At 36.9% G+C, this 126,326-nt stretch overlaps 4 protein-coding genes across 4 annotated transcripts; 3 read left to right on the forward strand and 1 right to left on the reverse strand.

Annotated features, from left to right (window-relative positions):
* Positions 1 to 27,983: 27,983 nt before the first annotated feature.
* On the forward strand, positions 27,984 to 72,719 carry LOC131624732 (uncharacterized; the record flags this gene model as incomplete). Its single annotated transcript, XM_058895652.1, has 4 exons — positions 27,984 to 28,766; positions 28,884 to 30,771; positions 70,363 to 70,400; positions 72,258 to 72,719. Coding segments are annotated over 4 exons (3,171 nt in total), but the record flags the coding sequence as incomplete, so codon positions are not given.
* Positions 72,720 to 74,593: 1,874 nt separating this feature from the next.
* On the forward strand, positions 74,594 to 75,241 carry LOC131624733 (uncharacterized mitochondrial protein AtMg00810-like). The gene has a single exon (XM_058895653.1). The coding sequence runs from the start codon at positions 74,594 to 74,596 to the stop codon at positions 75,239 to 75,241; it is 648 nt and encodes a 215-aa protein (XP_058751636.1).
* A 10,487-nt stretch (positions 75,242 to 85,728) lies between these two features.
* LOC131624734 (uncharacterized) lies at positions 85,729 to 94,844 on the reverse strand. Its single transcript, XM_058895654.1, has 5 exons — positions 94,480 to 94,844; positions 87,886 to 88,022; positions 87,720 to 87,783; positions 86,293 to 86,721; positions 85,729 to 85,738 (listed from the first exon to the last, which is right to left on the reverse strand). The coding sequence occupies exons 1-5, from the start codon at positions 94,842 to 94,844 to the stop codon at positions 85,729 to 85,731; spliced, it is 1,005 nt and encodes a 334-aa protein (XP_058751637.1).
* A 5,307-nt stretch (positions 94,845 to 100,151) lies between these two features.
* On the forward strand, positions 100,152 to 101,943 carry LOC131624743 (membrane metalloprotease ARASP, chloroplastic-like). Its single transcript, XM_058895661.1, has one exon. The coding sequence runs from the start codon at positions 100,306 to 100,308 to the stop codon at positions 101,650 to 101,652; it is 1,347 nt and encodes a 448-aa protein (XP_058751644.1). The 5' UTR covers positions 100,152 to 100,305; the 3' UTR covers positions 101,653 to 101,943.
* Positions 101,944 to 126,326: the final 24,383 nt, after the last annotated feature.

Genomic DNA, 126,326 nt, shown 5'->3' on the forward strand with positions numbered 1-126,326 from the left:
TCCTAACTTTATTCTATACATCTCTCTTTTCAAACCCTACCATACACTTTCTTTCAAATCCTACTACCACTCAAATTTTCCTTTTTTGTACGGTATCACTTCATTCCCCAACGTCTCTATCCTTCTTTTCACTCTATAAATACCCCTCATTTTTTCCATAAATTCTCACATCAAATTTCACTCATTTCTCAAATTTCTATCTCATAATTATTTTCTCTTCTTCCCCGGCAAAAATGGCAAAGTGGATGGATACGTTTTTTCTTATGGTCATCACTGTTTTGGTGGTGATCATGTCCTTTTTCTGTCTGCATAGTCCTGAAAAATGCGGACCTGGGTTGCTTACACTCCCGTTCATCTATATGTTGTTATTTATAGCATGGGTTTTTAATCGTCATTTTTAAAGTTTGTTGTATCTTTCGCTTTCAAATAATGTACCGTTTATTTTATTTGTCGTACTGTTCATTATATTATGTAATATTTGTACTGTCAGTATTAAATGTCGTACTATCTGTCGTACTGTCGTTTAATTATCAAGATAATATTATGTGTGTTTTCTGCTAGTTAAATATTTATTTTTCTGTGCATTAAATATTTTTCAAGGTTATTATCGGTAATTTCGTTCGCGTACAGTATATTTATTATGTTTGTGTTTTTCTAACAACTCATGTAAATAAATTTTCACCATTAACACAACAAAAAACAAAAAGAAAAAATTAACTTTAACTGTTGAATTTTCACTTTAACTGTTACGTTAATGCCCGGACAGCCAGTTGACAGTCAAACCCGCTGACAGCACGATTCTCCGTGTTTTGTATCACCATTCAAATCAATATTTTGCATTTCAAAATTCCAAGATTTTTGTTCTAGAAGTCTTCTGATAATCACATGATAAGCAGAGACTCAACACTGCACAAAAATCAGGTACGCTTAACTGTCTCCTACACAAACAGTCCCTAACTAGGGTTTTTGTTTTTTTCAGGAGAACAAGTTTTTTGAGACCTCAAATGGATTTCATGGACCTCCATATGTCTCAAAGTACCACCAGACAAATTTTCAAACTTCAATTCGCTCAGACGTACAGTCAGCAGCTCAAACAGTCAACAGACGACCAGTTTGACCCAAAAGTCAACAGACAGTCAAAAATGAAATTTTTTGTCAAAATCCATATTTTGTCAAAAGATTCATCATTTGATCAATGGTTGATTATAATTCATCAAGAAAAGATCAGAAATCAACAAAACCCTATGTTTCAAAATTAGGGTTTTCTCCTAAAAAGTCAACTGAACTTTGACCGGCCATAACTCTCTCCTCGTTCATTCAAAAAATTCCAACCAAAGCTTGTTTTGAAGGGAATTCAATTATCTTTCAAATGAAATTGATCCCATGGTCATTGGATTCACCATTTGAAAAATATGAGCCAGGACATTACAGGTCATTTTCAAAGTCAACAAAAAATGGTTTTTTGTCAAAGGCCATAACATCAAGATAACTTCTCCAAATGCAAAAAAGTTTCCAAAGTAGCTTGTAGAGGACATCTTGAGGTTTCTAAAAAGTACAAGAACTCCTTCATATGATCAAAATTGAGGGAGATATGCCTTGTTGAAGTTGGCTATTTTTTGGGAAAATGCATGAAACCAACATTGATCAAAAATGTTTTTTTTCAAAAGAGGCCAAGTATTCATGATCCAAACATGTTTCTAATGATACTAAAGGGCTCCCACGACCAACTTGAGGCCCATGGCATTTTTATTTCTTTTTTAATTTAATTTTATTCCATTTAAAGTTAAATTAAAATAGAAATGGTGCAAGATAATGATTCAAGGCTTTTGTCCTTAGCATGAGCCATCAAAGTTGATCCAAACTCTGCAGCATAGAAGTACATGGCAGGCCTAGAGCAAGAGGGATGAAGAAAATCAAGCCATGGCCAAAGAATTCAAACTTTTTAATATTAAAAAAACCAAAAGTTCAAAAGCAATCAAAGCTTCTTAGCTTAAGTTTGCAGCACTCTATTGCTTATATATTACTTAGTACACTTCAGTAGGAAGACACACACAAAAGATCCATCAAAGAATAGCCAAGAAATTCTCAAATGTTCAAAAAAAATATCAAACTACTTGTAATTTTCGTTTTCATATTTCCAGCCACTATCAATACAAAATAATCATTCTATCACTCTTGTATAACATCATAGGTGAGGATTGAACCATAGCATGTGATTGAAACAACCTCAAACATGTGCACGATCATCTTCATGTTCATAACTATATAGCTTTCGTTTTCTTATGCACACTTAATTATAATGCAAACTAACCCTTTGAATGGACTCATAGCATGATATAGAATAGATCTGGGTGGTTACATGCAAGCCCTAACGTGGTTTTGAAGCTCCACCATTTTTGAGCTTCAAACATGTGAAGCTTTCGTTTTCCTAGATGGAGGAAGTTTCAGTCGAAACTAACACCACCAATGAACTCCCAGCATGCCATTTAGTGGATCTGGGTTGTTCTTGTGGATTTATTCTCACGTTTTTGCAGGTTCTAAGAAGCATGGAAAAAGAAGGGAAAATCCGCAGGTAATTTGGCTGCTAAATCCGCAGCTAAATCCATAGGTAAAAGGTTAAACAAGATGAATAGTGGATTTGAAATTTTGACCTCCACGCGTGCGTTCCTCATTGGCCAGTCAACCAGTCAGCGCTCCCTCTCCTTTTTTATTCGTCCACGCATGCAGAGTGGGACCCAACTGACTTATTAAAAGTCTTTGTGATCCCACGTGATCAGTCAATGCATGCATACCATGTGACCTCCAATCAAAACCATCAGATCTCCTAGTAATCTGATCTAACGCACCAAAACACGCAACCACACCATGCTCCCTCAGAATAGCACCACACCAGATTATATTTATTTATATTTTCTATTTTATTTGATTTTCTTTGTAAAATTAATTTAAAATAGTTTTAAAAATCAAAAAATTATATAAAAAATATTTTTAGGTTGATAAAATAATATATTATTTTTTGACACAAAAATATTTTATTTTTCTTAATAATTGAAATATTTTGTTTAATTAATTAGATAATATTGTTATATTCATCTTCTAATTATTTCTAACCCATCAAAAAATCAGAAAAAAATATTTTCATTTATTTAAATTAGGTTTATATATTATAAACTAATTTTGTACATATTTAGAATATTTTTCTTTTTAAGTTTAAATTATTTGTATAATTATTTGCATAATTATTGATTAATTAACTTAATAATTTCCAAAACAATTTCAAAAATCCCAAAAAAATTAATTTCATTTTAAAATTAATTGACACACAATTTGGACATATTTTAGACTTAATTTTTTAGGTTTAAATTTTATTTCTAATTCTTAGCTTTTTAATTAAATTAATTATGCATTAAGTTTAATTAAAATCAACCATCTAGAAATCCAAAAAATACACTTCCTTTTATCTTATTGCAATTTAAATTCATAGATAAGTGTATAGGTTGTCAAATTCATGTAAATAGCGTAGTTTACATTTCTCGCACAATCGATGTAATAGCGTAGATTTATTTTCCGCATTTTACATTCCCGCACTTTAAATTCTGTACATATAAAACTGCGTGTATGTCAAAGATAATAACTGAAGCGCTAGATCACTAATTTCAAAGACAAAAATACCTGAAAATAAAATACAATCACACTTGCACCTCTTAGGGTAATCCCTCTGTTACTCTTTTCAAAATCAATTCTACTGTTTCAAATACAATTCAAATAATTTCTTTCTGTATCCAGTCAAAGAAAATTTTCTAAAAGAAAATAGGAAAGGACCTTATGAACTTAGGGTAGATCTCCTAATTGCTTGCTCAAATCAAAACAACAAACGTTTCACATATCACTGTTTTTCTAAACAAAACTTTCAAAAAGATAACACTTTGTATATATCCAAACAAGGATCATTACGAAGTTAAAAAATCTTTTTTTCAAAATATCTTTCGAAAGATAGAACTCTTTGTATACATCCGCACAAGGATCATTACAAAGTTAATTTACAAAGGTATTTAAAACCACATACAAGCATTTCAAAGCAAGACAAATGATTCAAACAAGTGAGCTAAGCAATTAAGAGCCCATGGATAACCATGGATACAAAGGGGTGCTAATACCTTCCCTTTGTATAACCTACCCCCGAACCCAAAATCTCTTAAAGGTCTTTTTCTGTTTCTTTTATAAACCTTTCCTTAATTGGATAAAATAAAAGTCGGTGGCGACTCTCTGATTTTCAAAACTCAAAAAAATAAATAAGAGTCAGTTCGTATCCCACGAAAAAAACCGAGGATAACAGAACTGGCGAATCTGCTGGGGATATTCAAAAACAAAATGTTTTTTAAAGGGGTTACCTTAGAGTTTAGATCACTTCGATGTTTTCAATTGCTTGTCTTGTTTGCTTTATTTTTCAAAGGTTTGTTTGGGTATTTACTTGTGTGAAAGATTCTAACCCGAATCTCGAGATACCTTAAGTATGTGACAATAGACCAAGGAAACTGTAGGGCATGTACCGATACAGTTGATCTGGTAGTCACCGTTAGTGCGACACTTTGGTCTATACTGATATCCCTTGAAAACGATCAAGGAGTATGTTAGGCTTCTGAAATGTCATTAAACACTAATTTGTCTTAGAACCTTTAGTTGAACTTGACTTGTGGCCTATTAAATGACTAGCTTTGAAATTGATCGAAGTTAGTTATCCTCGAGGAATGTTTTGATCGGCCGTCCGAGTGCCGTATTGAGATGTTGTCTTCAAGGATTATAGAACCCGAATACTATTTTAAGACAGGTTTAAACCAACTCAACTTCAGTGGGGAGGGTATCACCTATGAACCTCATACAAGCCTTTAAACCTAAGGCTATTGTTTGATTTGTTTGTGTTTTCCACATGTTTGACATCATGACATCATAAGCATCATTAACATATCATTTTCTCACTAATCATTTCAAGGATCGAAGAGTTTACCTTTGTTCTGTTATTGCAGGTAATGGCTCCCGCTACCAGAGATTATATCCGGATCAACATCTCAACAGTACCATTTGAACTTAAGGACTTAATATCAGAATTTCCCAGAAATGCTCAATTCACCGAAAAGCACGGTCACCTACTCCATTTGGTTACTTCAAAATTTGAAGAAGACATGATACGAGTCCTGTTCCAATTCTTTGATCCCGAACATCATTGTTTTACATTTCCTGATTACCAGCTAGTACCCACCTTGGAAGAATTCTCTGAACTAATTGGGTTACCTGTTCGAGATCAATTACCTTTCACTGGTTTAGAAAAGATTCCAAAGCCTGAAATCATTGTTGCTGCCTTACATTTACGAAAGTCAGAAATCGAGTCCAATTGGGAAACAAAGAATGGAGTCAAGGGTTTGCTTTCTAAGTTCTTAATGGGAAAGGCTCGATCACTATTAAAAGACAGAAGTTACCAAGCTTTTGAAGAACTACATTAGCTCTGACTTCTCCATTGCACCGAGGAGGTATGTAGGCCCGAAGCTTAACGCTTTGCCGAGCTTATTTTAAAAATAAAACAAACTCTTTTTTTAGCACACACGACACAGATTTTCAAAAAGGTTTCTGTGGAGTACCACAGATATGAGGGGTGCTTTAAACCTTCCCCTCATATAATCAACACCCGTACCTGAGATCTCTTTCTTGTTCTAAAAACAAAACTTTGGGTTTTACGTTCTTTTCCCTTTTCCTTTGAAAAAAATAAAGCGCGGTGGCGATTTCAAACGGAATATTGATTCGAGTCAATCCCATGGCTTCGATATCAGATTTTCCCCGCTACAGAAAAATGGCGACTTCACTGGGGACCCAGTTTTAAGTGTGTTAAGCCTATTTTTGTTTATCTGTGTGTTTTTATCTGTATATATTGTTGTGTGCTTTGTTTGTTTATTTTCTTTTTTTTTCTTTTTGGTGCTCGATGGTTCCTCAGTGATGAGATAAAGTTCTAACCCGAACTTTGGTGAGTAACTTGAGATAGGAGGTGGTAAGACCAATAGTCGCATGTCAGGAGCAATCCTTACCATGAGCGTCATATGGTGGAACCTCAATCAGTGGAGGCCTCATGGAAGGTAGTAGAGGTTGTTACGAACCATCGTGATAACGCTATTACTTTCAATAGTGAGTGTCCGTAGAAGCTGAATGGCCTAGAACCTTTTTAACCAATCTAAGCCTTTTTAGGATGTAGTGCAGAAACAAGATCAAGTACCAATTTGAGCTTGTTGTCATGCGATACTACGCTCAGACGAGGTCTTTTTAGGCATATTATTGGCGCCCATGAGCAATTGTGCGTGCCGGTAATATCCGATAGAAGATTGAAAACTCTGGGAACCTTTGTAGAACCCGATCGGCAGGTACAAAATTCCCTAGAACACACCTTGTGGGATGGGTAGACCCATGGCTCCATGCTCGTGACGTCGAACCTAAGAACCTGGACTGTGTGATTTTGTGTGATTTGATGTGATCTTGTGTGCTCTTGATTGTGGTTGATGCATAAACCATGCATTCATGCATTCATAAAAATGACATTCACAAATGGTTTTTAAGGAACTTAGAGACATTTTTTGTAAACATCACAGGTACCATGGATCAAAAGAGAAGCATCAAGAAGTACACTTTCCGGAATTCAAGTGCAAAGGAATTGAAAGAGCTAGCAACTTTGGTTCCTAATCTTGACAACTTCAAAAACCGTTATGGGAAATTGATCTCTATCTTGAAGACCAAAGTGGAAAAAGGGATTCTTGAGACTCTTGTGCAGTTTTATGACCCGATGTATCATTGTTTTACCTTTCCCGATTATCAGCTTATGCCCACTTTGGAGGAGTATTCTTATTGGATTGGTTTGCCAGTTACGAATGATATACCGTTTAGTGGTCTGGAGAAAGAGCCTCAGGTTGATGAGATAGCAGAGCTTCTTCATTTGAAAATATCAGATGTGAAAGCAAACATGGCTAAAAAAGGAGGAATTTGGGGGTTGACTTCCAAGTTCTTGATTGGAAAGGCTTCTATGTTGGCTAGTAAAGGAAGTATGATTGCTTTTGAGACATTTCTGGCCTTGCTCATCTATGGTTTGATACTCTTTCCCAACATTGACAACTTTGTTGATGTTAATGCTATTCGGATTTTCATGATTGGGAATCTTGTGCCTACTTTGCTTGGGGATACTTATCATTCCATTCACCATAGGAATGATAAGAAAGGTGGACTTATCAACTGTTGCACTCCGTTGCTCTATAAGTGGTTTATTTCGCACCTACCTCAAGCTAAGAGTTTCTTGAACAATCCTGATGGTCTCTCATGGTCTCAGAAGATTATGCCTCTTACTAATGGGAATATCCATTGGTACAATCCTGCTTATGACATTGGTGAGATTATTGATAGTTGTGGAGAATTCCCTAATGTACCTCTTCTTGGTATACAAGGTGGAATTACCTACAACCCCATTCTTGCAAGGCGTCAATTTTGCTACCCCATGAAGGAGAGACCCGCTAATATTCTTGTGTCAGGAATCTTTTATCTCAATCAAGATGGAAATTCGGATATGAGAAATCGGTTTGTGCGTGCTTGGCACCATGTTGATAGGAAGAGACATTTGGGAATGAAACAATGTGTTGCTCTCAAAGACTACACTGATTGGGTTCAAGCTAGAGCTCATACTTTTCAGATGCCTTATTTACTCGAGGAGCCTTCTCTACTCGTTACTCCACCATTGTCTTTCACTACTCCTGTTGAAAGTAGTGAAGAACATCTAGAGCTCGTGGCTAAGTTGAGAGCGGAAAGAGATGCTTTGGAGTTTGAGAACAAAGAATTGAAGATACACTTGAAAGAAAAGGATGAAATGCTTGATATCCAAGATGGTTGGTTGTTGGAAAAGGATGATCAGATTCGTCATCAAGAAGAGTTACTTCAACAACATGGTGAAAAGCGAAAGAGACAAAAAGAAGATTCAGTGGCATGGAAAGAGGTTGCTGATAAGCTGATAGTCGAGAATGCTCGATTGAAGGCCTTTTATGAAGATGAATTGGAGAAGCTCCGTAGGAAGCTGCAGAGAGGAGATGGATCTTCGTCAGAAGTGTTCCCTTCTAGTTTTTAGCTTTTCCTTTGTTTTGTAATTTTGGATCTTTGAATCCTTTTGTATGCTTTTCCATTACTAATGAAAGAATATTGTTATGTTTTATGATGTTTTTTGCTAATGTTTACAATTAATGTCTTAAAAGTTCCTTGAAAACCAAAAATAAAAATCATTTGCATTGCATTTCATGCATCATTCTGCATTTTGGTCTTGCTTCCGAGAGTATTCCCGAGGTCTTATTCAGTGTTCTTCATACAGAATCAAGCTGTCTCACCGGTATAACACTCGAGCTAACTGCAAGAAGAAGATGGAAGGTCTTGAACAAGAGAATCGTGAGCTACGTGAAGAGGTTGTTACTTTGAGATCTGGTGTGGATCGTCTCACTGCTCTGGTTGAGACATTGATGGCTGCTCAGAATCAGAATCAGGTTCCTCCTCCTAATGCCCAAGCTCAGGGTCAGACCACTGTGATTTCTGAAATTGCTGCTACAACAATTCCTGCTGTTCCTGCTGGTGCTACTCAGCAACGTATGCCTAATGGATATCCCTGGGGCATGCCTGAAGGTTATTTGTCTGTTCCTGAGATGACTCGTCTGTTGACTCCTGTTATGGTCAACACATCTCCTATTGTTCATACTGGTCCTTTTGTCCCAGAGCCCATTTATGATGCTGCTCCAAGTGAAATTCATGACAGAATGGATGGTTTCCAAGATCAGTTTGAAGAATTGCAGAAAGAGATGAAAGCCTTGCGTGGGAAAGAACTGTTTGGAAAGAATGTGCATGATCTTTGCCTTGTTCCCAATGTGAAAGTACCTGCTAAGTTCAAACTGCCTGAATTTGAGAAGTATAAGGGAAATTCCTGTCCTCAGGCACACCTGGTGATGTATGTGAGAAAGATGTCTACTCACACTGATGATCAACGTCTGTTGATTCACTATTTCCAAGATAGTTTGACTGGAGCTGCTTCTAAGTGGTATATGTGCCTTGATAGCACCCATATTCGCACTTTCAATGACTTAGCTGAGGCGTTCGTGAAACAATACAAGTATAATGTGGACATGGCTCCTGATAGGGATCAATTGCGAGCTATGATGCAGAAAGAGAAAGAATCCTTCAAAGAGTATGCTCAGAGATGGCGTGAGGTTGCCGCTCAAGTGATTCCTCCGATAGAAGAAAAAGAGATGACTAAGATTTTTCTGAAGACTCTTGGTCCGTTTTACTATGAAAAGATGATTGCAAGTGCTCCTGTAGACTTCACCGAAATGGTGGGTATGGGTGTCAGATTGGAAGAAGCTGTGCGAGAAGGTCGTTTGGTTCGAAATGACAATTCATCTGGTGGTGCGAAGAAGTATGGTTCTTCACTCCAGAAGAAGAAAGAATCAGATGCTAATGCTGTTTCTCATGGGGGGAATAGTCGATTCAGAAATCAATCTCAACAAGTGGCGTCAGTAACTCCTGTTGTAAATTCAGTGCCTGTAGCTCCTGTTAATCAACAACCAGCAAGGCGAAATCTGTATCCTCGGGTTAATATTGATCCTATCCCTATGACGTACACTGAATTGTATCTTGCTCTAATTCATAAGAAGTTGGTTCAACCAAGGTCACCACCTCCTGTGCCAGAGAAACTCCCTTGGTGGTATAAGGCTGATGCCACTTGTGCTTATCATCAGAATGCTTCTGGGCATGATTTGGAAAACTGTTAGGCCCTGAAGAATGAAGTCCAGAGATTGGTTCATTCTGGTATGCTTTCTTTCCGTGATATTGGTCCAAATGTGCAGAACAACCCACTGCCGACTCATGAAGCGTCTGCTGTGAATATGGTTGAACATAATTTGAGACACTGTCGTGTGCATAATATTTGTGCTCTCCGTGGATCTTTGAAGGAGATACATGAGAGGTTTGTTAGAAAGGGAGTGATAGAGTTCAGTCATGATGGTTGTCCTTTGTGTGGTGAAGATCCTATGGGATGTGCTTCCCTCCAAGATGATGTTCAAACACTGATAGGTTTGGAGTTATTGGATGACGAGATAGATAACACTTATGTAGATCACAAGTTGCATTTGAAGCAGTTTAATGGGGTTGTGAGTAATATCACTGCATGTAACAATTTGAGCTTCAGTGATGAAGATTTGCCTGAGGAAGGAAGAAATCATAATTTGGCTTTGCACATCTCTGTCAGTTGCAAAGAGGATTCAATGTCCAATGTGTTGATCGATATTGGATCATCTCTGAATGTCATGCCAAAATCCACTCTTGCTAAGCTGTCTTATGGTGGCACACCAATGAGATTTAGCAATGTGATCGTCAAGGCTTTTGATGGATCGAAGAAATCAGTGGTCGGAGAGGTTGATTTGCCTATTGGTATTGGACCATTTGTCTTCAAGATTACTTTTAAAGTGATGGACATTTTCCCTGCATACAGTTGCTTATTGGGACACCCATGGATCCATGAGGCTGGGGCAGTTACGTCAACTCTTCACCAAAAGTTGAAATTTGTGAAAGATGGAAAGATGGTTGTTGTGAATGGAGAACAAGCTTTGCTGATTAGTCATCTCTCTTCGTTCCGTACCATAGAAGCTGATGAGGTAGTCATTGGAACTGCATTCCAAGCCCTGTCTGTTAATGATGAAATCAAAAAGGATGAAGCTTCCATTGCCCCCTTCAAAGACGCTCAGCTGGTGGTTCAGAATGGACATTCAGGAGTCTGGGGACAAATGGTGAGTCTACAAGAGAACAAGAATAGAGCTGGTCTGGGATTTTCTGCCTCAGACAAGTCTGTGATGAAGTCTGAATCTGCTTTTCGTCCCTATCAAGAAATGTTTCATAGTGCTGGGTTTCTACATCCGACTCTTCCAGAAGTGAACGCTATTGTTGAAGGTGAATCAGAACCAGAAGTGCCAAACTTTGTGACCAATGGAAAGATGATTAAGAACTGGATCACCATTGACATTCCTGAGTGTACTCATGTCTCAAAGTAATTTGCTTTTATGTTTTTCAAAATCCTTTCATTCTGCCTGTAGCGGTAAAAATGTGACTCGACGCGTTTCGCGCGCTCGAAGTACAACAGAGTCGCCACCGAATTTTATTTATTCCAAGAAGGAAAGGGAAAATCTCGATAAAACCCACGAATAAAAAGAAATGGATAAGATGGTCATCGCAACCAAATTAGGGTTCGGGAGTCGGTTAAGCAAGGGGAAGGTGTTAGCACCCCTCACCTCCATCGTACTCGATGAGACCCATTTAGTTATTCTTGTGATTTATTGTTAGCTTATATCTATTTGCGTTATTTATTAGGTTGGAAAGAAGAAAGGAACAAAAATTTTTTTTTTATTATTATGCTCGCCAAGACATTTGTATCTTGTGCCTACGTATTCCCTAGTGCGATGGGAAAGTCAGAGCAATCGTAGTTCGAGCTAAAACTACGAATTTGTTGGTTGATTTTAGCGAGAGGTACTCGATCGCATTCAAACAATACTATGCGCACATGGATAAGAGATTATTTGCATCACTACAAGAATGGATGACTAAATCAAGAGTGAGACAAGATTTTGGCCATCATCGCATTCGAGTGGAAAACATTCGATCTTCACATGTGGAAGTATAATTGCATTTGAAATTGACTAAGTGTCTCGTTTTTGAAAAAGAGTTTGAAATGAAAAGTCAAAATGACAAAAGGTTGTGAATGAATTTGTTTGTTTGTTAAGAAAAGTTAAACATTTAAACAAAGGCTTAACGGCCATCGCCTAAATGCTTGAAAGAGAAAATTGCACAAGTACGTACAACCCCCTCGTAGGTGATGAAAATGATTCGCGCTAGGGCGAGAGAAAGATATGATTTAGTGGATTGAAATTGTTTTATAAAAGGCGAGATGAATTGAGTTTGAAAGATCTTTAATTGGAATTCAAACGTTCAAACAAAAGCTTAACGGCCATCGCCTAAACGCTTATAAGAGAATTTAGCTAAATCAAGTTTTATGAAGTCTTTAATGGAGTCTACGCGCTTAAACAATGGCTTAACGGCCATCACCTAATTGCTTAAAGAACAACTTGTACAAGTACGTACAAACCCTTCTTCATTATCCAATATAAACTAAAATGATTTGATTAAAAGAAAGTGTTTTGTAAAAAAAGGTGAATTAAATCGAGTTTTATGGAGCCTTTAATGGAATCCAAGTATTCGAATAAAAGCTTAACGGCCATCACCCAAATACTTTTAGGACAACTCGTACAAGTACGTACGAACCCTCCTTGATTCATCCACTAAGACTCAAAATTCGAATCGATTAGGAAAAAAAACTATTTTTGTACCATTTTGAAATATTCTTGATAAATCCTAAACATAAAATTAAAGAAAGTATTTTTGTCTTTTAATAAATCTAGTCATTAAAAATAAATAAGTAAAATTTTGTTGTGATTTTATGTAAATAGAAAATTAACTTTTTACTAAAAAAAACTAACATGTTAAAAATAAAGAAAAAAGAAAATTTAATTGGGCCAGGGGTGTAGTAAATCTGCATATGGGTGTAAGGCCCAAGGTTGTATAGACAGAGCTGAATTAAAAAAAAACAAAAAAACATGTGTTTGGGCCATGGGGGGTGCACAGCATGAAGAGGTATAATTCACAAAATATAAAAAAGGGATGTTGGGCCGGACCGGGTCAAAGGGATCCGGACCCAATCAAAACACACGCTCACCCTAAATACCACAAAGGGATCCACCTCTCATCTGGTCCCTCTTCTCTCTCAATTCACGACTTCATCACTCCAAAACAGAAAAAAATTCTCAGCCTCTCTCGCTCTTCCATGGCCGAAATCGGCTCTCTCAATCTCAGCCTCTCGCACACAACAACAACGAAATAGCATAGCAGTAACAATCAAAGCAATAAAACCCTTATCCCAAATGAAACCCTAAACCCCCAAACTTTACCATCATTTGCGATTTACATGATTTACATGGAGAAAATTAAATGAAGAAATTGAACAACAACATAAGCAGAAACAAAACAAAAAAACAGGTATGCCTTCGATTCCGTGTCTACTCTTCGTGAATCTTCTCCTTCTTTGTTTCTGGATTTTCTGTGCGCGAGTTGCGTCTTGCTTCGCTGTTGTTATGGTTTGTTACTGATGGTTCTGTGTGCTTCTATGTGAGCGAATGTTGGTTGCGGAATTGGGAGCGAGTTCGGTTGTTTTTGTGGATTTTTTTTGGAAAGGATGAGGATTGTTGTTGGGTTATAGGTTGCGAGGGTGAATAGATTTCTGGGTAGAGTGTGTGACGTTATTTGATGATGGGATGAGGTTGAGATGTTTGAATATGGTGAGATGAGGTTGATGTGTGGTTTGTATGAGTGAAGCTGTTTGAAGGTTTGTGAGGTTGAGTTTCGGTAGGTTTGGTTGTTATATGAGTAAGCTCTTAAGAGTGTTTGAAGGTGTGTTGAGGCTTTGTTGTGAATTTCGTGGCCGTCCCCTGGTGAATGAAAGATGAGAGGTTTAAATAGGGAGGTGATTAGGGTTTGGATGACAATTTGAGATGTAAATTGGGGGGAAATTGGGAGAGGATTTGAACATATTGGTGATACTGATTTTGTTGCTTTTTTGTATGCAGGTTTGCTATGGCCATTTTGGTGAATTGCTTGGACAGTTTTGGCATAGCAGAGCAGAATTTTGGACTGATATGTGCAGGGTTGATGGAGCATAGCATAGGCGTGGGAGGAGCATAGCAGAGGCGTGGGATGTTGGTGCAAGCAGAGATAGCAGATTTTTGTTGTCTTCTTTGTACCTTTTTTGTTTGACTTAGTGTAATGGTAAAAATAAATAAAATGGGCTTTACAAAAGAAAACAAGTTTGGGCCCTAAGCAAGAATAGACAATAGACCCAATACATCAAAACTTTCTTATTATTTTTTGTATTAAACATTTTTTAGAAAAGTTAATAAAAATGGGAGAATAAATCTAAATTAAGAAATACAATAACACCAATTAGACTAACGATTAAAACACATATTTTTACTTTTATATTTTTTCAAATGTAAAGACATAAATCTAAATGAAATTAATGAATTTTTTTTATTTTTGAAGTAGAAATTAAAAGGATGAATAAAACCGGGAAATATGCAACAAATGCGACAATTTGAATGCAAACGAAATACGAACGCAACATGATCATATGAATGAAATATGTAGGTCAAAAATTGGGGTGCGACAGATGCCCCTATTTAAGTTTCTTCTATCGAAGATGTGAAGAGACTTAAATACAAAGTACACAATTTTTGTCCTTCATATGCAAATGAAATGCAATGCATGGGCCTTTTTGTTATTTTGAATGCAATATGATATGAGACATATGTTGAACTCTGTGGGGAACTAGTGCCATATGAGACAAACTGTTGATGGAGAAACATGGAAACGAGAGATAAAACTCTTGGTAAAAAGATAGTAGGAACGTCTAAGAGTAGCTTTAGACGGCGGAAATCATCAGAGACATTCAAGAGTAGCTTTGAGTGAATCTGAAATAAGAACTTCGGATAGGAAAGTCTAAGAGTGGCTTTAGACGACACCAAACATCAAAGACATTTAAGAGTGGCTTTGAACGAATTTGAAAATAGTTCCAAACTCTGAGGAAACATCGGAGACATCCAATAGTAGCTTCAGATGGAAGGAAACCAACAAGACTCAACAGTGGCTTTGAATGCAAGAGGAGACCTACAAACTCGGAGATATGGCAGAGACGTCCAAGAGTAGCTTTGAACGAATGGAATCCAAACTCTGAAAAACATTGGGGAAAATCCAACAGTAGCTTTGGATAATACGGAAACCAGAGAGATTCAACAGTGGCTTTGAATGCAAAAAGGAAACCTGAACCAGAAAATATATTAGAGTCATCCTGAGGAGCAATAGATGAAATGGATACCAATTTTGGAAAATACGAGCGAACATCCAATAGTAGCATTGGATGGGAAAACAAACTCAAAAGCATCCAAGAGTGGCTTTGGATGAGAAAAGGATGGTATTCCGGCTCAAAGATATAAAGATCATTCAACAGTAGCTTTGAATAACACTTTACTAGGGATTGTGATATCCAACAGTAGCTTTGGATAGAAGGTAAGAAACAACATGTCCAACAGTAGCTTTAGACAGAGGGAAACCAATATAAATCCAAGAGTAGCTTTGGATGAAGAGAAACAATGAGACATCCAATAGTAGCATTGGATGAAGAGAGACAGTTACAAATCCAAGAGTAGCTTTGGATGAAGAAACAAACATCGTTTTGGTAGATGCCAAGTAAGTGGGCCTTTGATCTCAAGGTAAGATGTTAACAACAGCGAGACTTTGAAAGAATGAAAATGAGCATATTTTTTTCTATGCATGCTAATGAATTTTTCCATGCATGATATGTGAATGATTGATGTAATGCAATTGGTTATGACAACTGAGGTAGATTCTTTTGTGAGGGAAGATTGTAACTCTGATTCCTCAACACAAGAACATTGCTAACTCTCATTTTGTCACACTGATGATCCCTTTGAGAAGGACTGATAAAATGCTTGGGGATCACTGAAAAGAAAAATGCCCCTGAGTGGCTAATTGTTATCTGATCGTTGCTCCAGTTCTTGAAATAAATGTCGGGAACACATGCCCCAGTATAAGTCTTGAATAACAGGATCTTAAAGTGGCGTGCCCCTGATAGGATCACTGATCGAGTTTCTCAACTGTTAGAACTTCCTTGAAGGATGAGTACTTACTTGCAAATAAAATGTTCATTCAAGAATAGTAATTTTAATGCGATGTTCAAAGCATATTTTGAAATCAAAGTCATTTATTGGAATGATATTATTGATGTATAGCAAATGAATCAAAAGTCCAAACATAGTTGTCTAGACATTCAAAGTGATGGATAAAGCAAAAGGTACGGTAAAACAAACAATTTGCAAAAAAATTTAGGAGTCAGGTTAACGCAACCTTGTTGTAGTATGCTTTCAAAATAAACGTTGCTTCAATTAGGTCTTTTGAAGGTTGTAACGTGGCTTGGTTCATAGTTTTAGAAACAAAGGATATAGGCTCAAAGTTTATTTGTACCCACCCCATTCTTCGTGATGAACTTCAGTCCTACGCTCAGTTAAATCAGACTATGCATTCAGGCTCCAAGAGGCTTTGGAATTGCACCTATGATAATGATGATGGTTTAAAGACCAAGGGAATCTTTGAGATGGCAGTCACCTCTTCCTTTTAATAGTCACAACGTTTTATTGTTGTTCAAGGAAATTATAGACTTCTCCTTTTTTGATATCCCTAACTTTTGCCTGAACTGTCTTTATTTGAAATTACAGTCAGCGGGATGCCCCAATCTTGCCTAAGTCTCCTTCATAGGTTTTGACTTAGCGGGATCCTTTTTTTTTTGAAATATTTTTTGCGTTGGAAAGATAATGACTGCCTTGAGAATGATTAATGATAACCATCTTGGTCACTTTTGATTGAAACCCTTATTGAAAGGTGTACTTAATGATTTTCTTGAAATTGAATGCACAACCAAATTAACTGAGAACTACCCTGCCCCAGGTTAAAATTGCGGATTTTTTCATACAGAAAGAAACACCAACTTCTAGGCTCAAAGGGGTTGACGAGGGATTAACTTCCTTATTTCTCCAGTGTTTGGGGATTGAAACAATGCCTGTACATCATCAGCAAAGTTTTATTTGAAAGCATACAATCCAACAATTTAGGTATTTTGTTTTCATCATCCTCCCTCCAATCTTTGCATAAAACACAGGTTTGATAAAGAAAAATGAACAAGAAATATATTTTTGTTTTTTTTTTTTAAAGATAAAGCGTAAAGATAAACACAAGGAGCGTAAATGGATTGACTCAAATCAAAATACATTCGAGAAAAAACAAAGTACAAATGCAGTACACAAATCAAAATAAGGAAATTGCAAACAGAAAGAAAGAAGGCCTAGTGACTAATCAGTGACGAGGAGGAGCTATCCTGTCTTGAAACACTTGGTTTTAGGAAAAACTTGGCTTTCTTTGTCCTCAGCCACTCTTGTCATGCTCGGGCAAATGGTTCTTGACAACATTGGGATTGATATCCTTGAAATATAGCATATTTGCCCTCATCAATTCTTGCACTCTAGCCTTCAACGCGAAACAACTTTCCAAATTATGGCCAGCGTTTGTTTCGTTCTCCTTCTTCTTGATGAAGTTTCCATAAGACTTCCTTGCCCCATTAGAAGATTCAGCAGCATTGGCAATTTTGCCATTCTTGATTCCTTCCTCTAGCCTTTGACCAATAGTCACCAAGTCAGTAAAGTTTGAGGACATACTTCCAATCATCTTCTCCCAATAGAAGGGTGAGAGAGTATCCATGAACATTCCAGTTAATTCCTTTTCAGCCAAAGGAGGTTCCACTTGAGAAGCTAGCTCTCTCCAACGTTTTATGAAGTCTTTAATGGAGTCTACGCGCTTAAACAATGGCTTAACGGCCATCGCCTAATTGCTTAAAGAACAACTTGTACAAGTACGTACAAACCCTTCTTCATTATCCAATATAAACTAAAATGATTTGATTAAAAGAAAGTGTTTTGTAAAAAAAGGTGAATTAAATCGAGTTTTATGGAGCCTTTAATGGAATCCAAGTATTCGAATAAAAGCTTAACGGCCATCACCCAAATACTTTTAGGACAACTCGTACAAGTACGTACGAACCCTCCTTGATTCATCCACTAAGACTCAAAATTCGAATCGATTAGGAAAAAAAACTATTTTTGTACCATTTTGAAATATTCTTGATAAATCCTAAACATAAAATTAAAGAAAGTATTTTCGTCTTTTAATAAATCTAGTCATTAAAAATAAATAAGTAAAATTTTTTTGTGATTTTATGTAAATAGAAAATTAACTTTTTACTAAAAAAAAACTAACATGTTAAAAATAAAGAAAAAAGAAAATTTAATTGGGCCAGGGGTGTAGTAAATCTGCATATGGGTGTAAGGCCCAAGGTTGTATAGACAGAGCTGAATTAAAAAAAAAACAAAAAAACATGTGTTTGGGCCATGGGGGGTGCACAGCATGAAGAGGTATAATTCACAAAATATAAAAAAGGGATGTTGGGCCGGACCGGGTCAAAGGGATCCGGACCCAATCAAAACACACGCTCACCCTAAATACCACAAAGGGATCCACCTCTCATCTGGTCCCTCTTCTCTCTCAATTCACGACTTCATCACTCCAAAACAGAAAAAAAATTCTCGGCCTCTCTCGCTCTTCCATGGCCGAAATCGGCTCTCTCAATCTCAGCCTCTCGCACACAACAACAACGAAATAGCATAGCAGTAACAATCAAAGCAATAAAACCCTTATCCCAAATGAAACCCTAAACCCCCAAACTTTACCATCATTTGCGATTTACATGATTTACATGGAGAAAATTAAATGAAGAAATTGAGCAACAACATAAGCAGAAACAAAACAAAAAAACAGGTATGCCTTCGATTCCGTGTCTACTCTTCGTGAATCTTCTCCTTCTTTGTTTCTGGATTTTCTGTGCGCGAGTTGCGTCTTGCTTCGCTGTTGTTATGGTTTGTTACTGATGGTTCTGTGTGCTTCTATGTGAGCGAATGTTGGTTGCGGAATTGGGAGCGAGTTCGGTTGTTTTTGTGGATTTTTTTTGGAAAGGATGAGGATTGTTGTTGGGTTATAGGTTGCGAGGGTGAATAGATTTCTGGGTAGAGTGTGTGACGTTATTTGATGATGGGATGAGGTTGAGATGTTTGAATATGGTGAGATGAGGTTGATGTGTGGTTTGTATGAGTGAAGCTGTTTGAAGGTTTGTGAGGTTGAGTTTCGGTAGGTTTGGTTGTTATATGAGTAAGCTCTTAAGAGTGTTTGAAGGTGTGTTGAGGCTTTGTTGTGAATTTCGTGGCCGTCCCCTGGTGAATGAAAGATGAGAGGTTTAAATAGGGAGGTGATTAGGGTTTGGATGACAATTTGAGATGTAAATTGGGGGGAAATTGGGAGAGGATTTGAACATATTGGTGATACTGATTTTGTTGCTTTTTTGTATGCAGGTTTGCTATGGCCATTTTGGTGAATTGCTTGGACAGTTTTGGCATAGCAGAGCAGAATTTTGGACTGATATGTGCAGGGTTGATGGAGCATAGCATAGGCGTGGGAGGAGCATAGCAGAGGCGTGGGATGTTGGTGCAAGCAGAGATAGCAGATTTTTGTTGTCTTCTTTGTACCTTTTTTGTTTGACTTAGTGTAATGGTAAAAATAAATAAAATGGGCTTTACAAAATAAAACAAGTTTGGGCCCTAAGCAAGAATAGACAATAGACCCAATACATCAAAACTTTCTTATTATTTTTTGTATTAAACATTTTTTAGAAAAGTTAATAAAAATGGGAGAATAAATCTAAATTAAGAAATACAATAACACCAATTAGACTAACAATTAAAACACATATTTTTACTTTTATATTTTTTCAAATGTAAAGACATAAATCTAAATTAAATTAATGAATTTTTTTTATTTTTGAAGTAGAAATTAAAAGGATGAATAAAACCGGGAAATATGCAACAAATGCGACAATTTGAATGCAAACGAAATACGAACGCAACATGATCATATGAATGAAATTTGTAGGTCAAAAAGTGGGGTGCGACACTGCCCAAGATGAAAGTGAAGTTGTTGGGCCATTTTCTGTTTGTTTTAAACATTAAAATCATCAATAAAAGTCATTTTGTTTCTGCATATACATGCTTTTTATCTTTTTGCTTTTTTCTGGAAAGTGGTAACACAAAAAAACCTTAAAAAATGTTTTCATTTTTTTCCATAATCTGCACGATTACATGTTTGCATATATCTTTCCTTTTCCTGAAATAATAATCATTTGTGCAGATTAATCAATAAAATCGTTGAAAGTAATGACCCTGCGCCCTCTCCTAACTTCGAGTGTCCTGTGTATGAGGCGGAAGAAGAGAGTGATGAATGTATTCCTGATGAGATTTCCCGACTGCTTGAGCACGAGGAAGACACCATTCAGCCATATAAAGAGCCATTAGAAGTCATCAACTTGAGTTCTGAAGAAGATAAAAAAGAAGTCAAGATTGGGGCACTGCTTGGTCAAGATGTTAAGAAGAGGATGGTAGAGCTTCTTAAAGAGTATGTTGACATTTTTGCGTGGTCCTACCAAGATATGCCTGGGTTGGACACAGATATTGTGGAGCACCGTTTGCCGTTGAAACCAGAATGTCCTCCTGTCAAGCAAAAGTTAAGAAGGAGTCATCCTGATATGGCAGAAAAGATTAAGAATGAGGTCTTGAAGCAGATTGACGCAGGTTTCCTTGTCACTTCTGTATATCCTCAATGGATTGCCAATATTGTGCCTAATCCGAAGAAAGACGGAGAAGTTCGCATGTGTGTGGATTATAGAGATTTGAACAAAGCCAGTCCGAAAGATGATTTTCCTCTACCTCACATTGATATGTTGGTAGATAGCACGGCAAAGTTTGAGGTTTTCTCCTTCATGGATGGTTTTTCAGGATACAATCAGATTAAGATGGCACCTGAAGACATGGAAAAGACAACCTTTATTACGCCATGGGGGACATTCTGTTACAAAGTGATTCCTTTTGGGTTGAGGAATGCTGGCGCGACATATCAAAGGGCCATGACCACTCTTTTCCATGATATGATGCACAAAGAAATTGAGGTTTATGTGGATGATATGATTGCCAAGTCCCAGTCAGAGGAAGGGCACATGGAGGATCTTTTAAAGTTGTTTCAGCGTTTGAGAAAGTATCGTCTCCGCTTAAATCCATACAAATGCACTTTTGGTGTCCGTTCCGGAAAATTATTGGGTTTCGTTGTCAGTCAGAGAGGAATTGAAGTGGATCTTGATAAAGTTAAAGCAATTCAGGAAATGCCCAGCACCTAAGACCGAGAAACAAGTGAAAGGTTTCCTCGGACGTTTGAATTATATCTCCAGGTTCATTTCCAATATGACTGCTACCTGTGAGCCAATCTTCAAGTTGTTAAAGAAAAATCAGGGATGTGTGTGGAATGAAGATTGTCAGAAAGCTTTTGACAACATCAAAGAATATCTGCTTGAACCTCCCATTTTGCTCCCTCCGGCTGAGGGAAGGCCTTTGATTATGTACCTCACAGTACTTGAAAATTCAATGGGATGTGTGTTGGGTCAGCATGACGAATCTGGTCGAAAAGAGTATGCAATATACTACCTTAGCAAAAAGTTTACCGAGTGCGAAACAAGATACTCGCTGCTTGAGAAAACTTGCTGTGCTTTGGTGTGGGCTGCTCTCTGTCATACCCCAATTTTTGACCCTAAGATCCTATATCATTCATATCCCAATCACTAATCAAGAGCTTCACTTGGAAGTTTGTTTATGGTGTTGTACTCACCTCATCAATGAGAGGGACCATCAAGCACCAATGATTGTTTACCTTGTATGCATATTATACTAACCCAAATACCAAAAATATTGCTTTGCTTCTTTGTAGGCTTTTGTTTTGTAGGTACCAAGCCAAGACATGCAATGAGCAAGGCATTTTTCACATTTTTGACTGATGAAATCGATTTCCCTACTGGGTAAATCGATTTCCCTGCAGCAATCTTCAACAAAATCACATTCTGGACAGCATGAAATCGATTTCCCTCCTGGGTAAATCGATTTCCCTAGTGTATTTTGCGCCAATTTCTCTTCTGGAACAGAGTGAAATCGATTTCCCTCCTGGGTAAATCGATTTCCTTCAGGCAAAATTCAAAAAAAATAGAGAGGGAAGCTTGATTTGATTTTGGCACCTATTTTCTTTAACCATCTTTGTCATTTCACCAATTTTCCACCTCATCAAAATTAACCCCTTCATTAAACCCACTTAAACCTCATTTTACCTTTTCTTATCATTTAAACACCACTTTAATCATCAATTAAACACAAGCTAATTACCAAATGCCAAAAGACCAAATTGCCACTACTCTTGCTCCAATTCTATAAATAGAGGCCTTGCCTCTCTCATTTCTCAAGCTTTGAGAGCCAAAAAACCTCTTGCAATTTCTCTCCTCATTCCTACCAAATTCACCAAAGCTCTTCATTCTTTCATAAAGTTTGTGAGTTACATCTTGAACCTCACAAACTTTGAGCTAAACCACCATCCATTTCACTCTTTTTTCTTCAATTGTTGAGAGATCAAGATTTGTGTTGGTGATTCTTGAAGTAGATCCAAGTTTGTGCAAGATTTGGTAAATTTTCTTCATCCTTTTTGTGTATCATGATGTAGATCCTTTGTGGTTTGTGTTCAATGCATCTTTGATGCTATATTGGTGCTATTTGTTGTTGATTTGATGGAAAATTCGTGCTCCAATTGATGTGTGATCATAAGGTGTTTGTATGTTTGTTCAAGTCAAGTTTTATGCCTCTAAATGCTGTTTTTGCTGGATTTTGCACTGAGGAAATCGATTTCCTTAAGGCTGAAATCGATTTCCTGCTGAACGGAACTTGTTTTTTTTGAAAACTGCACTATGGAAGTCGATTTCCCCCTGCATGAAATCGATTTCCTGCTGGCAGAATGTGGTTTTTTGCCTTTTTTATGCTTGTTTTGGTTTCCTACTTCCTCCACTTCATTAATATCATTGGATCTAGGATGTTGATAGGTTTGAAATGACCTAATCCATAATATTAGATGAATGATATTAATGATAGTGTGAGTTGATTATCTTTTGTGTTTTCATTCTTATTTTCATCTTATCTTTCTTTTGATCGATGAAAGTCTTAACATCTTGAGAATTCTATGGATTCTTGATGAAGACTAGATCAATTTGTGTTCATTGTTATCTCTTCATCTTATCTTTCTTTTGATCGATGAAAGTCTTAATATCTTGAGAATTCTATGGATTCTTGATGAAGACTAGATCAATTTGTTTTCATTCTTGTGATTATCTTTTGTGAATTTTATTCTTATTCCTCCATTTCATTAATATCATTGGATCTAGGATGTTGATAGGTTTGAAAGAACCAAATCCATAATATTAGATGAATGATATTAATGATAGTGTGAGTTGATTATCTTTATGCATTTTATCTTCTCCTTCTTTTTTTTTCTTTTGATCGATGAAAGTCTTAATACTTTGAGAATTCTTATGGATTCTTAGTAAAGACTAGATCGTTACCTATTTTCTTTTCGTGCGGTATTGCTTTCGGAAGGCGATCTACATATCGTTCTTCTCGCATGCATTAGCACATAAAGTTTTGACCGGCCTCGTTGTAGGGTGATTTCTACATAAATCACTTGGCGATCTGCTTAACATAGCGCAATATTTCGTGTCCCGAATAAAAAAGATCAAATATGGAAGAGAATTGTATGCGGTTGATTTAAGACTTGTGGAGGTTTTTATCGTGTAGTCGCTATGATTTTATCAAGCTTCTGATAAGCCCCATTGACTTTAAATCCGAGTACATCATTCACTCACCATAGATCTTCATACTAACTTTGATAACATACTTGACAAGTTTCAAGATGGTTATCTTTAACATTTAACAACTAACTTTAATTTCCGCACCTTTACTATACCGCTCTTTATATTACCGCTCTTTATATTTCTCGCTTTATCGCTTTATTTTATCATTTCATCATATTTACTTTCCGCCATTTTCCCTTTGTCCACTTGGACATATGTTTATGCTTCCGTCATTTTTCTTTTGTCCACTTGGACCATACTCTATTTTTCTTGCTAAAACACTAATAAATAACCAAAAATCTAAAAAATACATAAGGCTCTCTTTGGACTATCGGTTACTATCCCTAGCATTCTGGAGATTCAGACTTATGGACCTAGTACCTCTGGACCTATTCTATTATTATCCTGTGATTGTTCTGTCTGTCTGGCATTGTTCTGTTGTATGTTTATGTGTGCAGGTATTTCCTTGAAAGTCCTTGATGGTTAATTCCAAGGCATTGAAATAAGGATTTTACCCGAAAACAGCCGTTACTCTGCCCGATTTTCGTCAGAACCTTAATGTGTTTAATGCAAAGTGGTGCTAAGACAATAAGTTCATGTGGATCCCCAAGTGTTAATGTGTTGGTACTGATAAATCCAAAGGATGGGAAAACTACCTTGGCTCTTAATGTCAAGTGTTGGCTTCTTACTTGGTTAGGCCGTTTCTTTCCTTAGCTTTTATTTTACGCAATAGGATAGCCTCTTCATCTCCTTCCCATTCTTAAATTTTCAAAATCTTCTCCCTTTTTCAAAAAATATTCTTATGTTTGCAAGTCTTTTCAAAACCTTTTCTTTAAAAATATCTTTCGCCCTTAGTGGCTTTTCTTCAAAAGTTTAGACACCGTTAATTGTCGAAACGAGTGGTTATACCCCACGATTTTGAAATTGATTGATAATAACGAGATCTTTTCCGCGTGAGAGAGCTAGTGGCATACTCGTTGATTTTATCCGAGTTGGAGCCCTTCTTTCATTTGCGATGCAAAGAACTTGTTTGTTCTCATGCTCAAGATCAATGGCTGAGTATTTCTCTCTAACGACACCAAAGTGTTTATTCGTTTTAAAAACGTTTTTCCCAAAAGCGGAACTACATTAGCTCTGACTTCTCCATTGCACCGAGGAGGTATGTAGGCCCAAAGCTTAACGCTTTGCCGAGCTTATTTTGAAAATAAAACAAACCGTTTTTTAGCACACACACAACACAGATTTTCAAAAAGGTTCCCGTGGAGTACCACGGATATGAGGGGTGCTTTAAACCTTCCCCTCATATAATCAACACCCGTACCTGAGATCTCTTTCTTGTTTTAAAAAAACAAAACTTTGGGTTTTTCGTTCTTTTCCCTTTTCCTTTGAAAAAATAAAGCGCGGTGGCGATTTCAAAACGGAATATTGATTCGAGTCAATCCCATGGCTTCGATATCAGATTTTCCCCGCTACAGAAAAATGGCGACTTCACTGGGGATCCAGTTTTAAGTGTGTTAAGCCTATTTTTGTTTATCTGTGTGTTTTTATCTGTATATATTGTTGTGTGCTTTGTTTGTTTATTTTCTTTTTTTTTTCTTTTTGGTGCTCGATGGTTCCTCTGTGATGAGATAAAGTTCTAACCCGAACTTTGGTGAGTAACTTGAGATAGGAGGTGGTAAGACCAATAGTCGCATGTCAGGAGCAATCCTTACCATGAGCGTCATATGGTGGAACCCCAATCAGTGGAGGCCTCATGGAAGGTAGTAGAGGTTGTTACGAACCATCGTGATAACGCTATTACTTTCAATAGTGAGTGTCCGTAGAAGCTGAATGACCTAGAACCCTTTTAACCAATCTAAGCCTTTTTAGGATGTAGTGCAGAAACAAGATCAAGTACCAATTTGAGCTTGTTGTCATGCGATACTACGCTCAGACGAGGTCTTTTTAGGCATATTATTGGCGCCCATGAGCAATTGTGCGTGCCGGTAATATCCGATAGAAGATTGAAAACTCTGGGAACCTTTGTAGAACCCGATTGGCAGGTACAAAATTCCCTAGATCACTCCTTGTGGGATGGGTAGACCCATGGCTCCATGCTCGTGACGTCGAACCTTTGAACCTGGACTGTTTGATATTTGTGTGATTTGATGTGATCTTGTGTGCTCTTGATTGTGATTGATGCATAAACCATGCATTCATGCATTCATAAAAATGACATTCACAAATGGTTTTCAAGGAACTTAGAGACATTTTTTGTAAACATAACAGGTACCATGGATCAAAAGAGAAGCATCAAGAAGTACACTTTCAGAAATTCAAGTGCAAAGGAATTGAAAGAGCTAGCAACTTTGGTTCCTAATCTTGACAACTTCAAAAGCCGTTATGGGAAATTGATCTCTATCTTGAAGACTAAAGTGGAAAAGGGGATTCTTGAGACTCTTGTGCAGTTTTATGACCCGGTTTATCATTGTTTCACCTTTCCTGATTATCAGCTTATGCCTACTTTGGAGGAGTATTCTTATTGGATTGGTTTGCCCGTTACGGATGACATACCGTTTAGTGGTTTGGAGAAAGAGCCTCAGGTTGATGAGATAGCAGAACTCCTTCATTTAAAAATATCAGATGTAAAAGCAAACATGACCAAAAAAGGAGGAATTTGGGGGTTGACTTCTAAGTTCTTGATTGGAAAGGCTTCTATGTTGGCTAGTAAAGGAAGTATGATTGCTTTTGAGACATTTTTGGCCTTGCTCATCTATGGTTTGATACTCTTTCCCAACATTGACCACTTTGTCGATGTTAATGCTATTCGGATTTTCATGATTGGGAATCCTGTGCCTACTTTGCTTGGGGATACTTATCATTCCATTCACCATAGGAATGATAAGAAAGGTGGACTTATCAATTGTTGCACTCCTTTGCTCTATAAGTGGTTTATTTCGCACTTACCTCAAGCTAAGAGTTTCCTGAACAATCCTGATGGTCTCTCATGGTCTCAGAAAATCATGCCTCTTACTAATGGGAATATCCATTGGTACAATCCTGCTTATGACATTGGTGAGATTATTGATAGTTGTGGAGAATTCCCTAATGTACCTCTTCTTGGTATACAAGGAGGGATTACCTACAACCCCATTCTTGCAAGGCGTCAATTTTGCTACCCCATGAAGGAGCGACCCGCTAGTATCCTTGTGTCAGGAATCTTCTATCTTAATCAAGATGGAAATTTGGATATGAGAAATCGGTTTGTGCGTGCTTGGCACCATGTTGATAGGAAGAGACATTTGGGAACAAAACAATGTGTTGCTCTCAAAGACTATACTGATTGGGTTCGAGCTAGAGCTCATACTTTTCAGATGCCTTATTTACTCGAGGAGCCTTCTCTACTCGTTACTCCGCCATTGTCTTCCACTACTCCTGTTGAAAGTAGTGAAGAACATCTAGAGCTCGTGGCTAAGTTGAGAGCGGAAAGAGATGCTTTGGAGTTTGAGAACAAAGAGTTGAAGATACACTTGAAAGAAAAAGATGAAATGCTTGATATCCAAGATGGTTGGTTGATGGAAAAGGAAGATCAGATTCGTCATCAAGAAGAGTTGCTTCAACAACATGGTGAAAAGCGAAAGAGACCACAAGAAGATTCAGTCGCATGGAAAGAAGTTGCTGATAAGCTGATGGTCGAGAATGCTCATTTGAAGGCCTTTTATGAAGATGAATTGGAGAAGCTCCGTAGGAAGCTGCAGAGAGGAGTTGGATCTTCATCAGAAGTGTTCCCTTCTAGTTTTTAGCTTTTTCCTTTGTTTTGTAATTTTGGATCTTTGAATCCTTTTGTATGATTTTCCATGATTAATGAAAGAATATTGTTATGTTTTATGATGTTTTTTGCTAATGTTTACAATTAATGTCTTAAAAGTTCCTAGAAAACCAAAAATAAAAATCATTTGCATTGCATTTCATGCATCATTCTGCATTTTGGTCTTGCTTCCGAGAGTATTCCCGAGGTCTTATTCAGTGTTCTTCATACAGAATCAAGCTGTCTCACCGGTATAATACTCGAGCTAACTGCAAGAAGAAGATGGAAGGTCTTGAACAAGAGAATCGTGAGCTACGTGAAGAGGTTGTTACTTTGAGATCTGGTGTGGATCGTCTCACTGCTCTGGTTGAGACATTGATGGCTGCTCAGAATCAGAATCAGAATCAAGTTCCTCCCCCCAATGCCCAAGCTCAGGGTCAGACCACTGTGATTTCTGAAATTGCTGCTACAACCATTCCTGCTATTCCTGTTGGTGCTACTCAGCAACGTATGCCTAATGGATACCCCTGGGGCATGCCTGAAGGTTATTTGTCTGTTCCTGAGATGACTCGCCCGTTGACTCCTGTTATGGTCAACACCTCTCCTATTGTTCATACTGGTCCTTTTGTCCCAGAGCCCATTTATGATGCTGCTCCAAGTGAAATTCATGACAGAATGGATGGTTTCCAAGATCAGTTTGAAGAACTGCAGAAAGAGATGAAAGCTCTCCGTGGGAAAGAACTGTTTGGAAAGAATGTGCATGATCTTTGCCTTGTTCCCAATGTGAAAGTACCTGCTAAGTTCAAGCTGCCTGAATTTGAGAAGTACAAAGGAAATTCCTGTCCTCAGGCACACCTGGTGATGTATATAAGGAAGATGTCCACTCACACTGATGATCAACGTCTGTTGATTCACTATTTCCAAGACAGTCTGACTGGAGCTGCTTCTAAGTGGTATATGGGCCTTGATAGCACCCATATCCGCACTTTCAATGACTTAGCTGAAGCGTTTGTGAAGCAATACAAGTATAATGTGGACATGGCTCCTGATAGGGATCAATTGCGAGCTATGATGCAGAAAGAGAAGGAATCCTTCAAGGAATATGCTCAGAGATGGCGTGAGGTTGCCGCCCAAGTGATTCCTCCTATGGAAGAAAAAGAGATGACTAAGATTTTTCTGAAGACTCTTGGTCCGTTTTATTATGAGAAGATGATTGCTAGTGCTCCTGTAGACTTCACCGAAATGGTGGGTATGGGTGTCAGATTAGAAGAAGCTGTGCGAGAAGGTCGTTTGGTTCGAAATGACAATTCATCTGGTGGTGCGAAGAAGTACGGTTCTTCATTCCAGAAGAAGAAAGAGTCAGATACCAATGCTGTTTCTCATGGGAGGAATAGTCGAGTCAGGAATCAATCTCAACAAGTGGCGTCAGTAACTCCTGTTGTGAATTCAGTGCCTGTAGCTCCTGTTAATCAACAACCAGCAAGGCGGAATCCGTATCCTCGAGTTAATGTTGATCCTATCCCTATGACGTACACTGAACTGTATCCTGCTCTAATTCATAAGAAGCTGGTTCAACCAAGGTCACCACCTCCTGTTCCAGAGAAACTCCCTTGGTGGTACAAGGCTGATGCCACTTGTGCTTTTCATCAGAATGCTCCTGGGCATGATTTGGAAAATTGTTGGCCCCTGAAGAATGAAGTTCAGAGATTGGTCCGTTCTGGAATGCTCTCTTTCCGTGATATTGGCCCAAATGTGAAGAACAATCCGTTGCCAGATCATGAAGCGTCTGCTGTGAATATGGTGTATGGATGCCCTGGGAAGTATAAGATTTATCGTGTAGAACACATCAGAGGATCATTGGTAGAGATGCATGCCACTCTGTGTGAATACAGTCATTATGAACATAATCATGCTGCTTGTAGGATTTGTTCAGTCAATCCTCGAGGGTGTTACATTGTAAGAAGAGACTTGCAAGAGATGATAGATCAAAGGCTCATTGAGATTCTGAGGGATAGAGATGAAGATGATGTCAATGTGATTGAACCATGCTTTGAAATCCCGGAATGTGTAGAGATTGGTTATTATGGCAAAGCTGCTGTGGAACCTCTTGTGATATGTTTGCCTGGATCTGTACCTTATAGTTCTGATAAAGCTGTACCTTACAGATACAATGCCACCATGTTGGAAGCTGGAAAAGAAGTTGAGATTAAGCCTCTGTCTTCTGTTGAGAATATAGCAGATGTCAGTAGAGTGACTAGAAGTGGACGAGTTTTTACTCAGCCCCAAACAGTTGTGGATGTCCAGAGGAATCCTACTCAAGTGCCTGTGAACAATAATGATGTGACAAAAGTGAATGCTGGGTCATCTTCAGAAAAGGAGATGGATGAGATTTTAAAGCTTATCAAGATGAGTGATTATAAGATCGTGGATCAGCTGCATCGCACTCCGTACAAGATTTCTATAATGGAGCTGCTGGCGAATTCTCCTGCTCATAGGGATTCTCTGATGAAAATACTTGATCAAGCCTTTGTGGATCATGATGTGACGCTGGATCAGTTTAATGGGGTTGTGAGTAATATCACTGCATGTAATAATTTGAGCTTCAGTGATGAAGATTTGCCTGAGGAAGGAAGAAATCATAATTTGGCTTTGCATATCTCTGTCAGTTGCAAAGAGGACTCAATGTCTAATGTGTTGATTGATACTGGATCATCTCTGAATGTCATGCCAAAATCCACTCTTGCTAAGCTGTCTTATGGTGGCACACCAATGAGATTTAGCAATGTGATTGTCAAGGCTTTTGATGGATCGAAGAAATCAGTGGTTGGAGAGGTGGATTTGCCTATTGGTATTGGACCATTTGTCTTCAAGATTACTTTTCAAGTGATGGATATTTTCCCTGCATACAGTTGCTTATTAGGACGCCCGTGGATCCATGAGGCTGGAGCAGTTACTTCAACTCTTCACCAAAAGTTGAAATTTGTGAAAGATGGAAAGATGGTCGTTGTGAATGGAGAACAAGCTTTGCTGATTAGTCATCTCTCTTCATTCCGTACCATAGAAGCTGATGAAGTGGTCATTGGAACTGCATTCCAAGCCCTGTCTGTTAATGATGAAATCAAAAAAGATGAAGCTTCCATTGCCTCCTTCAAAGATGCTCAACTGGTGGTTCAGAATGGACATTCAGGAGTCTGGGGACAAGTGGTGAGTCTTCAAGAGAACAGGAATAGAGCTGGTCTGGGATTTTCTGCCTCAGACAAGTCTGTGATGAAGTCTGAATCTGCTTTTCGTCCTTATCAAGAGATGTTTCATAGTGCTGGGTTTCTACATCCGACTCTTCCAGAGGTGAACGCTATTGTTGAAGATGAACCAGAGCCAGAAGTGCCAAGCTTTGTGACCCATGGAAAGATGATTAAGAACTGGATCACCATTGACATTCCTGAGTGTACTCATGTCTCAAAGTAATTTGCTTTTATGTTTTTCAAAATCCTTTCATTCTGCCCAAGATGAAAGTGAAGTTGTTGGGGCTGTTTTCTGTTTGTTTTAAACATTAAAATCATCAATAAAAGTCATTTTGTTTCTGCATATAAATGCTTTTTATCTTTTTGCTTTTTTCTGGAAAGTGGTAACACAAAAAACCTTAAAAAATGTTTTCATTTTCCATAATCTGCACGATTACATGTTTGCATATATCTTTCCTTTTCCTGAAATAATAATCATTTGTGCAGATTAATCAATAAAACCGTTGAAAGTAATGACCCTGCGCCCTCTCCTAACTTCGAGTGTCCTGTGTATGAGGCGGAAGAAGAGAGTGATGAATGTATTCCTGATGAGATTTCCCGACTGCTTGAGCACGAGGAAGACACTATTCAGCCATATAAAGAGCCATTGGAAGTCATCAACTTGGGTTCTGAAAAGGATAAAAAGGAAGTCAAGATTGGGGCACTGCTTGGTCAAGATGTTAAGAAGAGGATGGTAGAGCTTCTTAAAGAGTATGTTGACATTTTTGCGTGGTCCTACCAAGATATGCCTGGGTTGGACACCGATATTGTGGAGCATCGTTTGCCGTTGAAACCAGAATGTCCTCCTGTCAAGCAAAAGTTAAGAAGGAGTCATCCTGATATGGCAGAAAAGATTAAAAAAGAGGTCTTGAAACAGATAGATGCAGGTTTCCTTGTCACTTCTGTATATCCTCAATGGATTGCCAATATTGTGCCTGTTCCGAAGAAAGACGGAAAAGTTCGCATGTGTGTGGATTACAGAGATTTGAACAAAGCCAGTCCGAAAGATGATTTTCCTCTACCTCACATTGATATGTTGGTAGATAGCACTGCAAAGTTTGAAGTTTTCTCCTTTATGGATGGTTTTTCAGGATACAATCAGATTAAGATGGCACCTGAAGACATGGAAAAGACAACTTTTATCACACCATGGGGGACATTCTGTTACAAAGTGATGCCTTTTGGGTTGAAGAATGCTGGTGCGACATATCAGAGAGCCATGACTACTCTTTTCCATGATATGATGCACAAAGAAATTGAGGTTTATGTGGATGACATGATTGCCAAGTCCCAATCAGAAGAGGGGCACATGGAAGATCTGTTAAAGTTGTTTCAGCGTTTGAGAAAGTATCGTCTCCGCTTAAACCCAAACAAATGCACTTTTGGTGTCCGTTCTGGAAAGTTATTGGGTTTTGTTGTCAGTCAGAGAGGAATTGAAGTAGATCCTGATAAAGTCAAAGCAATTCAGGAAATGCCAGCACCAAAGACTGAAAAACAAGTGAGAGGTTTCCTCGGACGTCTGAATTATATCTCCAGGTTCATTTCCAATATGACTGCTACCTGTGAGCCAATCTTCAAGCTGTTAAAGAAAAATCAGGGATGTGTGTGGAATGAAGAATGTCAGAAAGCTTTTGACAACATCAAAGAATATCTGCTTGAACCTCCCATTTTGCTCCCTCCAGTTGAGGGAAGACCTCTGATTATGTACCTCACAGTGCTTGAAAACTCAATGGGATGTGTGTTGGGTCAGCATGACGAGTCTGGTCGAAAAGAGTATGCAATATACTACCTTAGCAAAAAGTTTACCGAGTGCGAAACAAGATACTCGCTGCTTGAGAAAACTTGCTGTGCTTTGGTGTGGGCTGCTCGCCGACTGAGACAGTATATGTTGAACCACACCACCTTATTGATCTCCAAAATGGATCCAATTAAGTATGTATTTGAGAAACCTGCATTAACTGGAAGGATTGCTCGCTGGCAAATGTTGTTATCAGAATATGATATTGAATATCGAGCTCAGAAAGCTGTGAAAGGAAGTGTGTTGGCAGAGTACCTCGCTCACCAACCAATTGATGATCATCAGTCTATCAGAATAGACTTCCCAGATGAAGATATAATGTATTTGAGATCTCAAGATTGGGATGAACCGTTGCCAGAAGAAGGGCCTAATCCTGAATCCAAATGGGGTTTAATTTTTGATGGAGCTTCTAATATTCATGGCCATGGAATTGGCGCCATTATCATCACTCCACATGGATCACATGTTCCTTTCACTGCAAGGATATGTTTTGACTGTACAAATAATATTGCTGAGTATGAAGCTTGCATCATGGGACTTGAAGAGGCCATTAATTTGAGAATTAAGATTCTTGATGTTTATGGAGACTCTGCGCTTGTGATTAATCAGATTAAAGGAGAATGGGAAACTCGTCATCCTGGTTTAATTCCTTACAAAGATTACGCCAGAAGGTTATTGACATTCTTCAACAAAGTTGAATTCCACCACATCCCTCGAGATGAGAATCAGATGGCTGATGCATTAGCCACATTGTCTTCCATGTACAAAGTGAATTTCCATAATGAGGAACCTCAAATTACAATCAGGCGTCTTGACAGACCTGCTCATGTATTTGCAGTTGAGGAAGCAACAGATGAAAAGCCTTGGTATTTCGATATTAAGCACTTCCTCCAGACTCAAGAGTACCCACTTGGGGCATCAAATAAAGATAAGAAAACTTTGAGGAGATTGGCTGGCAGTTTCTTCATCAATGCTGATGTTTTGTACAAAAGGAATTATGACATGGTTTTGCTCAGATGCGTGGATAGACACGAAGCAGACATGTTGATGCATGAAATTCATGAAGGTTCTTTTGGTACCCATGCCAATGGACATTCGATGGCTAAAAAGATGCTTAGAGCAGGTTACTATTGGTTGACAATGGAATCTGATTGCTACAAGTTTGTAAAGAAGTGTCACAAATGTCAAGTGTATGCTGACAAGATTCATGTGCCTCCGACACTTCTCAATGTTATTTCCTCTCCATGGCCTTTCTCTATGTGGGGTATTGATATGATTGGCATGATTGAACCCAAGGCTTCGAATGGACATCGATTCATCCTGGTAGCAATCGATTACTTCACCAAGTGGGTAGAAGCTGCTTCATATGCTAATGTAACAAAGCAAGTTGTGGTCAGATTTATCAAGAACAACATCATTTGTAGATATGGTGTACCGAGCAAGATCATCACTGACAATGGCTCGAATCTGAACAATAGCATGATGAGAGAATTGTGTGAAAACTTCAAGATTGAACATCACAACTCTTCGCCTTATAGGCCAAAGATGAATGGAGCTGTTGAAGCAGCAAATAAGAACATTAAGAAGATTGTGCAAAAGATGGTTGTTACGTACAAGGACTGGCATGAGATGCTCCCATTTGCTTTGCATGGGTACCGTACATCTGTTCGTACTTCAACAGGGGCAACTCCCTTTTCTTTGGTTTATGGCATGGAAGCAGTGCTCCCTATTGAGGTTGAGATTCCATCATTGAGAATTTTAATGGAAACCAAGTTATCTGAGGCTGAATGGTGTCAGAGCAGGTTTGATCAATTGAATTTGATAGAAGAAAAGAGAATGACGGCTTTATGCCATGGTCAGTTATATCAGAAAAGAATGAAGAAAGTATTTGATAAGAAGGTTCGACCTCGTGTATTCAGAGAAGGCGACCTCGTGCTCAAAAGGATCTTGTCTTTCACCTCCGATTCAAGGGGCAAGTGGACTCCTAATTTTGAAGGACCATATGTTGTTAAGAAAGCCTTCTCTGGCGGTGCATTAATTCTTGCAACTATGGATGGAGAAGAGTTCCCACGTCCCGTGAATGCTGATGTAGTCAAGAAATACTTCGCCTAAATAATAAAAGAACAGCTCGCTAAGTTGAAAACCCGAGAGGGCGGCTTAGGCAAAAAAGAGCGTCTCGGTGGATTGAAAACCCGAAAGGGCGATCCAGGCAAAAATTAGAGACATAAACAGAATAAAATACCCGGTGGACCGAAAACCCGAAAGGGCGGTCCAGGCAAAAGTTAGGGATTCATGGCAAGTAACTACATCAGACAAGACTTGATCATCAGCAGTCATCTGTTTATCATGAAGAAGTTCGACACTTTTCAACGGAAGCCTTTGCTCAGGAATTCCCAGTTGAGAGAGAGGATGGGGTCATTACATTTCAATGTACCTTTTCCACAAAATTACCACTTTCCAAACTTTGTAATAATCCATGGGGTCTTGCCTTTTGCAGGCTACCATTCCATTAAAAAAGTTTGAGCCTTTATCTTTTATTGGCAATCTTATTTCTTTCATATCTCTCAAAATGTCATTTATTGTTGATAGTAATTTTTGAAACAAAGAGATAATTGATTTCAACAAAATCCTTTTGAAAATTATAAAAGAATTTTTACTTTGATTCATGAGTGCATTACAAGGAATGGATATGTTGATGTATTCATATGCAGAAGAATGTATTACACTCAATATACCTTTGGCCTGGTTCGAGTTTGGTTTAGAACTCAACTACGGTGTTCTCTCAGCTTCAATGTTCCCTAGTGTTGGGCAGCATATATTTTTGAAGCCATCAAAAGATTGATAGCAGTTTCTGCTTTGGTGTTCAGCTTGGGACATGCTTGATTATGTCATCTTCGTACACCATCTCTTTCTACCTCCAGTGGGACGTTGGTAGTTCACCTTCAGTGGAACGTTGGTGTATTTTGTTATCTTCATCGTCAGTGGTACGTCGATGTATTTCTCTTCAAAACCTTCAGTGGAACGTGGGTATGTGTTATCGTTAGTGGTACGGCGATACATCTCTTTCTACCTCCAGTGGGACGTTGGTAGTTCACCTTCAGTGGAACGTTGGTGTATTTTGTTATCTTCATCGTCAGTGGTACGTCGATGTATTTCTCTTCAAAACCTTCAGTGGAACGTGGGTATGTGTTATCGTTAGTGGTACGGCGATACATCTCTTTCTACCTCCAGTGGGACGTTGGTAGTTCACCTTCAGTGGAACGTTGGTGTATTTTGTTATCTTCATCGTCAGTGGTACGTCGATGTATTTCTCTTCAATACCTTCAGTGGAACGTGGGTATGTGTTATCGTTAGTGGTACGGCGATACATCTCTTTCTACCTCCAGTGGGACGTTGGTAGTTCACCTTCAGTGGAACGTTGGTGTATTTTGTTATCTTCATCGTCAGTGGTACGTCGATGTATTTAGTTCACCTTCAGTGGAACGTTGGTGTATTTTGTTATCTTCATCGTCAGTGGTACGTCGATGAGTATCTCTCTTCATATCATCAGTGGTACGGTGGTATATATCTCTTCATATCATCAGTGGTACGGTGGTATATTTCTCCTTCATATCATCAGTGGTACGGTGGTATATATCTCTTCATATCATCAGTGGTACGGTGGTATATATCTCTTCATATCATCAGTGGTACGGTGGTACATCTCTCTTCATATCATCAGTGGTACGGTGGTATATATCTCTTCATATCATCAGTGGTACGGTGGTATATCTCTTCTTCATGTCATCAGTGGTACGGTGGTATATTTCTTCTTCATGCCTTCAGTGGAACATTGGTATGTGTTATCATCAGTGGTACGGCGGAACATCTCTTCAATCATCAGTGGTACGATGGTGTGATTTCTGTTAACGGAAGATTGGCGTTCTGATTTAGGATGCATACTTCCTCATCCCCAGTGAAAGAGGATGATCCCCTTTTCTCATCCCCAGTGAAAGAGGATACTATAATCTCTCTGACGCGAAGTGTTTTTCCAGAGAAGTTTCTTTTCCCACCAAAGTTCTGTCTCTCCAACAAAGTCTTGCCTTCCCCAGTGGAGTCTCTACTTGCAAGACATTTGTTTCCCCAGCGGAGTTATAGCAAGACATTTGTTTTCCCCAGTGGATCACCTGTTACTCCCCAGTATTGTCATGCTTTATTATCATCGCATGCATTCATTAACATTGCATTGCATCTTAGGATCAAAAATTGTGTCTTATATATTTAAGTCTCTTCGATTTTTGTCAAAGCGAAGATTTCCAATCATCGTATTTCCAGATCGAAGAAACTTAAATAGGGGCATCTGTCATACCCCAATTTTTGACCCTAAGATCCTATATCATTCATATCCCAATCACTAATCAAGAGCTTCACTTGGAAGTTTGTTTATGGTGTTGTACTCACCTCATCAATGAGAGGGACCATCAAGCACCAATGATTGTTTACCTTGTATGCATATTATACTAACCCAAATACCAAAAATATTGCTTTGCTTCTTTGTAGGCTTTTGTTTTGTAGGTACCAAGCCAAGACATGCAATGAGCAAGGCATTTTTCACATTTTTGACTGATGAAATCGATTTCCCTACTGGGTAAATCGATTTCCCTGCAGCAATCTTCAACAAAATCACATTCTGGACAGCATGAAATCGATTTCCCTCCTGGGTAAATCGATTTCCCTAGTGTATTTTGCGCCAATTTCTCTTCTGGAACAGAGTGAAATCGATTTCCCTCCTGGGTAAATCGATTTCCTTCAGGCAAAATTCAAAAAAAATAGAGAGGGAAGCTTGATTTGATTTTGGCACCTATTTTCTTTAACCATCTTTGTCATTTCACCAATTTTCCACCTCATCAAAATTAACCCCTTCATTAAACCCACTTAAACCTCATTTTACCTTTTCTTATCATTTAAACACCACTTTAATCATCAATTAAACATAAGCTAATTACCAAATGCCAAAAGACCAAATTGCCACTACTCTTGCTCCAATTCTATAAATAGAGGCCTTGCCTCTCTCATTTCTCAAGCTTTGAGAGCCAAAAAACCTCTTCCAATTTCTCTCCTCATTCCTACCAAATTCACCAAAGCTCTTCATTCTTTCATAAAGTTTGTGAGTTACATCTTGAACCTCACAAACTTTGAGCTAAACCACCATCCATTTCACTCTTTTTTCTTCAATTGTTGAGAGATCAAGATTTGTGTTGGTGATTCTTGAAGTAGATCCAAGTTTGTGCAAGATTTGGTAAATTTTCTTCATCCTTTTTGTGTATCATGATGTAGATCCTTTGTGGTTTGTGTTCAATGCATCTTTGATGCTATATTGGTGCTATTTGTTGTTGATTTGATGGAAAATTCGTGCTCCAATTGATGTGTGATCATAAGGTGTTTGTATGTTTGTTCAAGTCAAGTTTTATGCCTCTAAATGCTGTTTTTGCTGGATTTTGCACTGAGGAAATCGATTTCCTTAAGGCTGAAATCGATTTCCTGCTGAACGTAACTTGTTTTTTTTGAAAACTGCACTATGGAAGTCGATTTCCCCCTGCATGAAATCGATTTCCTGCTGGCAGAATGTGGTTTTTTGCCTTTTTTATGCTTGTTTTGGTTTCCTACTTCCTCCACTTCATTAATATCATTGGATCTAGGATGTTGATAGGTTTGAAATGACCTAATCCATAATATTAGATGAATGATATTAATGATAGTGTGAGTTGATTATCTTTTGTGTTTTCATTCTTATTTTCATCTTATCTTTCTTTTGATCGATGAAAGTCTTAACATCTTGAGAATTCTATGGATTCTTGATGAAGACTAGATCAATTTGTGTTCATTGTTATCTCTTCATCTTATCTTTCTTTTGATCGATGAAAGTCTTAATATCTTGAGAATTCTATGGATTCTTGATGAAGACTAGATCAATTTGTTTTCATTCTTGTGATTATCTTTTGTGAATTTTATTCTTATTCCTCCATTTCATTAATATCATTGGATCTAGGATGTTGATAGGTTTGAAAGAACCAAATCCATAATATTAGATGAATGATATTAATGATAGTGTGAGTTGATTATCTTTATGCATTTTATCTTCTCCTTCATTTTTTTTCTATTGATCGATGAAAGTCTTAATACTTTGAGAATTCTTATGGATTCTTAGTAAAGACTAGATCGTTACCTATTTTCTTTTCGTGCGGTATTGCTTTCGGAAGGCGATCTACATATCGTTCTTCTCGCATGCATTAGCACATAAAGTTTTGACCGGCCTCGTTGTAGGGTGATTTCTACATAAATCACTTGGCGATCTGCTTAACATAGCGCAATATTTCGTGTCCCGAATAAAAAAGATCAAATATGGAAGAGAATTGTATGCGGTTGATTTAAGACTTGTGGAGGTTTTTATCGTGTAGTCGCTATGATTTTATCAAGCTTCTGATAAGCCCCATTGACTTTAAATCCGAGTACATCATTCACTCACCATAGATCTTCATACTAACTTTGATAACATACTTGACAAGTTTCAAGATGGTTATCTTTAACATTTAACAACTAACTTTAATTTCCGCACCTTTACTATACCGCTCTTTATATTACCGCTCTTTATATTTCTCGCTTTATCGCTTTATTTTATCATTTCATCATATTTACTTTCCGCCATTTTCCCTTTGTCCACTTGGACATATGTTTATGCTTCCGTCATTTTTCTTTTGTCCACTTGGACCATACTCTATTTTTCTTGCTAAAACACTAATAAATAACCAAAAATCTAAAAAATACATAAGGCTCTCTTTGGACTATCGGTTACTATCCCTAGCATTCTGGAGATTCGGACTTATGGACCTAGTACCTCTGGACCTATTCTATTATTATCCTGTGATTGTTCTGTCTGTCTGGCATTGTTCTGTTGTATGTTTATGTGTGCAGGTATTTCCTTGAAAGTCCTTGATGGTTAATTCCAAGGCATTGAAATAAGGATTTTACCCGAAAATAGCCGTTACTCTGCCCGATTTTCGTCAGAACCTTAATGTGTTTAATGCAAAGTGGTGCTAAGACAATAAGTTCATGTGGATCCCCAAGTGTTAATGTGTTGGTACTGATAAATCCAAAGGATGGGAAAACTACCTTGGCTCTTAATGTCAAGTGTTGGCTTCTTACTTGGTTAGGCCGTTTCTTTCCTTAGCTTTTATTTTACGCAATAGGATAGCCTCTTCATCTCCTTCCCATTCTTAAATTTTCAAAATCTTCTCCCTTTTTCAAAAAATATTCTTATGTTTGCAATCTTTTCAAAACCTTTTCTTTAAAAATATCTTTCGCCCTTAGTGGCTTTTCTTCAAAAGTTTAGACACCGTTAATTGTCGAAACGAGTGGTTATACCCCACGATTTTGAAATTGATTGATAATAACGAGATCTTTTCCGCGTGAGAGAGCTAGTGGCATACTCGTTGATTTTATCCGAGTTGGAGCCCTTCTTTCATTTGCGATGCAAAGAACTTGTTTGTTCTCATGCTCAAGATCAATGGCTGAGTATTTCTCTCTAACGACACCAAAGTGTTTATTCGTTTTAAAAACGTTTTTCCCAAAAGCGGAACTACATTAGCTCTGACTTCTCCATTGCACCGAGGAGGTATGTAGGCCCAAAGCTTAACGCTTTGCCGAGCTTATTTTGAAAATAAAACAAACCGTTTTTTAGCACACACACAACACAGATTTTCAAAAAGGTTCCCGTGGAGTACCACGGATATGAGGGGTGCTTTAAACCTTCCCCTCATATAATCAACACCCGTACCTGAGATCTCTTTCTTGTTTTAAAGAAAACAAAACTTTGGGTTTTTCGTTCTTTTCCCTTTTCCTTTGAAAAAATAAAGCGCGGTGGCGATTTCAAAACGGAATATTGATTCGAGTCAATCCCATGGCTTCGATATCAGATTTTCCCCGCTACACTCGCCGACTGAGATAGTATATGTTGAACCACACCACCCTATTGATTTCCAAAATGGATCCAATTAAGTATGTATTTGAGAAACCTGCATTAACTGGAAGGATTGCACGCTGGCAAATGTTGTTATCAGAATATGATATTGAATATCGAGCTCTGAAAGCTGTGAAAGGAAGTGTGTTGGCAGAGTATCTCGCTCACCAACCAATTGACGATCATCAATCTATCAGAATGGACTTCCCAGATGAAGATATAATGTATTTGAGATCTCAAGATTGGGATGAACCATTGCCAGAAGAAGGGCCAGATCCTGAATCCAAGTGGGGTTTAATTTTTGATGGAGCTTCTAATATTCATGGCCATGGAATTGGCGCCATTATCATCACTCCGCATGGATCACATGTACCTTTCACTGCAAGGATATGTTTTGACTGCACAAACAATATTGCTGAGTATGAAGCTTGCATCATGGGACTTGAAGAGGCCATTAATCTGAGAATTAAGATTCTTGATGTTTATGGAGATTCTGCGCTTGTGATTAATCAGATTAAAGGAGAATGGGAAACTCGTCATCCTGGTTTAATTCCTTATAAAGATTACGCCAGAAGGCTGTTGACGTTCTTCAACAAAGTTGAATTCCACCACATCCCTCGAGACGAGAATCAGATGGCTGATGCTTTAGCCACATTGTCTTCCATGTACAAAGTGAATTTCCATAATGAGGAACCTCAGATAACAATCAGGCGTCTTGATAGACCTGCTCACATATTTGCAGTTGAGGAAGCAACAGATGAAAAGCCTTGGTATTTCGATATTAAGCACTTCCTTCAGACCCAAGAGTACCCACTTGGGGCATCAAATAAAGATAAGAAAACTTTGAGGAGATTGGCTGGCAGTTTCTTCATCAATGCTGATGTTTTGTATAAAAGGAATTATGACATGGTTTTGCTCAGATGCGTGGATAGACACGAAGCAGACATGTTGATGCATGAAATCCATGAAGGTTCTTTTGGTACCCATTCCAATGGACATTCGATGGCTAAAAAGATGCTTAGAGCAGGTTACTATTGGCTGACAATGGAATCTGATTGCTACAAATTTGTAAAGAAGTGTCACAAGTGTCAGGTGTATGCTGACAAGATTCATGTGCCTCCGACACTTCTCAATGTTATTTCTTCCTCATGGCCTTTCTCTATGTGGGGTATTGATATGATTGGCATGATTGAACCCAAGGCTTCGAACAGACATCGATTCATCCTGGTAGCAATCGATTACTTTACCAAGTGGGTAGAAGCTGTTTCATATGCTAATGTGACAAAGCAAGTTGTGGTTAGATTTATCAAGAACAACATCATTTGCAGATATGGTGTACCGAGCAAGATCATCACTGATAATGGCTCGAACCTGAATAACAGCATGATGAGAGAACTGTGTGAAAGCTTCAAGATTGAACATCACAACTCTTCGCCTTATAGGCCAAAGATGAATGGAGCTGTTGAAGCAGCAAATAAGAATATTAAGAAGATTGTGCAAAAGATGGTTGTTACATACAAGGACTAGCATGAGATGCTCCCATTTGCTTTGCATGGGTACCGTACATCTGTTCGTACTTCAACAGGGGCAACTCCCTTTTCTTTGGTTTACGGTATGGAAGCAGTACTCCCTATTGAGGTTGAGATTCCATCATTGAGAGTTTTAATGGAAACCAAGTTATCTGAGGCTGAGTGGTGTCAAAGCAGGTTTGATCAATTGAATTTGATAGAAGAAAAGAGGATGACGGCTTTATGCCATGGTCAGTTGTACCAGAAAAGAATGAAGAAAGCGTTCGATAAGAAGGTTCGACCTCGTGTATTCAGAGAAGGCGACCTCGTGCTCAAAAGAATCTTGTCTTTTACCTCCGATTCAAGGGGCAAATGGACTCCTAATTTTGAATGACCATACGTTGTTAAGAAAGCCTTCTGTGGCGGTGCATTAATTCTTACAACTATGGATGGAGAGGAGCTCCCCCGTCCCGTGAATGCTGATGTAGTCAAGAAATACTTTGCCTAAAAATAATAAAAGAACAGCTCGCTAAGTTGAAAACCCGAAAGGGCGGCTTAGGCAAAAAAGAGCGTCTCGGTGGATTGAAAACCCGAAAGGGCGGTCCAGGCAAAAATTAGAGACATAAACAGAATAAAATACCCGGTGGACTGAAAACCCGAAAGGGCGGTCCAGGCAAAAGTTAGGGATTCATGGCAAGTAACTACATCAGACAAGACTTGATCATCAGCAGCCATCTGTTTATCATGAAGAAGTTCAACACATTTCAACGGAAGCCTTTGCTCAGGAATTCCAAGTTGAGAGAGAGGATGGGGTCATTACATTTCAATGTACCTTTTCCACAAAATTACCACTTTCCAAATTTTGTAATAATCCATGGGGTCTTGCCTTTTGCAGGCTACCATTCTATTAAAAAAAAGTTTGAGCCTTTACCCTTTATTGGCAATCTCATTTCTTCCATATCTCTCAAAATGTCATTTATTGTTGATAGTAATTTTTGAAACAAAAAGAAAACTGATTTCAACAAAATCCTTTTGAAAATTATCAAAGAAGTTTTACTTTGATTCATGAGTGCATTACAAGGAATGGATATGTTGATGTATTCATAATGCAAAAGAAGAAGAATGTGTTCCACTCAATGCACCTTTGGCCTGGTTCAAATATGGTGTAGAACTCAACTACTGTGTTCTCTTAGCTCTGATATTCCCTAATGTTGGGCAGCATTTATTCTAAAGCCATCAAAAGATTGTTATAGTAGTTTTTTCTCTGATGTTCAGCTTGAGACATGCTTGATTATGTTATCTTTCGAACTCCGTCGCTTGAGTTAATTCTTGTGCTAAGTTTTGGCAGCATATGCATCATTAACATACATCAAAAACAGTCATACATTTCACACTTGCTATCATGAAGTTTACTGTCAAACAGATTGCTCTTTCATTTAGAGTGTCTTAAGCAGAAAAAAAACTCACTTTCCTTGAAAATCCCCACTGAATTTGTTTCTAGGTGGATAATATGTTTCAGTTTTTTTGTTCAGATGACTACGAACAGAAGACCAGTGAGTTTCTCCCTCACATGATGATGAATATTGAGACTAGGCATTTATGTATGCATCCTCAAATCATTGAAAAAGTATTATTGATTGCTCTTCACCATCATTGGTACAAAGGGGCAGCTCTTCATGCCTTCAGTGGAACGTTGGTATGTCTTATCGTCAGTAGTACGGCGGTACATCTCTTTCATCGTCAGTGGTACGTCGATGATTTTTCCCTTTAATATCATCAGTGGTACGGTGGTATATCTCTTTCATGCCTTCAGTGGAACGTTGGTATGTGCTATCGTCAGTGGTACGGTGGTACATCTCCTTTTATATCATCAGTGGTACGGTGGTATACCTCTTCATGCCTTCAGTGGAACGTTGGTATGTGTTATCGTCAGTGGTACGGCGGTACATCTCTTTCATCGTCAGTGGTACGTCAATGAATTATCCCTTTTATATCATCAGTGGTACGGTGATATACCTCTTCATGCCTTCAGTGGAACGTTGGTATGTGTTATCGTCAGTGGTACGGCGGTACATCTCTTTCATCGTCAGTGGTACGGCGGTACATCTCCTTTTATATAATCAGTGGTACGGTGGTATACCTCTTCATGCCTTCAGTAGAACGTTGGTATGTGTTATCGTCAATGGTACGGCGGTACATCTCTTTCATCGTCAGTGGTACGTCGATGATTTATCCCTTTTATATCATCAGTGGTACGGTGGTATATCTCTTTCATGCCTTCAGTAGAACATTGGTATGTGTTATCGTCAGTGGTACGGCGGTACATCTCTTTCATCGTCAGTGGTACATCGATGAATTATCTCTTTCCATATCATCAGTGGTACGATGGTGTGATTTCTGATAACGGAAGATTGGCATTCTTATTCAGGATGCATACTTTCTCATCCCCAATGAAAGAGGATGTTCCCCTTTTCTCATCCCCAGTGAAAGAGGATTCTATAACCTCTCTGACGCGAAGTGTTTTCCCCAGAGAAATTTCTTTCCCTACCAAAGTTTCATCTCTCAAACAAAGTCTTGCCTTCCCCAGCGGAGATTTGCCAGCAAGACATTTATTTTCCCCAGTGGAGTACCTTTTACTCCCCAGTGTTGTCATGCTTTATTATCATCATATGCATTCATTAAACATTGCATTGCATCTTAGGATCAAAAATTGTGTTTTATATATTTAAGTCTCTTCGATTTTGTCAAAACGAAGATTTCCAATCATCGTATCTCCAAATCGAAGAAACTTAAATAGGGGCATCTGTCATACCCCAATTTTTGACCCTAAGATCCTATATCATTCATATCCCAATAACTAATCAAGAGCTTCACTTGGAAGTTTTGTTTATGGTGTTGCACTCACCTCATCAATAAGAGGGACCATCAAGCACCAATGATTGTTTATCTTGTACGCATATTATACTAACCCAAATACCAAAAACATTGCTTTGTTTCTTTGTAGGCTTTTGTTTTGTAGGTACCAAGCCAAGACATGCAATAAACAAGGCATTTTTCAAATTTTTGACTGATGAAATCGATTTCCCTACTGGGTAAATCGATTTCCCTGCAGCAATTTTCAACAAAATCACATTCTGGACAGCATGAAATCGATTTCCCTCCTGGGTAAATCGATTTCCCTAGTGTATTTTGGGCCAAATTCTCTTCTGGAACAGAGTGAAATCGATTTCACTCCTGGGGAAATCGATTTCCTTAAGGCGAAATTCAAAAAAAATAGAGAGGGAAGCTTGATTTGATTTTGACACCTATTTTCTTTGACCATTTTTGTCATTTTACCAATTTTCCACCTCATCAAAATAATTCTCTTCATTAAACCCACTTAAACCCCATTTTACCACTTTTTACCATTTAATTGCCACTTTAATCACCAATTAAACACAAGCTAATTACCAAATGCAAAAAGACCAAACTACCACTACTCTTTCTCTCATCCTATAAATAGAGCCCACTACTCTCTCATTTCTCAAGCTTGGAGAGCCAAAAAATTGCTTGCAAATTCATTTCTCACCCTTTCCAAAACCCTCACCCAAAGTTCATTTTCATAAGATTAGTGAGATTCACATTCTATCTTGCTAATTTTGAACTAAGCCTCCTACATTTCACTGTTTTCTTTGTTTGATCATCTCCAAATTTGAAGGACCTACACACCTTGTGCTTGCTCTTGAAGCTACTCCAAAATCTTTGTTCAAGAAGTGGTAATTTGCTAGATCCATGATGTAGATCTTTATTGCTTGTGTTCAATGCATCTTTGATGCTATATTGATGATATTTGCTGGTTTTGTGATGGAAATTTCGTGCTCAAGTTGATGTATGATCATAAGGTGTTTGTATATTTGTTCAAATCAAGTTTCATGCCTTTAAATGTTGTTTTTGCTGAAATTTACACTGAGGAAATCGATTTCCTTAAGGCTGAAATCGATTTCCTGCTGAACGTAACTTGTTTTTTTGAAAACTACACTATGGAAATCGATTTCCCCCTGCATGAAATCGATTTCCAGTAGGCAGAATGTGGTTTTTTGCCTTTTTTGTGCTTGTTTTGGCTTCCTTCTTCCTACACTTCATTAATATCATTGGATCTAGGGTGTTGATAGGTTAGAAATGACCTAATCCACCAAAATGGATGAATGATATTAATGATAGTGTGAGTTGATTATCTTTTGTGTTTTCATTCTTATTTTCATCTTATTTTTCTTTTGATCGATGAAAGTCTTAACATCTTGAGGATTCTATGGATTCTTGATGAAGACTAGATCAATTTGTTTTCATTCTTATCTTTTCATCTTATTTCCTTTTGATCGATGAAAGTCTTAATATCTTGAGAATTCTATGGATTCTTGATAAAGACTAGATCAATTTGTTTTCATTCTTATCTTTTTTCATCTTATTTTCTCTTGATCGATGAAAGTCTTAATATCTTGAGAATTCTATGGATTCTTGATAAAGGCTAGATCATTTCTTCTTCTCCTTCTTATTCCTTTTGATTGATGATCTTGATACATGGAGAGTTCTCCTACATTTGTCCCGACTCGATAAAAGATCAAATATGGAAGAGAATTGTATGCGGTTGATTTATGACTTATGGAAATTTATCGTGTAGTCGCTATGATATTATCAAGCTTCTGATAAGTTTCCATTGACCTTAAATCCGAGTACATCATTCACTCACCATCGATCTTCATTACTAACTTTGATAACATACTTGACAAGTTTCAAGATGGTTATCTTTAACATCTAACAACTAACTTTAATTTCCGCCATTTATTTTACCGCTCTTTATATTTCTCGCTTTATCGCTTTATTTTATCATTTCATCATATTTACATTCCGCCATTTTTTCTTTGTCCATTTGGACGTTTATAATTCCGCTATTTTCTCTTTGTCCACTTGGACATATGTTTATGCTTCCGCTATTCTCCTTTTGTCCACTTGGACCATACTTTACTTTTATGCTAAAACACTAATAAACAACCAAAATCTAAAAAATACATAAGGCTCTCTTTGGACTATTGGTTACTATCCCTAGCATTTTGGAGATTCGGACTTATGGACCTAGTGCCTCTGGACTCTTATTCTGTTATTACTCTGCTGTTATTCTGTCTGTCTGGCATTGGATTGTTGTCTATTTGTATGTGCAGGTATTTCCTTGAAAGCCCTTGATGGTTAATTCCAAGGCATTGAGATAAGGATTTTACCCGAAAACAGCCGTTACTCTGCCCGATTTTCGTCAGAATCTTAATGTGCTTAATGAAAAGTGGTGCTAAGATAATAAGTTCATCTGGATCCCCCCAAGTGTTAATGTGTTGGTATTGATAATTCCAAAGGATGGGAAATCTACCTTGACTCATAATGTCAAGTGTTGGCTTCTTATTTCGGTTAGACCGTTCTTTTCCTTAGCTTTTATTTTACGCAATAGGATAGCCTCTTCATCTCCTCCCACTTCTTAAATTTTCAAAATCTTCTCCCTTTTTCAGAAACCTTCTTATGTTTGCAAACCTTTTCAAAACTTTTCCTTAAAAAATATCTTTTGCCCTTAGTGGCTTTTCTTCAAAAGTTTAGACACCGTTAATTGTCGAAACGAGTGGTTATACCCCACGATTTTGAAATTGATTGATATAATGAGATCTTTTCCGCGTGAGAGAGCTAGTGGCATACTCGTCGATTTTATCCGAGTTGGAGCCCTTATTTCATTTGCGATGCAAAGAACTCGTTTGTTCTCATGCTCAAGATCAATGGCTGAGTATTTCTCTCCGACGACGATAAAGTGTTTATTCGTTTTTAAAATGTTTTCCCAAAAAAGCGGAACTACATTAGCTCTGACTTCTCCATTGCACCGAGGAGGTATGTAGGCCCGAAGCTTAACGCTTTGCCGAGCTTATTTTAAAAATAAAACAAACTCTTTTTTTAGCACACACGACACAGATTTTCAAAAAGGTTCCTGTGGAGTACCACAGATATGAGGGGTGCTTTAAACCTTCCCCTCATATAATCAACACCCGTACCTGAGATCTCTTTCTTGTTTTAAAAACAAAACTTTGGGTTTTACGTTCTTTTCCCTTTTCCTTTGAAAAAAATAAAGCGCGGTGGCGATTTCAAACGGAATATTGATTCGAGTCAATCCCATGGCTTCGATATCAGATTTTCCCCGCTACACATACTGTCAAGGCTATGAAAGGAAAGTGTTGGAGCTCACCAGACTGAAGGATAGAAAAACACTTAGAAAGGGGGGGTTTGAATAAGTGTAGCTTTAAAAACTTGACAGATAAAAATAAATTGCACAGTTATTTTTATCCTGGTTCGTTGTTAACTAAACTACTCCAGTCCACCCCCGCAGAGATGATTTACCTCAACTGAGGATTTAATCCACTAATCGCACGGATTACAATGGTTTTCCACTTAGTCAGCAACTAAGTCTTCCAGAGTCTTCTGATCACACACTGATCACTCCAGGAACAACTGCTTAGATACCCTCTAAGACTTTTCTAGAGTCTACTGATCAACACGATCACTCTAGTTACAATCTGCTTAGTTCACTCCTAAGACTTCCTAGAGTATTCTGATCAACACGATCACTCTAGTTACTTACAACTTAATGTAATTCTAAGAGTATTACAAATGCTTCTTAAAAGCGATAATCACAACTGTGATATTTCTCTTAATCGTTTAAGCTTAATCTCACTAATATATTACAACAGCAATGTAGTGAGCTTTGATGAAGATGAAGATTCTGAGTTTAGAATTGAACAGCGTTTCAGCAAGTTAATTTGAATTATATTGTTCAGGATCGTTAACCTTGCTTCTCATCAGAACTTCATATTTATAGGCGTTGGAGAAGATGACCGTTGAGTGCATTTAATGCTTTGCGTGTTCCGTACAGCATCGCATTTAATGTTATACGCTTTTGTCAACTACCTCGAGCCTTGTTCACGCTGTGTCTACTGACGTAGCCTTTAATAGCTTTTAACGTTCCTTTTGTCAGTCAGCGTAGCTTGCCACTTGTACTTCCTTCTGATCTGATGTTTGTGAATACAACGTTTGAATATCATCAGAGTCAAACAGCTTGGTGCATAGCATCTTCTGATCTTCTGACCTTGAAGTGCTTCTGAGCGTGATACCATCTTCTGAACTTCAGTGCTTCTGATCTCATGTTCTTCTGATGCTTCCATAGACCCATGTTCTGATTCTGCTTCGACCATCTTCTGATGTCTTGCCAGACCATGTTCTGATGTTGCATGCTGAACCCTTGAGACAAAGCTTCTGAGCGCTGAATTATGCGTACTCTTTATATATTTCCTGAAAGGGAAATTGCATTGGATTAGAGTACCATATTATCTTAAGCAAAATTCATATTATTGTTATCATCAAAACTAAGATAATTGATCAGAACAAATCTTGTTCTAACAATCTCCCCCTTTTTGATGATGACAAAAACATATATAAATGATATGAATTTGCGATCAGAAAGAATAGACGGCAAAAGACAAATTACACAGCTATAGCATAAGCATATGAATATGTCTCCCCCTGAGATTAACAATCTCCCCCTGAGATAAATAATCTCCCCCTGAAATAAATACTCGAAGAACTTTAATAAAAGACTTCCCTGATTATTTAGGTAGAGACGATCATATAAGCTTCTTGTCTTCAGAGAATTCATAGCTTCTGACTTCTGCTTCCATAGGACAGCTTCAGAACTAGAATTTCCTTAGATCCTTAGAACACTCACAGCTTCTGATTCCTGCTTCCATCTAGGACAGCTTCAGAACTTGAATTTCTTTGATCTTCTGAACATTCACAGCTTCTGATTTCTGCTTCCATTCAGGACAGCTTCAGAACTTGAATTTCTTTGATCTTCTGAACATTCACAGCTTCTGATTTCTGCTTCCATTCAGGACAGCTTCAGAACTTGAGTTTTCTGGATCTTTAGAACATTCGCAGCTTCTGATTTCTGCTTCCCTCGGATAGCTTCAGAGCTTTGAATTTCTACCAACATCACTTCATGCTAGATTTGTATCAGAACATTGTTGAATGTACCAGAGCATCATCTGAGCATCTCTACATCCTGAAATGTTACAGAACAAACACTAAACGACAAAAGTCAGCATGAACGAGTTAGAACATAAAATGTATGTTAGAACACATTATATGTATCAGAGCCATAACATTATATGTATCAGAGCAAATAATGTATCAGAGCAAATAGAATTTTGTCAAATCAAGTAGACAAATATAGATCAAATTCTATTATCAGTGCTTCTGATTCATTCTTCTTTCTTGCTTCTGATTTCTGAAGCTTGACAGCACTCGGCTTGCTTCAGTTTCCATGGTTTTGCTTCTTGTGTTTGCTTTTTGCTTTGAAGATTCTCTTCACTTCTTTATACCTGCAAAACACTTAAACCATGTAGAACTTGCAGTTCTTGTTAGTGAATGTGTGGGAGCTTTACCCAGCAACTGATAGATTAATCAAATCATTTATCATTTATCTTCTCCCCCTTTTTGTCATAACATCAAAAAGAATATTTCAAAAGATTTAGATGCATAAAACGACAAATAAAATGAAACACACGGAGAAAGAAGTTGATTTCATTGAAGTTTCAAACAGCAGGTTCAGAAGTACATGAAGATAGGAAAGATCAGATGCACAAAGACAGATGCAACGAGAAGAAAGAAACAACACAGACTCAATCTAAGATGGCCCTAGTCTTGACAAGATCTTGGTCAGCATCTGTTGAACCATATTGTTGTGTCCTTCTTGCCTCACCATGAAAGCACTATACTGATCATTGAAACGAATGATGAATAGCATTTAATGTTACGTGACGTGAGGAGAGATAATAAAGACAAATGAGGTGACTAGCACAGTTACCTATGGTCGGTGTCCCTTCAACTGCACGCACGTTTATCCACGAATAGTAACGACAGGTTTACCATCCCGAGATAAAACGTAACAGCTGTTTTGCTTTAAAAGAGGTTCTGAATCAACTTAGACAATGAAACGTTAGTAATAACCAAATCATAATTTCTAAACGATTTCAATCAGAACTTCTGATATAAAAAATAATCCATTTTCATTTCAGAAGATACTCATACATGAGAACTTCTCATCTTCTCATTCTGGGCATAAATCCATACTGATGTTCTTCAGAATGAACTTAAACCTATCTTCAGCCAGGGGTTTTGTAAAGATATCAGCCCATTGATGGTCTGTATCAACAAAGTTTAAAGATATAACACCCTTCTGAACATAGTCCCTTATGAAATGATGTTTAATCTCAATATGTTTAGCTTTTGAATGAAGAATAGGATTCTTAGATAAACATATAGCAGAAGTATTATCACAGAATATAGGAATGTTACTCTCAAATATCTGATAATCTTCTAACTGACTCTTCATCCAGAGCATCTGTGTACTACAACCAGCAGCAGCGACATATTCTGCTTCTGTTGTTGATAGAGCAATAGTTGCTTGCTTCTTGCTATACCAAGAGATCAAATGACTTCCAAGAAACTGGCAACTTCCTGAAGTACTTTTTCTTTCAATTCTGTCTCCAGCATAATCAGCATCGCAGAATCCTACTAAGTTGTATTCTTTAGATTTTCTGTAAACTAAGCCAACATTAGTAGTACCTTTCAGATACCTTAGAATTCTCTTAACAGCAGTTAAATGAGATTCTCTAGGATCTGATTGGAATCTAGCACACAAACAAACACTGAACAGAATGTCAGGTCTAGAAGCAGTCAGATATAGAAGAGATCCAATCATACCTCTGTATAACTTCTAATCTACCTTCTTACTTACCTCATCCTTACCTAGGATGCATGTTGGATGCATAGGAGTTTTGGCTTCTTTGCAGTCTAGAAGATTAAACTTCTTCAGAAGTTCCTTCACATACTTGGTTTGATGAACATACGTTCCTTCTGATGTTTGATTTATTTGTATTCCAAGGAAATACTTGAGTTCTCCCATCATGCTCATTTCAAACTCAGCCTGCATAGACTTAGCAAACTCCTTTCCAAGTGTAGCATTAGATGTTCCAAAAATAATATCATCTACATATATTTGACAAATTAAAATATCCCTTTTAAAGGTTTTACAAAAGAGAGTAGTGTCCACTTTTCCTCTAGTGAAACCATTATCCAGAAGGAAAGAACTTAAGCGTTCATACCAAGCTCTGGGAGCCTGTTTCAATCCATACAATGATTTAAGTTTAAAAACATGATTAGGAGACATAGAGTCTTCAAAACCAGGAGGTTGATGGACATAAACTTCTTCATCTATATAACCATTTAAGAAGGCACTCTTGACATCCATCTGATAAAGAGTGATGTTATGTTGAGTGGCAAATGAAATTAATAGACGAATAGATTCTAACCTGGCCACTGGTGCAAAGGTTTCTGTATAATCAATCCCTTCTTGCTGACTATAACCCTGAGCCACCAGTCTGGCTTTGTTCCTTACCACTTCACCTTTCTCACTGAGCTTGTTTCTGAAGACCCATTTTGTACCAATTATATTGAATCCATCTGGTCTAGGAACAAGATCCCAAACATCATTCCTTGTAAACTGATTCAGTTCTTCTTGCATAGCAATTATCCAGTCTGGATCTTCTAGAGCATGATCAACAGAAGTTGGCTCGATCAAAGATACAAGACCTAATTGACAGTCTGCATTGTTCTTAAGGAATGCTCTTGTTCTGATTGGATCATCCTTCTTTCCAAGAATGACATCTTCTGAATGACCAGAGATGAGTCTGGATGATCTTCTGACAGATGGTTCTTCAGAAATGCTTAGATCCTCCAGAGAAGCTGATACTTGATCTTCAGATTCTTTGCTTCTGAGAAGCTCTGCTTCTGATGCGTTGCTTCTTGGCTCAACAACTTCTGATATATCAATATCACAATCTGCAAAATTATCAAACTGCTTTGGTTTTTCAGAACCAAGCTTATCATCAAACCTGATATTGATTGATTCTTCTACAATCAATGTTTCAGTATTGTATACTCTGTAGCCTTTTGAGCGTTCAGAATATCCAAGAAGGAAACATTTTTGTGCTTTGGAATCAAACTTACCAAGATGATCTTTAGTGTTCAGAATAAAGCATACACATCCAAAAGGATGGAAATATGAAATGTTGGGCTTTCTATTCTTCCACAATTCATAGGGAGTCTTATTTAGAATAGGTCTGATAGAGATTCTATTCTGAATATAGCATGCAGTGTTTATTGCTTCTGCCCAGAAATGCTTAGCCATATTGGTTTCATTGATCATGGTTCTGGCCATTTCTTGCAGAGTCCTATTCTTTCGTTCTACAACCCCATTTTGCTGTGGAGTTCTAGGACAAGAGAAATCATGGGCAATACCATTTTCTTTGAAGAACTCTTCAAAGGATCTGTTCTCAAATTCACCACCATGATCACTTCTGACCTTTATGATTTTACACTCTTTTTCAGACTGAATCTGAATGCAGAAATCAAAGAACACTGAATGAGTCTCATCCTTGTGTTTCAAGAATTTTACCCATGTCCAGCGGCTATAATCATCTACGATGACTAATCCATATTTCTTCCCTCTGACAGATGCTGTTTTGACTGGGCCAAACAGATCAATGTGCAAGAGTTCTAATGGCCTTGAGGTAGAAACAACATTCTTGGACTTGAATGCAGGTTTGGAGAACTTGCCCTTCTGACATGCTTCACAAAGAGCGTCTGATTTGAATTTCAGATTAGGGAGTCCTCTGACCAGATTCAGTTTGTTAATCTGAGAAATCTTTCTCAAACTAGCATGACCTAATCTTCTGTGCCAGACCCACTGCTCTTCAGAAACAGACATAAGACAAGTCACCTTCTGACTCATAAGATCTTGCAGATCTGTCTTATAAATGTTGTTCTTCCTCTTGCCTGTAAATAGGATTGAGCCATCCTTCTGATTTACAGCCTTGCAAGACTCTTGATTAAAGATTATATCATAACCATTGTCACTTAATTGACTGATAGATAAGAGGTTATGTGTTAATCCTTCTACAAGAAGTACATTAGAAATGGAAGGAGAGTTACCAGACTTTATAGTTCCAGAGCCAATTATCTTGCCCTTCTGATCTCCTCCAAACTTGACTTCTCCTCCAGACTTAAGCACCAGGTCTTGGAACATAGACCTTCTTCCTGTCATGTGTCGCGAGCATCCAGAGTCCAGGTACCATGACATGTTGTGCTTTGTCCTTTTTGCAGTCAAGGATATCTGCAATAGGAATAATCTTATCCTTAGGTACCCACATTTTCTTGGGTCCTTTCTTGTTAGATTTTCTCAAGTTCTGATTGAACTTGGGTTTAACATTGTAAGCAATAGGAGGAACAGCATGATAATTTTTAATGTGAGTTTCATGATATTTCCTAGGTTGTGTCACATGCTTTTTGGTGTGTGTTATGTGAAAACTTTGAGCATGTGAAGTGTGCCTATATCATGGGAGTGGCCATACTTGAACTGATCATGCAATGGCTTGTATGTGATTTTCATTTCATCAACAGGTTCAAGTTTGTATGGGGTTTCACCCTCAAAACCAATGCCTACTCTTTTGTTTCCAGACACAGCATATATCATAGAAGCTAGCTGACTTCTGCCAATACTTCTAGATAAGAACTTCCTGAAACTTAAATCATATTCTTTCAGAATATGGTTTAGACTGGGAGTGGATTTTTCTGAATCAGAAGGAGATCCAACATTATTGGATGATTTTAAAAGTTTTTCTTTTAATTCAGAATTCTCCAACTCAAGCTTCTTTGTTTCAAATTCAAATTGCTTTTTCAGCTTTTTGTATTTGAGACTAATCTGATACTTGAGTTCCAGTAGTTCAGTTAGACCGGAAACTAACTCATCTCTAGTAAGTTCAGAAAATACCTCTTCAGAATCTGATTCTGATGTAGATTCTGATCCGTCATCTTCTGTCGCCATCAGCGCACAGTTAGCCTGCTCATCTTCTGAGTCATCTTCTGACTCATCCCAGGTTGCCATAAGACCTTTCTTCTTATGAAACTTTTTCTTGGGACTTTCCTTCTGAAGATTTGGACATTCATTCTTGTAGTGTCCAGGCTCATTGCATTCATAGCACATGACCTTCTTCTTGTCAAATCTTCTGTCATCAGAAGATTCTCCACGTTCAAATTTCTTTGAACTTCTGAAGCCTCTGAACTTCCTCTGCTTGGTCTTCCAGAGTTGATTTAGCCTTCTGGAGATCAGGGACAGTTCATCTTCTTCTTCAGATTCTGATTCTTCAGGATCTTCTTCTCTGGCCTGAAAAGCGTTAGTGCATTTCTTGATATTTGATTTTAATGCAATAGACTTACCTTTCTTTTGAGGCTCATTTGCGTCCAGCTCTATTTCATGACTCCTCAAGGCACTGATGAGCTCTTCCAGAGAAACTTCATTCAGATTCTTTGCAATCTTGAATGCAGTCACCATAGGACCCCATCTTCTGGGTAAGCTTCTGATGATCTTCTTTACGTGATCAGCCTTGGTGTATCCCTTGTCAAGAACTCTCAATCCAGCAGTAAGAGTTTGAAATCTTGAAAACATCTTTTCAATGTCTTCATCATCCTCCATCTTGAAGGCTTCATACTTCTGGATTAAAGCTAGAGCTTTAGTCTCCTTGACTTGAGCATTTCCTTCATGAGTCATTTTCAAGGACTCATATATGTCATAGGCCGTTTCCCTGTTAGATATCTTCTCATACTCAGCATGAGAGATAGCATTCAGCAAAACAGTTCTGCATTTATGATGATTCCTGAAAAGCTTTTTCTGATCATCATCCATTTCTTGCCTTGTCAGCTTTACGCCTCTGGCCTTTACAGGATGTTTGTAACCATCCATCAGAAGATCCCATAGATCACCATCTAGACCCAGAAAGTAACTTTCCAGTTTATCTTTCCAGTATTCAAAGTTTTCACCATCAAATACCGGCGGTCTAGTATAACCATTGTTACCGTTGTATTGCTCAGCAGAGCCAGATGTAGATGCAGGTGTAGGTGTAGACTTTTCACTTTCATCAACCATCTTTTACTGAAGCGTTTTTCTCTTCCTGAATCTTTTCTAAACACGGTTAAGTGCTTGCACCTTAGAACCGGCGCTCTGATGCCAATTGAAGGATAGAAAAACACTTAGAAAGGGGGGGTTTGAATAAGTGTAGCTTTAAAAACTTGACAGATAAAAATAAATTGCACAGTTATTTTTATCCTGGTTCGTTGTTAACTAAACTACTCCAGTCCACCCCCGCAGAGATGATTTACCTCAACTGAGGATTTAATCCACTAATCGCACGGATTACAATGGTTTTCCACTTAGTCAGCAACTAAGTCTTCCAGAGTCTTCTGATCACACACTGATCACTCCAGGAACAACTGCTTAGATACCCTCTAAGACTTTTCTAGAGTCTACTGATCAACACGATCACTCTAGTTACAATCTGCTTAGTTCACTCCTAAGACTTCCTAGAGTATTCTGATCAACACGATCACTCTAGTTACTTACAACTTAATGTAATTCTAAGAGTATTACAAATGCTTCTTAAAAGCGATAATCACAACTGTGATATTTCTCTTAATCGTTTAAGCTTAATCTCACTAATATATTACAACAGCAATGTAGTGAGCTTTGATGAAGATGAAGATTCTGAGTTTAGAATTGAACAGCGTTTCAGCAAGTTAATTTGAATTATATTGTTCAGGATCGTTAACCTTGCTTCTCATCAGAACTTCATATTTATAGGCGTTGGAGAAGATGACCGTTGAGTGCATTTAATGCTTTGCGTGTTCCGTACAGCATCGCATTTAATGTTATACGCTTTTGTCAACTACCTCGAGCCTTGTTCACGCTGTGTCTACTGACGTAGCCTTTAATAGCTTTTAACGTTCCTTTTGTCAGTCAGCGTAGCTTGCCACTTGTACTTCCTTCTGATCTGATGTTTGTGAATACAACGTTTGAATATCATCAGAGTCAAACAGCTTGGTGCATAGCATCTTCTGATCTTCTGACCTTGAAGTGCTTCTGAGCGTGATACCATCTTCTGAACTTCAGTGCTTCTGATCTCATGTTCTTCTGATGCTTCCATAGACCCATGTTCTGATTCTGCTTCGACCATCTTCTGATGTCTTGCCAGACCATGTTCTGATGTTGCATGCTGAACCCTTGAGACAAAGCTTCTGAGCGCTGAATTATGCGTACTCTTTATATATTTCCTGAAAGGGAAATTGCATTGGATTAGAGTACCATATTATCTTAAGCAAAATTCATATTATTGTTATCATCAAAACTAAGATAATTGATCAGAACAAATCTTGTTCTAACACAGACAACTCCATGAAGAACAGCAGATCAATACGTTCTTGGGTGCAAAGAGAAAGCGTCCATGGGAGGCTTGAGGAATCCTTTATTTTCTTTATTTTCTGATTTATCTTGTAAGCCCGAAAGAGGCAAAGAAAAGAAAAAAAAAGACAAAAGAAAAAAAAATATAATGTTTGACTAATAAATGTTTGTTTCTCTTTTGTTTAAACAAATTTAAATTCTAAGATCCTTGAAAACATTGCATATACATTTCATTCATAAACATTGCATATACATTTCATTCATAAACATTGCATAACAGGTTCACATAACAGGTTTCTCATCTCCTCGCTGTTTATTTCAGTTAGAAGGGATGGATTCCGAAACAAGCATCAAGAATCTCGAAGCACAGAACGCCCAAGTTCAGATAGCAATTCTGGAGCTAGCAAAGGGGCAACAAGAACTGAAAGCCTTGATGACCAAGAAGAAAAAGAAGCCCAAGGGATCTGTAGGTTTAAGCCACCTCGTGAGGAAAGTCAGAGTCCTAGCCTGGATGCCCAGAAAAGCGCCAATCCCTGAAGTAATCGGTGAAGGTGATCAAGAAGACAACCACAGCAACCAGGGTTCTGGAGCTAGCAAAGGGGCAACAAGAACTGAAAGCCTTGATGACCAAGAAGAAAAAGAAGCCCAAGGGATCTGTAGGTTTAAGCCACCTCGTGAGGAAAGTCAGGGTCCTAGCCAGGATGCCCAGAAAAGCGCCAATCCCTGAAGTAATCGGTGAAGGTGATCAAGAAGACAACCACACCAACCAGGGTTCTGCCAAACTCTCTCTCTCCTGATGAAGAAGATTATCACTCCGAAGACGAACAAGGTGATAGCAAATACCATCAGTTGGAAGAACGCATGAAGCTATGGAGATACAAAAAAAAACCTGGTTTAGACTTCAACGATCTGGGACTTGTCTCAGATATTGTTATCCCTCCAAAGTTCAAAGTTCCTATCTTTGCAAAGTATGATGGAGTCTCTTGCCCAAAGCTGCATCTAAGGTCCTATGTAAGGAAGATACTACCTCATACGGCAGATAACAAATTGTGGATTCATTTCTTCCAAGAAAGTCTGTCGGGTACACAACTCGAGTGGTACTACCAACTGGAAAGTGCAAAAGTTCAAACCTGGGAAGATCTGGTTGCTGCTTTCTACAAACAGTATCAATACAACGCTGACCTTGCACCAACCCGTACTCAACTATGGGGCATGACTATGGCACCAAAAGAAAGTTTCAAAGAGTATGCACAAAAGTGGAGAGATCTAGCTGGAATGGTTCAACCACCCTTATCTGATCGCGAGTTGGTCGACATGTTCATGGGCACTTTAACTGGCCCTTTCTACAGTCATTTGCTGGGAAGCTCGTCGTCAGGTTTCACTGACCTGATATTAACTGGAGAGCGTGTTGAAAGCGGCATTCAAAGTGGAAAAATTCAAGTAGGCTTCTCCTCTGGTACTACAAAAAGGCCCATCAGTGGGAGCAATGAAGTCAATACAATGCATAGTCAGAAAGGTCGCAAAAGTGAGCATCACCAATCTGTAGGGGCTGTTCTGATCTCTGCATCTGCACCTCAAAAAGATCAACCGCCGAAGTATACGCGTCGACCAGATGCACCAAGAAGAAACTTCACCAGAATCAATATGCCAATCTCTCAAGCATTGCAACACTTGTTAAAAGCAAATATGATTACATTGAAAGACCCTCCAAAGAATATCAACACTTCCTCTCCTTGTTATCGCCCCGACGCAACATGTGCATACCATTCTAACTGTCCAGGACATGACGCAGATCACTGTTGGGCCCTGAAAAATAAAATCCAAGACATGATAGATGCTAGGGAAATTGAATTCGATCCTCCAGAGACTCCAAATGTCATCACTGCGCCCATGCCAAAACATGACAAGACCGTTAATGCTATCATAGACACTGTTTATATCTATGATGTGAGAGAATTGTCAACTCCGCTCCTTGAAGTCAAAAGAAAGCTAATACGAGCTGGTTTATTCCCAGGTTGTGACCCTGATTGTTTTTATTGTGCACACCTACCCAATGGTTGTGAGAATCTGAAAATAGGAATTCAAAAGTGGATGAATCGTCGTATCATTATGTTTGAGAAGCTCCCTTCTATAGACAATCTGTGCGAAGTTTTTTCAAATGGGATGAGGATAGAGGACGTCTCAGTGGTTTCTAACATACCATTGAAAATCCCTACCAAAACTCCTTTCAAAATTTCTGCTGCACCCAGAGTAGCATCGGTAATCATCACCAGTCCGGCTCCATTTCCATACTCCTCAGACAAAGCTGTCCCGTGGAGTTATGACACTAATGTTTATATCCATGGAGTTAAACAAGACACCTTGACTGAAAAGGCCGTGAATTTTACAAATCCAGCTGTTGATAATATTGTGGGAACTAGTAAGATTACGAGAAGTGGAAGGATCTTTTCACCAGAAATTTCTCCAAATATTGCTACTAATCCAGTCCAGGTCCCAGTTCCCAATCAAGATATCAACGCTCGAGGCAAAGAGCCGCTAGTTGAACCAGTTCAAGTACCTGTGGAAGTCACTGTTGAAGATCCGTCGAGGCAAGAAATGGAGGAAATATTGAAAATCATCTGCAAAAGTGATTACAATATTGCCGAACAACTGGGGCACACTGCTTCAAAGATTTCAATGTTGTCTCATGCCAAGGCCCTGACGAAGTTCCTGAAAGCTGCACATGTACCACAGGAGATTTCAGTCGACCAATTTGAAAATTGTGTTGCCAATCTAACAGTGAATAACGGTCTCGGTTTCTCTGATGCTGATTTAACCCCTGCTGGGAAAAATCACAATAAAGCCCTGCACATCTCTATTGAATGTAACGGCACCACTTTGTCTCATGTGCTGGTAGACAATGGTTCCTCGTTAAATGTGTTACCAAAAGTAGTACTGGAAAAACTTGACTTCGAAGGAGTTGTGTTACAACCAAGCGATGTTGTGGTAAGAGCCTTCGACGGGTCAACAAGAACAGTATACGGAGAAGTTAAGCTCCCAATCAGAGTAGGCTCTCAGATCTTTGATTCTACCTTTTATGTGATGGAAATTCATCCAGCATACTCCTGTTTACTAGGACGCCCTTGGATACATGGGGCAAGCGCTGTAACTTCTACCCTGCATCAGAAGTTGAAATATCCAGTAAAAGGCAAGGTCGTCACAGTTTATGGCGAAGAAGAATATGTGGTTAGCCACCTGAGTAACTCCAAGTATGTTGAGGTGGATGGTGAATTCATCGAAACTCCCTGTCAATCTTCTGAGGTGGTACCTCCAGCTATCTCTGCTGCCAAACATATTTCTGCTACTCCTGGTACAAAAATAATTCCGACAATGGCTTCTCTCAAAGATGCTAAAGCTGTGATCGAAGAGGGTGGTTGCACAGTATGGGGACAGCTCCTCGATGTACCTTACAAGTTCGATAAGCTAGGTCTGGGCTATGCTAATGGAACTCAGAAGAACGATCAAAGTCCTTGTTCTAGAGGATTAATGTCACATTTCATCAGCCAAGGAGTAAATGCTATTGAAGATGAAGTTCCACCTGTTTCCAAGGAAGTTTGGGATACTTTGGGAGAACCAAGCGGCAGGTATGATTTTCTAGTGAAGTACACTGCTCCTCAGAGTTCTTTTATTGCCATTAAAGACATCGTCCCAACTGGATGGGATGATCAGTTCGAAGATTGCAAAAGTTTTACAAGTTCCATTACTGAGCAATACCAAAGTCCACCTAGTCCAAAAGAAGTCTGGGATACACTGGGAGAACCAAGTGGTAAGTATGACTTTATGGTGAAGTATTCCGCTCCCTTGAGTTCGCAGATCGCTATTGAAGACATCACCCCAACTGGATGGGACAACCATTTCGAAGATAATATGACGCTCACAAGCCCTGTCACTCCTGAAGAATTCTGGGAAACACCAAATGACGAGAATGATTTTCTGGCGGAGTACACTGCTCCCCAGAATGCACAAGTCTCTATCAAAGACATCATCCCAACTAGATGGGACGATCTTATCGGGTATCTCTCTCAGCCAACAGAGGTATCTCAGCCTGGGCTCTCGTATCCAGCAGAGTATCTTGCTCATCCTGAAGGATCAACAGCTCATTTCACCACCAAAGAAGTCAATGTTGTGGAAGACGAAGAAGACAACTGCAACTGGAGCAGCTGGATATTCCCTACTCACAACAATGGATTGAACAACTGGGAAGCCGAAGATGTTATCTCCTTTGATCAGGAGTAAATGCAATTTCCTGTTTTCGTTGTTTATATGTTCAAAGATAAAAATGGTTCCTGTACTATCGAACCATGAACTTAAAAGCCAGGTGCCTTGCCCGAAGTACACTGGTCCTTTTTATAAGGGTTTGTCATACCATGATCATATGTTCATTCAATAAAATCATGGGACGTTTGCATATTCAAATTTTGCGATCCTTTTTATTTTTTTTCTTTACTTTATTCATTTAGCTATGTGTTCTTACACACACCCACATAATAAATGCAGATTCACAGTCACTCTGGATCCTGTTGATAACGATTCTGCTATTGCCAATCATGACTTTGAAAATCCGATCTACCAAACTGAGGACGAAAGTGAGGAAGATTGTGAAGTACCTAGGGAACTTGCAAGGCTATTAGAACAAGAAGAAAAGACTATACAGCCGCATGAAGAGCCAATTGAAGTTATCAACCTGGGCAGTAACAAAGAGAAGAAAGAAGTCAAGATAGGGGCTGATTTAGAAAACAGTATCAAGCAAAGACTGATTCAAATGTTACAAGACTACATTGAGATATTCGCTTGGTCCTATGAAGATATGCCTGGTCTCGATACCGATATTGTGGTTCATCGCCTGCCGATCAAAGAAGGAAGCACTCCAGTTAAGCAGAAATTACGGAGAAGTAGGCCCGACATGTCCAAAAAGATCAAAGACGAGGTTGAAAAGCAATTCAACGCTGGTTTTCTAAAAGTTGTGAGTTATCCTCCATGGATAGCTAACATCGTGCCTGTGCCTAAAAAAGACGGGAAAGTCAGAATGTGTGTAGACTACCGAGATCTGAATCGGGCAAGCCCGAAAGATGATTTCCCTTTACCTCAAATCGATGTACTGGTTGACAATACTGCACAATGCAAGGTATTTTCCTTTATGGATGGATTCTCAGTTTACAATCAAATCAAGATGGCGCCCGAAGACATGGAAAAAACAACCTTTACAAGACCCTGGGGAACCTTTTGTTACAAAGTGATGCCCTTTGGTTTAAAGAATGCAGGAGCAACATATCAGCGTGCAATGGTAGCTCTGTTCCATGATATGATTCATCAGGAAATAGAGGTTTATGTGGATGATATGATTGCAAAGTCCAACACCGAAGAAGAACATCTGGGTCATCTGCACAAGCTGTTTGACAGACTCAAGAAGTACAGGTTGCGACTGAATCCGAACAAGTGTACCTTTGGAGTAAGATCCGGTAAACTCTAAGGTTTCATCGTCACCAGCAAGGGTATTGAAATTGATCCTGCCAAGGTCAAAGCCATTCAAGAAATACCCATACCCCGTACCGAGAAACAAGTCAGAGGATTCTTGGGACGTCTGAACTACATCGCCAGATTTATTGCCCATATGACTACTACTTGTGTACCAATCTTCAAATTGTTGAAGAAAGATCAAGTGGAAAGATGGACCGACAAATGCCAATTAGCCTTTGATAAGATCAAAGAATATCTTCAAAAACCACCAATCTTGTTACCTCCAGTAGAAGGAAGACCTTTGATAATGTACCTAACAGTGTTAGAAGATTCAATGGGGTGTGTATTGGGGCAACATGACGAGTCTGGCCGGAAGGAGCATGCAATCTACTATCTTAGTAAAAAGTTTACCGATTGTGAAAACTTGTTGTGCCTTAGCATGGGCGGCTCGCCGACTAAGACAGTATATGCTAAACCATACCACTTTCCTGATCTCCAAAATGGATCCTATCAAATATGTGTTCGAAAAACCTGCTCTCTCCGGAAGAATAGCAAGATGGCAAATGATTTTAACAGAGTATGACATCCAGTACACTTCACAAAAAGCAATCAAAGGAAGTGTGGTGGCTGATCATCTGGCTCATCAAGCAGTGGATGATTATCAAGCATTGAACTTTGACTTCCCAGATGAAGACATTATGCTAGTTACTGACTACGAACAACCCGGACCGGAGGAAGGACCCGAGCCAGGATCCCGATGGACTATGGGTTTTGATGGAGCCTCTAATGCGCTTGGCAATGGCATCAGAGCTGTGATCATTTCTCCTACAGGAGGACATACACCATTCATTGCCAGATTATGTTTCAATTGCACTAACAATATAGCCGAGTATGAAGCATGTATTCTGGGTCTCAAAGCTGCTATCGATCTGAGAATCAAGTTCCTGGAAGTCTACGGAGACTCGGCCCTTGTAATTTATCAAGTCAAAGAGTAATGGGACACGAAGCACCCAAATCTAATTCCATACAAAGAATATGTGCTGAGTTTGATTCCTTACTTTGAAGAAATCACTTTTGAACATATCCCGCAGGAAGAAAATCAACTAGCTGATGCCCTAGCTACCATGTCATCTATGTTCAAAGTCAGGTGGGACAATGAGGCGCCAATGATCACCATTTACAGACAAAATGAACCAGCCTATTGCAATGAGATTGATACCGAAGGAGTGGAAGAAAAACCATGGTTCCATGAAGTAAAAAGATATCTCGAAGCCAAAGAATACCCTGAAGGGGCATCCATTAACGATAGAAAGTTTCTAAGAAGATTTGCTGCCAAATTCTTTCTAAGTAATGGAATCCTGTACAAACGCAACCATGATTCGACTTTGCTTCGTTGTGTGAACAAGAAGGAAGCAGAACAGATTATGGAAGACATACACAATGGTGCCTTTGGTACTCATTCAAGTGGACATACAATGGCTAAAAGGATACTAAGAGCAGGTTACTACTGGTCTACCATGGAGACAGACTGCCATCATCACTCCAGAACTTGTCACAAATACCAGATATATGCCGACAAGGTACATGTACCTCCAGTCCCATTAAACGTTCTGACGGCTCCTTGGCCTTTTGCAATGTGGGGAATCAATATGATTGGAGAAATCAAGCCTACTGCCTCCAACGGACATCGTTTTATCCTGGTCGCTATTGATTACTTCACCAAATGGGTAGAGGCAGCCTCGTTTGCTTCAGTCACCAAGAATGTTGTGGCCCGGTTTATCAAGCATAATCTCATTTGTCGGTATGGCATCCCTGAAAGGATCATCACAGACAATGGCACAAATTTAAACAATGGGATGATTACTGAACTCTGCACGCAGTTCCAGATCAAACATCATAATTCCTCCCCATATCGACCAAAGATGAATGGCGTCGTAGAGGCTGCCAACAAGAACATCAAAAAGATCATACAGAAGATGACAGTAACCTACAAAGACTGGCATGAGATGTTACCTTTTGCTCTTCATGGTTATCGCACATCAGCGCGTACTTCAACAAGGGCAACTCCATTCTCCTTAGTCTATGGTATGGAGGCAGTTCTTCCAATTGAAATTCAGATTCCTTCCCTAAGGATTATGAAAGAATCTGATCTAGATGAAGACGATTGGATTTAGACTCGGTTGGACCAGATAAACTTGATTGATGAGAAGAGGCTCGCAGCTATTTGTCATGGTCAGTTGTACCAGAAACGTATGATCAAAGCCTTCAACAAGAAAGTCAAAAGTCAGGCATATCAAACCGGTGATTTGGTTGTCAAACGTATCATCTTACCACAGGGCGACCCCAGGGGCAAGTGGACTCCCACTTATGAGGGACCATTTGTAATCAAGAAAGTATTCTCCGGCGGAGCCATGTTGCTTACCACTATGGACGGTGAGGATTTCCCACACCCTGTAAATACGGACATAGTCAAAAAGTACTTCGCTTAAAGAAAAAGCTCGCTAAGTTGAAAACCTGAAAGGGCGACTTAGGCAAAAATGAGCGTCTCGGTGGATTGAAAACCTGAAAGGGCGATCCAGGCAGAAATTAGAGACTAAAAAAATAATAATAATTATCCCGGTAGGCTGAAAACCTGAAAAGGCAGCCTAGGCAAAAGTTAGGGAATAAAGCGTACGACTATATCCCGTTTAGCTACCTACTCACCTTCAAGATTCAACACATCAAAGGCACCAATCAGTCCAATCATTTTCTTCCAACAAGTGAGGGATGAGATACTCGAAGACAGATTGGCAATAGCAGAGTTGAAACTTGACTGGATTGTTTTCACATAGCTATTTCCCTTTATAAATACTTTTCAAAGATTTATGACAATTTCCTACCACTAGGATTTTCGTCTCCTTGTACTAATCCGCCTATTATGGCTCCCTTTCAAAATCAATACAGTTCATGCTCAAAATCAATGTTTTCACTTTTTCTGTTTTGAACGCGTAAACGTCCCAATGATAATTTTGAATGAGCATATGCATTTGAATATGATTGATGTTTATAAGAAAAACAGGAATAGCATTCAGGTAATGTCCCAATCATCTGGACATCATCCCGAAACCAGCATCAGAAGAAAAGTTCCCCAACAGAGATACGTTTCTCAGCAGAATCACTAATGAGATTTTTCTCTCCAACAAAGTGATTCGAGAAACCTTATTCCCCAGCAGGGCTGTTCAAGATCACTATCCCCAGAAGGCATGATCCTCCACACCAAGGCTTGATCAAATAGTGCATCGGAGGATTACACGTCTTTTTCATTCCCATTCAAGGTGCATCAAAAACAGAACTTTCAAATTACCTTTCATCCTCGAGCGGTAGTCAAATATCCCTCAACAGAACACCCTGGTCTGTAAGGAAGTTCCCCAGCTGAGTGTACTCGAACAAGATAGCAAAGATCATCAACAATCACAATGCCTTCGTTTCCAAAATAGCAAGCAGGGATTTATTTTCCCAACCAGAAGATTGATACGCTCTAAACTGCATAAGTCATGTCCATATATCATACATCATACGCATATTCATGCATAGCATATAATGTTTCATGACAAACGCATACATAACATGCACGGTTCTCATTTAGTTTGATAATCTCAACATATACATGCATCATGACATGGCATGTCGCTAACTTGATTTTTCAGGTGGACGAATATCCTCAGCAAAGTTGTTCTCAATCACATGCAATATTCTCCTGGATTCTATTCAGACGAACATTCTTCTCAGATATAATCAAACCAAAGATTCATTCTGAAGAAATCTCTTTCCAAAACTACCTATAAACTCAAAACAAGCAAAGCAGATACGGTCTAATAGTGACTCATTCTAACGCTTCCAGACTATACTACAGTCGAATAAACAACTTCAAATCTTTCACATCTAAGTCGATACCTTGGACGGTTCCTAAATGATCTACCTTCAGATCTAAGTCGATACCTTGGACGGTTCCTTAATGATCAACCTTCAAATATCTAAAGCAGATACCTCAGACGGTTCCACAACGATCAACCTTCAAAGATCTAAAGCATATACCTCAGACGGTTCACAACGATCAACCTTCAAAGATCTAAAGCAGATACCTCAGACGGTTCCACAATGATCAACATTCAAAATCTAAAGCGGAAAAACTTTGGACAGTTCCGTAACGATCAGCCTACAAGATTTAAAGCGGTAACCTCGGACGGTTCCGTAACGGTCACCGCAGAGGTTTTCAAATCCTTCATCAAGATATAATCAATGGATTCATTCTGATGAACAAACCATTAACACATTCGCCAGATGGCATCTGAAAGCCCATCTCAGGTAATGTTTTGATCTGCCAACAACATTTATCAGACAGCATTCAAAGCAATTTCCAACATCACTTCCGGTGGAGGTAAGTGCAAATTTTCAGGGCATCTAAATATTCAATCATCTTCTACCTTCAGATTCCAATCGGTCTCTTCAGGTTTAAGAAGATTGAATAGGGGCAACTGTTATACCCCAAAATTTGCCCGCATCTTTTTCAAAAAGAAGGCAACAGACTTCTATCTAAAAATTGGGAGTTTCATATAAATCTTGGATTTTATTTCATAAATATCCTGATTTTATGAATACTCGGTTTTTAGAATATTTCTTATACGGTATTTTGGTTCGCTATTGAATTTATTCTTACACAAACGCCAAGTACTGTTTATCACTTCACACACGCTGTTTATTTGAGATTTATTTGCAGATAAATAGTACTGACGTAATTGGTACAGAATTAAATTTTTGCAGGCGCAGAGTTCGGGGATTCAGACTGTACTGGTAACAATTAAATTATTATTAGTTTTTGTTTCCCACTAATCTTTGTACTATATTATTATTTTCAAAATCTCTTCCTTTATTTTCAAATCTCTTCCTTTCTTTTCAAATCTCTTTCTTTCAAATCAAATCCTAACTTTATTCTATACATCTCTCTTTTCAAACCCTACCATACACTTTCTTTCAAATCCTACTACCACTCAAATTTTCCTTTTTTGTACGGTATCACTTCATTCCCCAACGTCTCTATCCTTCTTTTCACTCTATAAATACCCCTCATTTTTTCCATAAATTCTCACATCAAATTTCACTCATTTCTCAAATTTCTATCTCATAATTATTTTCTCTTCTTCCCCGGCAAAAATGGCAAAGTGGATGGATACGTTTTTTCTTATGGTCATCACTGTTTTGGTGGTGATCATGTCCTTTTTCTGTCTGCATAGTCCTGAAAAATGCGGACCTGGGTTGCTTACACTCCCGTTCATCTATATGTTGTTATTTATAGCATGGGTTTTTAATCGTCATTTTTAAAGTTTGTCGTATCTTTCGCTTTTAAATAATGTACCGTTTATTTTATTTGTCGTACTGTTTATTATATTATGTAATATTTGTACTGTCAGTATTAAATGTCATACTATCTGTCATACTGTCGTTTAATTATCAAGATAATATTATGTGTGTTTTCTGCTAGTTAAATATTTATTTTTCTGTGCATTAAATATTTTTCAAGGTTATTATCGGTAATTTCGTTCGCGTACAGTATATTTTATTTATTTATTATGTTTGTGTTTTTCTAACAACTCATGTAAATAAATTTTCACCATTAACACAACAAAAAACAAAAACAAAAAATTAACTTTAACTGTTGAATTTTCACTTTAACTCTTACGTTAATGCCCGGACAGCCAGTTGACAGTCAAACCCGCTGACAACACGATTCTCCGTGTTTTGTATCACCATTCAAATCAATCTTTTGCATTTCAAAATTCCAAGATTTTTGTTCTAGAAGTCTTCTGATAATCACATGATCAGCAGAGACTCAACACTGCACAAAAATCAGGTACGCTTAATTGTCTCCTACACAAACAGTCCCTAACTAGGGTTTTTGTTTTTTTTCAGGAGAACAAGTTTTTTGAGACCTCAAATGGATTTCATGGACCTCCATATGTCTCAAAGTACAACCAGACAAATTTTCAAACTTCAATTCGCTCAGACGCACAGTCAGCAGCTCAAATAGTCAACAGACGACCAGTTTGACCGAAAAGTCAACAGACAGTCAAAAATGAAATTTTTTGTCAACATCCATATTTTGTCAAAAGATTCATCATTTGATCAATGGTTGATCATAATTCATCAAGAAAAGATCAGAAATCAACAAAAACCTAAGTTTCAAAATTAGGGTTTTCTCCTAAAAAGTCAACTGAACTTTGACCGGCCATAACTCTCTCCTCGTTCATTCAAAAAATTCCAACCAAAGCTTGTTTTGAAGGGAATTCAATTATATTTCAAATGAAATTGATCCCATGGTCATTGGATTCACCATTTGAAAAATATGAGCCAGGACATTACAGGTCATTTTCAAAGTCAACAAAAAGTGGTTTTTTGTCAAAGGCCATAACATCAAGATAACTTCTCCAAATGCAAAAAAGTTTCCAAAGTAGCTTGTAGAGGACATCTTGAGGTTTCTAAAAAGTACAAGAACTCCTTCATATGATCAAAATTGAGGGAGATATGCCTTGTTGAAGTTGGCTATTTTTTGGGAAAATGCATGAAACCAACATTGATCAAAAATGTTTTTTTTCAAAAGAGGCCAAGTATTCATGATCCAAACATGTTTCTAATGATACTAAAGGGCTCCCACGACCAACTTGAGGCCCATGGCATTTTTATTTCTTTTTTAATTTAATTTCATTCCATTTAAAGTTAAATTAAAAGAGAAATGGTGCAAGATAATGATTCAAGGCTTTTGTCCTTAGCATGAGCCATCAAAGTTGATCCAAACTCTGCAGCATAGAAGTACATGGCAGGCCTAGAGCAAGAGGGATGAAGAAAATCAAGCCATGGCAAAAGAATTCAAACTTTTTAATATTAAAAAAACCAAAAGTTCAAAAGCAATCAAAGCTTCTTAGCTTAAGTTTGCAGCACTCTATTGCTTATATATTACTTACTACACTTCAGTAGGAAGACACACACAAAATATCCATCAAAGAATAGCCAAGAAATTCTCAAATGTTCAAAAAAATATCAAACTACTTGTACTTTTCGTTTTCATATTTCCAGCCACTATCAATACAAAATAATCATTATATCACTCTTGTATAACATCATAGGTGAGGATTGAACCATAGCATGTGATTGAAACAACCTCAAACATGTGCACGATCATCTTCATGTTCATAATTATGTAGCTTTCATTTTCTTATGCACACTTAATTATAATGCAAACTAACCCTTTGAGTGGACTCATAGCATGATATAGAATAGATTTGGGTGGTTACATGCAAGCCCTAACGTGGTTTTGAAGCTCCACCATTTTTGAGCTTCAAACATGTGAAGCTTTCGTTTTCCTAGATGGAGGAAGTTTCAGTCGAAACTAACACCACCAATGAACTCCCAGCATGCCATTTAGTGGATCTGGGTTGTTCTTGTGGATTTATTCTCACGTTTTTGCAGGTTCCAAGAAGCATGGAAAAAGAAGGGAAAATCCGCAGGTAATTTGGCTGCTAAATCCGCAGCTAAATCCATAGGTAAAAGGTTAAAGAAGATGAATAGTGGATTTGAAATTTTGACCTCCACGCGTGCGTTCCTCATTGGCCAGTCAACCAGTCAGCGCTCCCTCTCCTTTTTTATTCGTCCACGCATGCAGAGTGGGACCCAACTGACTTATTAAAAGTCTTTGTGATCCCACGTGATCAGTCAATGCATGCATACCATGTGACCTCCAATCAAAACCATCAGATCTCCTAGTAATCTGATCTAACGCACCAAAACACGCAACCACACCATGCTCCCTCAGAATAGCACCACACCAGATTATATTTATTTATATTTTCTATTTTATTTGATTTTCTTTGTAAAATTAATTTAAAATAGTTTTAAAAATCAAAAAATTATATAAAAAATATTTTTAGGTTGATAAAATAATATATTATTTTTTGACACAAAAATATTTTATTTTTCTTAATAATTGAAATATTTTGTTTAATTAATTAGATAATATTGTTATATTCATCTTCTAATTATTTCTAACCCATCAAAAAATCAGAAAAAAATATTTTCATTTATTTAAATTAGGTTTATATATTATAAACTAATTTTGTACATATTTAGAATATTTTTCTTTTTAAGTTTAAATTATTTGTATAATTATTTGCATAATTATTGATTAATTAACTTAATAATTTCCAAAACAATTTCAAAAATCCCAAAAAAATTAATTTCATTTTAAAATTAATTGACACACAATTTGGACATATTTTAGACTTAATTTTTTAGGTTTAAATTTTATTTCTAATTCTTAGCTTTTTAATTAAATTAATTATGCATTAAGTTTAATTAAAATCAACCATCCAGAAATCCAAAAAATACACTTCCTTTTATCTTATTGCAATTTAAATTCATAGATAAGTGTATAGGTTGTCAAATTCATGTAAATAGCGTAGTTTACATTTCTCGCACAATCGATGTAATAGCGTAGATTTATTTTCCGCATTTTACATTCCCGCACTTTAAATTCTGTACATATAAAACTGCGTGTATGTCAAAGATAATAACTGAAGCGCTAGATCACTAATTTCAAAGACAAAAATACCTGAAAATAAAACACAATCACACTTGCACCTCTTAGGGTAATCCCTCTGTTACTCTTTTCAAAATCAATTCTACTGTTTCAAATACAATTCAAATAATTTCTTTCTGTATCCAGTCAAAGAAAATTTTCTAAAAGAAAATAGGAAAGGACCTTATGAACTTAGGGTAGATCTCCTAATTGCTTGCTCAAATCAAAACAACAAACGTTTCACATATGACTGTTTTTCAAAACAAAACTTTCAAAAAGATAACACTTTGTATATATCCAAACAAGGATCATTACGAAGTTAAAAAATCTTTTTTTCAAAATATCTTTCGAAAGATAGAACACTTTGTATACATCCGCACAAGGATCATTACAAAGTTAATTTACAAAGGTATTTAAAACCACATACAAGCATTTCAAAGCAAGACAAATGATTCAAACAAGTGAGCTAAGCAATTAAGAGCCCATGGATAACCATGGATACAAAGGGGTGCTAATACCTTCCCTTTGTATAACCTACCCCCGAACCCAAAATCTCTTAAAGGTCTTTTTCTGTTTCTTTTATAAACCTTTCCTTAATTGGATAAAATAAAAGTCGGTGGCGACTCTCTGATTTTCAAAACTCAAAAAAATAAAGAAGAGTCAGTTCGTATCCCACGAAAAAAACCGAGGACGACACACACTCAACTTCAAACTAGATCAGATGTCAAGATCAATCAGAATGATGAACAATGGGCCTGACTCCCTGGAAAAGATTATTGAACTTGGACAGGAAATAGGGAATATGTCTGGATTAGGATTTATGAAAAAACCTGAACCCAATCTGGGGTGGAAAAGGTCAGAACCTGAAGCTCACCATGTCAATCAGACGTCAGCATCGATGTCACGACATCATGAAATGAGAAACTGGAACCAAACAAAGAAGAAATTTCAGAAATGGAGATGCCACTACTGTGGAAGGTTTGGCCACCTAAAACCGTTCTGCTACAAACTGTTTGGTCACCCCTATCAAATAGCTCAGGACAATCTCGAGCAGCATAACCCTATCAAGAAACAACAATTGGTTGCCAAAGGTTCTGCATTGATTGCTCACACCTCCTTGAGGGTGTCAACCAAAGGAGACTGGTATTTTGATAGTGGATGTTCAAAACACATGACAGGAATGAAGAACTTGTTAGAAGAGATCAAGCCGCATTCCACTAGCTATGTGACCTTTGGTGATGGAGCCAGGTGAGAGATCAAAGGGGTAGGAAAGCTAGAACATTCAGGAGCCCCTCAACTAGACAGTGTTCTGCTGGTCAAAGGACTAGCTGCAAACTTGATCAGCATCAGTCAACTGTGTGATCAAGGACTAAGAGTCAGATTTACCAAAGAGGAATGTGTGGTCACTAATGAAGAATATGTAGAGGTCATGAAGGGAGTGAGATCCAAAGACAACTGTTACTTGCGGGAACCCAAAATAGTAAGTCATTCATCTATATGTTCCATGGAAAAATAAGAAAAAGAGGTGAGACCGTGGCATCAAAAATTGGGTCATCTACATCTAAGAGGAATGAAAAAAATCATAAACAAGGAAGCTGTGAGAGGAATTCCAAAACTACAGATTGATGAAGGCAAAGCGTGCGGAGAATATCAAGCAAACCAGACTCCTCATCCAAAGATTAGTCAACTCACTACTTCCAAAACCTTGGAACTGTTGGATATGGATCTAATGGGACCAATGCAATTGGAAAGTCTTGGAGGGAAAAGGTATGCATATATAGTGGTTAATGATTACTCCAAATACACATGGATAAGCTTCATTAGAGAAAAATCAGATGTGTTTGAGGTGTTTAAGGAGCTATGCACCAGACTACAAAGAGAAAAGGAGAGCACTGTCATCAGAATCAGGAGTGATCATGGAAAGGAATTTGAGAATGCCAAAGTTGCTAAATTCTACTCAACTGAAGGGATCAGTCATGAATTTTCTTCTCCTATTACGCCTCAACAAAATGGAGTAGTAGAAAGGAAAAATAGGACTATACAAGAATCAGCCAGAGCGATGATTCATGCAAAGAAGCTACCTATGTACTTTTGGGCTGAGGCTATGAACACAGCCTGATATGTCCATAACAGAGTAACATTGAGAAACGGAACCTCCTCTACTCTCTATGAACTCTGGAGAGGTAAGAAACCAACTGTCAAGTACTTTCATGTGTTTGGTACCAAGTGCTATATCTTGACAGATCGTAACCAAAGAAGAAAAATGGACTCCAAAAGTGATGAAGGTATATTCTTGGGATACTCCACAAATAGCAGAGCCTATAGAGTATTCAACACCAGAACACAAGTGTTGATGGAATCCATCAATGTGATTGTTGATGATCAACATGGAGAATTCAATGTCACAGAGAATGTCGAAACATTCCTTGAAATTCAGGCTGAACAGACAGACCAACCTGAAGTGAGTAATGAAACCCCTTCAAAACCAGAACCTGAAGCAATCAGCAAAGATCCATCTATCAGAATTCAAAAAGATCACCCCAAGGAACTTATTATAGGAGATCTCAACAGTGGAATAATGTCCAGATCAAGAGGAACTATAGCCAACTCCTGCTTTGTGTCCAAAATTGAACCAAAAAATGTGAAGGAAGCCTTGACAGATGAATTTTGGATCAATGCCATGCAAGATGAACTTGCACAGTTCAAAAGAAATGAAGCATGGGAACTGGTACCTAGACCAGAAGGAACGAATATCATTGGTACCAAGTGGATATACAAGAACAAGTCTGATGAACAAAGGGTCATAAACAGAAACAAAGCCAGTCACAAGGTTAACTCAAGTAGAGGGAGTAGACTTTGATGAGACTTTTGTACCTGTAGCAAGACTTGAGTCAATCAGACTACTATTAGGAGTAGCCTGCATCTTGAAGTTCAAGCTATATTAGATGGATGTAAAAAGTGCCTTTCTAAATGGATATTTGAATGAAGAAGTGTATGTGGAACAACCTAAAGGCTTTGCTTATCCAAATCTGCTTGATCATGTCTACAAACTAAAAAAAGCTCTCTATGATTTGAAACAAGCTCCCAGAGCTTGGTATGAAAGGTTAACTGAATTTCTGACCTCTAATGGATAAGAAAGGAGGAATAGACAAAACCCTCTTTGTAAAGAATGCAGATGGAAGAATCATGATTGCACAGATATATGTAAATGACATAGTGTTTGGGGGAATGTCTGATGCAATGGTAAAATACTTTGTCAGTCAAATGCAGAATGAGTTTGAAATGAGTATGGTTGGAGAATTGACTTACTCCCTTGGACTTCAAATCAAGCAAATGGAAGACTCCACCTTTTTGTCTCAAAGAAAATATGCCAAGAACATAATGAAAAAGTTTGGAATGGATAATGCGAGTCACAAAAGAACTCCTGCACCAACACATCTAAAGCTATCCAAAGATGAAGGGGGCATAAGTGTTGACCAGAGTTTGTATAGGAGCATGATTGGAAGCTTGCTATATCTAACAGCCAGCAGACCAGATATTGCATTTGCAGTTGGAGTATGTTCCAGATATCAAGCAGAGCCAAAGGTAAGTCACCTAAACCAAGTCAAGAGAATCTTCAAATATGTAAATGGAACTTCAGACTATGGCATATTGTACACTAACAGGAGTGACCCTGTTCTGACTGGATATTGTGATATTGACTGGGCTGGAAATGCTGATGACAGGAAAAGCACTGTCATACCCCAAAATTTGCCTTCCATATTTCAGTCATAATGGTTCAAAAGCTCAAGAGATTCATCAAGTCATTCTCCTGAGCAAGAGTCTCCTAAAACTAAGGTTTGGTACTCTCCTGAGGGAATTAGCAAAACAAGTTATCCATGGCCTATTATGATCCAAGATACCTCTATGTCAAAAGTCAAGGCCCAATTCCAAAGTTTACTTGTGCAACAGCTCAGATGATCCACAGTCAACTGGTTTGACTTAAAAGTCAACCGGTTTGACTTAAAAGTCAACCATGGTCAAAGCACAGTCAAAACCTCTGACTTTTGGTCAACATCAAGTATGGAAGAATATATCCATCATTTGATCAAAGGTTGATCATGATTCATCAATAGAAACTCATAAATGAACAAATGCAAAAGGGTTCAAATTAGGGTTTCTTTAGGAGAAAGTCAACTCAACTTTGACTGGCCATAACTTTCACATGGAACATCAGAAATTCCTCACTCAAATCCTATTTTGAAGGAAATTGGATTCTCTACAACTTTGTGTCTCACAAGCCAAGGCCAGAAATGCTTTATTTGGGAGATATGGTACAAAAGATTACAGGTCCTTTTCAAAAGACAACCAAAGATAGTTTTTTGTCAAAGGGCATATCATCAAGATAAAATCCCCAAATGAAAAATATGTTCAAAATTGGCTTATAGAGGACCTCTTGAGGTTTCCAAAAAGTCCTAGAACTCCTTCATAGCTCAAAAATTAAGAGAGATATGCCTTGTCAAAGTTGGGTGATTTTTGGGGCAAAATGTGAAACAAAAGAGGTTCAAATTGGAACTTTTTGCAAATGGGCCTATATTTTTATGATTCAATCTTGGTCCACGAGCTATCTAAGTTATCCAAACCATGTGCCACGAATTTTAGCCTTTTATTGGATTTTATATGATTTTTATTTCATTTAAAAATGATATAAAATGATATAATTAAAGGAAAAATCAAATATTATGTTAAAAGATTCACATTGACCAATTCCAATCATATTTATGACAAAATTGCAATATATTTTCGTGGCGTATTGATTGGGAAGGGATTAATAGAAGATTTGGACAAAATTAGAAAGTTTCCAATCAAATTTTAAATCAAATTTCTCAAAGTTGCAAGATTGGATTCAAAGGAGGTTTTGGACTATTTTATTAACCTAATGCATTCCCTATAAGTAGAGAAGGGAGGCCACACGAATAAGGGTTGGAAATTCTTATCAGAAGCGCATTGCAAGAACTCAAAGATTCATCAAGAAATTCAAATTCAGTTTTGGAGAATTAAGCAATTGCAAGGAGATTTAAGGAGTGCAAAACGTTCCTTGAAGGATTCAGAAGGTGTTGGGATCATCGTGCTGCATCAACACCCCCAGATAACCTCCATTAAGGCCACGGTAAGTGTCTCTAAACTTGGGCTCGATTGTCATGATTCATGCAATGTCATCATGTTGTGATTGCATATTGTGTTTTGTTTTGATGATGTGATCGTTTCTGGGTTGATCAATTGAAGTTTAAGTGATTAAAACGTGAATTACCATTGTTGGCCGAACCAGGGTTCTTGATTTTAGAATTGGGGCTTTTTGATAGGGGTAAAATTAGGAGGAATTAGGGGTATAACTGAATTCGTGACCCTTAGACGAGGAGATTTATATGGTCGCGAAATATTTATATATGTGCATATGCTATTCGCTATTTTTTCAGGTTGGTTTGCTATGAAATAAACCCTAGCTAAATCGTAGCTAAATTTGCAGAAATTACAGGTCTGTTTGGGGAAGATGATGAGTTGTCACTCCCTGGTTTGTCAGTTTGAAATTTCGCGCGCGTTCCCATTGACGTGTCTAAAATTAATATGTATTGTTATAAGTGCGTTTAATAAACAGTTGGTTAGTTTGGCTGGGGTGGTCAGAGGCGCGTGTGGGGAGTGGAGGGTCACAAGTTCGAGCCCTCCCTCCAACATTATTTTTTATGAAAAGCTTGTTTTCTTGGTTCCATGCGCCTGCAACCCTAAGTTCCACCATAATCCATCAGATCTGAACCATAGGATGCCCACTCACTTAGATCCAACGCATATGATTGAACAAACATACCATGAGTCTTCAAGATGGCCATACTGGATTATTCAGCCTCCCTTAATGGGCCAGGCTTTTAGCTAATAACACCCCCCTTGATTTGTCTTCTAAAAGTAACATACACCCCCCCTTGTCAAATAGAAAAAATAATAAAAAGAATTAATAATTGTTATTTGGTTGTTTATATTATTTTCTCCTCGATCCGATTATAATCATTAGTCGCATTGACGAGAGATGAACTTAATTGATTTAATTTAATTAATTTAAGTTATTAATATTAATTGATGTTTACCCTTGTTTAAATTCTCTTCTCGACCCGACTGAATTCATTGGTCGCATTAGACAAGAGATAATAAAAAATATAAATTAATGGAATCCGTCATCGTGTAATAACTGAATTTATTGGTTATGAGAGTTGACGGTAAAAAATAAATTTTTACTAAAACACATTTTATTTGCTGTCCGCGACGATCAAATCTATTGGTCTGAGTAACCAGTGATACACAATTCAATTCGTTAATTATAATGATCAAATCTATTGATCATCGCACCTAACGAAAACATATTAAATCAGGGTTGTACGCCCAACCTTAAAACACTTCCCAAACCTTTTCAAAACTGCAATTTATCATAACTACGATAAGGCAACTCAAAAAGCCTTCAAACCATATCCCGAACTACGTTGACTCTGATTCTCCCTTAAGGAGATACGTAGGCACTTGGCAACAAGGCGAGTCCCCCTCCTCCAAACTCTAATCATATTCAAATAATTAGCCTTTAACCCTATTAACTTTCTGTCACTTTTCTTTATGTTTAACCATAAACCTTGGCTTTATAATGAAACCCTTAGGAAAGGGTTGAGGGTGCCTAATACCTTCCCTCGACCTAAATATAGTATCTTACCCTGAATCTTTATAGCTGCGTAAGGTTTCCTATTCGCCTCGGTAGAATAGGTGGCGACTCTAAACCTTCAATTTTAGGGCAGGTTTCTACAAGCACATCTGGAGGATGTTTCTTCCTAGGAAACAATCTTATATCATGGTTTAGCAAGAAACAAAATTGTGTCTCATTATCAACTGCTGAAGCAGAATACATAGTAGCTGGTAGTAGCTGTTCTCAACTAGTTTGGATGAAACAAATGTTGACTGAATACAATGTTTCACAGAATGTCATGACTTTGTATTGTGACAATCTCAGTTCTATTAACATCTCCAAAAATCCAATTCAGCATAGCAGAACCAAACATATTGATATTCGACATCACTTTATTAGAGAACTCGTAGAAGACAAGGTAATTTGCTTAGAACATGTGATCACTGAACTTCAGCTAGCTGACATTTTCAAAAAAGCTCTCGATGCTACACAGTTTGAAAACTTGCAGAGCAAGTTAGGAATCTGCATCCTTGAGGAACCATAAATTAAAAGAAAAATGGGGAGAAGACAGTTGTTTGCTTTGGCAACTTTTATGGCCAAACAGGGGGAGAAGTAGTATTGTCATCCCAGAACAACAAGTATGTGGTGTTTGTGTGATCAACAATTCTGATGTGCTTATTTTGTGTTGATCTGTTTGTGCTTGTGCTGCTTTTATGGTGAGGTTAGTTTAGCTATGTGAGCACTGTGTGCATGCTAGTGGTGTATGCTGTCTGTACTGTATTAGCTCTGATTGTGTTTGGCTGTTATGTTTCTGCTGCAAGTATTTCTCTGATATGGTGTGACAGGTTGTTTAAGCCAAAAATTTGCCAAAGGGGGAGATTATAGATGTTTTTCATGTTGGCTGCATTCGTGGTAAAACCTACCTGAGTGTTTAATGTTTTGACTGATGTCATGACATGTTTTATATTGTGCTATGCAGGTTGCATATGTGTTAAGCTAATACAGGTTCTGTTAGTGAATGTCATGACCGATGTCATGACATCCTTGTATGACAGCAGGAGCTGTTATATTTTATTAATTTTGTTTCCTGATTTCTCTCAATCTACAATTTAGGAAACCTTTTATTGTGTGCTGAATATTTCGTCCAGAAGATTTCGCTGACAGCACATTCTGTAACAACCAGTTGGCGTATAAATTAGGTTAACTTGGTTAACCCTAATTTGTTTCTAAAAAAGCCCAAGGCCCAAGAGCTGCATATAAGAAGACTGTAATCCTAATTTGGAACGCAGAGAGAGAAAATTGTTAATTGTGAAGAACTGTAGTTCTGTAGCTGTCTCTTGTACTCCAAGCAATTGTCTCTTGATGATTGTATTGGAATAGGTTGTGTTTCTTAATTGTAACTCTAAGCTTTTAAGCACGAGTGTGTGTCTCTTGATTGAAGCTTTTAAGCAGATCAAGGTGTGTTTTTGAAGAGTGTCTTCTCTCTGAATTTGTTTAATGTTTATTTGTAATCACTGCTGTGATTGAGGGGGAGCGAGTGGAGATACTCAGGTCTAGGAATAGATTGGAATTACATTGGGTAGGTTTTAAGTGAGGAGTTGTAAACGGGGGAGTTTAACTCCAAATTAATTCTGCTTATATTGGATTTCCTCCCTGGCTTGGTAGCCCCCTGAGTAAGTTGTTTGAACCGAACTGGGTAAACAAGTATGTGTGTTCTTTATTATTTTTATGCGTTTCTGCTTTAATGTTTTGTGTTGTGTAATTGTGGATGACATAACATCCAGTAAGACATCCAGCGTGAGTTACTAGAATTTTCATTCCACTTAGACTCAATTCATAATATTCCTCTAATTACTCAATTAAGCCAAATAACACACATAAATAAATAATCACATAACATAACGAATATTATTCCTAATAATATTCTACGACTACAATTGATCCATAACGCAAATAATACTAACTCACAATTGTATTTCTCTGACTAATCCGACCATAACTTAACTGCTCCAATCAACACATTAATCCAAATTACACCTTTAGAATAATACTGATAAATCCCGACTTCAACTAATTCCAACGAATAAATCCTTGACCAATTTAATTAAATAATTAATTAAATTCGGGGCGTTACAGTTAGTCTTCCTTCTAAACATAAATTTCAGGAGAGAAGTGATTAGTGTAACACCCTTCTAACCCACATGGAATATTCGCAATATAATACGAATTAACATCAAATAAAATCACCAACAAGGGTGTCACATCGTCATAAAAATATCACAAACAATAGTCCTGCTCCGTAATACGGGTTCTCAACATTTATTTAAAACTGAACTTTATTTAACATAACAACACAAAACAGATTAGCAGAATTCATAACTTAAACATCTTTAGAAGGATCTTCATGAAACCTCAAATAAACCTCATGGTCCATGAGTTATAACTCAAAGCATCAATATCAAAATGTAATCCAAACTCAAATAATCAAAGTGAACATGATAGTTCAAAACATAATGACCCCATCCCCGATGTTATGTATCAGAGCAAGACTCCCTTCAATAACAACGGTAAAAGGACGTCATGAAGCTATCCTTAAACTTCAACAGACTACTCCTGATTATCTGCGCGTTACCTATGTGGAGTCAACATTCAAAAAGAAAGGGTGAGTATTTCATAATAATTATTTACGACATAAGGAATATATATAGTAGTTGTATACAAATAACCAACCATACATATACCGATACAACATATCCATCATATACGCATACTTACTCACACATGCACCTCATCACCTATTCACAACATCACCTTATGATTCAATCACAATTATCAATTAGGCACTCCACATCACAAATAATCAATATCATCAAGTCATACATCATCACAACAATGTAATGTAACAACAATAGACTCATGCATGTGGTACCAATTCTTCACTGATGACTATGTCATCGTTCTCCAAAGATCCCCACCATAGGATTGATTCCTGCTTGGAACTGGAGTTCACCAACAAGTTGTACTCAATCCACACAATGGGGTTAAGGGCCATCACTGGACCAAGGTCCTACAACATCATTGGACTTTCATCTTACAATTATGCTATGAATGCATGATGCTTAACTTCACAAAATCAACGACCACGGCTAGTCAAAATGGCATCACCATTCAAGTACTCATCAAAGTCACATCATCATTCAACATACACGTTATAAGCATCTTATTCAACTTAACACACAAAACACCAAATAATCATGTTACCGATCAACACAACAACATTCACCACAATCAAGTATAGAACACAAGATTTCACAAGGTCAAGTTTCATACAAAATTCCTACTAAACCTACCCAAACGTATGCAGTAAATTCCAGAAAATTCCCAAAAATTCTAATAAAATATAGGGTTAAATACATTTCACCCCCTGCCAAAGTAGCGAGTTTCGGTTTTTCCCCTTATTAAAAAAAAATTAGCCTTTGCCCCTTAGAAAACAAGATTCTGTTTTTGGACACCCCCTATCACCTGTTTGGCTGGCTGTGCTGGGAGAATCTTGCTGACTGGGCGCCATAATCCTTGTTTGGCTGACTGGGCGTATGACATGGCTGCTGCATTTGGAAAGCTTGAAAAATGCAAATTAATAAGTTGCAAAACCTGGGATTCGAACCCAGGTCACTAATGATACATTGCTGCAAGCTTACCACCAAACCATGCATGTTTTGTTGTTTATAATTGCAAATCAGTTCTATATATTAATACTCTATTATTTTTCAATAATATATAAATTAAAAAAGCTGTACATATATAAATGTATTTTAATTAATGTTTTTTTTATAAAATATTTAGTTAATGTTTTTAATTAACTTTTTTAATAATTATGTTTTTTTAATTAACTTTTTTCAATAATTACGTTTTTTTAATTAACTTTTTTTTAATATATAAATGTTAATTAAAATGTTTTTTTAAATAATTTTATATAATTATATAAATAAAAATTAAAATTACTAAAAAAATATAATTATATAAAATATGTTATATGTACAGCTATTTTATATAAACATTTTAAAAATATATTATATGTACATCTATTTTATTTTAACGTTTTTTTAATAATTTTAATAAACATTTTATTAATTATTTTAAATAATTATTATATTAAAAACGTTAACTAAATACATTTAAATAATACATTTATATAATTATTTAAAAACGTTAAAAATGTTAATTATATTAAAAAAAACTGTAATAATATTTTATAATTATATAATTATTAAATAATACATTTATATAATTATTTAAATATTTTATATGTACAGCTTTTTTAAATATAATTATATAAAAAAACATTAATTAAAATACATTTAAATATTTTATAATTATATAATTATTAAAAATAATTTTGGAAAAAATGTAAATAAAAACGTTAATAAAAACGTTAATAATTATAAAAATATTAATAAAATAAAAATGTAAATAAAAACGTTAATAAAAATGTTTTATAAATTTTTTAACATTTTAAAAAAACTGGGCAATTATTTTTAAAAAACGTTAATAATGTTTATAAAATGTTAAAAAAATGTATAAAACGTTTTCAAAAAACCTGGGCAATAATTTTTTTAAAAATATATATATTTTTATTGTTTTTCAAATTTGTATATATTATAAAAAATCTGGGCAATTAAAATAGTTATTAAAATATTTCAATGTATTTTAATTAACGGTTTTTTATAAAATATTTAAATATTAAAAATGTTTATTAAAATGTTAAAAATGTTTATTATTAAAAGAATGGAGTATTATTGAAAAACTAAATAAAAGAATGGAGTATTATTGAAAAACTATATACAGCTTTTTTAATTTATATATTATTGAAAAAGTTAATTAAAAAACTAATTAATATGTACAGTTTTTTTAATTGAAAAAGAATGGAATATTATTATATAGAACATTTTTGCAAATATAAACAACAAAACATGCATGGTTTGGTGGTAAGCTTGCAGCAATGTATCATTAGTGACCTGGGTTCGAATCCCAGGTTTTGCAACTTATTAATTTGCAATTTTTCAAGCTTTTCAAATGCAGCAGCCACGTCAGCCAAACAAGGATTTGGGCGCCCAGTCAGCAAGATTCTCTCAGCCCAGTCATCCAAACAGGTGATAGGGGGTGTCCAAAAACAGAATCTTGTTTTCTAAGGGGCAAATGTTAAATTTTTTTTTAATAAGGGGGAAAATCGAAACTCGCTACTTTGGCAGGGGGGGTGAAATGTATTTAACCCTAAAATATAAGTCACCATATTCTGGAATGATTTTTCAAAAATATAAATTTTCAAATTTCAGGGACTGCGCTAAACACGACCCTACCGCGCTAAGCGGGCTCCTGTTTACCCTGATTTTTGGTAAACAACGCTAGTCTCTTATTAAAGGTTACATGCGAGATCAACTAGAGAATCTCAGAACTAATTGTGCTATGTTTGGTTTAAATGCAGTTTTGACTTGTATTTAATGCAGAAAGGGTAAAAACCTCAAAAAGTGTGTAAATGCACGGAATTTAAAGGGAAGTGACAGAAAATGACATAAAAGGTAATAAAAGGTGTAGAAAATGATAATAATTTAAAGGATTAAAAGGTAATCATTGCATAATATTGTAAAATGGTACGCATACATACATTTCAAAAAGTTACACTCATTTCTCACTAATTTGCATAGAGATTGAATATTCTTTTGTAAACGTAAAAATGCGGACCCTAAATCCTATGAACAAAGTCGTTTATATAGATTTTCAAAATAAAAATTGTCCTAACGGTCGACTACTAATCTGCCAACACGTGTCATCGACCATGCAGTCTTCGTCCATTAATCTTCCACGTGTCCCATAGAAAAAACAGTCTGATCCTATCCATTTGCTATCGACTCATAGCGTCAAATGTTTGAACTAAGCCCAAAAACTTCTAAGTCTTTTCCTTCGACTTCCTCTATACAAACTGTTATTTCGACTTTCTGACTAAAACACAGTCGAGCACCTTCGACGAAAATCCCTTTTCGACTATACTAAAACTTCACTTTTCTAACTCCCTACTTTGGATATTTTAAGGGGTATCATTGTATATCCAAAGATTTTATTTGAAATCTTTAAGGTAACAACTCCTCTATGTCTTGACCCTCTTTTTATTTTCCAGAGCGCGCTAAGCAGGCCCTGCGATTCTGCAGAAAATTCTTGCGCGACCTGCATCATACCAGACCCAATCTTTTGCCCAAAAACTGATTTTAATCGATAATTTTTTTGTGATTCAAGGCCTGTTAACCTAGTTCTAGCATGGATTAATTATTTCAAACACCAAATTACAAACATTCATTATACTTCTAATGATCTTCATCATGCCCTAAACCTCCAAATCCTCAACAATGGTGGGTTTGAGTTTAATTCATATTATCAATCACCAATATAATAATCATCATCATCATACACCATATTATTCATACAAATAAACAACATTCAACATGGATTCATCAATTTCATCAAGAATAACCCAAAACCCCAACATACAATTATCATTCCCTTAAATCAAACATAATAATCACGATAACCCCCCTTACCTTAGATTATTAGCCGAACTGATTCTCTTTCTGAATTCCTACGGTTGATCTTCTCCTTCTCTTCTTCTTGCCCCAACTCTCTTTTCTTTCACGTTTTATCCAAATTCTACGTCGAATGAACAATCTCTCCTATTTCCCCTTTTTACCTAGTTAGCCTTAGGACCCTTACTATGAACTTCCAATTATGCCCTTGCTAACTCTTCCTCATTATCTTTTATTTTATTCTATTTAAATAATAATACTTATTAGAAATTATATTATTATTCTAATTAACACCTTAACTTTACTATCCTACACACATCACATAAACATCACACGTCACACATTATCAACTATAAATCACCATGATTCATATAATCACATCAAAACATCAAATAATCAATTAAATAATTAAATCAAAATATCAGGGTGTAACAATTAGTCTTCCTTCTAAATAGAAGACTGAAGCGGTTAGTCTTCCTTCCAAACACAAACTTGAAGCGGTTAGTCCCAAAGCTAAACCTGGATTTTCTACAAACTTATCTCGAACCAAGGAAAGATCCAAGGACAAAATTTAATGTCCCAAAGGTAATGCTTTTGTATTTTTACAAAATACGCTTCACTCAAAAGCAATTAGGTGAGCTTTCACACTTCATCTCTTTCATACTTTGAATCTTCTAGACTTACCAAGTAAACCAATCATATAGACACTCACTTGAATCTTCTTGGAGATGAGGAATAATTGAATAAAGAGAATGACGGCTGTATAAAAGTGAGAGAATAGTTGTTGTGTTATAAATGACATATACTACTAGTCTATTTATACAAAGATAAGGTTGCCACATAGGCCCTAATAAAAACTTAGTGAGCAAGATAAAAGGTACATAAATAGAAAATACTAAATTACACTTAATAATGCACCATCATCATTTGCGTCAACAACGAATATGATATGCCTATCCCTCAATCTCTTAATAATGCAGTCGTTAGATCCTCTATTTCCGACTATAAATATAAAATGAAAATTTATACAATTTAATCAAATTATAACTTTAAAATTATTAAGAAAAAACTCAAAATGACTTACATGAGGTTGTGACACGTATACCTCTTCTTGTAATGGACCGTTCAGAAATGCTAACTTCACGTCCAGATGCATCAGAGGCCAGTTTCTATTTGCAGTTAAGGCAATCACCAGTCTGATTTTTTCATGTCTAGCTACAGGTGCAAACACCTCAAGTAATCTAGTCCAGGTTTCTAAAGAAAACCTCTGGCCACTAGCCTTGCTTTGTGTTTACCAACTGATCCATCTGGCTTAAGTTTCACCTTGAAAACCCATCTGACGCTGATGGCTTTCTTCTTTTTCGGAAGCTTAATCAACTCCCACGTTTTGTTTCTTTCTATAGCCTCAAGTTCTTCTTTCATGGTGTTCAGCCAGACTTTCTTCTTGAGCGCTTCTTCAATACCCAATGGTTCAGAGATCTACTAACATGGCACACTGAATGACATCTCCCTCTGAGTCAACTTCTGTGTCTTGTAACATGTCAAAATCTGCAAACCTTCTAGGTATTGTTCTGATTCTTTGTGGCCTTTGAAATTGTTCTGAAAGTTCTCCAGAACTTCTGGGTACAGTATCTTCTGGACCTTGTCTAGAAACACTATTTTCAGAATTACCACCTCCAGAAGTTTGTCCTCCAGAACTTACGTCTTCAGAGTATAGCCTTCCAAAAGCATGACCACCACCAGATTCTGTATCATCATCAGAATCTGGATCTGAATCAGATTCATCATCTGAGTTTTCAGAATCATCTTCTGACTCTGACTCTTCTTCAGAACTATCAACTTCTGACAAGTCTTCAGAAGTTATCTCTACATCAGAAGTTAGTTTAGACTTACTCCAATCCCAACCTTCTGATTCTTTCATAATGACGTCTCTACTGACTTCAACTCTGTTAGTTTCTGGACAATAAAGCTTGTATGCACCTGTACTGTGGTACCCCCCAATAACATCACTTTGCTTCTATCATCCAACTTCTTCCTTCTAGCTTCTGGAACGTGTTTGTAACACACAGAACCAAAAACCTTCAGATGACTAACACTCTGCTTCTCTCCAGTCAACTTTTCTAAAGGAACAATCTCCTTCAGCTTCTGCGTTGGACATCTATTAAGCACATATGCTGCAGTAGCAACAACTTCTCCCCATAGATTGGGAGGAAGCTTCTTCTCTTTTAGCATACTTCTCGTCATATCAAGCAGAGTACGATTTCTTCGTTCAGCAAGACCATTGTGTTGAGGAGTATAAGGAGCAGTAACCTCATGCTCAACTCCATTATCATCACAAAACTTCTGGAATTCTGTAGAGTTATACTCACCTCCACCGTCCGTTCTGAGAATCTTTAACTTCTGACCACTTTGATTCTCAGCCTTCACCTTGAACTTCTGGAATTCTGTAAACACCTCATTCTTAAACTTAATGAGTATTATCCATGTCATTCTTGTGAACTCGTCCACAAAAGACACGAAATACATATTTCTTCCAAGTGAAGGTTCTGGAAATGGTCCACACACATCAGAGTATACTACTACCAGAGCATGTTTTACTCTTGAGGCTACCTCTGATACAAATGGCAATCTGGGTTGCTTTCCTTTCATGCATACCTCACATGACTTCTCAGGCTTCACAATTTTCGGAATGCCACGTACGAGCTTCTTAGAACTTAGATGCCCTAGGCTTCTATAGTTCAGATGCCCCATCCTCTTATGCCACAGCTTACTATATCCTTCAGAGCCTTCTGCACTAAGACACTATGTTTCAGTTGTTTCTACATTCACCTTGAATGTTCTGTTGCTTCCCTGTTTAGATTGCATAATTAACTTCTGATTAGAATCATACAACTTCAGAAGATTGTTCTTCATAACAACTGAGAAACCTTTTTCAATGAGCTGACCCACACTCATGAGATTGCTTTTGATTCCAGGAACATACCAAACATCTTTGATCGGAACATTCTTCCCATTCTTCACTTTAACTTTGACATTTCCTATTCCTTCTGCATAAAGGTACTTATCATCAGCACATCTGATCTTTGTCCTCCTTTCAGAGTCAAAATCTATCAGCCATTGTTTATTTCCAATCAAGTGATTTGAACAACCAGTGTCCATATACCACCAATCTGACAAACATCTTCTGTCAGACTCTGAAGCCATCAATAACACAGGTTCATCATCTAAATCTCCTCTGGCTATGTTTGCTTCTTCTGATTTCCTTCCTTTGTTTGACCAGCAATATCTAGCAAAATGGCCAAGCTGCTTACAACAGTAACACTGAACTTTCTTCTTGTCAGACTTCTCCTTCCCCTTCAGATGTTTCTTCTCATCAGAAGTTGATGCATATGACTTATGGAATCTACCACCACGTCTATTCTTGGCCTCTAACCAAGACTGCTTCTGGTTCTTCTTGACAAAAGAAGCTTTCAGAGCTTGCTCAACTTCCCTCTCAGAAGTTCTTTCAGTCAGACGCAACTCATGCGCTTTTAGACTACTTTGCAGCTCTTCTATTATCATGGTTTCCAGATCTTTAGAATGTTCAATTGCTACAACAATGTAATCAAATTGAGTAGTAAGTGAACTTAATACCTTATCTATGATTACTTGTTCAGAAAGGGTTTCTCCACAAGCCTTCATCTCATTAGTGATCACAATCACTTTGGAGATATACTCTGAAACCTTCTCATTGTTCTTCATGTTGAGATTCTCATATTGCTTTCTCAGGGACTGAAGCTTCACCTTCTTCACTGATGCGTCACCACCATAACATCTAACCAGTGTGTCCCACGCCCCCTTTGACGTCATCGAATCAGCAATCTTCTCAAACACATTCACATCCACATACTGATGGATGAAGAACAACTCCTTCTGATCTCTCTTCTTCGTGTTTCTCTACGCCTCTTTCTCTTCTTCCGTCGCATTTGCTGCAACCGGAGTATACCCATCCATTACAAGCTCTAGAACATCTTAATCCCCAAATAACACACGCATCTGAATCATCCATCTGTTCCAGTTCTTGCCATCAAAAACTGGAAGTTTGGTACTCAAACTGTTGTTTCCGTTCATCTTCTATCTTATGCAGTACACTAAGATCCTCACTCACAGTGTTTCCCAAACCCACAGAATCAGAAAATGTGATTCTGTTACGATTTTGTTCAAAGATTCAACACGAACCCAGAAGAAAAATCAAACACACAAACTCATGTTCATTCGTGTTTCCCTGTGTTTCTAACCGGAGCTCTAAATACCAAATTGTTAGGGCACAAGGATCGAAGATGATAGGAATAATTGAATAAAGAGAATGACGGTTGTATAAAAGTGAGAGAATAATTGTTGTGTTATAAATGACATATACTACTAGTCTATTTATACAAAGATAAGGTTGCCACATAGGCCCTAATAAAAACTTAGTGAGCAAGATAAAAGGTACATAAATAGAAAATACTAAATTACCCTTAATAATGCACCATCATCATTTGCGTCAACAACGAATATGATATGCCTATCCCTCAATCTCTTAATAATGCAGTCGTTAGATCCTCTATTTCTGACTATAAATATAAAATGAAAATTTATACAATTTAATCAAATTATAACTTTAAAATTATTAAGAAAAAACTCAAAATGACTTACACCACCATATTTATTGAGAAATACAATAAATCACATTTGTTGAAATATGCATGCAGACATTATAAACATACAACAAATTTCAAATATATGTGTACAAATCCATGACTAGGTACCACATTTACATATAAATGCAAAGAAAATACATAGTCAAGTATTGCTTTTATCAAAAAATGCAATGTCACTCCATCATCCACATTGCATATTACTACAAGGGAATTTCTTTGTACACCTTCTAGAGGTGCAATATTTTTTTTTTAAATCCCAAATTTCTCTTTAGAGATGCATCTCTAAACGCACCACAAATTAAATTTTAAGGTGTTTCAGAAATGCATCTTCAAAAACACCCTTTTTACACTAGCTTGAACATTAAATTTAAACACAGTGACATTTTTGGAGATGGTTGTACCAAGACTCATCCGACCACATCATTTGTATTGGGTATCTTAGATCGTTCCATTTTGTTCAGGTTTATTTGAAATTGGGGTGTCATATTCTGGCTTTGTTAGTGGAGCGGACGACATATTCTGCAAAAGAGGCGGAAACTTGGCCGAATCATTTTTTGAAAAGGATGGCAGAATTCACCAAGTTGACGGAGCTTGAGAGAGAAGCTGAAGAAAGAGCCAGTTTTAAATTTAAGCGGTGACAATTCGTTCGGTACATTTTATAATGTTATCAAACCATTTTTATATGTATTGTCATGCACAATGTAAACTATATATGTTTAAATACATATATAATATATCTATTCAGCATTTTACCGTTGTTTACTTTTACCAATTTAAATGTTTTTATGTTTCTATGTATTGATTCTGCCTAAATAAATTATGTTGCTGGTTCTGCATAATTCGTATATGCATATTCGAAATGTTTAAAAAAAATCATCAGGGCATGTTTTGGATATGCATATCCGAAAACTCCCTGTTTTCGTTAAAAAATAAGGGGTGAATTCGGAAGTGTATATCGCAAACATGCCCTAATCCAGTATAAGAATTCTTCTGACCAAATTGTTCCAAATCTTCTATAAATAGGGTCTCCAAATCAGTTCTTCAACATCACACACCACAAATCAGAGATGATCCAAACCTATCCTCAGGGTCGGCCCAATCAAACAGGAGACTCCGTTCTAATTTAAAAAATGGGCCCAATTTTATTTTAAAAAAATACAATTATAATAATTAAAAATGACATATAAAAAAATAATTATATATTAATCAAAAAATTTAATTATAATTATTTTGACTTTCATCAATCTCATTTTTTGGATTGTATTGATTTTTTATTATAAGATTTTTTCATTTATTGAATTTTATAATATAATTTTTATATTATTAATACTAATGTAAAAAAATTAGACTTTTAAAAATTTAGGGGCCCTTTAAAATTTGGGGCCTTGTGTTGTAGAGCTTGTTGCTCTTGCACAGGGTCGACCCTGCCTATCCTCATCTTGCATTTGTTTATTTCAATGGTTCGAAGCCGCCACTTTAATTTAGGTTCTCCGAGGACACGCGTCTCGCCGAGCTGATTACCATACTCAATTCTCTCCTGCAATATCCAAAAAATCGGAAGGTAGTCAAGCTTGAGTATTGTTCACCATCACTTGACACTGAAGGAAATGTACAGTTCACCCAGTATCCACTGAAGACGAATGACGATTTAAAGGTTATGTGGAGTACTTTTCGTCGATACTCTACTAAGGGTCCGATTGAAGTGGATGTGAAGATTCAAACATCGGGATGTTATTAAAATGTTGCAACGTTCTCAGTTACCCATTTATAACAACATGTAATGATAAATTTTTGCTTTAATATTTATGTAATTTCAACTATCTATGTTAAATTTATGTTAAACTTCTTTGGTGTTTAGGTTTTGTTTTCTAGAAATCATTATTTTGGATATGTACTTCCGAAATTCACCAATAGGTGAATTCAGAAATACATCTCCGAAAACACCTTTAAAAAACAGAAATGTGGTGCGTTCAGAGATGCATCTCCGAATTCAGGAGGTAAAACTGAAATTTTACCATAGACTCTTAAAAAAGTTAATGGATGTAAAAAAAAGTATACCCTTACTACAAATGCAGTATAAACTTAACCCAACCCAGCCCAAACATTATAGTTTATAACGCTTTTTTATATCAAAATGTGGTATAACCCTTTAAAACCTCGGACTTTTATACTTTTGTACATTTTTTTTTATAAATTACGACACCACAAATAGATGATATAATTAAAAATGTGATAAAAATATATTAAATTAAAAAATATATAAAAAAAATTATTTGAGCATAGGCTTTAATTAGTTAAGAGAAATGCGAATGAGGTATAAAAAAGTCAATTGTTCTAACTTATTTTATATTAAGAGCAGGATATCAATTCATGTGTAAAGTAGGGGTGTGAGATATAAACGTAGCGTGCAAGGTAAATATCTTGATTCTATGGGTATGACAAATAAACTACTCTATAGGCCCGTGGGTTTTGTTTTTAATTGTCTCAACCCAAATAATCGATTATCGAAACGTAACAAACAAAACAACTTGTGGAAAATAAGAGGAAGACATGTCTCTCACTTCTCCTCCACAATTCCCAAACAAGAGAAAAACCATTAAGAGCAAAATAAAACAAAATGAATTATCCAAACCCACTTTATGTACACTTCTCACACACACACACGACAACCAAGCTTTTTCAACCTTATTACCACCACTTCAATTTCTCCGAAACCATGGTCATATACCTCTCTCCCTCTCCACCTTCCCACTAGGGGTGGGAATAGGCCAGGCCGACTAACAGGGGCCTACGGCCCAACCTACATAGGCCTAGGTCAGGCCAGGCTTTTTAGATAAATAGAAAAGGCCTAGGCTTTTTTATAAGCCTATTTAGCTAAAAAAGCTAGGTCACAGGCCACATAAAAAGCCTTTTAAGCCTAAGAGGCCGGCCTATTTAAATACATATGAATAATTTTATTATTATTATATTATATTTTTTACTTTGAATTAAAAATATAAAAATAAATTTTAGTTATCTTGAAGAAATTATGAAAATAAGATGAAAAGAATCTTATGAACAATGTCATAAGTTGTTTCGATAAGTTCTCTCAAACAAATAATATCACAAAATTTATGCTACTAGGTAAACTCAAATAAACTAATGCAAACAAACATTTAATCTCATTGATCTTTTAATTTGTTTGTCTATATAAAGACAAGTTGAATGAGTTATTTACAAATGTTCAAATGAAATAGGCTTTTAAGTAGGCTATTAGGCCAATCAGGCCTTCAAAAAGGCCATGCCCAGGCCAAAAAAATAAGCCTATGATAGGCTACAGGCCAGGCTTAGGCTTTGAATATTATAGCAGGCCAGGCTCAGGCTTGGCAAAGCCTAGCTCGGCCCAGCCTATTCCCACCCCTACTTCCCACTCAACCTTATTACCATCCCTTAATTTATATTTTCTAAATAAAACTAACTACACCAATTCCATCCCTTAAGAGGAGAAATTGATCCGTCTTGATTGCCTTTGTCAGAACATCTGCTAGCTGCTTTTGGGTGCTACAGTGCACAACTTCTAATGTTCCGTTATGGACTTGTCTTCTCAAGAAATGATACTTAGTCTCAATATGCTTGCTTCTTCCGTGTAACACAGAAAATCTGGCAAGATTGTTTGCAGACTTATTATCAATCATTAACTTCAGAGGCTTCTTTACTTTAATCTTCAAATCTTCTAATAAATTTCGAAGCCACACAACTTGACATGCAGCTACAACGCCTGCAATATACTTTGCTTCACATGTTGATAGAGCAACAACATCTTGCTTCTTGGAACTCCAAGAAATAGGACCTCCCAGAAATTTAAACAAGTATCCAGAAGTACTTCGTCTATCAACTCTATCTCCACACCAATCAGAGTCAGAATAGCTCATCAACTCTGATTCTTCCTTTCTTCCAAAAGGAAACAATACTCCAAAGTTCAGAGTTCCCTTGATATATCTCAAAATTCTGACAGCATCTTGATAATGGGACCACTTAGGTTTATTCATAAACCTACTAACTATTCCAACTACATAGCAAATGTCAGGTCTGGTATTGCACAAATACCTCAGAGAACCAACCAGCTGTTTGAAGATCGTAGCATCAACATCTTCACCTTCAGAGTCAGAATCCAATTTATGATTGGTTTCTGACGTTGTAACAGCAACTTTACAATTCTCCAACTTAAATTTCTTCAGAAGTTTAAATTCATACTTCAGCTGATGCAGAATGATACCATCTTCTGAGTACATAATCTCCATCCCTAGAAAATATACCATATTTCCCAGATCAGTCATCTCAAATTCATTCATCAGCACCTTCTTGAACTTGATCAGATCTTCTGGACAACTCCCTGTAAGCAATATGTCATCTACATAAAGACACAACAGAATCATATTACTTTCAGAATGTTGCACATAAACTCCATATTCCATCTCACATTTTTGAAACCCTTGCTTCTTGAAAAAAGAATCAATCCTCAAATTCCAAGCTCTGGGTGCTTGCTTCAGTCCATACAGAGCTTTATGTAGCTTGTATACCATCCCTTCCTGATTCTTTTTAACGAAACCATGAGGTTGTGACACGTATACCTCTTCTTGTAATGGACCTTTCAGAAATGCTAACTTCACGTCCAGATGCATCAGAGGCCAGTTTCTATTTGCAGCTAAGGCAATCACCAGTCTGATTTTTTCATGTCTAGCTACAGGTGCAAACACCTCAAGTAATCTAGTCCAGGTTTCTAAAGAAAACCTCTGGCCACTAGCCTTGCTTTGTGTTTACCAACTGATCCATCTGGCTTAAGTTTCACCTTGAAAACCCATCTGACGCTGATGGCTTTCTTCTTTTTCGGAAGCTTAATCAACTCCCACGTTTTGTTTCTTTCTATAGCCTCAAGTTCTTCTTTCATGGTGTTCAGCCAGACTTTCTTCTTGAGCGCTTCTTCAATACCCAATGGTTCAGAGATCTACTAACATGGCACACTGAATGACATCTCCCTCTGAGTCAACTTCTGTGTCTTGCAACATGTCAAAATCTGCAAACCTTCTAGGTATTGTTCTGATTCTTTGTGGCCTTTGAAATTGTTCTGAAAGTTCTCCAGAACTTCTGGGTACAGTATCTTCTGGACCTTGTCTAGAAACACTATTTTCAGAATTACCACCTCCAGAAGTTTGTCCTCCAGAACTTACGTCTTCATAGTATACCCTTCCAAAAGCATGACCACCACCAGATTCTGTATCATCATCAGAATCTGGATCTGAATCAGATTCATCATCTGAGTTTTCAGAATCATCTTCTGACTCTGACTCTTCTTCAGAACTATCAACTTCTGACAAGTCTTCAGAAGTTATCTCTACATCAGAAGTTAGTTTAGACTTACTCCAATCCCAACCTTCTGATTCTTTCATAATGACGTCTCTACTGACTTCAACTCTGTTAGTTTCTGGACAATAAAGCTTGTATGCACCTGTATTGTGGTACCCCCCAATAACATCACTTTGCTTCTATCATCCAACTTCTTCCTTCTAGCTTCTGGAACGTGTTTGCAACACACAGAACCAAAAACCTTCAGATAACTAACACTCTGCTTCTCTCCAGTCAACTTTTCTAAAGGAACAATCTCCTTCAGCTTCTGCGTTGGACATCTATTAAGCACATATGCTGCAGTAGCAACAACTTCTCCCCATAGATTGGGAGGAAGCTTCTTCTCTTTTAGCATACTTCTCGTCATATCAAGCATAGTACGATTTCTTCGTTCAGCAAGACCATTGTGTTGAGGAGTATAAGGAGCAGTAACCTCATGCTCAATTCCATTATCATCACAAAACTTCTGGAATTCTGTAGAGTTATACTCACCTCCACCGTCCGTTCTGAGAATCTTTAACTTCTGACCACTTTGATTCTCAGCCTTCACCTTGAACTTCTGGAATTCTATAAACACCTCATTCTTAAACTTAATGAGTGTTATCCACGTCATTCTTGTGAACTCGTCCACAAAAGACACAAAATACATATTTCTTCCAAGTGAAGGTTCTGGAAATGGTCCACACACATCAGAGTATACTACTACCAGAGCATGTTTTACTCTTGAGGCTACCTCTGATACAAATGGCAATCTGGGTTGCTTTCCTTTCATGCATATCTCACATGACTTCTCAGGCTTCACAATTTTCGGAATGCCACGTACGAGCTTCTTAGAACTTAGATGCCCTAGGCTTCTATAGTTCAGATGCCCCATCCTCTTATGCCACAGCTTACTATATCCTTCAGAGCCTTCTGCACTAAGACACTATGTTTCAGTTGTTTCTACATTCACCTTGAATGTTCTGTTGCTTCCCTGTTTAGATTGCATAATTAACTTCTGATTAGAATCATACAACTTCAGAAGATTGTTCTTCATAACAACTGAGAAACCTTTTTCAATGAGCTGACCCACACTCATGAGATTGCTTTTGATTCCAGGAACATACCAAACATCTTTGATCGGAACATTCTTCCCATTCTTCACTTTAACTTTGACATTTCCTATTCCTTCTGCATAAAGGTACTTATCATCAGCACATCTGATCTTTGTCCTCCTTTCAGAGTCAAAATCTATCAGCCATTGTTTATTTCCAGTCAAGTGATTTGAACAACCAGTGTCCATATACCACCAATCTGACAAACATCTTCCGTCAGACTCTGAAGCCATCAATAACACAGGTTCATCATCTAAATCTCCTCTGGCTATGTTTGCTTCTTCTGATTTCCTTCCTTTGTTTGACCAGCAATATCTAGCAAAATGGCCAAGCTGCTTACAACAGTAACACTGAACTTTCTTCTTGTCAGACTTCTCCTTCCCCTTCAGATGTTTCTTCTCATCAGAAGTTGATGCATATGACTTATGGAATCTATCACCACGTCTATTCTTGGCCTCTAACCAAGACTGCTTCTGGTTCTTCTTGACAAAAGAAGCTTTCAGAGCTTGCTCAACTTCCCTCTCAGAAGTTCTTTCAGTCAGACGCAACTCATGCGCTTTTAGACTACTTTGCAGCTCTTCTATTCTCATGGTTTCCAGATCTTTAGAATGTTCAATTGCTACAACAATGTAATCAAATTGAGTAGTAAGTGAACTTAATACCTTATCTATGATTACTTGTTCAGAAAGGGTTTCTCCACAAGCCTTCATCTCATTAGTGATCACAATCACTTTGGAGATATACTCTGAAACCTTCTCATTGTTCTTCATGTTGAGATTCTCATATTGCTTTCTCAGGGACTGAAGCTTCACCTTCTTCACTGATGCGTCACCACCATAACATCTGACCAGTGTGTCCCACGCCCCCTTTGACGTCATCGAATCAGCAATCTTCTCAAACACATTCACATCCACATACTGATGGATGAAGAACAACTCCTTCTGATCTCTCTTCTTCGTGTTTCTCTACGCCTCTTTCTCTTCTTCCGTCGCATTTGCTGCAACCGGAGTATACCCATCCATTACAAGCTCTAGAACATCTTAATCCCCAAATAACACACGCATCTGAATCATCCATCTGTTCCAGTTCTTGCCATCAAAAACTGGAAGTTTGGTACTCAAACTGTTGTTTCCGTTCATCTTCTATCTTATGCAGTACACTAAGATCCTCACTCACAGTGTTTCCCAAACCCACAGAATCAGAAAATGTGATTCTGTTACGATTTTGTTCAAAGATTCAACACGAACCCAGAAGAAAAATCAAACACACAAACTCATGTTCATTCGTGTTTCCCTGTGTTTCTAACCGGAGCTCTAAATACCAAATTGTTAGGGCACAAGGATCGAAGATGATAGGAATAATTGAATAAAGAGAATGACGGTTGTATAAAAGTGAGAGAATAATTGTTGTGTTATAAATGACATATACTACTAGTCTATTTATACAAAGATAAGGTTGCCACATAGGCCCTAATAAAAACTTAGTGAGCAAGATAAAAGGTACATAAATAGAAAATACTAAATTACCCTTAATAATGCACCATCATCATTTGCGTCAACAACGAATATGATATGCATATCCCTCAATCTCTTAATAATGCAGTCGTTAGATCCTCTATTTCTGACTATAAATATAAAATGAAAATTTATACAATTTAATCAAATTATAACTTTAAAATTATTAAGAAAAAACTCAAAATGACTTACACCACCATATTTATTGAGAAATACAATAAATCACATTTGTTGAAATATGCATGCAGACATTATAAACATACAACAAATTTCAAAAATATGTGTACAAATCCATGACTAGGTACCACATTTACATATAAATGCAAAGAAAATACATAGTCAAGTATTGCTTTTATCAAAAAATGCAGTGTCACTCCATCATCCACATTGCATATTACTACAAGGGAATTTCTTTGTACACCTTCTAGAGGTGCAATATTTTTTTTTAAAATCCCAAATTTCTCTTTAGAGATGCATCTCTAAACGCACCACAAATTAAATTTTAAGGTGTTTCAGAAATGCATCTTCAAAAACACCCTTTTTACACTAGCTTGAACATTAAATTTAAACACAGTGACATTTTTGGAGATGGTTGTACCAAGACTCATCCGACCACATCATTTGTATTGGGTATCTTAGATCGTTCCATTTTGTTCAGGTTTATTTGAAATTGGGGTGTCATATTCTGGCTTTGTTAGTGGAGCGGACGACATATTCTGCAAAAGAGGCGGAAACTTGGCCGAATCATTTTTTGAAAAGGATGGCAGAATTCACCAAGTTGACGGAGCTTGAGAGAGAAGCTGAAGAAAGAGCCAGTTTTAAATTTAAGCGGTGACAATTCGTTCGGTACATTTTATAATGTTATCAAACCATTTTTTATATGTATTGTCATGCATAATGTAAACTATATATGTTTAAATACATATATAATATATCTATTCAGCATTTTACCGTTGTTTACTTTTACCAATTTAAATGTTTTTATGTTTCTATGTATTGATTCTGCCTAAATAAATTATGTTGCTGGTTCTGCATAATTCGTATATGCATATTCGAAATGTTTAAAAAAAATCATCAGGGCATGTTTTGGATATGCATATCCGAAAACTCCCTGTTTTCGTTAAGAAATAAGGGGTGAATTCGGAAGTGTATATCGCAAACATGCCCTAATCCAGTATAAGAATTCTTCTGACCAAATTGTTCCAAATCTTCTATAAATAGGGTCTCCAAATCAGTTCTTCAACATCACACACCACAAATCAGAGATGATCCAAACCTATCCTCAGGGTCGGCCCAATCAAACAGGAGACTCCGTTCTAATTTAAAAAATGGGCCCAATTTTATTTTAAAAATACAATTATAATAATTAAAAATGACATATAAAAAAATAATTATATATTAATCAAAAAATTTAATTATAATTATTTTGACTTTCATCAATCTCATTTTTTGGATTGTATTGATTTTTTATTATAAGATTTTTTCATTTATTGAATTTTATAATATAATTTTTATATTATTAATACTAATGTAAAAAAATTAGACTTTTAAAAATTTAGGGGCCCTTTAAATTTTAGGGCCTTGTGTTGTAGAGCCTGTTGCTCTTGCACAGGGTCGACCCTGCCTATCCTCATCTTGCCTTTGTTTATTTCAATGGTTCGAAGCCGCCACTTTAATTTAGGTTCTCCGAGGACACGCGTCTCGCCGAGCTGATTACCATACTCAATTCTCTCCTGCAATATCCAAAAAATCAGAAGGTAGTCAAGCTTGAGTATTGTTCACCATCACTTGACACTGAAGGAAATGTACAGTTCACCCAGTATCCACTGAAGACGAATGACGATTTAAAGGTTATGTGGAGTACTTTTCGTCGATACTCTACTAAGGGTCCGATTGAAGTGGATGTGAAGATTCAAACATCGAGATGTTATTAAAATGTTGCAACGTTCTCAGTTACCCATTTATAACAACATGTAATGATAAATTTCTGCTTCAATATTTATGTAATTTCAACTATCTATGTTAAATTTATGTTAAACTTCTTTGGTGTTTAGGTTTTGTTTTCTAGAAATCATTATTTTGGATATGTACTTCCGAAATTCACCAATAGGTGAATTCAGAAATACATCTCCGAAAACACCTTTAAAAAATAGAAATGTGGTGCGTTCAGAGATGCATCTCCGAATTCAGGAAGTAAAACTGAAATTTTACCATAAACTCTTAAAAAAGTTAATGGATGTAAAAAAAAAATACCCTTACTACAAATGCAGTATAAACTTAACCTAACCCAGCCCAAACATTATAGTTTATAACGCTTTTTTATATCAAAATGTGGTATAACCCTTTAAAACCTCGGACTTTTATACTTTGGTACATTTTTTTTTTATAAATTACGACAGATATAATTAAAAATGTGATAAAAATATATTAAATTAAAAAAATATATAAAAAAGTTATTTGAGCATAGGCTTTAATTAGTTAAGAGAAATGCGAATGAGGTATAAAAAAGTCAATTGTTCTAACTTATTTTATATTAAGAGTAGGATATCAATTCATGTGTAAAGTAGGGGTGTGAGGTATAAACGTAGGGTGCAAGGTAAATATCTTGATTCTATGGGTATGACAAATAAACCACTCTATAGGCCCGTGGGTTTTGTTTTTAATTGTCTCAACCCAAATAATCAATTATCAAAACGCAACAAACAAAAACAACTTGTGGAAAATAAGAGGAAGACATGTCTCTCACTTCTCCTCCACAATTCCCAAACAAGAGAAAAACCATTAAGAGCAAAATAAAACAAAATGAATTATCCAAACCCACTTTATGTACACTTCTCACACACACAACAACCAAGCTTTTTCAACCTTATTACCACCACTTCAATTTCTCCGAAACCATGGTCATATACCTCTCTCCCTCTCCACCTTCCCATTCAACCTCCATCATTAAATTCTCCAATTCAAAGCGACCCATTTTAGAATCTCCCTTAAAGTTCAAAACCCATTTCTCAAAATCACTTCTTTCTCCTTCATTCACTTCCCCAAACGTGAAACTCACCACCAAGAAGCCGTTTTTACAGCAAAGCAGAAATAGGGTTGTGGACTTTAGAACCTGTGCTATTGGTGGATTTGATTACGGAAGCTTTGAAGGTCCTCAGTCTGTGCTTGAAGCTGCTGCTGTGTTGACAGCTATCATTGTTGTTCATGAAAGTGGTCACTTCCTTGCTGCTTCTCTTCAAGGGATTCATGTGAGTAAATTTGCTGTTGGGTTTGGTCCTATTTTAGCTAAGTTTAATGCGAAAAATGTTGAGTATTCCATTAGAGCTTTTCCACTTGGTGGATTTGTAGGGTTCCCTGATAATGATCCGGATAGTGATATTCCTGTTGATGATGTGAATTTGCTTAAGAATAGACCAATCTTAGATAGGATCATTGTGGTTTCAGCTGGTGTTGTTGCAAATGTTGTTTTTGCATTAGTTATTATATTTGTTCAAATTCTAGCTGTTGGTTTGCCTGTTCAAGAGATATTTCCTGGTGTGAATGTTCCCGAGGTTCGGCCTTTTTCGGCCGCATCTCGTGATGGATTGCTTTCGGGGGATGTGATTCTTGAAGTTAATGGGAATGAGTTTGTTAGACCTGGTCCGAATTCTGTTTCTGAAGTTGTTGATGTCATTAAGAGTAGTCCCAAGAAATATGTTTTGCTTAAGGTAAAGAGAGGGGGAGAAGACTTTGAAATTAGGGTGACACCGGATGAGAGTTTCGATGGGACGGGTAAAATTGGAGTTCAGTTGGCTCCGAATATTAAGTTGTCTAAGGTTAGACCAAAAAATGCAATGGAAGCTGTAACGTTTACTGCGAAAGAGTTTTTGGGTTTATCGTCGAATGTTCTCGATGGGTTAAAGCAGACATTTTTTAACTTTTCTCAGACGGCTAGTAAGGTTTCGGGCCCTGTAGCTATTATTGCGGTCGGCGCAGAAGTTGCGCGGTCGAACATTGATGGTCTGTATCAATTTGCTGCTATACTTAATATTAACCTTGCGATTATAAACCTTCTTCCTTTGCCTGCTTTGGATGGAGGAACATTGGCGTTGATTCTCGTTGAGGCAGCTAGGGGCGGGAGAAAGCTACCTATAGAAGTGGAGCAACGGATCATGTCGTCGGGAATTATGCTTGTTTTGATTCTCGGGTTATACCTTATTATTCGCGATACTCTTAACCTTGATTTTATCAAGGAAATGTTGTAATTATTGTGGAGTCACGATACTAATCTGCAATGCTGTTGCCCCTGGTTCGTAGCCGATGATGATGTTATCCGTAGAGGAGACAAGATCAATGTAAATGATTGAGGCAAGTTTCTTCCTCTAGGGATGTTATACTTATGTGAGATGCATCTCTTTGTTACTGATTCATTGATCCGATACGATCGTAGTTGTGGTCCTGAAACATTGATTTACAATTTACAAATACTAGTTGTTCTATATTTTTACTTGTATTTTGCATCAAAACGCGTAGAAATACTAGTTTTATTTGTGAAATTCGATATATTTTAGCCTGCATTTTTATGGTTTTGCATTGATTTTCTGTACTATTTGTTCTGAATTCCTTCCCTGCCTCTTGAAATATCATCATAGTTCTTGATCTTTTCGAATTGATGGGCACTTTCTTTCCTTTTATAATGTGATGCTGAGAAAAGCAGAGTTTCATATCTATAGAAAACTTTTTTTTTTTTTTGCTTAAAGGGAGGGCCTAGACCCGAAAAAGGAAAAACAACAGCTAGAAAGGTGTGTTTGGATTGGTGGTGGACATAATTGATTCTAGTAGAATTGAGTTTGGTAGAATTGATTATAGTAGAATTGAATTTAGCAGAATTGATTTATGTTTGGATACATTTTTGTAAAAGTGAGTTGAATAATAAATTACAGTGTAAAAATCATCCAAAATCAATTCTGGAGGCAGAAGCTACAAATTCTAGCTTCAAGTAGAATCAATTCTGGAGACAGAATCAATTCTACTTTTGTCAAACCAAACATCTTAAAATCACCTAGAATTGATTCTACACCTCTAGAATTGCTTTTGACCATTTCAAAAGCCAAACCAAACATGCACTTAGTTGTTTGAAACCTAACATTTTTGGATTGACATAATAATGAGGGACTTATAAAGGATGCTATAATTTCCAAAATTGCTAATATAGTCTGCAAAATATGACAACACATAACTAGAATTAGGGATGCTCATGGACGGTTTTTATCCATAACCGATCCATATCCATATATTATCCATTTGGTATAACCGGATTTTAAAACCAATTTTCATAACCGGATTTATTTTTTCAAAACCGGTTATATCCATGACCAAATTTTATAACCGGTTTTAAATTTAAAATTTTTATTTTTAAAATTCAATTTTAAATTACGTTATTAAAATATTAATTTTTTTGGAAAATAAACTTTTCATATTTTTTAAAGACACGATTTTTAAAAAAAACTCGAATTTTTCGTTTTTTCAAAATACTCGATTTTTTGTTTTTACGGAAAAAAACTCGATTTTTTCGTGTTTCCGAAAAAAACTCAATTTTTTTGTGTTTATGAAAAAACTAGATTTTTTTGATTTTTCAAAAAAAACTCGATTATTTCGTTTATAAAAAAAAAAACTCGATTTTTTATTTTTTTTTTCAGAAAAAACTCGTTCTTTCATATTTCTGAAAAACTCAATTATTCGTGTTTCTGAAAACTCAATTTTTTATTTTTTTTTCGAAAAAAACCCGATTTATCATTTATTTTAGAAAAACTCAATTTTTTCGTATTTCCAAAAAACTGAATTTATTCGTATTTCCAAACAACTCGATTTTTTCGTATTTCCGAAAAACTCAATTTTTTCGTATTTTAAAAAAACTCGATTTTTCAATTTTTCAAAAAAACTCGATTTTTTGTATTTTAGAAAAACTCGTTTTTTTGATATTTTCAGAAAATTCGATTTTTTCGAATTTTCGAAAAACTCGATTTTTCATTTTTATGTTTTTTTTCTTTCTGCAAAATATTTTAAAAATTTATATTTTTTTGTGATTTAAACATAATAGACCAATTAAATTTTTATGTTGGATATGGATATCCAAAATATGGATTTGGTTAAAACCATATTAATAATATATCCAAAATATGGATTTGGTTAAAACCATATTGGTAATTAACCGGTTTTTAATAACCGGTTATGGATATGGATAAATCCAATAACCGGTTTATTTGAACATCCCTAACTAGAATCTCTACTAGGAGACATACAAATATTTGGGCTATATAATAGTTTGAAAGAAAGAGAATAGAACAATTTTGGAGAGGAAAGTAGATAGAAAAATAGATAAAAACTGGTATATTTGTTGAGTGAGTATATTTTTAGAGAATGATAGATAAATATTGTATTTATCATTAATATATTTTAATTTTTAAAGTATTATAATAGTATAGATTGAATTTAAAAGTTTATAAAAAAATTTCAAAATCCTTTTGTAACATAATTTGAGTTCCTTCGTTATGAGGAAACTTAAAAATTGTATTGACAACTTTGTTAGAAATATTTAAATAAATTTTTCGAGTCTAATTTATGTTACAATATTTTTAAAATACAATATAATAATAAATATTCATTTATAATTATACACAACAAAAAATTTAATAAAATATAACTCTATTTTTTATCAACTTTTTGACCTCTAAAACTCTATTCTTCTCATGCAAACTCGCAACATGTAGCCAGTGCTTGTCATCTTCTCAAATATGATTTATCTAATACATGATGCTTGGCAGTTCATAAAAAATTCTTAGTAGATATAGTTATTTTTGATAGATAGGCATTTTACTTGGTTTGATCCAGGTGGCTCCTCTATAGTAATTTGGATCTGTTTTTGTCATTTTCATAACGACTTGGATTTTCAACTTCGAACTAGTTTGTGGTTCCTGCCTTTGCCATAGTTGAATTTGATTGTTTCAGTAAGTGGGGCTTGTACCATTAGTATTGTCCTCTCTGGGTCCTTTTTTAGTAGGAGTCGGCTAGATTTCTGAAACTCGTTGTCACTTGACTCTATGGTGAGATTCGGGGTGTTCGCTAAATTTTGTCGTCCCGATTGATGCGAGTCAGAGAAACTACCAATAATAGTCATTACACGTCCCATCCGAAAGGAACTAGTGCAACTTCTAAACCTATCGCTACTTGTCGTAATTGAGGAGAGTTGATGCAAGTCTTAGCTTCACTAGGAATTGTCCCCGTCCAAAGGTGGAATTCATGTCCCTGCCCCCAGGATTTCTCCTTGTACAGTGTAGACATCTCCAAGGCTCCATTGCCTACACTATTGGAACAGTTAGTTCCTAAGAGTTTGTGCTCCAATCGCGCTTCAATTGTGTTCTGCCTAACAAGATTATGTTTCATAAACACAATCTATGGCATATTGCCGATGATTATAATAATACTTGTATGTACAACATTTCCTTTAGGGAAAAAGATTGATTTATTCTAATTTAGAGGAATCGTGGGAGATACTTATCTTATGTGTGGATGGGATTGATATGTGTTTCTTAGACAATCGACACTAAGAAGTCCACGCCCAATCGTCTAGCGATTGTTTTTATCCCTTCTCAGCGTGATTTATTTATCATCCTTTGGTACGTTGCAACCAAGTTCTCCAATTCAAAGGGAATCACTTTGCGTTGGTAGTTGGCTTGCATGGTATTGAATGTCGTTTTCTTCCTATAAGGTCCAAACATAGGTATGTGGTTGCATCTAGAATAAGCGCCCATGAATGATACCAGCGTCTATCTGACCGAGTTGTTTACCAACTTGTCTATGTTAGGCGGCGAAAAGGAATATTTCAGGCATGCTCACTTGTGGTCAGTATAGTCCACACGCAACTTTGACTTCCTAGAAGCTTTCTTAACTAGTACGAAGTTAGAAAACAATTGTTTAGTGTATTTAACTTTAGAAATGAATGTCGATTCTAACAGTTCTTCGAGCGTGCTAACGATAGCCTTGACCTTCTCTAGAGACTGCTTTCTTCTTCGTTGTGTGTGTTAGTTCATCTAGTCAGGCGGTAGGAGCATATTCGGTTGGCGTGCCTCCTTCTGTTGTTGATCGACAGATCTGCTGGATCCATGAGGTTTCTTCTCACACCCTATTGTGGCCAGTATGTAAGAGATCCGCTTTCATGTTCATCTCGAGTTATATTCGAATCTTGTCCATTTATAGTATAGATTGAGTTTCTCGAAGTGATATGGCTTATCGTTGTGATAGATAAGGATCTTGAATTTGCGGTAAATGTCTGTTCCTCCGACAGCGATAGTGCTAATCAACGACTTCTTTTGGTTTCTTTTCTAGATAGAGCAAGATTTGGTGATAACGAAGGGATCTTATTTGTCGTAAGGTTTCCTTCTGGATCTTCTTAATTATAATTATCAAAATCGGTAGCTAGATTGGGGAAGTCTGAGGAAATGTATTATGTCACAAAATTGGGAATGAAATGAACTTCAGATGGATTAAATGGGATTTGATGTGGGAATTTTGCGGCAATTCAATGACGATTCCTATAAACGGTGTCACTATTCCACTAAGGAACTAAGATTGGTGTTGATTGATGATATAGGACTTTTAAAACGGTGATGTTGATCTCCGATATGACGAGAAAATTAAAGATCTAAAAGTGTATCTTGAATTTCACGTGTGTTGACTATATATGTTAGATAATTTCAATTGAGTTAGTTATGTATGATTTGGGTTCTCATATTAGACCTTTCGTCAACCCGAAACAAGTGGATATATGTAGTTTATTGAGATAGTTATACAAAAATTGTATAGAAAATAGAAGAAAAAGTATTGTAGTTTATTGAGATTTGGTGGATATATGTAGTTTATTGAGATACTTTACAAAAATTGTATAGAAAATAGAAGAAATAGAAGAAAATAAATTAAAATATTCGAATTAAAAAGTATTGTGTTAGATAATAAAAAGAATCATTTGCAATTTGTTGGAATATTTAGGCTACCGAAAATTTGGTTTGTTAATTTATACTAACAAAAAAAACACATTTATTAATTTGTTGAAACAAATTATGTTAAAAAGAAATTATACATTAATTAAATTTACCAAAAAGTTAGTTATTAATTAAAATATTCAATAAAAGAGTTTGTGGATAGAGGCAATGCAATATATATTATTTGTTGCGTCATAAAAAATATTAAATTTTTTTCTTTAAGAATTTGAAAAAAAATTAAATGAAATATTTAATAATTAGAATCAGTGTGTGTGTGAACTAATATCAATATATATATATATATATATATATATATATATATATATATATATATATATATATATATATATATATATATATAAATTTTTATGTTAAAAGAGAAAAAAGGGACTCGTGAGATAAAAAGAATATTTAATATTTGAAAATAAGAATTTTATCTTTCAAATTAAGTTGACCCGTGAAATAGAAATTTTATTTGATACAATAAAAGATTTATTTATATAATCATGAAAAAAAGAAAGAAAAGAAAAGACTCGTGAGATGAAGAAAGTGAAGGATAGAAAAACACTTAGAAATGGGGGGTTTGAATAAGTGTAGCTTTAAAACTTGTAAAATAAAAACAATTTGCACAATGATTTTTATCCTGGTTCGTTGTTAACTAAACTACTCCAGTCCACCCCCTTGGAGTGATTTACCTCACCTGAGGATTTAATCCACTAATCAGAATATCAGACGACGAAAGACAATTACACAGTTATAGCATAAGCATATAAACATAGTGTGTGAATGTGTCTCCCCCTGAGATTAACAATCTCTCCCTGAGATAAATAATCTCCCCCTGAAATAAATACTGGAAGAAATTTATAAATAAAGGACTTCCCTGAGTATTTTCCATTTCAGTTGAGACGATCACATATGCTTAGATCTTTAGAACATTCATAGCTTCTGCTTCTTGCTTCCATAGGACAGCTTCAGAGCTTTGAATTTCTTCTTGAATCATTGCATGCTAGATTGTATCAGAACATTGTTGAATGTACCAGAGCATCATCAGAGCATCTCTACATCCTGAAATGTTACAGAACAAACTACACAACAAAAGTCAGAGCATGAATGAATCAGAACATAAAATATGTATCAGAACATATAATATGTATCAGAGCAAAAACAATAATGTTTCAGAGCATATTTAGAACAAAAACATGCATCAGAACATATAAGGAAAAAAATGTATTAGAGCATATTCTATCATTAGAATATCATAACATTCTTCCTTCTTGCTTCTGATCTTGAAGCTTCACAGCACTCAGCTTGCTTCAATTTCCATGAGCTTGTTTCTATATAGAATTACTTTTCCTCATGTCTTTGCTTCTCATGTTGAGCTTTTTAGAGTGTCTTCAATCTTGCAAAACACTAAAGGACATAGAACTTGCAAATTCTATTAGAAATATGGAGACTTACTCCCAGCAACTGATAATATAAATCAGATCATTTATCACATTTTCTCCCCCTTTTTGTCATAACATCAAAAACACAAAAGATTCAGATGAAAAACAAAACAATATGAGAGAAGGATAAAATATTTTCATTCATTGGAAATAATTAGAAGATACAAGGGATAAGAAGATAGATGCACAAAGCAGATGCAAAAAAGAAGGAAACAACTAAGACACAAAAAGACTAAGACGATCCTAGCTTAGACATAATCTTGGCCAGCATGTCATGAATCCCAGCATTGCTCTCAGACTGCTTCTCCATAAATGAGCGAAACTCATCGTTGATAACATCTTGCTTGTCCATACGAGAAGCTAGTTCAGCTTGATTCTTCTGAATAAGCTCTAGAGTCTTCACCAGAAGAGAGGGTTCACCAGAAGAAGCTTCACAACTTCTGTTTAGAAGGACAGCAATCTCAACAGCAACATCCATTGTGAGATCATCATCATGATTTTCCTCAGCAGGAATATCTCCAACAGGATGAATCTCAGCATCAGCTTCTTCCCTAGAAGCATCTTCTTCATACTCAGGAGCAGGAAGATCAGAATCTCCATTCTCAAGTGCTTGAAGAATGGCAGCAAGATTCCTTGGAGGGGTAGGACCTTCAACTTCTGGAGGGTCAACAACTTCTGGAATCACCGTATTGGGGGACTTCTCAGAAGGATTCTCTCTCAGAAAATCAAACAGCCACTTGAAGTCTCCAGTCAGAACTGGATACTTAGGTCTCCAAACTACAATCTCCCTACAAGGATTATCCAGCAATTCATCAACAAACATCTTCTCCTCAAGAACCCTCCTGTTTCTGATGGGATGATAATATACACCATCATCAGCTTCTAGACGATATCCAGCATAACCATGTGCAGCAGCCACTAGTCTCTTCTGGACTTTCATTGCTTCAACCTGAAAATCCTGTCGAAAGCTTCTCCAAAGGTTTCTAGTAGAAACATCATCAAGATCATTGAAGAAGGCATCTCTCAAGAGATCCAGCCTATAGACAAATTCATGTTTGAACAACTCCAGGAAGATATGAGGTTCAGGTTCAGGTGGGTTGAAGGTGAATTTGTAGTCAGGGTAAAGGAGGCAATATGGATTGGATTTTTTGGAAGGTAAGGGATGGGATAGAGAAGGTGGAGCTGCTGTGGTGGATGAAGATGGAATATCTGTGGGGAGGGTTGATGAGGATGGGATATCAGTAGGTGTGGGAGGATAGACATTTAGTGGAGTGGGGTTTAAAACAGGTGTAGAAAGAGATGGTTGGGGAGGATTTGGAATGGTGAAGGTGTTGTGAGGTTCAGAAGGAGGAGGTTGGATACTGTTTGGGATGGGGAGAGAAGTTTGAGGTTCAGAAGGAGGTGGTTGGTATACTTGCCCGGGAAAATTGTTAGTTCTTTCAGCACAGAAAGACTCCCTGATGCGCTGCTCTTGATATTCTTTGGAGTTTACTTTGACAAGATCAAAGGTGACCCTCTGCTTCTTGGCTTTCTTGGCTTCTTCTTCTTGAGCCTTTCTCTTCAGCCTTGCTTCTTTCTTCTTCTAATCCTTCTTCTGTAGGTCAGCCAGAGAAGGAAGAACTCTTCCACGAATCCATGCAGGATCAACAGAAGATTGAGCTCTTACAGAAGCTTCCAAATAATGCTTAACTGCCTTGTTAAATTCTTCTTTAAACAAGGAAGCAAAGCCTTCAACCGGAATTCTTCTGGTCAGAATGTCTAGGAAGATTACTGGAGCAGAAATTACATTCTGAATAAGTTCCAACCTTTGCAGATCAAAATCGTTAATGACATGCCCTTAAATGACTCCAAAGAACTTGGACGTTCCAATAGTCCGTAGGGAATCCATTAAATCACTTTCTATCAGAATGTCAGAAATCATTCTGGAGAAAGGAACAGCAGTTCTTGGAAGGTGAGGAAACTTCTCATGTTCTTCATCTATTGACTCTTCAATAGACGTCTTCAAATTTTGAAAAAAAATATTGGAGATGTTGAGTTCAATTCTTCTTCCAATGCAGAAGAGAGAATATTTATGATCAGGACTAATATATGTGGAGGAGAACGATCTTCTTCTATGATGGAGAGATCCCAGAATAATCTCAGCCCAAACTTGGTAGAACGGCCTCAACACACCAGTTTGATGAGATTCAAGACCAGTAGCATTAGATATTTGACTATCAACCTGTGGCCAACAAACTCTGCCATGAAGAGGACCAGTACATCCTTCTTCATCATCCAGGTTGTACAACTTCCTTATCAACTTTTCAGTTATCACAACTTCATGCCCTAACACGAAGGAGATGATTGCAGTTGGGTAACCGTTGCATGAGCCCAGAAATCTTTCACTAGAGCAGGATAAATTGGTCCAACCAATCTATCAAGGTAGTTTGACCAGCCTTGAGCCATTGTCTTTGCATCGGGTTTGAAACCATGTACTTTTAGATTTTCAAAATCCACTGAAGATTCACAAAGAACTTCCATTTCTGATGTTGGAATGGAACAAGTCTTCAATGGAGCATACCCATGCTTGCTAAAAACCAGATGAGTAGAAGACATTTCTGCTTGGCTTGATGAACTTGACGAAGGATTCATGGTGATATACTGAGATGTAGTCACAAACTTGGGTTTATGCGATGAATGAGAAAAGAAAGAGAGGGATGAATGAAGAGAGGGAGTAAAAAGATAAAATGAAGGTGAAGATGAGTATATAAAAGGTTGGATAAAAGAAAAAATAAAAAATGCAATATGTTTTAAGTGAAATGATTACAGAAAAACATGACATCAATTTGCATTTAATGAGATATGACGTTAGGAGAGATAAAGTGAAAAATTGACATGATTTGCACAGTTACGTAGGGCGGCGTCTCCTCAACTGCACGCATGCTTGTCCAAAAATAGTGAACACGTGTTCATTTTCTGGAAAACTGGTGACAGCTGGTTTACTCTAAAAGAGATTCTGAATCAACTTAGATAATGAAACGTTAGTAATAACAGAATCAGAACTTCTAATTGATCATTATCAGAACTTCTTATAAAAACATAATTCCAACACATTTCAGAACTTAACCATACGTAAGACCTTCTCATCTTCTCATTCTGGGCATAAATCCATACTGATATTCTTCAGAATGAACTTAAACCTATCTTCAGCAAGGGGTTTTGTAAAGATATCAGCCCATTGATGGTCTGTATCCACAAAGTTTAAAGAAAGAACACCCTTCTGAACATAGTCCCTAATGAAATGATGTTTGATCTCAATATGTTTAGCTTTGGAATGTAAGATAGGATTCTTAGATAAACATATGGCAGAAGTATTATCACAGAAGATAGGAATGTTACTCTCATATATTTGATAATCTTCTAGCTGACTCTTCATCCAGAGCATTTGTGTGCTATAACCAGCAGCAGCAACATATTTTGCTTCTGTAGTTGATAGGGCAATGGTAGCTTGCTTCTTGTTGTACCAGGAGATTAGGTGACTTCCAAGAAATTGACAACTTCCAGAAGTACTCTTCCTTTCAATTCTATCTCCAGCATAGTCAGCATCACAAAATCCTACTAAGTTGTACTCTTTAGATCTTTTGTAGACTAAACCAACATTAGTAGTACCTTTCAGATACCTCAGAATTCTCTTAACAGCAGTTAAATGAGATTCTCTTGGATCTGATTAGAATCTAGCGCACAAACAAACACTGGATAGAATGTCAGGTCTAGAAGCAGTCAAATATAGAAGAGATCCGATCATACCTCTGTACAACTTCTGATCAACCTTCTTACTTACCTCATCCTTACCTAGGACACATGTTGGATGCATAGGAGTTTTGGCTTCTTTGCTTTCAGAAAGATTAAACTTCTTCAAAAGTTCTTTCACATACTTAGTTTGATGAACATATGTTCCATCAGAAGTTTGATTGATTTGAATCCCAAGAAAATACTTGAGTTCTCCCATCATACTCATTTCAAATTCAGCCTGCATAGACTTAGCAAACTCCTTTCCAAGTGAAGCATTAGATGTTCCAAAAATAATATCATCAACATAAATTTGACAAATTAAAATGTCCTTCTTAGACGATTTACAGAAGAGAGTCGTATCCACTTGTCCTCTAGTGAAACCATTGTTCAGAAGGAAAGAACTTAATCTCTCATACCAAGCTCTAGGAGCTTGCTTTAACCCATACAATGATTTCTTTAGTTTGAAAACATGTGTTGGGGACTTGGAGTCTTCAAAACCAGGAGGTTGGTGGACATAGACTTCCTCATCTATATAGCCATTTAAGAAGGCACTCTTAACATCCATCTGATACAGAGTGATGTTATGTTGAGTGGCAAAAGAAATTAATAAGCGAATAGATTCTAACCTGGCCACTGGTGCAAAGGTTTCTGTATAGTCAATACCTTCTTGCTGACTATAACCCTGAGCCACCAGTCTGGCTTTGTTTCTTACCACTTCTCCCTTCTCACTAAGCTTGTTTCTGAAAACCCACTTTGTACCAATGATGTTGAATCCTTTTGGTCTAGGAACAAGATCCCATACATCATTCCTTGTAAACTGATTAAGTTCTTCTTGCATGGAAATTATCCAGTCTGGATCTTCTAGAGCTTGATCAATAGAAGTTGGCTCGATCAAAGAAACAAGACCTAATTGACATTCTGCATTGTTCTTAAGGAATGCTCTTGTTCTGATAGGATCATCTTTCTTTCCAAGAATCACATCTTCTGAGTGAGCTGAGGTGAGTCTAGAAGTTCTTCTGACTGTTGGCTCTTCAGAAATTCTGAGATTCTCTAAAGATGCAGCAACTTGATCTTCTGATCCTTTGCTTCTGAGATTTTCAGCTTCTGAAACTTTGCTTCTTGGTTCTTCAGCTTCTGATATATCAATATCTATATCTGCAAAATTCTCAAACTGCTTTGGCTTTTCAAGACCAAGCTTATCATCAAATCTGATATTGATTGATTCTTCCACAACCAATGTTTCAGTATTGTATACTCTGTAGCCTTTAGAGCGTTCAGAATATCCAAGAAGGAAACATTTTTGTGCCTTAGAATCAAACTTACCAAGATGATCTTTAGTATTCATAATAAAACAAACACATCCAAAAGGATGAAAATATGAAATGTTGGGCTTTCAGTTCTTCCACAATTCATAAGGAGTCTTATTTAGAATAGGTCTTATAGATATTCTATTCTGAATATAACATGCAGTATTTATTGCTTCTGCCTAGAAGTGCTTAGCCATATTGGTTTCATTGATCATGGTTCTGGCCATTTCTTGTAAAGTCCTATTCTTTCGCTCTACAACTCCATTTTGCTGTGGAGTTCTAGGGCAAGAGAAATCATGGGCAATACCATTTTATTTGAAGAACTCCTCAAAGAATCTGTTCTCAAATTCACCACCATGATCACTTCTGACCTTTATGATTTTGCACTCCTTCTCAGATTGAATCTGAGTGCAGAATTCAAAGAACACTGAATGAGACTCATCCTTGTGTTTTAAGAACTTTACCTATGTCCAGCGGCTATAATCATCTACGATGACTAATCCATATTTCTTCCCTCTGACAGATGCTGTTTTGACTGGTCCAAATAGATCAATGTGCAGAAGTTCTAACGGCCTAGAGGAAGAGACAACATTCTTAGGTTTGAATGCAGGTTTGGAGAACTTGCCCTTCTGACATGCTTCACAAAGAGCATCTGATTTGTATTTCAGATTTGGGAGTCCTCTGACCAGATTTAGTTTGTTAATCTGAGAAATCTTTCTCAAACTAGCATGTCCTAATCTTCTGTGCCAGACCCATTGCTCTTCAGAAACAGACATAAGGCAAGTCACCTTCTGCTTCTCAAGATCTGAAAGATCAATCTTATAAATGTTGTTCTTTCTCTTGCCTGTAAATAGGATTGAGCCATCCTTCTGACTTACAGCCTTGCAAGACTTTTGATTAAAGATTATGTCATAACCATTGTCACTTAATTGACTTATGGACAATACGTTATGCGCTAATCCTTCTACAAGAAGTACATTAGTTATGGAAGGAGAGTTATCAATACTTATGGTTCCAGAGCCAATTATCTTGCCCTTATGATCTCCTCCAAACTTGACTTCTCCACCAGACTTAAGCACCAGGTCTTGGAACATAGACCTTCTTCCCGTCATGCACTATGCCAAATTTGTCTTTTAGCAGCACCCCTACGAAAGTGCTTTTAGGAAAAAGCGCTGGTATAGGTTTCGCTAAAAACAAAATTAAAAAACACGCAAAAAAAGTGCTCTTATAGGGGGGTTACGAAAGCGCTTTCAAAAAGCGCTGGTAAAGGCATGGGTATGAAAGCGCTTTTCAAAAGCGCTCTTATAGGGGGGTTATGAAAGCGCTTTCAGAAGCGTTGCTATAGGGGGTGGGGTACAAGAGCGCTTTTACCCTAAAAAGCGCTGGTAAAGGCCTGGGTACGAAGGCGCTTTTCAGAAGTGCTGTCATAGCCTTTTTAAAATTAAAATTTTGTTTAACGCGTTTCATAATCCCTAATTCCTCTTTCTCTACCCAGAAAACTCAGAAAATCAACTTGCAAACACATTCAGGAATTCACGATTTCACGCACACGCATTCACGAATTCACGCATTCACGAATTCAACCGTCGCCCTCACTTCGAATCTGCAGAAACTGATTATCCACAACTCACGCAAAGAAGAAGCCGAGAGAAGACGAAGGAGATATTGAAGCTGAAGAAATGTACAGGTTCTTCCATTTTCATTTCAATTCTTCATTTACGTTTGTATGCTGATTCTCTATGCTGATTCTGATGTAATGGGTTTATTAAGGGATTATTTCATTTCAATTCTTCATTCTGTTTGTATGCTGATGCTGATTCAAACAATTGAAAGGTTTGAAAATATCTTCTATATTGATGTTTTAAGGGTAATTTATGGGTTTTCAATCAAATTTGAGTTGAGATACTCAACTCTAACCTTCCTTCATCGACGTTTTTGATCAAATTTATGTGTTCGGTGTGTCTGCTTATTAGCTCATATGTTGCATGTGCCATCAGTTTTGCCCTTATCTCTTTGTACTTGTTCTTAGTTTGTTACTTTCTAGTTAACAGAAATGCCCCTGCTTTGATGTTAACATTATCTTATTTTAAGAAACATATATTATTCTTTCTTGACAATCCACTTTGGCATTGTTTAAGAAACAATTATAATTTGAGAAATCTGTGACAAGAAACAATTAGTTTCCTCATACTATAAATAATATGTATGATAATTTGAGAATACTACAGTTTGTAAAAGCTTCCAATTGCCTCTTTATTGAGTTTTCTTGTTTTCTATCTTTTCATGAAAGTGAGGCCAATTATAGTCAATGATGGTACAGTAATCATCATTGTATGTTGATAATTGGTGAGTACTGTAGCATGTTCGTGCGATTTTGGCTCGACCTTTCGAGCATTCCATGTGTAAATTCGATGATGTCCTGTTTTTTGTTTTGCTCGTACAATGTGACTTAATTTCAACTCAATGCATACTTGACTTCTCTACTGTCATATTAATATGTTCATGAAGCTTTTATCTTGATCATATTTATATTGACCATTGACATTGTTTTAACACCTAAAGCCTTTAATGCTAGTGTGATGGTATCGTATTTGCTCGCTTTTGCGACAACTTTTTGTGTGCTTTCTCGTTAGACATTAATGCTGCCCCGTTATGAAAATACATGCTAAATTGTTGTTTTCTCATGAGATATAATTGCTCCACCTTGATTTCTCCATTTGTATTACTCGACTATGATTTGTGGTCGTTTTCACGACGATGTTTTGACATGGGTAGTTGCTGCCCCGGTTTCTAAGTAGGTGTTAAACTTTGATTTACCTTGCGGTACTATGTATCTAGATTTGCTATAACATCTGGGTGATGATTAGTTTGGTTTCAGATCATTTTCTTAGCCATGTTATGTCATTCATTTTGTTCCCGTAGTGCTGTCCCATTTGGATTCATTGTATAAAAGAGGCTCGTAATCAATTATACATATTCGCAAGATGTATATAAGGCTAATTGTTCTTAATTTTATTTTTCAGGGGATATTAAAGATTTTTTAAAAGAACATCACTAGAGACATCAGATTAGCTTACGGTGTGTGGTTCCAGAAGTTTCTGAATTTCTCTAAAGGTAATTAGTTATTCGTTTGCTATAGTTTCTCTAAAGGTAATTAGTTATTCTTTTGCTATAGTTTCTCTAAAGGTAATTAGTTATTCTTTTGCTATAGTTTTTGAATCTCTTTCGTCAAAGTAATTAGTTGTGATTTGAATGAACTGCTATGATGGATCGTTTGCACTTTAGCCAAAGCATCTAGATATTTTGCAGTATAGAAACTAACTTTAATATGTTCAATCTAGATATTTTGATATTGTGTTAGTAGTGGTGTATTTAACTGCATCGTGTGTGTTTAATTTTACAGTTACTTTGAAGCCTCTGGTTTCTACTTGTACAACGCCGACTCAAACCTACCCGTCTCCCACATCAAGTCCAACTCAGGTTACTAGCCCTTTCTTCTTGCTTATAGTTTGTTGTTTTCTGCTTATAGTTTATTGTTTATGGTTCTATTTAATTTCAATTTAGTGTCTCTCAACCAGTTTTTTGGTTTGTGGACTTATATTACCTTGAAATAAGGTAATGTCTTCTTTAAGAAATTGGGGGTAGGCTGAAATAAGGTACTGTCTTTTTTTAGAGACTCAAACAATCGAGACAACTGTAACTTCCTATCTTTAGCTAACTACCAACTTAACCAATATGAATGCTATAGGATCTCATTAGGTATTGCTTAAGTGTTGCTTATTCACAGTAGTATATTTTTGTACTATAGTTGCATAACATTCTATTTCAAGACTTGAGTGGTTTGACAAGATTTACTTCTATTATTCACACTTTATAGGATCTCATTAGGTATTCTGATCAAGACATAATGATGATAGCTATTTCTTATCTTGACAGAATTCCTTAGTACCTGATAGAGAAACCAATAAGCAAAAGCATTTGTTTAGCTTAATTAAGACATGGATAAAACATGGATGAATTCAAACCGATTGTCGAAAGAGTACGAGAAAGGGGTATGGGAATTCGTTAAGTTTGCGGTTGCACACTCCGAATACCCGATTCGAATGTCGTGTCCTTGCTTGGGTTGCTGTTATGGGGGTAAGGTTGATGGGAATAAGTTGGCATCACATTTACTACGGTTTGGAATTGATAGAAGTTATACATGTTGGACAATGCATGGTGAGAAAAGTAACGGGAAAGTTGAGTCGAGGTGTAATACGAAGTATGCTTCAAACGACGATTGCACAGACACATATGATTATGATCGAGTCGAAGAGATTGCAGAAGCGCTTGAAGAAGATCTCGAGGATTGTCCCAAAATGTTCGAGAGGTTGGTAAGCGATGCAGAGAAACCGTTGTATGATGGTTGTACAAAATTCACAAGATTGTCTGCGGTGTTAAAGTTGTACAACTTAAAGGCGGACAATGGATGATCGGATAAAAGTTTCACAGAGTTATTAGCCCTTATGAAAGATATGCTACTAGATGATAATGTTCTTCCCAATCGAACGTATGAGGCCAAAAAGATATTGTCCTCTATTGGCATGAGCTATGATAAGATACATTCATGTCCAAACGATTGTGTTTTGTTTCGAAACGAGTATGCAGCGTTGAATGATTGTCCTAAATGTGGTGCCCCTCGATATAAGAAAAAGTTGTCTCCGGCCAAAGTCTTATGGTATTTTCCTATAATTCCGAGATTTAGACGCATGTATCGTAGTGAAACCGATTCAAGACACTTGACTTGGCATGCAGATGAAAGAATTATTGATGGAAAGTTGCGACATCCGGCAGACTCACCACAGTGGATGAAAGTTGATACTGATTATCCTGAATTTGGAAAAGAAGCAAGAAACCTTCGCTTGTCATTGTCTATTGATGGAATGAACCCGCATGGTATTCAAAGTATCTTGCATAGCACATGGCCTGTGATTCTTATGATTTATAACCTACCTCCGTGGCTATGTATGAAGCGTAAGTACATGATGTTATCTATGCTAATTTCTGGGCCTAAACAACCAGGGAATGACATAGACGTATACTTGGCACCCTTAATCGAAGATTTAAAGTTTTTGTGGGAGAACGGTGTGGAGGTTTACGATGTGTATAGGAAATAAAGTTTCAACTTGAGGGCGATGTTGTTTGGAATAATTAATGATTTTCCAGCATACGGAAATCTATCCGGGTACAACAATAAAGGTCAAAAAGCGTGTCCTATTTGTGAAGATGAAACCGATACGACACGATTGGATCTTTGTCAGAAGAATGTCTTTCTCGGCCATCGTAGATTCTTAAATTCTAATCATCACTACCGTGGGTGGACAAAAGCATTCAATGGAAAGGCCGAACATCGTACAGCCCCGCCTTTTTTATCAGGTGATCAAATTTTTGAAAAGGTGAAAGATGTGAGCACTCAGTTTGGCAAGCCTTTTGCACATTCACTTGTCAAGGGTGGGTGGAAGAAGAAGTCAATTTTTTTTGAACTTCCATATTGGAAGTCGTTGTACGTAAGACATTTCCTGGATGTTATGCATATTGAAAAAAATGTATTTGACAGTGTTATAGGTACGTCACTCAATATACAAGGAAAGTCTAAGGATGGCCTTAACATAAGGAAGGACATGGTAAACATGGGAATGAGAACTGAATTGGGACCTGTGACAAAAGGAAGACGAACATATCTGCCCATTCACTTATGTTTACATTTCGTGACTGTTTTTTATCGGTTTTGCTTCTGCCCGTGATCAAAAGTCGGGCTTAGGGTCTGAATTTCGGAAAACCGACTTCATTTTTGAGTCCGTGAGGACGTTTTACCATAGCCATGTAAATTTCGTTCAATTCCGACAACTTTCTTTTTTTTACGCTTATTTTGATTTCATCGATTTCGATTCCGATTTACTTGTACATGCATGGTTTGACTTCCATTTGACTTGTATAGATTGTTAGCTTATTAATAGTGTAATAATGTGCTTTAGTTTGTTTGATACAGGTTTAATGGCTAGTAATCAAGAAAACCCACAAGATAAGCCACAAGAAAACTCACAAGATAGAGATGCTCCGGATACAAATCCTCAACCCGATACATCATCAAAAGAAGTTGCACGAGGCATCACCATTATGAAGGGAATCATTCGACATAGAGACCAAGGATTGATATAAAATTTGGAATGGAATTCTGATAACCAACCAATTGGTCCTAATTCTGCAAAGTTGACAAGCTATATTGGTACACTTGTTCATTTGCATATTCCAGTCTCCGTAGCTAAATGGAATCTGAAAAGTAAAGAGTTGGACGAGAAAAATGACATGATTTGGGACGAGCTTAAGGTATCATATATGGTTGTTGTTATTATCTTGACGATAATTTGATTAAATTACTTATACTAACACACTATATGCGTATGTTTTTTTGCAGAGGTCTTTTACCATACCAGATGAGCGTAAACGCTTCATTCTTAGTTTGACCGGAAAAAGATATAGAGGGTGGAAAGCTTATCTAACAAACAACTATCTTAAGGATAAATTAGGAAACTTTCTTGAAGAGGCCCCGGGACGTCCAAAAAAGTATGAGATGTTCATTGATGATGAAGATTGGGCTAAGTTTATAGAGCAAAGAGATGAAGCTTTTCGGAAAAGGAGTGCCACAAATAGTGCGAGAGCATCAAAAGCCGCGTATCCATACAAAAAAGGGTGTTTGGGATATGCACGCTTAGAGGAAAAAATTGTAAGTAAATAGAAATGTGTTTTAATTAATTGTCTAAATGTGTTTTATTTGACGATTTTATCATTTGTGTCAATGCATAGTTAGAGGAGACGAAAAGTGAGGAAACCTCACTTCCAGTACATGTGTTATGGAAGGAAGCTCGTGTGGGCAAGAATCGAGTTGTCGATCCTGATGTTCAAAGAGTTTATGCTGAATGTGTAAGTATAACACTGTGTCTTTAATTAAATCAAATGATTTTTAATATATAAATGATTTTTTATCTCCACTAATAATTATTGAAATGTAAATGAATTACAGGAGACCTTGTCGCAATCGGTATCCACCGGTGAGGACCAGGATGATAGGAGCGTACTTAGTAGAGCACTAGATGCTCCTGAGTATCCCGGTCGGGTGAGGGGTAAAGGTCATGGTGTGACTCCAACCTCTTTTTACAAGCATTCTAGGAGAAGAAATCCTACCAATGAAGAAGTGTTGCAAAAATTGCAGGAATTGCAAGCACAAGTCTCTGAATTGCAAAGAGATAAAGATATGTATATGAGAGAAAAATGCAATACTTCATCGGTGAAAGAAACTAGTGATAAAGCTAGTATCAACTGTCAAAGAAAACTTCCCGAGGTAATTATAAATTTTTTTTCCTTACAAATTGTTCTATTTTATTAATGATAATGACTTTATATTTACTATTGGTTTATGGCATTTCATCTTGCCAACTATACTTATCGTTACCGAATTATCGCCTAGTTGGCAAGGGAAAAGTGCACAACACTTTGGGAGATTTACTTCACCATAGACCGCTCCCGGATGGACACCTGAAAGTATCAGTTGATGTTGTATTAGATCATGATGCAGTGCTACCGGTACCTGACATGGTCTCAGAGACAACATTGATGCGAGATGCAATAGGGTCATTTGTTGCATGGCCCTCGGAGCTCATTATCATTGGTGATGAGGTATATTGAAAACCATTATGAATCATTTAGTTTTTGAATGTCAATTCTGCACCGTTACGTTAATTATTTTTTACATTTTAATTTCAGACCGCTCCTACAAAACCCGCAATTAAGGGTAAAGGGATTTTACAGGAGGAGGAGTCTGTTGCATCACTAAAAGAGGTACATTTAAGGTGTTAATATATAATTTGAATCTAAAACTGCATGATTTTATGTTTTACCGATTGTTATATGATTTTTAGGCATCTGCTCGGGGGTCACAACAAGTGACACAGCAAGTTCGTAGCGTACCACCTAAGGGTCCTCCGAAGCAAGCGGCAAAAAAAGGCGGTGCTTTTGTGCCTCGATACCGGACGATGCTCAGAACACTTGTTGATATGTCCGATTTGAAGGATGGTGCTCTCCGTGAAATCAATATGGATGAAGGTATCTTTGGTATTGAATTCATGTCACATATTGCAATAGATGACTTGGAAGATATTTTTACGCATGAACAACTAGGCGTCGCTAATATGCACTCATACATCCGGTAATATTCACTCATCCGATATATTATTTAATTAGTTGAACAATTTATTTACACATTTCAATGAAAATAATCTAATGTTTATTATGTTTTTATTTAAGGTTGTTGTATGACAGAGTGTTGTGCGGGACTGCATTGTCAAACAGATTCCGTTTCGTGTCTTCCGCCCATTGCAGCGGAATGACAATTGCTTCGGAACCGGAATCAGTTAGACAGCGCTTAGTCGATAGATTCCTGTCCTCCGGCAATACAGAAAGTCTGATTCTTTGGGCGTATAATACCCGACCAGTAGGGTTAGTTTCTCATTCTTGGTTCATCTAATCTTTGTTTCTTTTGCGTAGCAAAATTTTCATATAACCTATTGTTTTAATTTATAGAGCACACTGGTTGTTGCTTGCTATCAACCCTATAAGAAAAGTGGTATATTTTCTGAATTCGTTAGATGGTGAGTGGAGCAATTATCCGGCTATGAAGGAAATGATTGATTTGTAAGTGGGGTCGTTCTAAATATTTGTGTATATTTATATATTTAATTATTTGTGAGATTGATCCAAATATATGCTTTTATATTTTTGTTAGATCAATACAAGTGTTCCGAAGTCAACGAGACGCACAGGTATCCCGGACTAAATCAAACAACATTACTTGGATCAAAGTGCAGGTACATTATTTTTCACAATTTTGCTTATAATATTTATGCTACTTGATAAAACAAGACAACTATAAAATCGTATTTGTTTTTCTATGTAGTGTCCGATACAGCGAAACAGTTCAGATTGCGAATACTATGTTTTGAGGTTTATGAAAGAAATCCTTCAAATGAATCAATTAGAGATTCCAATCACGGTATGGATTTATAACTTAATTAGAAAACTTCTTATAATTTATTACATTTAACTAAATCATTCATATTATGTTTTTGTTCTGTAGTATTTTGACGAATTCCGTGCTGCTTCTTACACGAGACTTAAGTTGGAAGAAATCAAAGAGGATTTGTGTCAATTTTATATTCATCAGCTATTCATGCAGTAGGATTTGTGTCGATTTGAAGTATAATATTATAGTAATCTAGGATATATGGTTACTAACTTTGTTCATACTGTTGCCAATATTTGAAGTATAATATTGTTGATGTTACAGATTTAGTTTGTTTGACATGAGTTAGTTACATGTGAAACTTTCTGTATTCATACTTTACATGATTTAGTTTATTTGACAAGAACTATAATGATGTATATATATATAATTTTGGATATTATAATGGTATTATATTAGTATATATATATATAGTCCTACCTATGGTTGAAAATATATCGTCGAAAATATATTACAGGTCGAAAATATTACAGGTTGAAAATATATTACAGGTAGAAAATATTACAGGTCGAACTGGGAGGCTAAAATTACAGGTTGCACTTTAAAATACCTTATTTAGCAACGACAGCGCATTTAAAAAACGCTCTTAAAGGGCCACCTACTAAAGCGCTTTATTACTAAAAGCGCTGCCTAAGATTAAAAAAAAAGCATAAAAAAAACGCAACCTACGAAAGCGCTTTTGGAAAAGCGCTCTTATAGGGGGGGCTACCAAAGCGCTTTTTCCAGAAAAAACGCTCTTATAGGGGGGCTACCAGAGCGCTTTTTCTGGAAAAGCGCTCTTATAGGGGTGGCTACCAGAGCGCTTTTCTGGAAAAAGCGCTCTTATAGGGGGGGCTACCAGAGCGCTATCAAAAGCGCTTTCGTTACCTACGCCAGCGCTGGCTTTGGCAGTGCTTTAAAGCGCTCTAAAAGGCCAAAAAAAGCGCTCTTATAGGGCTTCCGTGTTGTAGTGATGTGTCGCGAGCACCCAGAGTCCAGGTACCATGACATTTTGTGCTTTGTCTTCTTTGCTGCTAAGGATATCTGCAACAGAAATTATCTTCTCCTTAGGTACCCACAATTTCTTGGGTCCTTTCTTGTTAGGTTTCCTCAAGTTCTGATTGAACTTGGGTTTAGCATGATATGTAACAGGAGGAACAACATGATATTCTTTAGGTTTGGCAGCATGATATTTTTTAGGTTGTGTCACATGCTTCTTGGTGTGTGTAGTGTTAAAGCTTTTGGCATGAGAAGTGAGCCTAATATCATGTGAGTGGCCATATTTGAACTGATCATACAATGGCTTGTATGTGATTTTCAAATCATCAACAGGTTCAAATTTGTGTGGGGTATCACCCTCATAGCCAACGCCAATCCTTTTGTTTCCAGAAACACCATATATCATAAAAGCAAGATGGCTTCTGCCAATACTTCTAGATAGAAACTTTCTGAAGCTCGAGTCATATTATTTCAGAATATGATTGAGGCTAGGAATGGATTTTTCTGATTTAGAAGTAGATCCAACATCTTTGGATAATTTTAAGACTTTTTCCTTCAGTTCAGAATTTTCCATTTCCAGCTTCTTAGTTTCAAATTCAAATAGCTTTTTCAGCTTTTTATATTTGATACTAAGATGAGCCTTGAGTTCCAGAAGTTCAGTTAAACTGGAAACTAACTCTTCTCTAGATAGTTCAGAAAATAACTCTTCAGAATCTGATTCTGATGTAGATTCTGATCCATCATCCACTGTGGCCATCAGTGCAAGGTTTGCCTGCTCGCCTTCAGAGTCTGATTCTGATTCTGAATCATCCCATGTTGCCATAAGACCTTTCTTCTTATGAAACTTCTTCTTGGGATTCTCCTTCTGAAGTTTTGGACATTCATTCTTGAAGTGTCCAGGCTCATTGCACTCATAGCAGATGACCTTCTTCTTGTCAGATCTTCTGCCTCCAGAAGATTCTCCTCTTTCAGGCTTCTTTGAACTTCTGAAGCTCTTGAACTTCCTTTGCTTGCTCTTCCAGAGTTGGTTTACCCTTCTGGAGATCTTGGACAGTTCATCTTCTTCTTCTGATTCTGATTCTTCAGAATCTACTTCTTCAGCCTGAAAAGCGTTAGTGCATTTTTTATAATTAGATTTTAATGCAATAGACTTACCTTTCTTCTGATGTTCATTAGCATCCAGCTCAATTTCATGACTCCTTTGAGCACTGATCAATTCTTCAAGAGAGACTTCATTCAGATTCTTGGCAATTTTGAAAGCAGTCACCATAGGACCCCATCTTCTTGGCAAGCTTCTGATGATCTTGTTCACATGATCAGCCCTTGTGTATCCCTTGTCAAGAACTCTTAATCCAGCAGTTAGCGTTTGAAATCTTGAGAACATCTTCTCAATATTTTCATCATCCTCCATCTTGAAGCTTCATATTTCTGGATCAAGGCAAGAGCTTTAGTCTCCTTGACTTGGGCATTTCCTTCATGGGTCATTTTCAATGACTCATATATATCATAGGCAGTTTCCTTGTTAGATATCTTCTCATATTCAGCATGAGAGATAGCATTCAACAAAACAGTCCTACACTTATGATGATTTTTGAATTGCTTCTTTTGATCATCATTCATTTCTTGTCTTGTAAGCTTTACACCAGTAGCTTTCACTGGATGTTTGTAACCATCCATCAGAAGATCCCATAAGTCACCATCTAGACCAAGGAAGTAACTTTCATGTTTGTCTTTCCAGTACTCAAAGTTTTCACCATCAAATACTGGTGCTCTAGTATAACCATTGTTACCATTTCCATTGTTTTGCTCAGCAGAGCCATATGTAGATGTATGAGTTGGATCTTCACCAGCCATCTTGACTTAGCATTTTTCTCTTCCTGAATCTTTTCTAAACACGGTTAAGTGCTTGCACCTTAGAACCGGCGCTCTGATGCCAATTGAAGGATAGAAAAACACTTAGAAAGGGGGGGTTTGAATAAGTGTAGCTTTAAAACTTGTAAGATAAAAACAATTTGCACAATGATTTTTATCCTGGTTCGTTGTTAACTAAACTACTCCAGTCCACCCCCTTGGAGTGATTTACCTCACCTGAGGATTTAATCCACTAATCACACAAGATTACAATGGTTTTCCACTTAGATAACTTCTAAGTCTTCTAGAGTATTCTAATCACAACCTGATCACTCTAGGAACAAACTGCTTAGATACCCTCTAAGACTTTCTAGAGTATACTGATCACAACCTGATCACTCTAGTTCTTACAAATTAATGTAAACAAATTCTTATAAGAGTTACAATGCTTCTTAATAAGCTATTATCACAACTGTGATTTTCTCTTAAGTTTAAGCTTAATCTCACTAATATATTACAACAGCAATGTAGTGAGGTTGAAGATGAAGTTTGAGAGCTTTTGAATTTGACAGCGTTTCTGTATGTATGCGCAAAGTGTTGTATTCAGCTTCTCATCAGAACTTCTATTTAAAGGCGTTTGAGAAGATGACCGTTGGGAGCATTTAATGCTTTGCGTGTTTCGTACAGCATTGCATTTAATGTTTCACTCTTTTGTCAACTACCTCGAGCCTTGCTTTCGCTGTGTCTACTGACGTTGCCTTTAATAGCTACTAACGTTCCTTTTGTCATTCAGCGTAGCCTGCCATCTTGTACTTGCTTCTGATCTGATGTTTGTGTAAACAACGTTTGAATATCATCAGAGTCAAACAGCTTGGTGCAGAGCATCTTCTTGTCTTCTGACCTTGAAGAGCTTCTGAGCGTGATACCATGAGAACTTTAGTGCTTCTGCTTCTGATCTCAAGTTCTTCTGATGCTTCCATAGACCATGTTCTGATTCTGCTTGACCATCTTCTGATGTCTTGCCAGACCATGTTCTGATGTCGCATGCTGAACCTTCTGAGTCAGTGCTTCTTGCGCTGATTTTCTGCATACTCTTTATGTGATTCCTGAAATGGAAATTGCATAGGATTAGAGTACCACATTATCTCATACAAAATTCATATACATTGTTATCATCAAAACTAAGAATATTGATTAGAACAAATCTTGTTCTAACAGAAAGACAGATAAAAATATAATTTTGATATTTTGAAATAAGGATTTTGTCTTTCAAATCAAGACAAATTGTTGATTAAAATAAAATAGACATTGTGCTAATAATGACCCATGAGATATAAAAAATTATTTGATGCGATATAAAATGTATTTATATACAAATGCAAAATTTAAAATAATTTACTTTAATTGTAAAATGAAAAATAAAAATAAAAATTT

The sequence above is a fragment of the Vicia villosa genome, unplaced genomic scaffold, assembly GCF_029867415.1.
Source record: "Vicia villosa cultivar HV-30 ecotype Madison, WI unplaced genomic scaffold, Vvil1.0 ctg.000159F_1_1_3, whole genome shotgun sequence".
Classification (NCBI taxonomy): domain Eukaryota; kingdom Viridiplantae; phylum Streptophyta; class Magnoliopsida; order Fabales; family Fabaceae; genus Vicia; species Vicia villosa.

Excerpts from the sequence above, each read along its gene's own strand:
- LOC131624734 (XM_058895654.1), bottom strand. The coding sequence starts at position 94,844 with ATGAAAGAATCAGAAGGTTGGGATTGGAGTAAGTCTAAACTAACTTCT. Across the intron at positions 88,023-94,479 it reads ATCAGAACAATACCTAGAAG|ATATTGCTGGTCAAACAAAG; the intron begins GTTTGCAGATTT and ends CCATTTTGCTAG. Across the intron at positions 86,722-87,719 it reads GTTCCGATCAAAGATGTTTG|TACAGGTGCATACAAGCTTT; the intron begins GTATGTTCCTGG and ends GGGGTACCACAG.
- LOC131624743 (XM_058895661.1), top strand. The coding sequence starts at position 100,306 with ATGGTCATATACCTCTCTCCCTCTCCACCTTCCCATTCAACCTCCATC.
- LOC131624733 (XM_058895653.1), top strand. The coding sequence starts at position 74,594 with ATGGATAAGAAAGGAGGAATAGACAAAACCCTCTTTGTAAAGAATGCA.